The sequence below is a fragment of the Sarcophilus harrisii genome, chromosome 5 (genome assembly GCF_902635505.1).
Source record: "Sarcophilus harrisii chromosome 5, mSarHar1.11, whole genome shotgun sequence".
Lineage (NCBI taxonomy): Eukaryota > Metazoa > Chordata > Mammalia > Dasyuromorphia > Dasyuridae > Sarcophilus > Sarcophilus harrisii.
The window spans coordinates 95,934,114-96,040,285 of NC_045430.1; the positions used below are offsets into that span (position 1 = coordinate 95,934,114).

The 106,172-nt window shown below is 35.2% G+C and overlaps 1 protein-coding gene across 3 annotated transcripts; it reads left to right on the forward strand.

The window, feature by feature from the left end:
• Positions 1 to 555: 555 nt before the first annotated feature.
• Positions 556 to 87,026, forward strand: SMCO2 (single-pass membrane protein with coiled-coil domains 2). 3 transcript variants are annotated; one of them, XM_031938058.1, is made up of 13 exons: positions 556 to 931; positions 24,781 to 25,061; positions 35,657 to 35,803; positions 36,531 to 36,636; positions 40,598 to 40,654; positions 49,987 to 50,046; positions 52,531 to 52,685; positions 53,858 to 54,007; positions 58,618 to 58,708; positions 75,369 to 75,425; positions 77,402 to 77,458; positions 78,986 to 79,146; positions 86,768 to 87,026. In XM_031938058.1, exons 2-13 carry the CDS (start codon positions 24,928 to 24,930, stop codon positions 86,964 to 86,966), a joined length of 1,374 nt encoding a protein of 457 aa, XP_031793918.1. In that variant the 5' UTR covers positions 556 to 931; positions 24,781 to 24,927; the 3' UTR covers positions 86,967 to 87,026. The 3 variants fall into 3 exon arrangements, with proteins under 3 accessions (XP_031793918.1, XP_031793919.1, XP_031793920.1); XM_031938059.1 differs by lacking the exon at positions 40,598 to 40,654; XM_031938060.1 differs by lacking the exons at positions 40,598 to 40,654; positions 49,987 to 50,046 and having other exon boundaries at positions 557 to 931.
• Positions 87,027 to 106,172: the final 19,146 nt, after the last annotated feature.

Here is a 106,172-nt window from a genome sequence, read left to right on the forward strand (position 1 = left end):
AATAGACCTTGAATGCTTGGCAATATAGTTTGAGAAAGGGCCTCATTGTATGGCACCTTATCTTGCCAGATGATCTTCAGAATCTTCCTAATACAATTAAAATAGAAGCGATTCAATTTCCTGGCATGGAACTGGTTTGTTGTCCAGGTTTCACAGGTATTTGTTAATGAAGTCTTCACAATGACTTTATAAGTTTGGTAGGTAGTAAATGGAAAAAGGGCAGACCCTTTTGAAGGAAACAGATGAAAGAAAATAATGTGAAAGTGTAGGGAAATAAACCCACAACAGAAAGAGCTGGGGGGGGGGGGGGGAGCTAAATGGATTAAACAGTGTATGGGAAGAAATAATAGAATAAAAGTTGTTACACTAAGATCCCTTGGTATGGATGATAACAATGAAGGAAGCAGAAAGGTGACAGGAAAGGTTGGAGGCAAGTAAATGGTAGGGAAGGATTGTTGAATTGATAGAACCTTATTAGAAAAGATTAGATGGTTGACTGACCTCAGTGTTCCAATTAGAATGTTGAGTGTGGCAAAGCAGCCACAAACTTGCTTTCCCAGATTTGCGGGGAAAATAAATGGCTCTATTTGTGCTTCTACTGTTGGAAACAATGTGAACTAGCAGCAAAAAAATTTCCCAGATTTAACAGATTTCAAGCAGAAATTTACCACATCCTCTGGAATGTCTTTGTGATAAGAGATGTTTATCCTCCACAGAATGTGATAGTGTATTTCTGGTTTAGAGATTGGCTGCTCTGCCCCACCCTGTCTATTGTGACAAACTACTTCTGATTGTTGATTGGTTACAACAAATCCCTGAATATAATTTAGTTCATCACTTAGTGGTTACTATCCTCCTATTTTGGCCAGCAAGCTGATCTTGAAACTGCAATTATTAGGTGCTCTGGACTAAAGTGAATTCCCCCCAAAATGTAAGTATGATAGTCATTTATATTTTAAAATAACTATTCTACTTTTGACCAAAACATTATACAGCTGTGATTTTGTCATTTTTAAATATCCCTGGTACCCCAAAGAGCTAGCTAGCTAAGGAGGCAGAAGTGGGGTCAGAAAGCATAGTGGAATTAGGAGAAATATCATATGGCACGGGAGAAGGAAAGGGGACAGACACCACAAGGCAGAGTACCTTGGTGGACTGACCTAAAGGAGGGAGCAGCCATGGGAATGGCCCACAAATAGATTTTATAGAGAACATTTAATCTCAGGGATATTTACATTGTAACTCAATAGTCTCATTTTCTGGGGAGGTCATCCAATCTGAAATCTAAGACTTACCCTCCGTAAGGGTCACAGGCAGCCTCATTTTACCATTTCCTGCCAGAAATCCCAGTCATATCCCTGAGATTAAATTTTCTCTATAAAATCTACTTGTGGGCCATTCCCATGGCTGCTCCCTCCTTTAGGTCAGTCCACCAAGGTACTCTGCCTTGTGGTGTCTGTCCCCTTTCCTTCTCCCATGCCATATGATATTTCTCCTAATTCCACTATGCTATCTGACCCCACTTCTGCCTCCTTAGCTAGCTAGCTCTTTGGGGTACCATCTTCCTTTTAGGATTTAGCCTGCCAGAAACTAGGCATCGACCCACACTTAACATTGTAAACCAAGATAAGGTCAAAATGGGTTCATTATCTATGCATAAAGAATGAGATTATAAATTAATTAGAAGAACATAGGATAGTTTACTTCTTAGACCTGTGGAGGAGGAAAGAATTTGTGACCAAAGAACTAGAGATCATTATTGATGACAAAATAGAAAATTTTGATTATATCAAATTGAAAAGCTTTTGTACAAACAAAACTAATGCAGACAAGATTACTGGGAAAACAGTTTTATAGTCAAAAGTTCCGATAAAGGCCTCATTTCCAAAATATATAGAGAATTGACTCTACAAGAAATCAAGCCATTCTCCAACTGATAAATGGTCAAAGGATATGAACAGACAATTTTCAGATGAAGAAATTGAAACTATTTCTAGCCATATGAAAAGATGCTCCAAGTCATTATTAATCAGAGAAATGCAAATTAAGACAACTCTAAGATACCACTACATACCTGTCAGATTGATTAGGATAACAGGAAAAGATAATGCTAATTGTTGGAGGGGATGTGGGAAAACTGGGACATTGATACATTGTTGGTGGAATTGTGAATACATCCAGCCATTCTGGAAAGCAAAAGTTATCAAACTGTGCATACCCTTTGATCCAGCAGTGTTACTACTGGGCTTATATCCCAAAGAGATACTAAAAAAGGGAAAAGGAAATAGCTGTATGTGCCAAAATGTTTGTGGCAGCCCTTTTGGTAGTGGCTAGAAACTGGAAAATGAATGGATGCCCATCAATTGGAGAATGGCTGAATAACTTGTGGTATATGAATATTATGGAATATTATTGTTCTGTAAGAAATGACCAACAGGAGGATTTCAGAAAGGCCTAGAGAGACTTATATGAATTGATGCTGAGTGAAATGAGCAGGACCAGGAGATCATTATATACTTTCAACAATACTATGTGATGATCAATTCTGATGGACATGGCTCTCTTCCACAAAGAGGTGAACCAAATCAGTTCCGTTTGTTTAATAATGAATAGAACCAGCTATACCCAGGAAAAGAACACTAGGAAATGAGTATGAACCACTACATAGCATTTCCAATCCCTCCATTTCCCCCCAAAAATCCAATTTTGTCTGTTTGCATTTTTTATTTACTTCTCAGGTTAATTTTACATTATTTCAAAGTCCGATTCTTCTTGTGCAGCAAAATAACTGTATGGATATGTATACATATATTGTATTTAACCTATACTTTAACATATTTAACATGTATTGATCTACCTGCCATGTTGGGGAGGGGATGGGGGAAAGGAGGGGAAAAGTTGGAACAGAAGGTTTTGCAACGGTCAATGCTGAAAAATTATCCATGCATATATCTTGTAAATAAAAAGCTGTAATAATAAAAAATAATTTTAAAATGTTTTTAAAAGGATTTAGCCTGCCAGCTAAGGGCATGCTCTAACCTCATGGAATGTTTTCTTTCTCCTGGCAAATGGCAAGTTCCACTAAGGAATTTCCTTTCCATTATTAACTTTTAAAACCCCCTTCTATACTCTCCTAATTCTTATTTCATATTTACCATTCCTGATAGTAATTGTATCCCTTCTATTTTCTACTGTATCCCTTCATTTTGTCTGTAACTCATTCCTCTAAATAAATCTATTTTTTGCCAAAGAGAATGGCCAATGTGAATTCTTCATATGACTGAACTCCAGCTTTTGGTGCCTACCATCGCTTGGTGTCTTCTATACCCATATCATTTTGGTCCTCAAAGCACATCACTGTATTCTTTTATTCTTTTGGCCATTATATAAATTATTTTCCTGATCTGATAAAGTCATTGCATCTGGTCATACAAGTCATCTCAGGTTTCTCTAAATCAATTCCTTTCACAATAATATTCCATTACATTCACATATTGCAATTTGTTCATCCATTCTTCAGTTGACGAATACCCATTTTGTTTCCTATTCTTAATTGCAATAAAGCTTGCTAGTATAAACTTATTTGTATACATGAGCCCTTTGCTTTTCTGGAAAAAAGATCTTTGATTTCAGGTGTGGGAGATTGGGAGACAGTATAAGCCTGGTAGTGGAATTTCAAAAGTAAGTCAACAAAAGGTATTCAGAGTTTAGTAATATTTTGGGCTTAGTTCCAAATTGCTTTCCAGAATGATTGAACTAATTTAAAATTCTGCCAGTAGTATATTGGTATCCTTATTCTGACATACCCCTTCTCACTGTTATTTCCCCTTTTTGTGGGGTCAATTTTGCCAGTGTGACAGATGTGAGGCAGAACCTCAAAGGTCTTACCTTGGGGCCACTGCTTTTGGTGAATGTAAATGTTTCATTTGGAGAAGATAAATCTATGATCCAATCCAACATTCAAGCAAAAAGAAATCTATGCATTTACCATGTTTGAAAATGTCTATTTAAATAACTCCTCTGGAGTAATGGCTGCCCATTACATTGATCAGAATTCTTGAAGTCTTTTATCTTTTTAATGTTGTTTCATTACATAAATTTTTCTTACATAAATGAAAAAATTCATTACATAAATGTAAACTTTACATAAACTTTCTTTAAGTTCTGCTCACTCCAACCTGCATCAGGTTATGTATCAGGTCTTCATCTAAAAACTTCCCTATTCATCAATTATACTATTCCATTGTATCCATGTGCCACAATTTTTTGTTATTCCCCAATTAATGCTGCCTCCTTCATGGCCATTTCTTAGTTAAGAACAAAAAGAGCTTATATATATTTTTAAAAATTTATGGATTTTTAAATTCATTTTAAAAATATTTGTTGAAGCATTGGCCCTGGATATATCAATATATTAAATAAAATATAATGTAATAACTTTGAGGCCACTTGCTTTCAGAAATGGCTGGGACCTATAAAACTCCACCTTACATTTTAGTTGTGTGCCTATTTTCTCCTCAGCAACTCCAACAATTGTTATTTTTCTTTTTTTGGGTGATATTTGTCTATTTGATTATTGTGAGATAAAACATTAAAGATGTTTTGCATCACTCTTAATTTTTCAAATTTTGGATCACTTTTTTATGTTGATTGCTCAGGTTTCTTTTTTTTCTGGAAATAATTCATATATTTTGATCATTTACATCTTCTGATCATTCCCCTATTAGGGAATGGGAGAAAAGATTTTTGTTAAGTCAAATTTTTTTTCTTATTATTTTAATTGCATTAATTTTGTTTGTCCAAAATCTTTTCATTTTTATGTAATAAAATTGCTCATTTTATCTACAGTAACCCTTTAAAAATTTTCAATAGTATTTTATTTTTCTAATTACTTGTAAAAATAGGTTTCAGCATTCATTTTTGTAAGATTTCAAGTTCCAAATTTTTTTTCCCTCTTTTTCTTACTCCCCCCCACCAAGACAGCAAACAATCTGATATAGGTTATACATATACAAAGTCATTTTGTGAAAGAAAAATCAGAACAAAAGGGAAAAACCGTAAGAAAGAAAAAGCAAACAAAAAATCAAGTGAAAATGGTATGCTTTGATCAGCATTTGATCTCATAGTTCTCTCTTGATGGAATTTTCTATCACGAAGGCACTTCCATCATTTTGAAATTGTGTTGGATCAATGTATTACTGAGAAGAGCTAAATCTATCATAGCTGATCATCACATAATCCTGCTGTTACTTTGTACATTGTTCTCTTGGATTTGTTCACTTCACTCAGCATCAATTGATGTCTTTCCAGGCTTTTTTGAAATTAGCCTGCTCATTATTTCCTATAGAATAATGTTCCATTACATTCATATACCATAATCAATCCAGCCATTCTCTAATTGATGGGCATCGACTCATTTTGCAATTCCTTGCCACTACTGACAAGCTGCTGCAAACAATTTTACACATGTAAATCCTGTATTCTTTTTGCTGATATCTCTGGGATAGAGATCCAGTAGTGATATTGCTGTATACAGAGCCAGAACTTTGGAGAAGTTACTTGAAAACAAGGTGTTAACTCAACGAAATTAATGATATAATGGTTCTCTAGTATACATATACTTAGTATTTAGCATGGTGATGTGTAATGGTTTTCTAGTGCACACATACTCAATATACTGTAATGATGTAATTGTAATAGGACATTTACAAAGGGGGGACAAAGTCAGACTCACAGGGAGACTAGTTGAGCCTGTCAGCCTGCCAGACTACTGGAGGAGATTGGGTCAGACTGAGACTGGGACTGACTATGACAGAAAGCTAGCCCAAACATTACATTTTGGTGCCCAAACATGGACGTAAAGACCTACACTCAACAGTTCAACTAATATGATCGTGACTCAGTGGAGAAGTGCCCATGACCCAGAAATTGGACGAGTATAAAAAAAGACAAGCAGGAAACTTTGGCAAGGGTTAAACTAGTCACTTTCATTTTTTAGATGAAGTGGCGCATATACTAAGAAAACAGTCGCCCTCACCCCAAGGGAAATATGCAGAATGCATAGTTAGATTAATAAAGAAGCAAGGTTTGTTGGTAAATTGGAAGCAGATCACTGGACTCTTAAATATATTAGAGTGCACATCTCCTTGGATTTCTAAAGAAGAAAAATTAGAGCCAAATATGTGGGAACTAATGGGAGAGCAACTAATTGAACATTATGACTATGGATCTTGATTCAATTCCTCAAGAAACATTCTTTATGTATAATATAATATAATTGGCTTTAAGGAATCCCACAAGTTTTAAAATAAGGAAAAAGGAGAAAGATCAGGAGGAGGATGGTACTGACAAAGCAAGCTTAAAAGCATGAAGAATTGGACAAGAAAGGAGTTAACTACAGTGCTGATGAAACTGAGGAGTGTGGTGCTTCTCAGTCAGCACCACTCATACAGCAGCTTTGTCCACCCCCTATGACACGATTACAAAAGGCATTAATTAAAGCTAAAAATGAAGGACAGGATATATCTGATTTAAAAATAGAAGCATACCCTGTGATTGAAGAGTTTGACTCTTCAGGTCAAGAAAAAAGAAAATACATTCTGTTTAATTTGTAAATTATCAAAGATCTGAAAAATGCTTGCATTATTTATGGGTCTACATCATCTTATATTAAGATATTATTAGAGAATTTGGCTTTTGAAGTTTTAACTCCTAATGATTGGAAATTATAGCAAGGGCATGTTTAGAACCTGAACAAAACATGTTGTGGCTTTCTGAGTATAGTGAACTCTGTAAAATATAAGCTCAATGAAATAGGCAACCTGGAGTTAATATACCAGTCACCTTTGATCAACTAGCAGGTTCAGGTCTTTATGCTGCTGCTGCTATCAAAGCATGGGGCACCCTTTCAGGATGACAAGATAAAGGGGAAGCTTTCATGAAAACAGCCCAAGGTCCAAATGAACCCTTTGCTGATTTCGTGGGATGTCTGCAGACGGCTGTCATATGAACTATTGGTGAAAATATAACAACAAAAATTGTGATAAGACAACTTGCTAGAGAAAATGCTAATGAGGTTCGTAGAAGAATTATTCTAGGACTACACAAGGATGCTCCTTTAAAGGAGATGATAAGATGCTGTGCCACAGTGAGCACAAATATCTTTTATAGCCAGGCTATGATGCAGACTTCCCAAGATCTGAACATGGGAAGACAGGGTCTTCCAAAGGACTTCCAGAGAGACTCATCAATGCTTTCAATGTGGTAAACTAGGGCATCTGAAAACTCAATGTTGGCAGAGAAGACAGGGTGGGAAAACAAGATCCAAAACCCTATGTCCAAAATGCAGCAGAAGCTTCCACTGGGCATCAGAATGTAGAATGACTCATAGAAATGGGAAGTGGGGCCCAGCTCCAGGGCCCCAGGCAAAAACACTTGGGGCATGATGGCAGTCAATGTTACACCCAGAGAGTCTTTAGAAGTTCAGTACTCAAACATGATCAATCAGCCCCTGATGGGAGAAAGGGATTACAATTGAGGAGAATAGAGTTGTGTGCAGCTGGGACTTCTGAGATATCCCCTGGAGAGGTGAAATCTGTCCCTGTTCAGCTTATGGATCCTTTGCCTCCAGGCACAGTAGGCTTGACCATTTCACCTCCTGAGAGTGCTTTCAAAACTAATATCCCAGTAGCTAATATCCCAGTCATTAATACAGATAGACAATGTGTGACTTATCAACCAGAAGCAGTAATAATAGCATCAGGTTTACTGATACATACTCCTAATAGGCAATTTGCCCAGATTTTAACTCCCAATAACAGAATCCAGGAATATTCTGGATTGCAGCTGTTACAGCTGACCATCCAATATTCACTATCTATGTAAATGGCATAGGACAGGATCGGTAGACACAGGTACAGATCATACGGTCATTAGAGGTGCCAACTGGCCCAGTCACTGGCCAAAGATTAAGGCAGACACCTACATGTCTGGTGTAGGAGGATCAATAGCAGCTGGAGTTAGTGCAACCCCTTTGAGGTGGATATTTGAAGGTGAAACAGGAGCTTTTATTCCTTTCATACTTGAAAAAATCCCCATCAATCTATGGGGAAGAGACATCTTACAACAGTTAGGATTACAATTGAGTACTTTGGCTTTTTAGGCAGGGCTGCTGTTGAAGGCCTGCCTGCACTCTCACCTGTTCTTTTTCAATGGAAAACTGATATACCAGTGTGGGTAGAACAGTGGCCTTTAGTTAGTGATAAAATTCAAGCCTTATTAGATATAGAACAGGAGTGACTTGACCAAGGACACGCACAACCTTCTCTAACCTTGGAATTCCCCTGTATTTGTTGTAAAAAAAAAAAAAAAAAAGAAAGAAAGAAAGAAATCTGGAAAATGGAAAATGTTGACCGATTTAAGAAAAGTAAATGAACAGATGGAAACTATGAGAACTCTTCAGCCTGGACTTCCATCTCCTATCAATTGGTTTCTTTGGGTTATAGACATTAAGGATTGTTTCTATTCTATCCCTCTGGATAGAATTGTATCTATTCTATCCCTCTAGGTAAGGAGGATATGAAAAGATTTGCCTTTTCAGTGTCCAGCATTAATTTAGCTGAGCCTTATAAAAGATATGAATGAACATGAAAAATAGCCCTACTATGTGTCAAATGTATGTGGCTGCTGCTCTTACTCCAGTAAGAAAAGCTTTTCCAAAAGTTAGGTTGTTACATTACATGGATGAGGAACAAATGTTAGAAGTATGTCTACAAAAGACCATAGAAACACTAAGATACTAAAAATTGCACATAGCTCCAGAAAAAAGTTCAAAGACATGCTCCTTTTCAATATTTAGGATATGAAGTATATCCTAAAGTGCAAAAGTACAAAAACTTTCTTTAAGAACAGAGAAGTTGAACACCTTAAATGACTTTTAGAAATTGATAGGAGATAGCCAATGGATGCATCCAGTGTTAGGCTTAACTACCCATCAATTACAACCATTATATGATATTTTAAGGGGAGACACTGCTTTGAACTCTCCACGCCAGCTTACAAAAGAAGCTCAAGAGACTTTGAGAGAAGTTGAACTGGCTTTATCCAATGTGATTAAAAGTTACTCAAAAACTCTTGGAAATATCAGTTTTTGCTATAAAAGAGGCACCCACAGCAGTCCTTCATCAAGGACACAGTGTGATAGAGCACTCCCAGCACAATCAGACCAAGGCCTTACTCCTTACCTTACTGCTTGTGGCTAGAATTTTATTAAAAGGTCATTAAGCAAGTATTACAATTATCTGGGATAAGACCTGACAAGATACACACCTTTTATACCAATGCACAAATTAATGTATGCTGTGAAACCATCCCAGAGTGGCAAATTTTATTGGCCACTGTGAAGACCACGTATTTTAAAATCAGCAGGAGTCAGGAATTCAGGTTAGGGGAAAATTGTCAGTCTTTATTCTCAGTGAAGAAAGATCAGAGGTGGAAGAGAATGGGCAATAGCAATGTGTGTAGCTGAGTCAAGAAGCTAGCTAGACCAGCAGCCACACAACCAGCAGCTAGGAGTATGGAACCCAGGCCCAATCTCTCCCAGCTTCTCTTCCTGTCTCTCTCTCTGCCTCCACCCACCAAAATAGTTATTTCCTATACAACACATCAGGACTTTCACAGAGAGTGGACAGGGGCCATTTTTTATCCAATCATGTATATTAATAGAGTATGGTCCAATTACTATTTAGCCTCATGTGCTTGGGACCTCAGTGCATCAACTCAAGCCTCAGTCCATTACAGGCTACAACTCCAAATTTTACACACAAGTCTCCATTAAAGATAACCTGGCTATTACATAATTGGCAGATGGATGTGACGCATTAAAAATCTTTTGGTTGTCTGTCTTTTATCCATGTTGTAGCAGACACCTTTTCAGGATTTACTTTTGCAATACTAGCAGCAAAAGAAAAAGTTCAAGTGGTCACTGAATTCCTTACACAAGCTTTTGCAATCATGGGAGTGCCACAAGAAATAAAAACAGATAATGGACCCGCACATACTTTTAAACATTTTCACACTTTTGTACACAATATCAGATTTACACAACACTGGCATACCTTTTAATCCTCAAGGACAGGAAATAGTAGAGAGGAGAAACAGACATCAAAATGCTCCTCCAAAAACAAAAGGGGAAGCCACAGGTAACCCTAGAGAACTTTTAAATTTAGCACTTTATACTATAATTTTTTTTATTTTTGATAAAGATGCACTGGCTCCAGCGCGCATTTTTTTTTATATAATCCACTGGAAGGTCAGTGTCCAGTGTGAGCAGCTCCACTATCTTTGTATAATCGCCAGGTGATATGAAGAGATCCAGAAAGTGGTGAATAGAAGGGACCAAATAGGCTAACTTGGGGGGAAGAGTTTGCTTGTATCTCTACAGATAGAGAAGGAATCAGATGTCTCATCTATTGTATTGCAGGACTTCAAAGTTTGCAGGAATCATTGGATTCCCTGACACATGAAGTAATGGACAATAGATTAGTTTTGGACTATCTCTAGGACTTATGGACATGTATAATTTCTCATGTTGATTTATGTTGTTTGTTACATCACTACTAGCCTGTGTTATATTACTATGTGCTTGTGAAATACCTCCACTGCTGATGGATTTATGGATACCTGTTTCAAGTAAGACCCCTTCAGCCCAGAGGGTTGAAACCTGCTAACAATATCTGGTTTGATGTTCTTACCTCCCTGAGAAGTCAAAGAGGGGATGATTACTTCTTTTTTGGTGTTTTCACCTTCCTCCCTGAGGGCATGACCACCTGTGTTCTAAAACAAAAACAAAAACAAAAACAAAAACAAAAACAAAACAGGAGATGTAGAACCGAACTCTGGAGAAGTATACTTGAAAGAAAGTGTTAACTCAGTGGAACTGATGAGATAATGGTTCTCTAGTATACATAGTACTTAGTACTTTGTACTTTGCATGGTGATGTAATGGTTCTCTAATTCACACATACTCAGTATATTGTAATGATGTAATTGTAATAAGGTATTTAAACTGGGGACAAAGTCAGACTCACAGGGAGACTGGTTGAGACTGTCAGCCTGCTGGAGGAGACAGGGTCAGACTGATTCTGGGTCTGACAATGACGGAAAACTAGCCCAAACATTACACTGCTGGATCAAATGATATGCACAGTTTTATAGTTCTTTGGATATAGTTTCAAATTGCTCTTCCAAATGGCTGGATCAGTTCACAACTCCACCTACAGCACATTCGGATCCCAGTTTTCTCACATCTCTCCAACAGTTCATCATTGTTTCCTGTCATTTTAGCCAAACCTGACAAGTGAGGTGTGGTACCTTAAGAGTTGTTTTAATTTTCTGCAATCCTTTCTATCCCTTGTTTAAACTTTTTTCCTGACCATAATTGTAAAAGTCATTTTCTTTTTTGCACCTCTAATTTGTTTATGATGTGAACTTCTATGTCTAGACCATGTACCCATTAGAAGCTTGTTCATTTATCCCTAATTTCTGCCAAGCTGCTTAGCAATGTCCTAGGTAATTCTTGTCAAATTGTGACCCTTTATTCTAGTGATTGCAATCTTCACATTCATCCTACTTTGTCTTAATTTGTTTTTATGCTTCTCTATGATGTATAACTAATCTCTTCTAATAATTGATCATTTTTTAGATAGTATCAAATAGTTTTGATAACTAGAGCTTTCTTCTTACTTATTTTCACTATTTCCCTTAAGATATTTGATCTTTCATTTCTCCAGAATGATTGTATTATTCTTTTTTCTAGCTCTATGAAGTATTTTTTGTTAAATTGATTAGTATGGCATTAAGCAAATTAATTTCGGTAGTCTAAGAAACAAAATCTTACTAAGAACTTCCAACTCACTGATGAACACAGGAAAGATTTTATTTTATATTCTTGCATGAATAAGTGTCTACATTTTTTTGAAATTGCAAAAGTCACATTTTATTTCCCATCTTGAAGCATACATTTTTCCCCTGATTTCCCCATTAATTGAATGTTACAGAAGTTATAGAATGCAACTTACATTCTTAAGGAGTAAGATAACCTGAAGAAGCAAAGTCCAGAGGGCTCCTATTCAAATCTAAAACCTTCCCTCCACCCCCCACCCCCCACCCCCACTACATTCTTTGATGTCCTGGTGGGTCCCAGGCTCCTATTTCTTAGGTTTAAAATTTCTAATTTGTTTCCTTTCTTCAATTTAATTTTCATAACTCTGGAAACTAAATCCCCATTCAATTTTTTATTATGTTGGCATAACCTATTTTGTTTTGGAGGAAGTTTATGGTTTATTCAATTTCTTTTTCTGAGAATGGGTTGACAATGGTTCTCCATTTATTTAAGCATTTCTGTAAATTGTTTTACAGTTATATTCAACTACAAAATTGTAGTAGTTCTTGTATAGGCCTGAATAGGTAAACTCCTAAATTTATACATTCTATAATTAATTTGAATGGAATTTCTCTTTTTGCTTCTTGTTTCTCTGTTTTGGCAATATATGGAAAGGCTGTTGATTTGTGCGGATTTATTTTTTGCTCTTCTACTTTGCTGAAGTTATTAATAGTTTCAATTAATTTTTAAATTTGATTATAAGATTTACTATGTAGGCAAGAGTGGGGATCTACAAAAAGAAATAATTTTATTTCTTCTCTACCTGTGATTATTCTGTCAATTTTTTATCTGTGAGAAATTAATTTAACTGAAGACACTCTCAAAAGAATACAGCCTTAAACTATACTTTGTGACTTGAAACTTTATAATAACAAATGTAGCTATCATCAAAAGTTGCAGATGTTGCCCTTCCTATTTCCCAACACTTTTTTATTAGCATTTAAGTAATTCTTTAAAAGATGATCACTTTGAATTCTTTATCTGCTAGTATATCAGTTCTCTAGGAAAATTTAAATTAAGAGCTTATTATTATTGACTTCTATTCTTTTGTTTCTGGGTTAGATTTCCAGGATTAGAATGTAAATCTGGACTCTTCCCAAACAATGGGAATAAAGGTCAGCCTGGGAAGGTGGGGACTTCAGGTGCTTCTTGGTGATTTACAATTTATTCTTTGCACTCCTTACTGACAAACACTTTATCAAATAGGAGATGCCTTTTCTCACAAGATAATAAATTTTTTTTTCTTCCTCTGAGAGTCTCTGATTATTTTTATGGATGATACTGTTCCATGCAGGATATTTCCTGTGTGTGAGGGTGTCTTCTGTACACAATTTTGGGGCAGACGGCTTCCAGAGAATTCTCCATTGGCCCTTGGGCTCAGTTCAGGAACTCCTGCTCCAATCGTGTAAACCCCAGAAGAGACATCAGAGAAACTAAAAACAAAAGTGGGCTAGCAAAGGTAGAGATTAATTAGATCCATGAGATAAACCAGCTGAGAAAAGTTTGAAATCAGTTGTGTAACCCAGGTAGAGCCAAAAACTGGTAAGGTATCTGGGTGACTGGAATTGAGATTAGGAGAATTTAGGTAGTTAAGACTCCCATTTTTCTTTGATATTGGAGAAAATCCTAGGTGGTTGAGTTCAAAAGGATTTTCCTATTTTCTTTTGGTAAGATCAGGTGAGTCTTCCATTAGAGAGGATAAGATACTGTGAATCATGGAAAAGGAACAATCTAAAGTAGCTGGCTCTAAGAACCTGTATAGTATACTGTAAGATACCCCTCTGGATGATATGCTTAAGAACTGGGAGAAAATATCAACATGTACAGGGAAGGACAAAAAGAAAATGAATACTGTTGTTTTATTTGGGCAGGTGCCCCACTTGGAGGAAATGTCTTCTGGCCAAGGAATGGATCTTTTGAGATTTGGCTGTGCCAAAAATTGAATCAGTATGTAAATTCAAAGGAGCCTATTAATTCTGGGGAAAGTGAATATTCAGCCTGGTGATTGCTGACTGTGGGACAATCTGTTCTGAAAGAGGAAAGTGCCAGAGAAATTTTATTCGTGGAACCTCCTCTCAACACTGCCTCCTCCCTATGCCACCCAGCTAGCCATCATTCCTAAGGCTTCTGCTCCAGAACTCCCCTATTCAATACCATCCCAAGGAGGATCTGAAGAATAGAGCTCAATTGATTTAAAACCATTAACTATTTCCTCTCCTTTTGGCCTTCTCCAGAGAAAGCTTAAGCAAATATTAAAGGTTCAAGAAAATGATCCCCTCCCCACAAAGACTAGCTTGCTAACTTGTTTAAATTGTTGACTGGAAGTGATGAGGTTTGGCTCCCCTCGATTCCCGGTCAGGGAGCCAAAAATTATAAGGTTCCCAAAACTCTGGGAATCCCTTCTGGTCAGCACAGGTCCTTCATAAGTGAATTTATGAACCTGAAAAGTTAGACTGGCAAAAGAAGTTTATTGGCACTGGGAAGTCAGCTTTTTGCTAGGAGGCTGACTTCCTTAGTGTCAAGGTCCTGACAGAGAAGTAAAGATCTAGCCTGGCAGAGAAATAATAATGGAGAGGTAAAGAGAGGGGTAAGGTCCTGTTAGGGAAATGTGTGAGAGAGACAAAGAGAGGTTTACTCTGAAAAAAGAATGTCTTTTCATTGGGCAGAGAGTTCCTCACAGGTAGCTATGCCAAGGGAAGTCCCTTGGCCTGGCTGATTCCTGCTTTTTGCCCCTCTGCAAGGAATTGGGCTGAAGGAAGCTTGTTATATGGGTAGTTCTTGATGGGGGCTGGGAGCAGTTTGAGTTGAAATCAGAATAGAGAATCTTACAATTGAATGTGTTTCCCTGGACTAATCTCCAACTCAATAGATGTCTATATTTAGATCTCCAGCTCTGGCTATGTAGGAGTGGTCCTAGACTCAATTAGTCCCACCAAGAAAACAGAATGAAACCACTTTATCTTGATTCCCTGGGGTGGGTCTCTCAGGAGAGAGCTTCTCTGAGGGAATTTCTCAAGCATTCTCCCCAAAGTCGGAGAGAGAAAGTGAGAGAAAGTTTTGGGGTTCCCTCGTCAGAAGGGCATATGAAAAAGGATTTCCCATGGGGGAAGAGAGAACAAAACATCTACTCCCTCATAGAAAAAAGGGGTGTCAGAGGCTTATTGAAAGAACGCACCCATGGGGGCACCTAGCAAGTCACTTAACCCCAATTGCCTCAGCAAACTTAAAGAAAAGAAAGAAAGAACGCACCCAGAGCCCTTGATAAATTTAAAGGTGGAACCAGACAAAGAGAAATTAGTTTTCTTGATAGATATCAAGGTTATTAGATCCTTTATAACTCAATTGCTCCAAGGGATTCAGGTTATCCAAAGAAACTCTCTTAATTTGGGAATTTTATTGTACCTTTTACTGAGGTTTTGGAATATGCTGGGGTGACTTTGGGAAAATTACTGCAAGGTCCAGAGGTGTGTGTTGCCAAACGGTCTAGCCAAATTGATACCACAAGCACTCAGATTATAGATCTGAATTAGAAGAATATTATTAAGAAAGGAAGAAAATAAAATCAGAGGCCTATAATAGAGGCCAAGTAAATATAAACCCCATAAAATTTAGATGGTGGTTAAGGTTAGACAATATCCCATTCCTTTGAAGAGAAAAAGAGGACTACAATCAGTAATCCAAGTATTAGTAATGGATGAATTACTAGAACCCTGCGTGTCTACTTTTAATACCTCAATACTACCAGTCAAGAAAGGAGACGGATCCTCTAGATTGATTGGTGCAGGATTCGAGAGAAACTAATAAAATAGTTCTTCTTTCTCATCTAGAAGTAGCAGATCTATATACAATAAGGGGAAAGATTTTTGAAATCAGTAAGTGGTTTAGTGTTGTAGATTTAAAAAATGGCTTCTGGATTTGCCTGCCAGATTGTGAAAGCAGGGATATCTTTGCCTTTGAATGGGAAGACTCAGATCTTGGAATAAAACAGCAGTATTGGTGGTGGTGTACCCAAGGATATACAGAATCCCCTAATCTGAGCAAGTACTAGAAACTATTTTGGGGAAATTTAAAGTCCCCCCTTCCTCCTCCTAGTACAAAGAGGCTGTTGACAAAAAAAGAGGCCATCAGTGAGGCCTAATTAAATTGCTAAACTACCTAGGGAGAGAGGGGCTCAGAATCTCAAAAGGAAAGCTACAGTTTGTGGAAAGAAGGAAGTAAGATACTTGGGGTACCTAATTAATAAGGGGAATAAACTTTCTATACTCTATCAAGCCCTGAAGTTTTTGGAAAAGGAAGGAAAGTGATAAGGTTTAGATTTAGGGAACCAAAATGAGATTAGGGTTTCTGGTGGTCAGGGAGTTAAATGATAAGGTCTAGTGGCAGGTTTGGGGTTCAGGGAACCAATGGAAAGGTCTGGCTCCCCTGCAACCCCTTGGGAGTCAGCACAAGGGTAGGGAGTTTTGGGGACTCCCTTCTGGTGGCACAAGAGGTTCTCTGTAAAGAAATTTACAGATCCAAAAACCTAGATTGATAAAAGAGGTTTATTATGGGGATTGGAAGTAAGGTTAGAAATCCTGACAGAGAGGTATAAAGTTTGGTTAGGGAAATAGGTGAGGATAAAAAGAGGATGGCACTGGAAAGAATATTCCAGTGGTCAGAGGCCCTTGGCATAGTGTGGCATAGCATAGCTGGCAGGTTTGGAACCTCTGCAAAGAGAGGGTTTTAGTTTGGCTTTTTTATAATGGGAGCTTGGGCTGAAGGGAACTCGTGGGTGGAGTCCCAAGTTGGCTCATAGCTGGATTTCAGTTTGAGCTGGAATTTCAATTGAATTCAATGAGCTTCAGAACTGAGCTGACCCTACCCAGATAACAAGGATGAAACTAACTGTCCTCGGAGCGGAGCGGCATCCCTCACTGAGGCAGAGTTGAAGGAGATTTTCTCCTTTAAGGATTTTTAATTTCAGGGTCCCCTCTTCAGAAAGGAATGTTTATGCTGATTCTAACTGTCTGGGGGGTGGTGCATGTGTTTAGAAAAATTTTGGAAGAAAGGGATATGGTCAAAAACTTTTTACTGTCTGAGATCATTGCCATTGGACATGTGAATGGGCGTCTACCTGAATCAGTCCTTTGAAACTAGAGGAAATTGATTTGCAGATTAGGAACCAAGATGGTCAGGGAAAAAGGAACCTGAATGGGCTGATCCCCTGTTGGTCTTGTGCTTCTCTTTTCCCCTAAGTCTAGTCTCTTCACCTTTGTCAGAAAAGGAGAGACGACTAGTCTGAGAGTTGGGAGCCCAGGAGCACTGTAACGGTAAAGGGTACTTTCCTGATGGTCAGGAATGCTGAATAAAGCAAGTATAAGGCAAATTTTACTACAAGGCAATCATTGGGATGTCCAAAACCTGTCTGATGCATTCTTTAACCCAATTCGTATCTCCTGACCTGTATATCCTTGCATTTTACCTAATGGACTAATGTCAAAAGACAAATAAATAAGGTCTGCCCTGCACCAGGAACCAGCAAGAGAAAAGCCTCTGAAAATTAGACCTTTTCAGAGTATACAGATGGACTTTACTGAGCTCCTTTGGTTGGTCACCTCAAATATCATCTGACCTCATGGAGGGGGACCTTCCCAGTGACCCAAACTACTATTCGTCTGTTAGTTAGATATTATTGGAACAAATTATTCCCAGACAGGGTATGGTTAAGAGTATACTCAGACTTATAAGGTTTACCTGTAAGATTCTCTAGTCTTTGGCAAAGGCCTTGGATACTACCCGAGAGTTTCATATTTCTTGGTACCCTCCTTCTTCCAGTAAGGTGGAAGGAATGAACCAGGAGATCGAGGTAACTCACTAAATTAGCTTTAGAATGTCTGTCTCTGGCCCTCCTCAGATTTACCTGAGGATTGAAAAATGGTCAAAGGATATGAACAGACAATTCTCAGATGAAGAAATTGAAACTATTTCTAGTCATATGAAAAGATGCTCCAAGTCATTATTAATCAGAGAAATGCAAATTAAGACAACTCTAAGATACCACTACACACCTGTCAGATTGGCTAAGATGACAGGAAAAAATAATGATGATTGTTGGAGGGGATGCGGGAAAACTGGGACATTGATGCATTGTTGGTGGAGTTGTGAACGAATCCAACCATTTTGGAGAGTAGTTTGGAACTGTGCTCAAAAAGTTATCAAACTGTGCATACCCTTTGATCCAGCAGTGTTACTACTGGGATTATATCCCAAAGAGATTATAAAGAAGGGAAAGGGACCTGTATATGCACGAATGTTTGTGGCAGCCCTTTGTAGTAGCTAGAAACTGGAAACTGAATGGATGTCCATCAGTTGGAGAATGGCTGAATAAATTGTGGTATATGAATATTATGGAATATTATTGTTCTGTAAGAAATGACCAACAGGATGATTTCAGAAAGGCCTGGAGAGACTTACACGAACTGATGCTGAGTGAAATGAGCAGGACCAGGAGATCATTATATACTTCAACAACAATACTATATGATGACCAGTTCTGATGGACCTGGCCATCCTCAGCAACGAGATCAACCAAATCATTTCCAATGGAGCAGTAATGAACTGAACCAGCTATGCTCAGAGAAAGAACTCTGGGAGATGACTAAAAACCATTACATTGAATTCCCAATCCCTATATTTATGCCCACCTGCATTTTTGATTTCCTTCACAAGCTAATTGTACAATATTTCAGAGTCTGATTCTTTTTGTACAGCAAAATAACGTTTTGGTCATGTATACTTATTGTGTATCTAATTTATATTTTAATGTACTTAACATCTACTGGTCATCCTGCCATCTGGGGGGGGGGGGGGGTAAGAGGTGAAAAATTGGAACAAGAGGTTTGGCAGTTGTTAATGCTGTAAAGTTACCCATGCATATATCCTGTAAATAAAAGGCTATTAAAAAAAAAAAAAAAAAAAACCTCTTTGGGATACAAATCCATTAGAGACAATACTGGATCAAAAAGTATGCAGAGTCTGGTAGCCCTTTGATCATAGTTCCAAATTGCTTTCCAGAATGGTTGGATCAGTTCACAATTGCACTACAATGTATTAGTGTCCCAGTCTTTTCACATCCCCTCCAACATTTATCATTATCCTTTCTTGTCTTCTTAGCCATAGATTATCATTTCTTAATGTTGCTTGTGAAGTTCTGTTCAGAAAGAAAACCAATACCTTCATGCAAAAAAAAAAAAAAAAAAAAGAGGTGAAGGCAACATTTTATATTTAGCATAAAATACATTTAAGCATATAATAGTCAATTTAATTTTAATTCATTTGCAATTAAAATTTGTACTGCAATGACAAAAAAAAAAAAAAAAAAAAGATTTACCTGAGGGATATTGGATTATCCTCTTATGAACTCCTCTTTGCACATCCTTATCTGGTGAAAAAAAGGGTGAAACTGGGACTGCATATTTGACAGTAGAAACAAATTCCTCAAGAATTATATGTGTTCTCTGGTAAAAAAAAAAACATTTGACTTTGTTGCAGAATAAAGGTCTGATTACTCAGATTCCACCACCAGGGTTTCCTGTACACAAATTTCAGCTTGGGGACATGGAAAGAGGGAAAAACTTCTTCCCTCCTGGGAGGGACTTTTCCAAGTCTTTGCTATTGCCAGACACTGCTGTGAGGAACAAGGAGAAAGGTGGGACTCACCACATTCAGGACTAAGAGACCAGATACCTTTCCCAAGAAGTGGACTATGGATGGATTCAAACCATCTTCCCACTGGGTAGATACATGAATCTTGAGAATATGTATAGGAAGTTTGTGATCTATTTCTATTTAGCATTTCTGTTGTTGCTGACTTTAGTGACATTTTTACTCTAATTACTGGGGACACAAATGATTGGGTTGATAGATGGCCCCAGATAGGAGTTGTGGGTATAAAAGGCCAATTTGTAAAGACTGAGCAACCTGGAGAGGGAGGTCCAGTTTGATAAGGATGAACTCCAGAGGAGAAAAAGGACAACAAGCCAAGTCCAGAGGGATTGGAGACTGAGAAAGCTGGTAGAGGAAATGTATCAAGAATGGTGTGAGAGATCTTCAGCGGTTAATAAATAAAAGCAGAAGGATTGTGAGGAATTAACTGAGTGAAGACACTCTTATGGGAGTATAGCCTTAAACTGTACTTTAATTGTGACTTGAGACTTTATAATAACAAATGGAGCTATAGCTAAAAGTTGTAGGTGTTGTCCCTCCTGTTTCCCACCACTTCTTAATTAGCATTTAAGTACTTCTTTTAAAGGTGATGATGGTTTTGAATTCTATATCTGCTTGTATATCAGTTCTCTAGGGAAATAAATTAAGAGTTTATTATTATTGACTTCTTTTGTTTCTGGGTTAGATTTCCAGGATTAGAATGTAAGCCTACATTTCTCCAAACAATGGGAGAAAAGATGGGGAGGGGATTGGGGGGATGGAAGGGGGGGGGAAGCAAAGAAAGGAAAGAAAGGGAGTGGGAATTTCTGAGTTCAGGCTATTTAATTTGGTGTTTTGCAGTTTATGCTTTGCATCCCTTTACTGACACTTTGTCAGATGAGAGATGCTTTTTCTCATGAGATCATAATAAATCTCTTTTGCAGGGGTCCAGCCTCTGCAGGGGATCCAGGGGGTTGAGCAGGAGGAATAGGGTTGGTGTCAAAGGAAGACAGGAGTCGTGGGATAATTTGAGTGAGGAACTGATGGAAATGATGCTCCCACTTCTTCAGGCTTTATTTTATACTATATCATGATCATATACTTTTCTTTAGGTCAACATAGTCTTCAGACATGTGTCTGACTTATTGACCTTTATATGTTACTACATTTGACATTTAATATTTGAGTAAGTTTTTTATGTTTAAGTGTTAATTATTGATTACATTACGCAAAGCCAATAATGAAAGGTAAATGTTATACAAGATTAAATGTCAGTGAATTTTGTTAGTTTACTTATGTCTTCTTTGTCAGTTCTATGGACTGTTTGATTCCTCTGACTTGAAACCATATACATAGACATTTAGGGCAATTCCTAGTTACACTTTAACCATCTTTTGGTTCCTAGATATAGTGATCTTTTCTGAGTCTAAGTTGGTAAACACCATTATTTCCTGGACCTTTGGATTCTCTCTGATAGTGACATTGTTTCCATAGTGTTCTCTCCTTTATCATTTGTCTCAGTGAGAGATTAGTTTTATTAGGACAGAATATGCAAGTGGAATCATTTCTAGTTAACTTGCCCAAATTCCCCTTGTCACCAGATATTTTTAGATAATGTTTAATGCTGTAATCAAGCCAATTATAAATAATATAGGAAATAACAGTCCACTAATGAGAACCATAGAAGGAAATGTTGTTCCTGTATGAGTGCTGTGCACATTTGATCTCAGTGCTGGACTTTGCCAATCAGCTTAGAGACTGTGGCTCCCAACACTCTTTTTTGCTTTTTCTTACTCTGAGAGTCTTTGATTGTTTTTGTGGATGATATTGAATCCACACATATCTTACCTTATAATTGGGATTTCTACCAGTATGTTAAATCAGTGGTGCTAATGAAAATTTTTGCTTTTCTTTGTTCTTGGAAAGGCCTTTAATTTATCTCCATTACATATAATGTTGGCTCTTGGTTTTATATAACTGTAATTTAATCATATTAAAGAATGATCTATTTTTCCTTTTTTTTTTTTTTTTTTTTAGTGTTTAATTACAATGGAGTATTTTATTGAAAGCCTTTTCGGTGTCTATCAATGTGACTTTTGTACTCTTATTAAATTTAAATGTTTAATTACAAATGTTATATCTATGTTACATAAATATAAATATTAAATATATTAAATGTGACCTAAATTTCTTTATAATTTAAATAATATTGTACTAGTCTTGTACTCCTGATAAAAATTCAATTTATTTATAATGTATAAATTTGAATGTGTCATTGTACTTTTTTGCTGAGGAGAAAGATGCCCCAACCAGATTAGTGTCCCCCTGAGTGGTGTTGTGGGTTTGATGAAAGAATTCATACATTCAGTTAGTCTTCAAGTTAAAGGGCAAAGACTTATTTATAATTTTAACACTAATTGGGGAGAGCTAAAGTTCCAAAGATATTTAGCAAAGAGCCCAAAGTAAAAAGATATTACATGATTTGACAGCAAGCTAATTCCAAAGGAATTAGCAAAGAGTTAGAATCAAGGAGATAATCCTGATACCAATTAGGTTCCAAAGAGAATCTAGTAAAGAGTCAGAATCAAGAAGTTAATTTTATGGAAAAAAGAAACAGAGATTAGGTTGATATGCTAGGGGTGGGATAGTTTCCATTATTGAGTTCTACAGCTTACTGACCAACAGATTGGCCAGCATTGTTTGTGGTACTCCCAAGATCAGATAATTAGGGTTTCTTAGGCATTGCCACTTCCTCATACCTCATCATCTTTGCTAATATTTTATTTAAGTTTTGGCACTATTTTTCCTTAGAGATATTGGCCTATAGTTGTTTTTTTCTCTCTGACTTGTTTCTGCTTTGTTAGATGTATAGAGCATATTTATATAATAGAATGAGTTTAGTAGAATTTCTTGTCCTATTTTTTGTAGTTTATAGAATAATGGAATTACTTGCTCTTTTAATGTTTGATAGAATTTACATGCAAAACTAACTTCTGTTTTCTTTTTGTTTGTTTTTTTGTAAATCCCTTTTGATGTTTATGTGTGGCTCAGAATGGTGAGTGATCACCATTTAATAATAATAATTTTTTAAAAAGGCTGGAGATATCTCTAGGAACAAAACGAAAGTTTATGATATGGTCCTGCGGCATCCCTCAGTCAGACAAGCAATCAGAAGGAGGGAGGTACCTTTTGGGACAGTTTTTACATTTTAAATAGTCCCTAACACAAATACCCCTCCCAGAACTGACCATCATCTTCATTGGCTGAGGGTCTTACATTTTAAACATGGGAACTACCCAGGAAATTAAACTTTGGCCAATAAGTACATAGTTGCCCATATTTGATCAAGGTAGGAAGAAAATGATGTCATGGGAAGATGGCAGAAAGGAGACTTAGGGATGCCCTTGAGACAATGCCCAAGGACCTTCAGGCCTACTCCAACTCTGGGGTAGATGAAGCCTTACTTGATTTTCACAAATGTCTTGAGAGATCTCACTCCATCTCATTTATTTATTTATGGCTTGTTAAATTTCTTTTTCTGAAATTGGGTAATTTTAAAGACTTTATTTCTTATTCTATTCATCTGTGTAATTTTTATTTTTGTAGACATTCATTTATTTCAATTGAACTGTTTTGTTGCTATGTAAAAAAACTAGTTCCTAATAACTTTATTATTTGTTGTGATTTTTTCATTTTTCTGCTATCAATGGCTTGTAGATTTATTAATTCAGTGGGATTTTTTTTTTATACTTACAAATTTTTAATATTTTCCCTGATTTTCAGAATCCCTATTTTGATATTTGGTTAGTTCTGTGCACAATTCATTGATCTTTTCTTCCATCTTACATCATTGATGAAAACTGTTTAGAGAATTAAAAGTCCCCTTATGACTACTTTGGCATGTTTTCTCTTTGTTGTTATTTTCTTTGCTGAAAATTTCCACAGATTCTCTAATTTGTTCTATGACCTACCTATTCTTTAGGATTAAATTATTTAGTCTTCACTTAAGTTTTAAGCCTTTCTTTAATGATTCTTTATGAGATAAAATTTTCATTGCTTTATGGTTGGTAAAGAATGTATTTGATATTTTTGTTCTTCTGTATTTTCTTGTGAGATTTTTATGGTCTCTTCCCCAGTCAAGAAGAAGCCCACCAGCTATTACCAGATATAATCAAATTCCCAGACTATCCTAGTGATTGTGAGGATGGTACTCTTTTGCCTATCCCTAAAACTTCTGAATATCTTTAAACAACCTTTTGAGATATTGATTAACATATTTTTAAACAGATCTGGCACCTTGTCTGCCAGATACATTCCATCTAGCTCTTTGACCCTCCCTCTGGATTCATGGTTTTACTTCCCTGATAAGCCCCAAGGCTATATTTTCCCTATAAAAAGATCTACTCATGAAAATGATCTTTGCTAAGTTCTTTTAAGGACTGAGCCCACTACAAGGCTTCCTCCCACTTCATAATGCCTTCCCTCAAATGGAATCTTTTTCCTTACTCTATCTAATTCTGGTTAGTCTGATAAACTCCATTATGGATCTTAAGTCAACAGCTTAGTCTTACCTCATGGAGTATTTCCTTTCTCCTGGTTAATTCTGAGTTTCCCTTTTTATTTCATATTTACCATTCCTAGTGTCTTTTGTATTCCTTCATTTTGTCTGTAATCTATTCCCCTAAATCTACTTTTTGCCAAAGAGAACAGCCATTTTGAATTTGTCAAATGTTCATTTCAAACTAGGAATTGTTACTCTGACTAAATCATTAGTATACATACTCAGTTTTTGTACTATGTGCAACTGATAGATAAAGTTAATATCTGCCAGACACTGTGGTAAGCACTTACAAATATAAATAGCAAAAAAACAAAAAAGCAGTCCCTATCTTCAAGGAGATTACATTCAAATGGGAGAAGACAATACATTAAAGGTAGTTAAAAGAAGGGGGAAGAAGGCAGGATGTGTTGATTCAAGAAAGCCAATTTGTAATTTTCAGTTGAAATATTTTTTTATAACTCAAAAATTGGCAAACACTACTTCTCAGGGTTTGATTTATTGTTTTGTTGGTTTGCCTAGATTTAAGAAAATTATGGGAAATGTTAATAATGCAGAGGATATTTAAAATTGTATCATGTGCACATTTTTTCCCCAGACAGTTGATAAATATTTACCAGCCCATCACTGGAACAGGGCCAACAGTGGAGAAGTATCTCCCTTAAGAAACAAACAGAAGAGGTGGAAAAGTGAGGAGAATCAAGAGCAAAATTTAGAGCTGTGGCTAGTCTAAGCACTTCCTCAAATGGAGATTTTTAGCCAGAACTCAGCAATTGGAGAAAGAATCCAGATGAAGGAGTGGAGGTATCTCCTGGGTGAGAAGGAAGCTAAAAAAGAAGTGGAAAAGTCCAGAGAATCAATAGCAGAGTCAGGAGAAAAGTAAGTATGTTCCTTTCCATTCTCTTTCAGTAATCACCAGAAATCTGGCTTATCTAACTCTAGAGGTTGGGAAGGGACACCAAAAGGTTGGGGTCACAGACCAGTGTCAAAAGGTATAGATGAGGTTGATAGCAGTGCAGAGAGTTGTTAAAATCCCCTTTTGGTCAGTGCAGAGGTTCAACGTGAAAGAATTCACGAACGTGAAGACTTTTAGGTGGCAAAAATGGAAGTTTATTGTTGGATAGGAAGGCAGTTTTGCTAAGAGACTGACTTCTTTAGTGGCAAAGTCCTATTGGGGAAAAGGAGGCTAGTACTGAGAAGATAATGCCTTCTCAGTGGGCCAGGGTCCTGCTGTGGACCTTCTGCAAAGAATGAGTTCAGAAATTGCCCTTTAAAAAGGAATCTTGAGGCTCAGATTTCAGATTGAAAAGAAAGCCAAAGTCCTCAGGCCTAGATGCTTATCGTTATCTGGCCCAGATCTCCAATTGGAATTTAAAAGGGTCTGGAATCCCCAAAAGATCAAAGGGGTACTTTTTGACCAAGATTTCTAATTGAATAATGACACTTAACTTAATATGGAGAGATAAGCTTTCCAAAAAGAGCCTGAGACACAGTTTAAGAATGATAATTTTAAAGGGAATACAGCTTCACTCTCCCTTCAGTATTTGTAGACTTGAACCCATTTCCAAGTCAAAGGGCAAAGTTTATTGTAATTGTAACACCAGTTGACTCGGTCTAAATTCCAAGAGAATTTAGCAAAGAAACAGAAGCAGGGAGACACATTTATCTAGTTCTCCATGTTGTTGATATGCTAATTTTATGGTCTAGTGATAGAACCATGGAGTGGTCTCAAGACTTTGGTTATCATTGACCAACAGACAGTAATGTTTGCAGGACTATTCTGAGGCCTCTAGATTGTTAGGACCCACTCAACAGTCCTGAATGCTGCCACTACCCACAGAGTTCCCTAGTCTGACTAAAGACTAAGGAGTTATCCTTATGTGCCAATGGGGACATTGATGGGGTCCAACAGAGTGACATCAAGAAAACTGGAGAGAAAATATTAGGAGCAAAGCTCTCATCCTTAGAGTGTTATTAAAGGTACACCTGGAAAAAGTAGAAAATAACAAGAAAGAAAGCTAGAGTGAAGGAGAGATGGTTTCACCCTTCTCTATGTATGTTTCGAGTGTTTCTGGGAATCCTGCAGAAAAGTAGTTTCGGGTCTTTTATGGGTTCACAGGAATATCAGGAATGTAATATTCAAGAATGTCTGAAGGAGAATAATAACAGGAGTACCACTTTTAATTCTAGAAACATATGAATCCAGCTGGGGAGAAATCTTTGAGTTTGACTGAATTTGCAGTAGTAAGAATGACCTTATGTGGTTCTTCCTAATGGGAGATTCTTCAACCAATTCTCTGAAGTCTCCAGGTATAGTTTAGTAAGGACTCCCTGGAGGATGTGATTCACATTCTCTACCTTCCCAGAAGACTAAAGCCGCCAGGCAGGGTGGGGATGATAAGTAATCTTTTGAGTTATTTGAGAAATGAAGGCTAGGTCATTAAGGGGGGGAAGGGGGTGCAAAGTGAGGTATGATTTCTTTTAGCAAACACTTTGATACCTCCTAAACCTTCTCAGTCTTGCAAGGGAAGGATTTTACCCAATTAGTAAAAATGAAAACAACAACAACAAAAAGCAGTTTGAAGTCGGGAGGAAGGGCATATTTATAAAATCTATCAGCCTTTCTCCAAATAGGCTTCAGGATAAGGGGGTATTTAACAACCCTTTCAGAATTTACTTGGGCACAAACTGGGCAGACCTGACAAGTCTGTTTCTTTTAGCTTGTGAACAGTGAAAAAAAAGTTTCACAAGGGATTAGAAAGCATTTTTTTCCCAAGTGGATAACTTGGTGTAGGACAAAAAGAAGTTTCCACTGACTTGCTTCTGTGATTAGCAGCTGGCTTGAGGGTGTTTGAAATCATCCAGAGGGGAAAAGAGTGGTACCCTTTTTTCCACATAGCCCCATGAGTGTGCAAAATATGAAAAGCATATTGGATCTGTATAGAAGTTCACTCTCATTCCTTTCCCCAGTTCCAAAGTCCTAGTAAAGGCGATGAATTCAGCTTTCTGGGCAGAAGTCTGGGATGGGGGCTGGCTTAGCCTCCAGGAGGCTATTTCGGGTCACCATAGAATAATTTGCCTTCCTTTACCCCATTTTCAAGAAAACTGGACCCATCAGTAAGCAATTCACCATCTAGATTGTCAAGAGGAATGTTCCTCAAGTCAGGTTGACTGGAGTAGATAAAGCTTCCTCACAATTATGAATAATGTCGCCTGACTGAGGGTTGTCAGGGAGTAGAGTGGAAGGGTTAAGCTCAAGTTGGTGTGTCTAACAGGAGAACCTGGTAAGCCTCCCACTAGCAAGCTACTGATAATCTTTGGCTTCCAAAATGCTCTGAACCGCATGGGAAGTCAGGACCTCCAGTGGTTGGCCTAGAGGGAGCTTGGAGGCTTCCTCAATTAGAAGAGTTGTGGCAGCTAACACTTAAGGCAGGAGAGTCACTCCAAAAACACAGTTACTTTGAGAAGTAAACAAGGGGTCTGGGATAAGATTACAGAGACTCTAGTCGTGTTGAGACCCCTAGGTCTTGGTCCCAGCTTCCATCAATGTACAGTGTAAAGGGCTTTAGGCAGGGTTAAGGCCAGGGCAAGAGATTAGTTTAACTTTCAGGATCTTAAAACTCTTGGCCTGATCAGGGCCTCCATTCAAAGGGAGTTGTGTCAGAGCCTTAAATAGAATTATAGAGCATCTTGGCAATAACTAAAGTTAGGTATAAAATCCAGCCACACTCAGGAAAGTACACAATGGTTCAGGGAATGGTTAATCAAACTGATAGACAATGTTGGGCCTTTGGACAATGAAACCTGAGCTACCTCCATATTATGGACATGAGTCCCCATGTTAATTGGTGAGGTTCATGTTTCCCTGGATTTGCCCCTTCAGTGACAAAAAGAAATTGTGAATCTTTATGCAGTGGTTTGCAAAGGAAAGCATCTTTAAGATCTAAGGTAGAAAACCATTGTGTCCCCTGGGATCCTTTTATTGGGCTCATGGCTTCTATTGATCATTCACTCTGCTTATAGAAATTTGCTATAAAGAAGGAACATGATTATAATTGCATCAAAACAGGTCCTTCAGACCTTAGCCTGAGAGCACATACATGACAAGATAAAACAACCTTAAATCTGTCTAACAGCCTATCATGCAATAATCATTCCACCTCCTAGCCAGACTCAGAATAATCAGGTAGGAAACAAAGAAATGGAACTGAGAAACTGAGACAGAAGGATCCCACCTTAAGCAGAGGCCAAGGTTGTCCTCCCAACCCTTGCCCAGATAAGATGTCTGGGAAGGCATTCCTCTGAGTAATTTATGGCATTTCTCTGGAATGGCAGGTTACTGACTTAATGATCAGGCAAATTCAAAACTCAGAAGATTATCGATTACAGTCCCAAGAGATTTTATCTCTAATAGCAAATTCTACCAATAACAGCTTAAGGCTAGATACATTATTTTAAGTTTATCAGGACTTTGCACATTTTTAAAAATAAGTTTTATATATTTAAAATTATCCTGGTGCAAATGATCAATCATTATACAGGCTTATAGTAAACTTAGTAAACAGGCTCATTTCTCAGAGCTGATGACCTTGCTTACCCTGATGGTTTAAAGAAAACTGGCAAGTTTTAAGGAAGGGTTGACAGAGACCCCAGAGAAGGGGCTAAGCTTGCTATTGCCCACACCTACTATTCTTAGTGTTTTCTTGGGCTGTGCTGTTTGAGACTTCACTCTGTGGAGGGAGAAAAGAAAGTGTTGCACACCTCATTATTGGAGGCTTTCATCTTATCCTTCTTGTTCCACACACAGTAATTACCAATTTTTAGGTTTAACATGATGACAATAACTCCAAATAACTTAGTTAACAATTTTAGAATTTTCCTAAGTAATAGCCAAAAAAATCTGCTGTAATTTCTATTTCTTTAAATAAGTTTCCCTTTTTTTTTTAGGGAGAAAACAAGACAATTCTTAAAATTGAAATAGAACAGATTTTAAAATTGCCTTAACTTTAGGTAATGAGATTCCCTAGATTCTGATTATAATGATTTAGACAAACTGAATTGCCATTTGGTGTAATGTTCTTGTGCCAAAATGTAGTGTTCTTGTTTGATTTTCTGGAGGTCTTTGGGGAAGCCTTTGTTTCAATAGAGTAATCACCACGAGAATATCCAGGTGTTAAAGTCCAAATCCTTTATTGCCTCCTTTTGTCTGGTGCTCAGATAGCTTTCTCATGGCCTTCAGAGGGGACTTGGTTTCAGTGGAGAAAATGGAAGAGGCTAGGCCAGCCACCACAAGGCTGATGAAGATGGAAATGAATCTCTTTCTCCTTGGCTTCGGGAGTTTGAGCTTCTCCCTCCAGTGCATTTGTCTTCTCTGGCTCTATCTCTGAGCCGCTCAGTCCCCCAGGAGAGCCACCAGGAGCCTGAATGACGGTGGAAATGAATCTCATCCAGTCCTTGCTGACTGTTATATACTTCATTATCATAGATGTGAATCTTGTGGAACTATATTAAGTACTAAGTATATGTATTGAACTAGAGAACTATTAATCCCCATGCTAAACTAGATAACCATTGTCTTTATCAATTCCACTGACTTAACACCTTGTAAGGATCCTTGTTTCAGAATTCTGGCCCATAACAATTTGGCTATTCTCCAATTTACACAAATCATTTCTCTTTTATAAGCCAGAAAAAAAGGGTTAAGATGCCAGTTTTTACTGACAAGAGCCCTCAAAAGTCTGACTCTAAATAACTCAAAAGTAGGCTGTTTGAGTAGCCAGAGTATATAAAGTAGTAGCCAAATGCTTTTCTGTTTTCCCAAAGTTCCCAAGCTCATAGCTAATACTATTAGTGCAAATAGATTACAATTTACATATCCCTTTCATGGTCTTTAATAAGAACTCCTTAAAAATTGCTTTTACTATCATATCTCAAACAAATTTCCAAATTTCTATGTGTATAGAAATGGAAATCATTTATCTGTTAGTCACATCCAAAAAAAAAAAAACCCATAAAGTTATCAAATAAGAATCAATTATATCCAATAAAGCAGTTAATATTCATATGGGTTGTTTTATGCTAGGCACTTTTGCAATCGTGATCTTCACAACAACTATTAATTCTCTTTATAAATCAGAAAACTGGGCAGAGATAAAATAATTTGCCATAGATTACATAAATAATATATATCCACAATTGAAACAGAGAATGGTGGTCTTACTAAATGCAGATATTGACTGGCTTTCTCATCTCATGTTGTCATACTGGATGGTGCCAGGGGTATCTGAATTCTTCTCAAGCAGTTCCTGGACAGAACCTGCTGAAATCTGGGGTGACTGGTGCCAGGATCTCCTTTTGATAGTAGTTTCAGGTGCCAGGGCTTAGGGAATGCTAACCATTGGGCCTTACCTCCACCCATCCCCAAAACTGGGTTGGGGAGGTATTTGGGCAAGACTGTGTGGGATCCTCATGGTTTTCTGCTTCCCCTATTTCTACAGGGGAGGCAGAATTCGAATTTCCCTACAGTTCTGAGATAAGAACAGTTAGCAAACAGAAGGTCACAATGACCCAGACAAACCTTCTCCCAGTGGCTTGCAGTGTCCCAGATACAGGATTGAGGAAGAGAAAAAAATGGGGGGGGGGGGGAGTAGCTTACCTGACAAGGAAGGAATCAAGCCAGTGGAGGCCAGACTCTCCACAGCACTGGCCACCAAATGTTGAAGTTGGGAAGAGACCCCAAAAGGTTGGGGTCACAGATCTCAAAAGAATTTGCAGTCTTGAATTCATTTCCAAGTCAAGGGGCAAAGTTTTATTGTAATTGTAATGCCAATTGAAGCTGTCTAAATTCCAAGATAATTTAGCAAAGAAACAAAAGCCAGGAGACATATTTATCTAGTTTTCCGTGTTATTGCTAGGCTAATTTTATGACTTAGGAGTAGAATCAAGGAGTAGTCTCAAGAATTTAGTTATCACTGACCAACAGACTCTGTTTGTAGGATTATTTTGAAGCCAGAAGCTTTGAAATCGTTGACAGATTATTAGAATAATAGTCTCAGAATCAACTAATATATTTTCCCAAAGTCTAAGGAAAGAAATATATTCTGAGGCCAGAAGAGTTTTACAATTATTGACAAAACAATAGTATTCTTAGATCAGAGGGCCTCTGGATCAGATTCCAAAGCCAGAAAATTTAGAATCACTGACAGATTGTTAGAACTGGAACCCCGTAAAATTAAGGGAACTTAAAATTATTGTTGTCTTCCCCAGAAGCTATATTACATCATAACTTTTCTAAAATCCTTACTATCTCTTTCTTCCTATACATTGATTACTTTTTCCTTTAAGCATTTAGATGTTATTTATTTGGTGCATTAAGTATTGATATTGGTTCATTATCTATGGTGTTTTCAATTATAATGTAATTTCCTTATTTATTTCTTATCATGTTATGTTTATAATTACATTATTTGAGGTCTTGATTGTTATCTTTGCTTTTTTGAGTTCATCTAAATCAATTATATTTTACTTAGTGTCCTTTATGATGAAGTCCTGAGTAACTAGGTAGGGTTGGCAGAGAAAGACTGAAGTATGATAAAATTACTCCCTGAGACAATGAGTTTCTTTCTACTTTATTATTCTCTTCCATCTACAAAAATGTTCTTCTCCCCAATCCTCAAAAAATACTCACTTGATTGTTCTATCTCTACTATTGTCCTATATATCTTCAGCCTTTTGTAGCTAAAGTCCTTGAAAAAGCCATCTATAATAGGTGCTTCCACTATTTCTTCTTTTTTATTAATCCCATTACAATTCAATTTCCAATTTTATCATTCCATCAAAATTACTTTCCAAAGCTGTCATATACAAAAATGTTTGTGGATATCCATCAATTAGGGAATGGCTGAATAAGTTATGGTATATAATGTAATGGAATATTATTGTTCCATAAGAAATGATGAGCAGGTTGGAAAAACTTGCATGAACTGATCTAAATTAAATGAACAGAACCAGGAGAAGACTGTACACAGTAATAGCAAGATTATGTGGTAATCAATATGATGGACCTGGCTCTTTACAGAAATGTGGTGATTCAAGACAATTCCAGTAGACTTGGGAAGGAAAATGTCATCTGTCTAGAGACAGAAATATGGAAACTGAATATGGATTGAAGCATAATATTTTCATCTTTTTTGTTTGCTTGCTTGCTTTTTTCTTTCTCATGTTTTTTGTTTGTTTGTTTTTTCAGGGGGGAGGGGTCTGATTTTTCTTTCACAACATAACAAATATGGAAATATGTTTAAACACATGTTTCACCTCTGTAAGTTCACTTGAGAAGAGGGGAGGTAAGAAAGGGAGGGAAAAATTTGGAATACAAAATCTTACTAAAATGAATGTTGGAACTACGTATATTTTGAGAAAAAGTATTGAGGAAAAAAAGAATTGAAAATACAAAGAAAGACCTAAGTAAACAAATAGATGAATACACACACACACACACACACACACACACACACACACACACACAAAGTTACCAGTGATCTCTGTGTGGTTCAGAAATGGTGAGGGGGTCACCATTTAATAAAAAAATCTGGAGAGATCTCTAGAAGCAAAGCAAAGTTTATTATACATTCTCCCAAGAATCGGGCGTCCCACCCAACGAGCAGACAATGGAAGGGAGGAAGCCCTGTAGCGGGCAGGGTCAACACTTTTAATCCTTGACGCAGATTAAGGGGATTTATACAATATCCTTATATTAATCTTATATAAAGACAAGGGGACTTAAGTATGCCCTTGACTCAATGCTTCCTTCAGGCTTACTCAAACTCTGAAATAGATGAAGCCTTACTGGATTTTCACAACTGTCTTGAAAAATCTCACCTCATCTCGTTCATCTCTTAGCTACCTTATCCAGTGGATTTTTCCCCATTCTAATTCTTCTCAGGGTCTATGTAGTCTTTGATACTGTTGATCACTTTCTCCTTCCTAACTTTAAGTGTCCCAGACACCATTCTCCTGATTTTCCTCTGATCTCTCTGGCCACTGCTCCGTCTCCTCTACTACATCCTCATCCAGATCATTCCATCTATCCTTTGGCATACCACAGAGTTCTTTCATGATCCCTCTTTTTTTTTCTCCCTTTATATTACTTGATTTGATGATCTCATCAGCTCCCTTGGATTTAATTTTCATCTCTATGCTGACAAACCTACCTGTCTTGCCAAAGCTTTTCTCCTTAACTCTGGTTTCACATCTTCAACTGCCTTTCAGAAATCTTAAAGTAGATATCCAGAAGGCATCTTAAAGTCAACAGATCCAAAATTAAACTCATTATCTTCCTCTCAGACCCTAATTTCCAAATTCCCACCACAATTTCCCTATTTTATCAGGCAACACAACCTTCTCAGTCCTTCAAGGTTTCAACCTAGGAATCAGCCTGAATTCCTTACACTCTCTCGCCCTATATCCAAGCTGTTACTTGATATCTTGATTTCACCTTTACAACATCTCTCATATATTCCTTTCTTTTATGACTCTGTCACTACTCTGGTGCAGGCATTTATCACCTCATACCTGGACTGTTGTATGGTCTTGTTATTGCTCCCAGTTGTAGCTAATGAGCTGCTTCAGTATTCTTTCTCTTGCTCCTGGCTTCTGTAGAGTAGAAGGATGCCACATTGTCTACTGACTTCCTTTTCTCCACTTCTCTCCCTCAACTCCAACTTTTTTGGGCTATTCTCAAAATTTTGCATACCTCCTTTGAAGCCTGATGATCATTTCTTGATTTGGTAGATCAATAAAAGCTCCAAAATCCAGGATGTTTTGCTGTCATTCAAAATATTTGATTCCTAAGGTCTTTAAAATCTGTCCTGAAAGTGTTACAATAGTTAAGTTAGTAGTAATTAAGCAAATGTCCATGAACTTTAAAAAACATTATTAGATAAAATCGTATTTCAGAATAATTAATTTCTTTTGTAATCCTATATACATTTTATTTTATGCATTTAAAAAAATCATTCTGAGGAGTCCCTAGGTTTCACCAAATTGTAAGATGGGTCCAAAGGGACATTTTTTCCCCTCTATTAAATCAGAATTACTTTTTTTTTTTTAATTAAAGCTTTTTATTTACAAAAATATGCATGGGTAATTTTTTAACATTGACCCTTGCAAAACCTTTTGTTTCAAATTATCCCCTTCTCCCCCCCTCCCCCTGCCATAGATGGCAAGCAATCCAATATATGTTAAATATAATATATGTATATATATTTATACAGTTATCTTGCTGCACAAGAAAAAGCAGATCAAGAAAGAAAAAAACTGAGAAAGAAAACAAAATGCAAAGAGACAACAACAGAAAGAGTGAGAATGCTATGGTGTGGTCCACACTCTCTTCATCACTGAATATGAATGCCCACAATGGAGAATGGCTTAATTTCTTATAAATTAGAGTCAATTCTTTGTATATTTTGGAAATGAGGTCTTTATTAGAATCTTTGACTGTAAAAAATGTTTTCCCAGTTCCTTGCTTACCTTCTAATCCTATCTGCATTAGTTTTGTTTGTACAAAAACTTTTTAACTTAATATAATCCAAATTATATATTTTGTGATCAATAATGATCTCTTGTTCTTTGGTCACAAATTCCTTACTCATCTACAAATTTTGAGAGGTAAACTATCCTATGTTCTTCTAATTTGTTTATAATATAATTCTTTATGTCTAGATCATTGACCCATTTCGACTTTATCTTGGTATATGGTATAATGTGTGGGTCAACGTCTAGTTTCTGCCATACTAGTTTCCAATTTTCCCAGCAGTTTTTGTCAAATAGTGAATTTTTATCCCAAAAGCTGGGATCTTTGGGTTTGTCAAACACTAGATTGCTGTAGTCATTGACTATTTTGTTCTGTGAACCTAACCTGTTCCATTGATCAACTCCTTTATTTCTTAGCCAGTACCAAATGGTTTTGTTTTTGTTTTTTTGCTGAGGCAATTGGAGTTAAGGGACTTGCCCAGGGTCACACAGCTAGGAAATGTTAAGTGTCTGAGGCCATATTTGAGCTCAGGTCTTCCTGAATTCAGGGCTGGTACTCTATCTACTGTGCCACCTAGCTGCCCCACCAAATGGTTTTGATGACCACTGCTTTTAGTTTGAGATCTGATACAGGTAGGCCATTTTTATTTGCTTTTTTTTTTTCATTAATTCCCTTGAAATTCTTGATCTTTGGTTCTTCCAGATGAATTTTGTTATTTTTTTCTAAGTCAGTAAAATAGTTTCTTGGAAATTTGATTAGTGTAGCACTAAATAAAGAGATAGTATTGTCATCAAAGCAACATTTTTTTAAAAAATAATTTTTAATTTAATCTTTTAAATTAAGAACCCCTCAATGGGAGAAACCAGTGAAAGAAAGCTCAAGTAAGTACATCTGGGCCCTTTATTGACTTGAGACTGATTAATATTATATAATGTTGCTACAGGACTGAAGATTTATTTTTCAAGCTGAGGAATCTTAATGAAATGATGATACTACAAATGAAAATAGTTGGAGATGAACTCCAACAATGGACTGAGAAAAATAACAACTTTATCAAAAAAATCTATTCAGCAGAATATACAATGCAGGGGTAAGTAGGGCCAGGTTTAGAGTGCTAATTGGGAATTTGGCCCCTGGGGCAATTTCATGATTGAGAGGAAAGATAAAATTTCAAAGATATTCAGAGACCAGTGTCCCCATTGCCCATAGTCCTTCATTCAGGACATTAACCACAATTCTCAATTTGACTGCAAACTTAAGCTATTTGAGGACCAAAAGTATCTTTTATCTCTTTTTGTGTCCCTAGCACTTAGCATAGTGTCTGGCTATAGTAGATGCTGAATAAATATTTATTGATGGAAACTGGCATTATATTCTGTGTATACAATGCAAATTTGTATTGGAGTTACTGGGAAAAGTGAGTCTTGAGCAAGGGTCATAAATGTGACTAGACCAGGACTTCAGTAGGCACTGGGAAGTTTCCAGGATAGAGGAAGGATGTGGAGCATGTTTCCTCACCTTTTTCATCCTCTACATCTTATCAAAGGAGGAAAAATTTGAGGGGTGACAGGGAGGGAACTTTGGTATAATTAAATACTTCCGATGTGCTTAGCACTAAGAATACACATAGAGAAAAACAAAACAGTATCTATTCTCAGGGAGATTACATTCTAATGAGGGAAGAGAAATTCAGAGAGTCCAACCAGAAATAGGGACTATAATTTATTAGGCTTTTTTTTTTTTTTTAACTCCCCTAATACCTAATCATAGTATTTTTGCATGTAGTAGATACTAATAAAGGCATGTTTGTCTTACAGTTTATTAAGAGAAATGACCAAAATAGACTACCTTATAGAAAAATCAGACAATGAGGATGGAAGTCTGTCTGGAAATGAACATCAAAAACTGGGGGCCAAAAAATGGGTAACGTATTCCAAGGATATTAACGGATATTAAATTTCACTTTTCTTACATGTATTTACATGAGAAAAAAATTGGGGAAATCAACTACTACTTCTAAAAGGATTTCTCTAATGATGAGAACATCATCATCCAAAATAATTAACAGCGATCCAGAAGCTACAAGCTCTGGTTTTGGACTATAACCAATCTTGGTGGGCTGCCCTCTAAAATAATAATTCTTTGCTTCATTCTGCTCCCATCCAATATTTTCTCTGAGAACCTCTAGATCTCCCCAGATGCTTATTAAAAATACATCACTTCCATTCAAGCACTTAAGTTAACAGTGTTGGGTATGAGACACTTTATTTTACCTCACAATCAATATAGAAAACAACAAAAGTCTTAGAGAAAGCCACAAATAATGCAGAAAAATATTCAAGGTCTCAGAGAGTACATAGCAATCAAGAAACTCCTCTCTCCTCCAGTGAGTCTCACATTCTACTTCAGGGATTTATATAGACCTCAAGCCTAATTAAAATAAAGGCAAATGAATTTTGGGTCAGTTAGAGAGTTAACCCTTTCACAATCCAGAGAATCTCACTTTCTAAACTAGAGACTTATTTAGGCTCATCCTCTGGGGAAATAAACTTGAGGTTTCTAGAAAGCGTAGCCATTGAGTTACCTGAATGATTCATGGTAGTAGTTAAGGGCAAACTTTTGGTGTTGGCTCTTCTGAATGCATTGCATCTCCTAAATTCAGGGGACATGTGCTCAATCCTTAATATAGGAATTCTCATTTCTCAGTCAGAAGCTTTAACTCTCCATTGTTACCATTTCTTAGACCACAAAGCTGCTGTAGCTTTTCTGCACTTGTCATTTTGATACTTGAAGTAGAAATTTCTTGGGAGTTAAGCAAAAGGGCAACTTTGAGCTGTGCCTTTATCATCTAGTTTCTGGGTCTCTTCCCAACTGATCTTAGACTCATTTACCTTTTATAAACTTAGTAGAAAGGCAAGCTTGTAATTCAAAGTAAATTGAGATAATCTTATTGTCCCTAATGCTGATTTAATTACTAATACTTAATGACATATATATCATAATGAATCCAATGAAGAGGGATTCACACTATTGGAAATTAAAATTATTTAAAATATAGTCATTAGTTCCAGACCAACAGAAATATTTAGTGAGAATTTGAATAACGAAAGTACTTCGTGTGACTTATTTTCACTAATTCAGATCTAACTGTAAATTGTTCATTAAGAACCAAAACAGTCCTGGCACTCCACAAATGCCATTAGGAAGATAAATTCAACTATTAAATGAGAGGTTAATGTGAATGTCTGAAATTTCCACAGAGCAATATCGTCAAAGTTCTGAAATTATTAGGTCTATTATTGCCCAAATTTCCTCTTGCTTCATACTTCATACATGGAGGTGGGAATGTCAGAAAGGGTTTCCTGGTGGGGGGAGATTTAGTTCTTGGAGCTATGAGGAAAGATGCTTGAGTTCTGCCCTGGACCAGGCAGATTTGATTTATCAACTTAAAAATAGTATGTTATATATGACCCTGCTTCCTTGATATTTAAGAAATGAACATGGTGCGTGTGTGTGATCTTTTCGTAATGAGTTTTCAGAGTAGTCCCACTTACAAATTAGTTGCACCTATCTAAGCTTTATCAGTAGGATCTTTGTCTATCTGAATAAGGAATGGGTTTATATAAGGGAATTGTCTCCCAAGTTGTTATTGTGTGTCCTTATCTAACATTTGGCTCCAGAATCTATAGTCTAGCTACACCTATGCTCCTACAATCTGTATGTACTAATCCAAGAGAAAAAGTGAACTTTGGTTTACCCATAAAGCTAAGCTTGCGCCACTATGAATGGAGAGTTCTGTCTACCTAACATGATTTTCTTATCTTTGAGATGATTTAATGAAGGTCTTTTTGTTTTTTGTTCCTTCTTTCCCTATTGCTCAATGGATAATGGATAAGTAATTTGGCCACAAAACTTATCCTTGAGTAAACAGACTGACTTACCTACTGACCTCCATCTCTTTTCAGAAAATACCTTTGGGAATTTGAAACCTGTAGGCTGAATCCAGGTGTCATGTTTGGAGAGGAGGGAGGAAGTGTTATTTATAGGAGGATCATATGGTGTTGACTCATGGGTTTACCCCAAAGTGTCAGGTGTTTACAGTAGGAAGAATTGGGAATCACTTTCAGAAGACTTTTTCTATATAGTGTTGACTCCAGTATGGATATATTCAAGAGTGTAAGGTGTTTTACACTAGGAAGAATTAGGAATCACTTTCAGAAGACTGTTTTTCTATGGACCATGAATCTAGTTTTATAAATCTCAACCACGGAATTTCAGAATAATAGAATGAACTTGCAGTTTAAGGGGGATCCTTTAGCAAAGTGACAACACTTCTCTTTTAACTGCTTTTAGTTCAAATCTAAAATGTCATCTTTTGTCAAAAAGGTTCAATCCATTTCCTGCGTCATACTTGTAAGCATGTCAAAAACAATCGACAATAAATGCCATAAATATGAACTGCAAGGGAAAATGGTACAATTTTAGTGAAAGAGAATTGGAATCAAAAGGTTTTGCTGTCCTCATTCGAATGTTCTAAAAATGTCAAGGCAATTGCTTGTGTCTAATTGTGAACAAATAAAAATTTATTGTTTTGCACTAAAAAAAAAAGAGAAATGAACACGAATTCTCAAATTATGATGATCTAATTCCTTCTAATTTATCTCCTTTCTCTTGATTTTTTTTTCTTCTATGGATTTCTGATGGATTTATCCAGAAGGAAATATTCCAGATCTCAATTCAATCTGTGAAACTCACAATTACTTAGCTGACTCTAAATAAAGGAAGGTTGGAATTGATAATCTTTGTCCTTGAAATTGGATTTTCATATCTCTCCCAGGGCAGAAAGTTATTTTTGTTAAGATAATGTAGAGATTGATCGACACTTTTAAAGGTTTGCCTAAAAAATTTTTGTTCTAGGGGAAGTAGGCTAATCACAAAAATAGAGGAAGTATTATCTGATAGTAAACTGACTCAGTAGCACACAGGACTTCTTATACCATTCATCTATACCTTGATGCATATAGACATCATGCCATTTAGCCTTTCCATGTGCGTACTTTCTGTTCCACCTAAGAAAGCCTCTTACCAACTCAAAAATCCTACAATAATATGGAGGCAATTATCCTCATCATCCTATAAGCATTAAGTTTTAAGTTATATTTTGTGATCAGCTCCTCTCCCTGAATTTTAATTTTCCTATATCTAATAACAGTGGCTCTAATTCTTTCATAATGTGTCTTTTTTTGTCCTCCCTTCTTTAGTCCACCACATTTTCCAGATAACCCAACATGAATCCTTAGAACATTGTTATATCTCTACTACCAAGAAAGAGTTGGAAAGAACTGAACCAGCCCATCAATTACCTTAAACACCTCTGTTAGACTTTATGTCTTTAGGCCAGAAATTTTTCTGATCTGAGTCATTATTTATTTATTATATTATTATATATGGAAATACATATCATATTTCATTTATCATGTTCATATATTATCAAATTCATTTATTATTATTTAATCAATAATATTTCATTAATATCTCTTGGTCATTAGAAGAAGTATTATCCTGAAAAGTATTCTAAGCGTCACTATAATTTTGTGCTGAGAAGGGGCAGGGAGGAGAGAGATGGAGAGAACATGTGTGTACTCTTTTTTTTGGAGGAACAGGAAGGTTCCTAGCCTTCCACTGAGATCCATAAATAGAAAAGCAAGTTTCACTGAGCAGCAAATCATATGCTGTTCTTCAGGAAAGGAGAAAATGGTATTTTTTTTTCTATTCTTAATCATGCTTAGCATAAATAATTAGAAAAAAATATAGAGTTTGCCTATTTGTTTCTCTCTTGAATTTATTTTGGATATGGAAATCACTAATTCTGAAATATTCACAGAGGGAAATGGAGACAAAAGAATATCCTGCCCTGGACAGTATCCTCAAAGAATCTGCAGTGAGTATTATAAGGGATAAAGAAATTAATAAAAAGGAAAAAAAGGAAAAAAGAATGAAAAGTGGAAATCATGAGACAGAATAAGGGAGTACAATGAAAAGGAAATAACAAATGAGAAAACAATAAGATGGGGTTTAATGGGATGAAAGGAGGTTGCTGTGAAGTGAGTGAGGAAGCTAGAAATGAGAGAGAAATTATGGGGAGAAGAGAAAGAAAAATGAAAATATAACCTTTGGAAAGAAAAGCACATATATATATATTTGATATTGGAGAGAAAATAAATTCTTTTATAAACCCCATGGAATGCTTGCCCCTGAAATTCAAGATAGCCAGGTTACAATTCAGCTAACAATAATATGGCATTTTTCTTGGAATTCAGAACTTGGCAGATCACATTAATTAACAATCAATTAACTCTGAGATTCACATATATTTAAGTTAATGATTAATTTACACCTGATCATATCCTCCATAAACCAATAATTCTGAATTCCTTTAGATTATCATTCAGCTTCATTCTCCATTCCCACCCCCCAATTCCTTATTCCCATCACCCTTAATTCTCCCATTCCAAAGTCCCAACCAAAAACTAACCACTCCTTCCACTGTACACTCTAAAATGCCTGTTCCAAAGGAAGAAAAAAATTAGCCTTCATCTCAAATCTTTTCCTTTCCCACTCCTTCCATCTTCTGGTGGTCACTGAAATCCAACTCCACCTTGTTGACACAGCCTTCTTGGCCATACTTTCCATTACTGGCTTTACTTACTCATTTTCCTCAACTCACTGGTTGAGGCAGGGGAGTTGGAATATTCCATGATTCTCATTGCCCCTTCCTTGATCTGCCAGTACTTCTCCCACTAAGTTACTTCTATTGTGAGTTCCTTTAATCTATAACTTTCACCCAATCAAAATCCTGCTCTGTACATCTCCAGGACATTTCCCTTCCTTCTTCAATGAGTTTTTTTCCTACATCACAATCTTTCTCTCTTTTACAACTCCTGCCTTCCTAAGGGAACTTAAATGTACATATTTACACTAGATTACACTAGGTCAAACACCCTAACTTTCCAGTTCTTTTACTCATGACATTTCCTATGAATCACCTCAGCCCCACAAAAAGGTGGTCATTGATCTTGCACTTTCTCTCATAAATGTACCTTATGTTCAAGAATTCAGAAATACCCTTATGTGGACATAATCCATTGGGTTTCCATCTTTCCCTCTGTATTCCCTTACCAAATCCTATTATTCATTCACACCATGACATTTAATCCCCAAGTTCCTCAGTTCTTTCTCAGGCTATCTCCTTTGCACTGATGACTCTCTTCTCTTTCTCCATTTTACCTCTCTGTTGAACCCAATTTAACTATCATCCTCTTTTCTTTAATCTATGGACCATTTATCCAATATAATATTGATTCTGTTGTGTGTGTTGAGATTTGCCTCAGCCTCAAATGACCCTTTTCATTCACCACCTTTACTTCTACACATATGCTGCTGAACAAAAGTAGAGAAGATCACATCCATTCTCACTGGGTCCACTGCAAACATGTAATACCAGTTTAATTGGACTGCTTGGCAATTTTTCTACAACTGTCTTATCTATCCCATTTTCCACAGTGATTCTTCCAAACTTTTTCATCCCTCATCAAACTTTACATGGTTCCATTTTACCTCACTCTCTTCCTTAACGGAGAACTTTGCCTCATCTTTTATTTTTAAAAATAAGGCCATTTTCTGAGAGCTTCCTTCTCTCTTTTTCCTCATATCATATAATTGAAATCTTTTGCTATTATTTCCTTCTTCACCCCCTCTTCCCCTCACCATCTCATATAAAGAGGTGGCTCTACTCCTTGCCAAGGCAAACACCTCTACCTGTACAAACAATCCTCTTGTATCTCCTTCAATAGATTACCCTCCCTTTCATCATCATCTTCTCCAATGTTCTCCCTTTCAATCAATCTTCTCTCTTTCTATCCTGCTTCTTCTCCCATTTATCTTCAACCTCTTCCTGTCTATATGCCATCTCTCTCTCCCTCATCATAAAAATCTCTTTTCATCTTTTCAACCCTAACTACTATCATGTTGTATCTTTTCTGCCCTTAGTTAGCTAAACTTAAACAGGCTGTCTAAAATAGAAACCTACACTTCCTCTCTTAGTCTTTTAATCTCCCAAAATACGGCTCCCAACCTCATCATTGTATTGCAACTGCTTTCTCCGGTTACCAATAATCTCCTAACAGCTGAATCCCATAGCTTTTTTTCAATCTTCATTCTTCTTGGTTCCCTCTTCAGGTTTTGAATATTGTCAATCACTCTCCTTCTCTTTAGATTTCTGGGACACTATTCTCTCCTGATTTTCCTCCTCCTTATTCCACTATGCCTTTTTGGTCTTTTTTTGCTGGATTCTTTTATATAATAGTCACTCTGATTGTGTGTGTGTACTACAAGATTTTGTATTGAGCCTTCTTTTTTTTTTTTCATTTTATATTACTTTTCATCATTTCCCTTGGACTTATTATCTCTCTGATGAAAATTCTCAGATCTCCCTATTCATCCCTAACTCGTCTTCTGATCTCCAATTGCCTTTCATATATCTCAAAATGGAGGTCTTGTAAACCTCTTTAACTTATCCAGATAAAAGTGAATTCATTATCTTTTTTTTCCAAAGCCTTCCCCCTTCCAGACTTCTCTATTACTGTCAAGAGCACCACTACCTTCTCAGTCTTTGAGACTGACAACATATCATCCTCAACTCATTATCTCTTACTCCCTCCTTTATCCCAATCTTTTCCAAGGCCTGTTGATTTCACATTTTATTATCTCTCAAATTTACTCCCTTCTTTCCTCTGACACTTCTGCCTCTGTAACACAAGCCCTCATCACCTCACATTTATACTATTGAAATAACTTGCTGACTATTCTTCCTACCACAGGTTTCTCCCCACTCTGCTGGTCCATCTGCCCCAGCTAAAAATCCTATTAAAAAACCCTTTTCTTTTTTTCTTTTTTAGAAAAGTTTCCCCCGTGCCTCTTAGTTCTAATGCCTTCCCTCTGTTGATGATTTCCTATTTATCCTATATATAGCTTGTTTGTAAATAGAATATTTGTTTACTTATTGATTAGATTGTGAGGGGTTTGACATATTAGGCACATAGTAAATGCTTAATAAATATTTATTGACTCTAAAGAGACCAGATATAATTCGATGTTAAACTAATCCTCACTCATCACTTCTTACTTGGGGCTACCAAAATATCCTCCTAATTAGTGCCTCCCTCCTCTTGTCAATCCATCCTATACATCCCTGTTTAGCTCCTATTCCTAAAACATGACCACTCAGTGGGTCAAGAAGTTTTAGCAACAGACATTAACACACTTCTCTGTTGAGCATTTAAAGCCATTCACAGTCTGGCTCCAAGCTCACTTTCCAGGCTGATATCATATTATTCTTAACCAAAATGACCTACTTCATGTTCCTTAAAAGTGGTATTCTGTCTCCCCTCCCTACTCCTACTGTCTCCATGTCTCACCTTTGCTTCTTGGAATTCAAAACTCAGATCAGCACCACCACTTACATATACCCTTACGAGAATTATCCTAATTGTTAGGACTTTCCATCCTCACCCCAGAAATCACATTGTATATAATTTATATTTACTTTTCTGAGTACGTGCTATAGAATGTTTACATTTTTGTCTTTATATGTCATTAAAGACTTAATAATGTGTGGCATCATCTACTAGGAACTTAATAAATGCATATTGAATTTTAAAAAAGTACATTTGCATTAAAATTTGTAACTTTGTTACTAATGGAGCCTTTTTTCTTTCCCTGAAATGAAACCTTTTCTTGTACAAACTCTTACTATTTTTCTTTTAAATAGGAGAAGATAATAAGAATTAAAGGACAGGTACAAAAAACTGACAAAGAATTAGTCCAGGTAAACAAGCATTGGTTAATTGATGGGGGGTGGGATGGGGGAGAATTCAGCTAAATCTCTAATCTGCAGTAAAATCTCAAAATATACAATTATAAATGAATTGCTTTGTGAGGCAGAATATTTCCTTTCATTAGAAATATTCAAAGGCAGCCTTATTAGTCACTTTCAGAGATGTTGTATGGGCAACATGTTGAATGACCTATGAGGTTGGAGATGACTTCTAAGATCCTTTTATGTTCGAACCTAGCATTCTTTTATGAGTACTGACATTCTCTTGTGTAGTACATTCCATAGGAGAATACAAGAGGAACTCTAAGTTAGTTTCCCATGCTTTAATATTCAAATCTATAAAATGGGAAAAAACAAACACACACACACTTGCCACCTGTCTGATTCAGGACTGTACAAGCTTCTCATAAGTATGGTTTTGTCATTCCACCAATTTGGGTACTTTCTACAACTCTGCAGATATCTCAATTCATCTTTATTTTTTTGTTCTATGTGAATCTTTTTCATGTCTTCCTATATCTTTGAAATAGGGACCTATTCAACATGGAATTTTACCACCATAGATTTAGAATTAGAAGGGATCTTAGAAGCTGCCTAGTCCAATCCCTTCATTTTACAAACTGAGGTCCAGAGAGATTAAATGATTCATGCAGAGATAAGAAGCAGAGGGAGAATTCGAAACTAGGTGCTTTGATTCTAACTCATTCTCCTATGCCATACTGCACAGATGTGAGTGGGACATATATTTTGTCCTTCAATTATCCTTTGCTCTTCTATCTTCATCCTTTTTTCCCCCGATCAATACATTTCTTTGCTGACATCTTTTTTGGCCCCTTTGCATAATTCTCCATTTATAATGTGTTGCAGCCTGCTTATGGCCATGATGTATCTTTCCATTACCTTTAGAATGCCATTGAATGATCCTCAATTTTAATTCTATTCCATGACTAATAGCCAGACAATATCAGTGGCAGAATATGGAAGTAAAAAACTGGTCATTTTTCCAGGGAAAAATAAGGTCATCAAAATTCCTTCATAATTTTCCAAAGGCAATCCAGGTTGTTCTATTCCTGTTCAATTCTTGGCTCAGCTTTGCCCATTTTCAGTGTAAGTGCAAGATATGTCTTCTAATGGTTGAGCTCTATAGGCTCAATGAGAATGAGCTCTATCCAACTGGGATGGATGTCTTCAGGCATTAACATCTACTTAGATTTTTCTGCATGGTCAAACTCCAGTTACTGGAAATGATAGCAGGCTCTTCTCCTTCATTTCTCCACTGAGACCAAGGCCCGTCAGAGCCAGAGACAAACTCAGAAGGGCTGGGAGAGAGACTCAGAAGGGCCAGACACACAGACTTGGAAGGGAGGCAGAGCCAGATTCATTCACTCCATCTCACACCACCAAGGCTGGCCTGGCCTCCTGCACTTCCCCTCCTGAGACCAAGGCCTGTCAGAGCCAAAGAGAGACTCAGAAGGACCAGACAAAGACTCTGGAAGGCCTCTAAGAGAGCTAGCCCGGGCCCCAGGCAAGGAAACTAGATTGTGAAGGAGATAATAAAAGATTTGGAATTTAAGGCCTGGCTTTCTCATGGTGATTACTCTACTGAAAAGAAGGCTGTCCCAAGATTTCAAGAAAACCAAACAAGAACATTACCTGCATCCCTCTTCCAAAGTTGCTTATACCTGTTAAGATATTCTAGTCTTTCAGGTGTACAACACCCTTGATCTCCCTCTCTTTACATAACCATTTAGTTGCCAAATGTTTTCTTTTCCCTACTCTCAAAATCCTTCACATCTTTTCTCTATAGATATCTATAGAGTTTATCTATAGATAAACATTTTAATTTAATTTTTCATTACTTCTGGGGCAACTAGATGGTACAGTAGAGCACTGACCCTGAAGTCAGGGGGATCTGAGTTCAAATTTGACCTCAGACACTAATCCTACATAAACCACTTCACTCTTGCCAAAAAAACTTCATTACTTCTTAACTGGATGATTTTTCAGTAATCTCTTTCTTGTTTTTGCCATCTTTTTCTGTTCTCCCTCCTAAGTGATTTTTGTAATAATCTAATCATGTCACTTCTCTATTCAGTAAACTTCATCGCATCCCTACTGCCTATAGTAGGGAGTTCATACTTTGTCACTGAAAACCTTTTATAACCTGGACCCAAGCTACTTTTCTAGCCTTATTCCCCTTCCCATACTATATAGTCAAATAAAACTTTCTGTCAGATCAATCTGGTGGTTTACATTTGGAACTGGAGCAAAGTGAGACTCTTGAAGACTATCTAACATTAAACAAAAGGAGGTTTATTTAAAAACATGGAAAAGATAGTTAGCAAGGATATAGCACTAATTCAATCAGGCAGTGACCCTGCATCCACATGTTCCATAGTGACATGTCTGATCAGCAGCATATATTAAAGCCTGGTAACTACTCTCCTGTCCCAACTCCATGTGTCTTGGGCTTTGTAATTAGGCAATCAGAAGCTATGTCAATTGTGGGAGCCTTGGTCCCCTGTACCAATTAGGTCTAGAAGATGGATTCATTGCCTTTTAGGAGGAAATCTAGCCTAATCTCCATGGCAGATACTTCAACAGATATTTCTGTACTACAATGAACTTCTTTTACACAATATTATATCCTTTGCTTGGCATCTTCCTGTACCTAGAATGAGCCTCCTGCTTCACCTCTGCTTCTTGAAATCCTTTGTTTCCTTCAAGATGCAGTTCAAGTATCACCACCTACATCAGTGTCATCAAACTCAATATGAAAAGATCTTGGCTGGCCACATATTGACTTAAAACACATTGAGATTATCTAAGTTGAGTCAGAGTTACAAAGAGAAATTCCATTTAAAGTAACTACTGATAATATAAAATATTTAGGAATCTATCTGCCAAGGGAAAATCAGAAACTTTATGAGCAAAATTACAGACCACTTTTCACACAAATTAAGTCTGATCTAACCAATTGGAAAAATATTAAATGCTCTTGGATAGGGCGAGCAAATATAATAAAGATGACAATATTACCTAAACTAATCTATTTATTTAGCGCTATACCAATCAGACTCCCAAAAAACTATTTTAATGACCTAGAAAAAATAACAACAAAGTTCATATGGAAAAACAAAAGGTCAAGAATTTCAAGGGAATTAATGAAAAAAAAATCAAATTGGTGGCTTAGCTGTACCAGATCTAAAATTATATTATAGAGCAGCAGTTACCAAAACTATTTGGTATTGGCTAAGGAATAGATTAGTTGATCAGTGGAATAGATTAGGTTCAAGGGATAAAACAGTCAACAAATATAGCAACCTAGTCTTTGACAAACCCAAAGATCCCAGCTTTTGGGATAAGAACTTACTGTTTGATAAAAATTGCTGGGAAAATTGGAAACTAATATGGCAGAAACTAGGCATTGATCCATACTTAACGCCGTACACCAAGATAAGGTCAAAATGGGTTCATGACCTAGGCATAAAGAATGAAATTATTAATAAATTAGAGGAACATAGGATAGTTTACCTCTCAGACCTGTGGAAGGGGAAGGTCTTTATGACCAAAGCAGAACTAGAGATCATTACTGATCACAAAATAGAAAATTTCGATTATACCAAACTGAAAAGTTTTTGTACAAACAAAACTAATGCAGACAAGATTAGAAGGGAAGCAATAAACTGGGAAAATATTTTTACAGTCAAAGGTTCTGATAAAGGCCTCATTTCCAAAATATATAGAGAATTAACTCTAATTTATAAAAAATCAAGCCATTCTCCAATTGAAAAATGGTCAAAGGATATGAACAGACAATTCTCAGATGAAGAAATTGAAACTATTTCTAGTCATATGAAAAGATGCTCCAAGTCATTATTAATCAGAGAAATGCAAATTAAGACAACTCTAAGATACCACTACACACCTGTCAGATTGGCTAAGATGACAGGAAAAAATAATGATGATTGTTGGAGGGGATGCGGGAAAACTGGGACATTGATGCATTGTTGGTGGAGTTGTGAACGAATCCAACCATTTTGGAGAGTAGTTTGGAACTATGCTCAAAAAGTTATCAAACTGTGCATACCCTTTGATCCAGCAGTGTTACTACTGGGATTATATCCCAAAGAGATTATAAAGAAGGGAAAGGGACCTGTATGTGCACGAATGTTTGTGGCAGCCCTTTTTGTAGTGGCTAAAAACTGGAAACTGAATGGATGTCCATCAGTTGGAGAATGGCTGAATAAATTGTGGTATATGAATATTATGGAATATTACTGTTCTGTAAGAAATGACCAACAGGATGATTTCAGAAAGGCCTGGAGAGACTTACACGAACTGATGCTGAGTGAAATGAGCAGGGACCAGGAGATCATTATATACTTCAACAACAATACTAGATGATGACCAGTTCTGATGGATCAGGCCATCCTCAGCAACGAGATCAACCAAATCATTTCTAATGGAGCAGTAATGAACTGAACTAGCTATACCCAGAAAAAGAACTCTGGGAGATGACTAAAAACCATTACATTGAATTCCCAATCCCTATATTTATGCACACCTGCATTTTTGATTTCCTTCACAAGCTAATTGTACAATAATTCAGAGTCTGATTCTTTTTGTACAGCAAAATAATGTTTTGGTCATGTATACTTATTATGTATCTAAGTTATATTTTAATATATTTAACATCTACTGGTCATCCTGCCATTTAGGGGAGGAGGTGGGGGGGGGGTAAGAGGTGAAAAATTGGAACAAGAGGTTTGGCAATTGTTAATGCTGTAAAGTTACCCATGTATATATCCTGTAAATAAAAGGCTATTAAATAAAAAAAAAAAAAAAAAAGAGATTATCTAAGTTGGATTGTATATTTATTTATTTTGTTAAACATTTCTACCAAAACAAAAAAAAACAAGTTGCAGGAACTGTTAGAGAAAAGATTCTTACTATATCATCTCAGTATATGCCTTTCCTTCAGGCTAATTGTATCTACTACTGTAAGGTAAGCAAATTGCTAGATGTTTGTGGGCTATAGTTTTAGGAAGGGTGCTGAACAACAGGATAACCCTAAAATAGAATGGTAGCCAAACTTTTTTTTTTTTTTTTACTTATATAGGATATAAAGATAGCTAGAAAACTTCCTCCTTTCCCAGTCCTCCTCCTCACATAAACCAGCAGTATGCTATCTCAGAGATACATTGAATATACTATTTTTTTTAAAGTTGGATTTCATTTAGTTATCCCATTGAATATAATTTCATCCCATTGAACAAGTAAATAATCCAAGAGACTTAACTAGCTGTATTTTGAATTTACATTAAAGAATATATTTTCATGGAGGACTATTTACCATATCTTCCCCTTTTCTTTAGTTTAATAATACTTTTACTGAAGCTCAAGAATTTAAGACCAAACTTCTTCAAAGAATAGAGGTAAGATTTCACAATGCAGATATTCAAGAATTTAAGATAATTATAATAATAACAACATTATATTATCTATAACAGAAGTGGGGAGTAGGACTTATTTAGCCGGAGAGAAAAACTAGGCACACATTGATCCCCCATCTTTAAATAGGTTGAGCCACTATTTCTCAGTTTTTTCTTTCAGGAATGACTTTTAGTATTATAAATAGTGCCACTCCATCCCAGTTCTTTTATTGAACCTAGACAGACCAATAGAGAAGGAAATTTCTTGGGATCAGTGGAAATCTAATTATCTCTTCCCTATTTACCTCTTGTCATCATAACCTCTCCTACTCCCACCCTCCCTTATTTTTCTTGTCTTTCTCATTCGTTCTTTCCCTGTTAAAGCTGCTTAGGTAAAAGGCTGTGATAAAGTTGGTGGATGCTAGTCTCTACTCTTTGAAGCTTTTATTTCTTTCTCTGTGGGAGAAGCAGTTTGTATTTAGTGTTCTTAAACATCCTTCAATACTCTTGCATCCTTCTCTCTCCCTGAGATTTTAGTTCTTCCTCTTCATAACACACTGAAGATTTCATCCAAGTTGTGTTGTAATTCCTTAAGTAAGAAGATGAAAGTAAAAATATTTTCAGATTCTGGTTTTGAGATACCTGTGTCCCATGGAAGTCTTTCAGTGAGTACATGCTTTGTACCAAAACCTTCTGGGAAATCCAGAGAATCCCTGCCTACTCATATTGAGAGAGGAGAGACAAAGAATCTATTTCCAAAGACTTCTGGGATGTATTATCTCATTCAGCAAAAGAACAATTTCACCTGTGAATAGATGATCACTTCCCTAAAGTTTCAAGGTAGTACGGGATTGCTAGAGTTTATTTGACTTCAGAGAATGTGATAATCAAGAAATAATTTGGATTCATTTCCGTTGTCAACCACTTATTTTTGACAAGTTCTTGAAGATTACTCCTTCATCCAGGCTGCAACATTTTCCTATACCCAGTTAACACTTAAAATGGATAAGTACAAAATTCTATACTTCGGTCCAAAAATCCAACTTACCTGTAGGATGAGGAAGTGGTCTGAAAAAGATAGAAATGAATTATCAGTGCAACTCAAGTTAGTGGACTGCCAATTTAAAGTGAGCCAACTCTTTATATAACAAGAGAATTAAAGAGAAGTTAAGATACCAAACTTGAGGATAATGTATAAATGTATATGTATAAAAAAGGAAGGTTATAATCTCATCATAGTCTATCCTGCTCAGGCCACATTTAGGGATACCTACCACATTACTACAGAACCAAATTGAAATGTAATTGGGAAAGATATAATAAAACAAAATGTGGCTTTTTAAGTCAGTATGTAGATTGCAGGGCTCCTTATGTTTGTTTTGGTGGCCTGTTTCTATTTGAATTTGACACCATTTAACTAGAAAAACTTTAAAAGAACAACCAGGATAGATCCTTAAAATTGTACCACATAGACTTCAGCTTTATTCTTTCCTGAAGTTTTCCAAGACTTGGTTTTCTCCTCAGTAAAATAAGGGGTTTGGATTAGATGGTTTCTGAGGTCCTTTCCAGTTCTAGGTCCCTGACCCTATGCAAACTGAATGACTACTTGTTAGGTATGTTGGTAATGTCATTATTTGAGTACTGTTTATGTAGAATTTTAATTTCCTTTTATTCTAACTGCAAGTTTTGGTTGATCAGGTGTGGTACATGACCAAAATCTGCCTTGGGATTTGAAAGGGATGAAAAAAAAAATTACTTACGAGCCTAAAGCATTCCTTAGCTAAGAAGTAAGAGGAAGAATTTCTAATTGTCCCTGACTCCTTGATAATTTAGGACTCCCCAGTTAGTCTTATTTATGAATCCTCTAAAAGCAGTTTAATCTGTAATTTAACTTAGTTTGCCTATAGAATTTATTTGACAAAGTTCGTTTCCTCAAAGGATATATGAGTTTATGACTAAGTTTGTTCAACTTTTATGACATTGAAGGAAGTATGAGATTATGGATATATCTAGTCTTTAAACTTCATATGATCTAAGAGGAATATATAAAATTCCAATATGTAGAAGAATTAGTTTTCTGTCACTCTGATGAAATTTTTTCTATAAAAAAAGCCTTTTAGAGTCGTCATGGTTGTTCAAGTTTTCTTTGAAGTCTGAACCTATGTTCAATATAATAATAAAAATGAAGTTTTTACCTCCATAATTTCTGTGTTGTTGCAAACATATATTTGGCATCAGTCACTCATCATATGAATTCAGAAAGGAATATTTTCCCCATAATAATAATAAAAGTTAGACAAAATAACTTTTTAGTTGCTTTCTAACTCTAAAATTCTGTAATTCCTTCTCCATAATGGGAAGAAGGAAAAATACTTCAGGTTTATCTGTATTTGTATATATAGTGTTCAACTTTAAGAAGAATACTATTCAGAAAGCTTGATAAGCCTAACTTCTGTTCTGTGCAATTCTTTTCTGAATTGATGACAGGAAATGATGGGGATGAATGCTCAGAAGGATGAGTATCAATCAAATGAACAAAAAAGGCAAAAATCAAATAATGCTAGACCTCAGGACCCAGATCCTTTACTACCTGCATCATCTTTGTTCCTATCAAAGAACACTCTCTGTTATAATCAGGACCAGTAAGTGTTAAAAAATGTAACTAAATATTTGACAATCATTTTGAGGGCAGAGAGAACATAATTATTAGAAAAAAATTCTGTATAAGTTAGATCTAAACTTAGGAAAAAACAGCATTTGAAAAGTGGTAGAGTCTTTTTTGAAGGTTTTGATTAGAAACAAAATTTGCAAAATTTTTTGTAGAATTAATTTTCTTGTACAATCTACAAAATTATCATTAATAGAATCATTTTTTAAAAAAAGTTTAGTTGATGTCTTTTTAATTTTTTATTGATCACCTCCCAATATTCCTTCTCTGATAATACCTTTCGCTATAACAAAGAAATAATGCAAAGCAAAACAAATCAATACAATAATCATATCTAGCAACATATAGTTTATTCTATCTCTTTGGCCAGAAAAGAGAGATATGTTTCACCACCTATCCTCTGAAGTTAATTTTAGTTGTTATATGTCCTTTATTTACATATGCATTATTATACTCATTTTGTAATTTTTTTTATTCTCCACTCTGACATATACTTCTTTTCTAAATTTCTGTGAAATCTTCATAGTAATAATTTTTTGTGATATAATAGTATTTCATTACATTATATGTTACAACTTTTTCGAGCCATTTCCCAAATTTATAGGAAACTATTTTGTTTCCAATTTTTTCACTTTTATTTTTTGCTACCATAGTACTGCTATAAATATTTTGATATACATGGAATCTTTTCCTCTGTTCTATACTTCTCTGGACACCTAAGGAACAAAGGATATGGATTCTTTAGTAACTATTCTAATTAGTTTCAAACTGTTTTCCAGAATAGATGTATCAATTTATAGTTCAACCAAGAGTTCATTCATTGAAACAATCTAGGTATTTTAAAATTAAAAAAAATTCAAATCAAAAAAATTATTTAAGTAACATTTTTAAAAATAGAAATTGTTTCATTGAACTTTTGAAATAGTGATAAAATATTTGGGGGGAGAATAAAGATTTTTTTAAAAATCAACCCTCTTTTCTTGTCAAAAGTGTCTATTTGGTCCACTTAGGTGGCAGGAGCCAGGGAGATTCTACCTATCATCACAGAGAAGGAAAAGAAAGATAAACCTATTTAAAGATTAAAGACAAATGTGAGTCATTCTTCCTCTTTATTCCATAATATTGATCACAGCAATATTCCTGCAGGATTGAAGAGACTATGTTCTACAAACTAAATTATTGGAATTCAAGGATGTTTCTTCAAGTTAAAGAACTTGGAATTGATCACAAAGACTGGATTGAAAAAAATGACATAATTGTCCAAAAAATAAATGCAACAGAAGAAGCAGTAAAAAAGTAAGTAAATGTGTCCTACTAAATGCTTGTATATGGGAAGATTTCTTGTCAATGAAAGCATCTTAAGTCTAAAACTAGTCAAAAAAAAAATTGTTGCAAGTCTGTTGAGGGTGAAAGGCTTTAAATAAAGTATTTCAAAGTCCTAGTTTAAAAGTTTCAAAAGCTCATTTAACATTATTCAATATTAAAAATGTTAAATCTTTTTAGGTAGCTTTTGAAGTCACTTCCATCTTTAAAGCCTCGTTCCTTTGATCTTATTATAACTATTGTTGCTATCTGGAAAAGTTTAAAGGTTTGTGCTGACTCTCTAGTCCTAATGGTTAAGTAGCTAGGAAGAGAGTCTTTTTAGATCACACCTTCCTTTTCCCAGGTGGTGACTCAGAACGTTTCATCTTGTTTCATGACCCTAATTTTACCTCCTATGAGATGGAAACTAGAGCTTCCCTGATTCACCTACAAATTAGTCACTTGATTAGGGTTCAACAATGACTATGGTGTCCTTGGGATGAAAATGTATCAGACATCATTTCTTTTTCTATAATATTAATAAAATCCAAACCATAAAATTATCTCATTTTCAGCTCACAACCCCCAAGTCCTGTCTATTTTTAATCAAGAACTTCTGTTCCATTTAAATTCTCCGTATTTCCAACTAGTTATTGGTATGTGTTTGAGGTCAAATTTGTATTTCCTGACTTCAAACCAGATGCTCTATCCACTAAGGACATTTAATTGTCCTTACACCTTTTTCTAAAAAGTTATATTGACATATATCACACAAAGCATTTATGATGCACAAGTTTTGTTGGGGGTTTTTTACCCCAATGAAGACAAATCAAGAAATAGAAACGGCTTAAAGAAATAGACAAAAATCATATAGAAATACTTGCCAGTAATAGTCACAAGAGAAAGAATTGGGGGTGATGGTGGAGAAAATAGAGTTAAATTAAATTTTTCAAATATTTTTTGAAGCTCTTAAAAGTATATTCTCACTCAGCACATCAGGACTCTTTTATTAAGTGGAAAAATAAGCAGGGGAAATCTCTAGGTAAATAAATAGCAAAACTAACAAATATTAATCTCTTTTCAAAATACTTCTCTCGATATATTCCTTCAAAATCCCAAAACTAAAACTTGTGCTTATCTTGCCTCACTCCACCATTCCTGCAGTCATAGAGCTTAGTCTTAAAATAATCTCTTTCATTGTGTGGGGAAAAAAGAAACTAATTATTTAGAATAATAATTTCAAGTGGTTATAGACAGTTTTCACAAGTTCCCTGTCTCTTCCAAAGCGGGAAGAAAAAATGTCTTCCACATTAAATTGTAAACAACTTGAGGGCAGGAACTAATTTTTTTTTGTTTTACTTTGTATCCCTAGTTCTTAGCACAGCGACTGGCACATAATGAGTTCTTAATAAAGAATTGTTGACTTGACTGGCATACAGGCTCTATCATTGGCAGGGATATGTAACTGAATGATATTGAGAGATATTATTCTTTAACAGAGAAAGAAGAATGATTGATTCCCAGGAAACACTATGATCTATAAATTCCTACTGTCAAATATTAAAAAGAACAAAATTAAGCATTTTAAAATGTTTTAAATGCTTTAAATCTATATACATAGAACTACATTAATTGTTGTTTTATTTCTACATTAATTATTTATTATAATTAGTTATTACCTTAATAATTATTCAGACAAAAATTCCATAAAATTTATTTATATATTTCATCATACTAGTGGTTCTTGGACTTATTTCTTTGGTCTACACACCAAAGAGGAGAAATAGTCACATTTTTCGGTTTAGATTCCTATAGGCATGTTTAAGTAAATTTTAAAAATACTTCTTTAAGACTTACATGAACATAGGTTAAGTGAAATGAGCAGAACCAGGAGATTATTTATTGTGCATGGCAACAACAAGATTATACAATAATCAATTCTGATGGATATGGCTCTCTTCAACAATGAGATGATTCAGATCAGTTTCAACCATCTTGTGATGAAGAGAAGCATCTACACCCAGAGAGAGGACTGTGGGAACTGAGTGTGATTCACAACATAGCATTTTCATTCTTTTTGTTGTTTGCTTGCTTTTTATTTTCTCATTTTTTTCCTGTTTTATTTGACTTTTTCTTGGGCAGAAAAATAATTCTATATGTATGTGTATGTTAGATTTAATATATATTTCTATCGTGTTTAACATATATTGGATTACTTGTCATCTAGGGGAAGAGGTGGGGGAAAGAGAGGGAAATTGGAACACAAGGTTTTGTAAGGGTTAAAGTTGAAGAATTATTTACTCATATGTTTTGAAAATAAAAGGCTTTAATTAAAAAATACTTCTTTAAAATTAGGTATATTAATTAGAAGCATCATTTTTCTGTCATTTAGACTTTCTGCAAAATAGCTGGATTTGTAATCTTGAGAAAAATCCTTGTGTGACTGGCATTCCATTAAATATAATAATTAGCTTCAAGAAATTTCAAACAAATTAATGAAAAAAAAATCAAATGATGGTGGCTTAGCTGTACCAGATCTAAAATTATATTATAGAGCAGCAGTTACCAAAACTATTTGGTATTGGCTAAGGAATAGATTAGTTGATCAGTGGAATAGATTAGGTTCAAGGGACAAAACAGTCAACAAATATAGCAACCTAGTCTTTGACAAACCCAAAGATCCCAGCTTTTGGGATAAGAACTTACTGTTTGATAAAAATTGCTGGGAAAATTGGAAACTAATATGGCAGAAACTAGGCATTGATCCATACTTAACGCCGTACACCAAGATAAGGTCAAAATGGGTTCATGACCTAGGCATAAAGAATGAAATTATTAATAAATTAGAGGAACATAGGATAGTTTACCTCTCAGACCTGTGGAAGGGGAAGGTCTTTATGACCAAAGCAGAACTAGAGATCATTACTGATCACAAAATAGAAAATTTCGATTATACCAAACTGAAAAGTTTTGTACAAACAAAACTAATGCAGACAAGATTAGAAGGAAGCAATAAACTGGGAAAATATTTTTACAGTCAAAGGTTCTGATAAAGGCCTCATTTCCAAAATATATAGAGAATTAACTCTAATTTATAAAAATCAAGCCATTCTCCAATTGAAAATGGTCAAAGGATATGAACAGACAATTCTCAGATGAAGAAATTGAAACTATTTCTAGTCATATGAAAAGATGCTCCAAGTCATTATTAATCAGAGAAATGCAAATTAAGACAACTCTAAGATACCACTACACACCTGTCAGATTGGCTAAGATGACAGGAAAAAATAATGATGATTGTTGGAGGGATGTGGGAAAACTGGGACATTGATGCATTGTTGGTGGAGTTGTGAACGAATCCAACCATTTTGGAGAGTAGTTTGGAACTATGCTCAAAAAGTTATCAAACTGTGCATACCCTTTGATCCAGCAGTGTTACTACTGGGATTATATCCCAAAGAGATTATAAAGAAGGGAAAGGGACCTGTATGTGCACGAATGTTTGTGGCAGCCCTTTTTGCAGTGGCTAGAAACTGGAAACTGAATGGATGTCCATCAGTTGGAGAATGGCTGAATAAATTGTGGTATATGAAAATTATGGAATATTACTATTCTGTAAGAAATGACCAACAGGATGATTTCAGAAAGGCCTGGAGAGACTTACACGAACTGATGCTGAGTGAAATGAGCAGGACCAGGAGATCATTATATACTTCAACAACAATACTAGATGATGACCAGTTCTGATGGATCAGGCCATCCTCAGCAACGAGATCAACCAAATCATTTCTAATGGAGCAGTAATGAACTGAACTAGCTATGCCCAGAAAAATAACTCTGGGAGATGACTAAAAACCATTACATTAAATTCCCAATCCCTATATTTATGCACACATGCATTTTGATTTCCTTCACAAGCTAATTGTACAATAATTCAGAGTCTGATTCTTTTGTACAGCAAAATAATGTTTTGGTCATGTATACTTATTGTGTATCTAAGTTATACTTTAATATATTTAACATCTACTGGTCATCCTGCCATCTAGGGAGGGTGGGGGTAAGAGGTGAAAAATTGGAACAAGAGGTTTGGCAATTGTTAATGCTGTAAAGTTACCCATGTATATATCCTGTAAATAAAAGGCTATTAAATTAAAAAAAAAAAAAAGAAAAAAGAAAATCATTAGCTCAGAGAGAAAGTCCCATCTTGTTAGCAATGTCTTCCTTTGTTTGGCTCTGAGTATTGATGTGTTTAATTATTTGAATAAACCAATGAATAAAAAAAGCATGTATAAAAACATTTACTATATGTCAAATACAATGTTAAATCCTGAAGATAAAAAGATTTTTAAAAAGCAAAAAAAAAAAAAAAAAAAAAGAAATTTCAAACAAAAAATTAAGATGCTGAAAACATTTGAATGTTGATGTAAAAAAAAAGACTCCTGATTCTTTGTCATAGTTGCTATAGTTCCTTAAAAACTAAAATATTAATATTCTTTAAAATGTAGCTAAAATAATGATCTTTCTAGACAAAAACTCCATTAAATGTATTTCTTTAGTAAGACTGTTTTAATGGGATCATTCTATTGGTCAATTTTTCTTTGTAGTTTATTAAATGAAGTGATTGAAATGGAAAACCAAATGGAACAGCTAGAGTCAAATCAATACCTTGAAATTGAAGAAGAGTTAAGCAAACAGGTAAGAAGGCTTCCAATAGTATTCATCCTACACACACCATCTCTAAGAACCTTAAATCTTTTTTGTCCCCTTAAGGGATATATCCCCACAAACTGAAAACAATATTCTGACAAAGTTGGAAACTCTAGAATCAAGTGATCAGGACTGAGATGAAATTTTCAGGGTTTTTAATCCCAACCACTGATGGTAGGAAAAGGTTTGATTTGCCTGTTTTTACTTATTAATACAGTCCTACTGCAATTGGTAGGTGTGTGGAATATTTATTTCCATCCTATGATAAGAGCTTTTGAATTTAGAAAGTTAGAATTTCTTCATTGATCCTAAATTGTTGTTGTACTGTGTCTACCTTGAAAATTCAGAATTCCTAAAGTTCTTTTGCCTCCTTATAAGTAGACTAATATTTTTGAAGTACTTAACTATGTATAATTCAATCACAGCAAACTAAGATCAGGAAAAGTGAATCTATCTTCAAGCTTACACAACTCTTTAGTGACCAACCTGAATCTAGACTAGGAATCTACTACTGGTGCCAGTCCAATCTACTATACCCCATATGTTGTCTTTGTATTAAAGTAATTTCTTACTACACTTCCAGATTGAGCCCTTTATTATGACCAAAAAAATTTACATGATAAAAATGTATTTTTATTTATAAAATTAAATTTTATTTAAATTTCTATTATATGATAAATAATATTTGATAAGAGAAAACCTTGCATACATCAATCTGTCCTATATGGCTCGTTTCAACAGTGAAATAATTCAAGCCAATTACAATGGTTTTGTGATGATGAAGAGAGCCATCTGTACTCAGAAAAAGGACTATGGGGACTGCGTGTGGATCACAACATAGTATTTTCACTCCTTTTGTTGTTGTTTGCTTGCATTTTGTTTTCTTTCTCATTTTTTCCTTTTTGATCTGATTTTTCTTGTGCAGCAAGATAATTGTGGAAATTTATATAGAAGAATTGCACATGTTTAACATATATTAGATTACTTGCCATGTAGGGGAAGGGAGGGAAAAAATTAAGAACACAAGGTTTTGCAAGGATAGATGTTGAAAATTAGCTGTGTATATGTGTTGAAAATTAAAAGTTTTAAGAATAATAAAAAGAAAAAAAATAATCTGTCCCAGTCATCCCCAATCTGACTGCCATGAGAGAAGACACATTTTCTCTCTTCTCCAGAACTGTCATTGCCATTTTCATTGTTCAGAGTTCAATTCCTTTTAGTTTTTTAATTTAATTTCTTGGAGTTAATGTCTATTTTTTTTCTCTTGCCTTTGTTCATTTCATAACTATAATTCTTACAAAATTTCCCATATTTCTCTGAATTCAACATATTGTTATTTCTTGTTGTATAATAATCTTCTGCTACATCCATATGCCCTAATTTTTTTTTCAAGCATTTCCAAATTGATGGGCAACAACTTCTTTTCTTTATTGCTCAAAAAAAAGATACTATGAATATTTTTATATTCACTAATATTCTTTTCTCTCTAATTTCTTTGAGGCTCAGTAATAGAAACTGCTGCATCAAAGGATATGAATAATGTGGTTTTTGCATAATAAGTAGCATGTACATAATTTTTTATGGTTTGCAAACAATTTTATGTGTACTTGATTCTCAGAACAACTCTGGAAGCTAGAAGCTATTTATTATATCTATTTTATAGATATTATTTTATTATATCTGTAATCTATAGATATAGATCTAAAATGTATAGATATAGATTTTATAGATGAGGAAACTGAAGCTGAAAGAGATTAATAGATTTTTCTTCTGGAGGTAGGGTGAATTCAAGTCTTTCTGACTTCGAGTGTAACAATCTATGCCCTCACCAACTCCTTGCTTTTAAAAATAATTCCAAATAGGAATTGAGAGAAATTGGAACCACTTCACACCTCTTTTCTCACCACTCCATCAATAATGACTTTTACTATTTTATTTTTGCCAATTTTCAGGTTTTTCCTAGACACTCCATTTTAAATAGACGTTGTTAACCATGTCTTCATTCCTCTCCAAACTGCACTACTGACTCATTTCCACAGGACTTTCCCAACTGTGTCCCCTGCAAAGGGGACCCATCCCTCACTTTTCAGCTCCTTTTTATAGAGTGTCTTCCCCTATTAGAATAAAAGTTCCTTGAAGGCAGAGAATGTGATTCTGTTTTCTTGAATTTGTCTTCTTAGTACTTAACACAGAGAAAGTGCTTAATAATTACACCTTGACTGGCATCCCTCACTTGTGATTCTATAGCCTAGTTTTCATTTACATAATTATAGACATGATTGATCTGAGCCTTCTCTTTAAAAGAGAGTGTCTAGGGAAAAAACAGCTAATCAGAGGTAGAAGTTTAAGGAGTAGCAGAGAACTTAGAATGTGAAAAATGGTCCAAGGACAGAGTAAGCTTTTCTTTCCATAGAAGAGATTTTTATTGCATGATATAGCATGGAGATGAATTAGCAAAATGCATCCTAGAGAGGAAAAGCATGGGAAAAGATAGAGAGAAATGCTGGAAATGCAAAGAGGCAGTTTATAAAAGGCTGGAAAAGTAGATGGAAAGTTGACTGCAGAGGATCATAGGAGTTTAGACGTTCTATTCTATGGTGATGGGAAATGAAACCATTACAAGTTTTTAAGAAGAAAGGTGCTATAATTAGAACTAGTGTTGTGCCACAGTTCTCTTTTATTGTCCTGACTCAATTTCCTTAATTATCCTGCCTCAGTTTCCCTAAATTGTTTTGCCTTGGTTTCCCTGAATTGTCCTGCTTCAGTTTCCCTGAATTGTGCTGCTTAAATTGTTCTGCTCGTTTGTGACAGCCCTTTTTGTAGTGGCTAGAAACTGGAAACTGAATGGATGTCCATCAGTTGGAGAATGGCTGAATAAATTGTGGTATATGAAAATTATGGAATATTACTGTTCTGTAAGAAATGACCAACAGGATGATTTCAGAAAGGCCTGGAGAGACTTACACGAACTGATGCTGAGTGAAATGAGCAGGACCAGGAGATCATTATATACTTCAACAACAATACTAGATGATGACCAGTTCTGATGGATCAGGCCATCCTCAGCAACGAGACCAACCAAATCATTTCTAATGGAGCAGTAATGAACTGAACTAGCTATACCCAGAAAAAGAACTCTGGGAGATGACTAAAAACCATTACATTGAATTCCCAATCCCTATATTTATGCACACCTGCATTTTTGATTTCCTTCACAAGCTAATTGTACAATAATTCAGAGTCTGATTCTTTTTGTACAGCAAAATAATGTTTTGGTCATGTATACTTATTGTGTATCTAAGTTATATTTTAATATATTTAACATCTACTGGTCATCCTGCCATTTAGGGGAGGGCGTGGGGGGGGGGTAAGAGGTGAAAAATTGGAACAAGAGGTTTGGCAATTGTTAATACTGTAAAGTTACCCATGTATATATCCTGTAAATAAAAGGCTATTAAATAAAAAAAAAAAAATTAAATTGTTCTGCTCAATCTTGCAAAACTACCCCTCCCTCTTAATCATCAGAATATTTGATAAGGATAAAAGATCTTATATTTTAGAATATCAGAATGCCTCTCCCCATCCCAGTCTATCAGAATATCAGATACCTTCTTATCAAGATGCCTCTCCCCATCTCCGATACCTCCCCTCATTATGTCATCCCCATCTTTGATACCTTCCCCCACCCTGTCAGAGTCCCATTCCCACTCTTAGCACTCTGACTCTGCCCCTGCCTTGGTCTACCCCTGTATCTGCGCCATGTATATATACATGTCATAGAGAACTCAAATTGTTTGCTGGATTCTTGGAGATGATAGTCTTATTCAGCCCCGGGACCAAACCATGGATCCATTTGGTCCCAGTAAATCTCTTCCTTTCAAATAAAATATTAAAAATTCTCTAATCTATCTTGTCTCAGTTTCTCTGGCATTACACTAGGTATTAAGGAAATTGTTCTGGTCATAGTTGTAGCATGGATAGGGGAGAGGGTAAAGAGTGAAAACAAGGAGGCTAATTATGACTACCTTGTAATCATTTAGGCGATTCAATTGACCAAACATTAAATGGCAACTGTGAGCAAGATACTTTTTAAGCATTGGGAGCATAAAGATGAACCTTGATACAGACTTTGCCCTCAAGAAAATCACTTGTTTTTTTTCCAGTAGATAATGGGGAGGTTGAATTGTTTTAAAGATTTTGTGTAGGCAAGTAGCATTGATTAGATATATGAACTGATTGAAAATTACAGAGAATGAGATGTGTTTGGGAACTCCTGTAGTCTTAGCTCAAAGAGAAACTTAGGCTAAAGGATCTCGAGCTCAGGAATTCTGAGTTGCAGTAAGCTAAAGACTTATCAGATGTACAAACTAAGTACAACCCCAGTATGACTCTTGGGAGGAGTATGCCCAACTGAAATCTTCTACAGGATCAATCAGTACACGTTAGAAACAGAGCAGGTTAAAATTCCTCTGCTGATCAATAGTAAGACAGCTAAGTGGTCCATCAAATAGAATGCTGGAGTTGGTATTGGGAAAACCTGATTTCATATCATGAGTCACAAACTTACTAATTGTGTGGCCCTGGAAAGTCACTCAGCCTTTGTCTACTTAACTTTCCTCCTCTTTAAAATGGAAATAGCACTACTTCCCACAATTGTTGTGAGATTTAAATGAAATAAATATTTATAAAGTACTTTTCAACCTTAAAGTGCTACATAAATGAATTACCAGTACAGTAATCCAAGTAAGACATAATGAGATCCTGAATTAGGGGTGACAATGACAATAGAAAAGAGGGGGCAGCTTCAAGAGATAGTGTAGAGATTCCCAATACCTGGCAACTGATAAATTGTAGGAGAAGCATTCAGAGATTAAAGATTATAAGATTTTTAGCCTAATAAGTGACGGAGAGAATGATATCAATAAAATCACTAATGATCTAGTCATGAGTTTATTCTGGAACATGAATTCCAGGAGCATGAGACCTCTAGATGGAGATGTTTAGCAGCAATTGGTTGTAAATGAGAAGCTAAAACTCCATTAGAGCAGAAGTTGGGGATGGAATTACAGACTCACCAATCAATTACATAGAACCAGGAGAGCCCCTTAGATTTCCAAGAGAGGAAGAACATGAGAGAATAGGACCCAGGATAGAATCTGTACCATTGCTTGTATTTAGAAGATAGGAGAAAAAAAGGACCTTGGTAAGAAAACATAAATCAAAGAGGTAGGAATAGAAAGTAAATGGGTTTGGGAAGCAGATCACAAGCCTCTCATAAAAAGGTACAATAGAGTTTTATCAGGGTTGATTTTGAAGCACTTCTCATAGAGATTTTTCCCTTGCTAAACTAATTAGTTTCAGTGCCTGAAGACTATGTTAAAGAGGATTGGCCCCTCAATGTCACATAGGAATGGACTCTTAGGGTGGAATCTCCCCTTTCCAAAGGTTATATAAAAGAGATCAGAGAGACAACACTGTCCTCTGAGAACATCATTTTGGGACTCTGTGTTTCTCTTTGACTTCTAACAAGCGTTCCTTTCTCCCCCAGAGACAATAGTTGGCTATAAGCATTTGGAAGTATTATGTCTTAGTGTAGATCTTCAATTCTTAGCTTGTGTCTTCTGCTTGAGTATCTTTCCTTTATTTCCTTCCTATTAATGAATAAAAATTGCAAGACAACAATTAAATAGCAATTGTATAAATTTCCAGCCTTCGTCTACCTTATGAGTTTAGGAATTCTTGGGGGTATATGTGCAAAAATGTTTGTGGCAACCCTTTTCATAATGGCAAAAAATTGGAAATTGAGTGGATGTCCATCATTTGGAGAATGGCTGAATAAGTTATGGTATATGAATATTATGGAATATTATTGTTCTATAAGAACAATCAAGAGGATGATTTTAGAGAGGCCTGGAGAGACTTATATGATGAACTGATGCACAACAACAGCAACATCAGTATTATAGGATGATCAATTCTGATGAATGTGACTTTTTCCAACAATGAGATGATTGATCCCAGTTCTAATGATCTTGTGATGAAGAGAGCCAGAGAGAGAACAGTGGGAATTGAATGTGGATCACAACATAACATTCTCACTCTTTTTGTTGTTGTTTGCTTGCATTTTTTTTCTTACTCATTTTCTTTCCTTTTTGATTTGATTTTTCTTGTGCAGCAAGGGAATTGTATAAATATGTTTACACATAATGGATTTAACATACATTTTAATATGTATAACATATTAGATTGCTTGCCATCTAGGGGAGGCAGTGGGGGGAAGGAGGGGAAAATTTGGAACACAAGGTTTTATAAGGGTCAATGTTGAAAAATTACCTATGTATATGTTTGAAAATAAAAAAAGCTTTAAAAATATTTTTAAAAAGGAATTCTTAGGTTTATCAATCAGTGCTGGTGGCACAAAGGGAGATATTCCCTGCAATTGTGCAACTTCTTAAAGGAAAAGATAATGAATGACAGCATGAACCAGAAAAAGTTTATAGAGTTATACCTGGCTAGTGCTTAGATCTCATCAATTACTCAAGACAAGAAAGTCAATGTGAAAGATCTTCAGGAATTCCTGCAAAATTAATTTAACTTTGGAGAAGATTATAATAATAGTGATGCAATATCCCTGATTAATACATATATAACATTTAACTCATTTTAAACCTGGGGAAAAATATAATAATACTCAAAGTTCCACATGAATCCACCTTCTGGGGCTTTATGAAATTATTTTAAATGGAAAGTTAGGTGTATAACAAATAATCCAAGTGCTCAATTAGGAAGATTCCTAACATTGAGGAAGAGATTTGATTTTCTGCCTGTTAAATACATGTGTGTATATGCATCTATATGTATGTATTAACTCCCAGTTTCTTTATGGTTGAAACAAAATTCAAGTTACTCAAAATGTTTGGGTTAAGAAGCAAAGAAATTTCTATCTGTAAACAAACAATTTGAAAGGGAAATTGGGGGAAAATCATTTTCTTGGAGTGGAGTCAACCAGAATCTTCTACATTAAGATGCCTTGTAGGACTGATGGCTCTTCTTAATATCTTCCTTATCTGTCACAGTCATAATCTTATCTTGTTTTCTTCTCTCATTCCTTGACCTTTTCTTTTCTCAGCTAGTTCCTGAAGCATCTATTTCTGAGATAGCTCCTCCTTTTTATATAAGTTCGTCAAGACATGACCAAGCTCAAAGCCTTTCATCAATTATTCAGATTTATTCAATCAAAAAAGTTTATTAACTAAACAAAAGTAATTATTCCAAAGTTGGGATAATTGGTGGTGTCTTTATCCTTATACAAAACTATAAGTCTAGTTTTAAGTCGGCATGTATTTCTTCTGAGATGAATGAAATAAATTGCTGTCTAATATCCTGATAAGAGGCAGCCCAATGTAGTGGGTAGATTTAATTGAACTTGGAATCAGGAAGACCAGAATCTAAGTCCAGTCTCTTATTCATTTGACTGTGTAACTCTGAGAAAATCTTTGACCTTTCAATGTGTACGTAATTTTCTAAGTATCTTTTTTTTTCTTTTTCTTTTTAATTAAAGCTTTTTATTTATAAAACATATGCATGGGTAATTTTTCAACATTGACCCTTATAAAACCTTGTGTTCCAAATTTTTACCTCCTTCCCCTATCTCCTCCCCTAGATATTAGGTAATTCAGTACATATTAAATATGTTAAAATATATGTTAAATCCAATATATGTATACATATTTATACAATTATCTTGCTGCACAAGAAAAATCTGATCAAGAAGGAAAAAAACTGAAAGAAAATGAAATGCAAGCAAACAACAGAAAGAGTAAAATGCTATGTTGTAATTCACACTCAGTTCCCACAGTTCTCTCTCTGGGTGTAGTTGGTTCTCTTCATCCTTAAGACTAACTTTCTCAGCAACTTACAATCTTAAAAGAGTTACCCAGAGAGTACTGCACAGTATTGTAGAAGGAGTTCCCCCATTATGGCTTTCTTGATATCAGAAAAGTCACAGGTACAGGCTGTATACCAATGTCTATCTTGAATATTGATGTCCAATATCCTCACGAAGTGAGCAGAAACAAGAGAACATTTAACATATGTGATAATCAACTATGACAGACTTAGCTCTTCTCAGCATTATGGTGATCCAGGGCAATTCCAATAGACTTAGGATGGAAAATGCCATCTGCAAACAGATCTAAAATGAATATAGATCAAAGCACAGTTTGCCTTGTTTGTTTGCTTGCTTGCTTGCCTGTTTTTTCTTTCTCATGGTTTTTTCCTCATGGTGTGATTTTTCTTGAACAATATGACAAATATGGAAATATGTTTAGAAGGATTGTACATGCTTAACCTGTTTTAGATTGCTTGCTGTTTTGAGGAAAGGCAAGAGGAGGGAGGGGGGAAAGTTGTAAAACAAAATCTTACAGAAATGAATATTGAAATTTTTCTTTATATATATTTGAAAAAATAGAATATTATTAAGAGGGGAAAAAGAATCTGGGCTACATATCCACAGCAAGAACCCCTTGTGGAAAGGATCTTCACCATTTTCTCTAACTCTGCCACACCAGGCCACAGTTTCAGATAGTAGTAATAGATTTTAATTATCCAAATATCTGATGAACTCTTTCTTCCAAAAACAGAATAGCTAATAATTTCTTGACTTATTGATAATTTTATTCTTCCAAAAGTGGGAAAAAACAACAAGGAAAAATTCTATCTTGGATCTAATTCTCACAATAAGAAGGAAGAATGATTTGATGCAAATGGAAATGCTATGGGATCCTTGAAAAGAAGGCTTTCAAGAGTTCATAAATTCATAAGTCCATCATTGCTTCCAAGAATTCATAAGGGAAGAAGGGGAAAAGTTGGAGATAGTCTTCTTCTATCCTAGATTTTGGGGAAACAAATTTCAAGGTCTTCAAAGGAATAATAGGTGTAAGATTCCATGGGCTAAAATTCTAGATGGGAAGTTATCCAAAAAGGTTTAGAAAACTATCAAGAAATAAAATTTGAAGACAATGAAAACGATTATGAGGAAGAGAAAAAAATGAGAGCTGTCTGAGGACTGATGTAGATAAACAGGGGATCTCACTAATTTAAATTTTTAAAAGAAACATACAGAAAGTGGAAGCACAATTAGATAACACAATGAGTGTGACATGGTCCTTTAAAAACATTAAGGATTCATCTGCTGAGCATATACTCCTACAGAATCAGAGACAAAAATAAAGATGCAATACATAATAAAATATTAATAGCTGCACTTTTTAAAATGGCTCAAAAGATAGGGATGCAAAAAACTAGAAACAAAGTAGGTTTGATATACTGATTAAGAGATAGCTAAAAATATCTATGGCATATAATGAAATATTGTACAGTGAGAAACAATATAAGGAATTCAAAGAAATTTGGCAAAGCGTGTAAGAACTACTGCTGAGTTAAATGATTAGAACCAGAAGAATAATATACATAATGATGGCATCAATATAAATGAAAAGCTTTTGGTCAGTGCAGGTCCTTCGTGAAAAAATTCACAAGCCCAAAGAATTTTAAGTGGCAAAAATGGAAGTTTATTGTTGGATATAAAGTCATCTCTGCTAGGAGACTGACTTCCTAGTGTCAAAGTTCTATTAGGGAAATGGAAGCTGGCACTGAGAAAAGAATGTCTTTACAGCAGGCAGAGTCCTGGCAGCTATGCCAAAGAGGCAAAGCATACTACTTTGGACATTCTGCAAAGAAATGAGTTTAAAGTTGCCCTTTAATAGGGAATCTTGAACCTCAGGTTTCAGGTTGAAAAAAAAGCCAAAGTCCCTGGGTCTAGAACTCCAATTGAATGGAAATCACTTTGAAGGCTTCTGGAATTTGGAATTTCCTGAAAAGGGTCTGCATCCCCAAAAGTTCAATGGAGTGATTTGCCTTAGAAAGCCCAGCCAAAAGGATGGCTCTCTTTCTCATATGAGACCCCAGTCTCTCTTCTTTTGCAGATCAAAAGGGATACAATTTCAGAGTGATTAATTTTACAGATTAAAGGGAACACAGTTTCACACCCCCGACAGTTGGGAGGGTGATAACTGAAATGTGAATATAAACAGCAGCAGTACAATGAATTGGGAAAAAAAAAAATTGGAAACAAAATGGGTGCCCATCAATTGGGGAATGGCTAAAAAAAACCAAACTATAGCAGCTGAATGTAATGGGACTAATATTGTCTGAAGTTATGTAACATGTCTGAAATAACAAATATTAGAAATTCAGAGATGTTGTTTTGAAACTGAAATATCTTTGTATTTTTGTAATCATAATTTTTTTCTTATTCCTGGAATAACTACAATGTTGTAAATGAACAGATGATTAAAAGCAACTTGAATTCTAAGTAACTGGAAAATTACTGAAGGTCCTGGAGAAGAGAAAATGTGGGAGAAATGGAGGACTACTAAGACAGAATGCTGAATACTTGTCTTTTACATAGTCTGTACATTCATTGTTATTGCTTAATTGATTTTCTTTGTGATTAAGAGAAAATGCAATTTGAAGGATATGGCTGTTAACAACTATAATGAGAAGTAAGAAAAAAATTCATCAATAAAACAAAAAAATTTCCAGGATTGTTGAAGGTCAGAATTAGTTAAGATAGCAAGAAAAGTTAAGGACCAAAGAAATTTTTTTAAAGTTATATTAAGGGAATGATTAAAATTCTTTTTGATCTTTTAGATCAAAGAAGGAAATATACTGGCAATGGAGCTTTGTGACTGGATCAAGTCACTTTGTCAATCTCAGTCTCAAATTTCCTCATCTGCAAAATGAGATAATAATAGTATCTGCCTCACAGAATTATTGTGAAAAACCAAATCAAATAACATACATAAAGTGCTTTGCAAACCTTAAAGAACTACATAAATTATTTTTAAAGAGTCAGCATGGAACATGATTTCAAATCCTGCCTCCAATATTGAGGAAATCGCTTAACCTTCCTGGGGCTCTATTGTCTTCATTGTAAAATGAGGAACTGGGACTTTATCACCTCTGAGGTCCCTTGAAACTCTATCTCAATATGAAAGAAGGTATAGAATTTGTGCCAAGCAAAATTATCTCTTCACTAAAAACACTAGAATAAAAATGGCTAATAAGAAGTTCCTTATCCAAGAGAAGATGATGTAGTAGTTTTTATTATTAAAATTTTATGTTTGTAGTCAATAAAAATCAATTTTCGTACCTACCCAATTTTCCATTCTGCAAATGGAAAAAAAGAAAAAGGAAAAACAAAACCTTTGTGGAAAATATACGTAGTCAAGCAAAACAAACTACAGTTTTGGTGATACTTAAAAATATGTGTGCTATATTGGATTACTTGCCATCTAGGGGAGAAGATGAGGGAAAGAAGGGGAGGAAATTGGAACAAAAGGTTTTGCAAAGGGTCAATGTTGAAAAATTATTCAAAATATATCCATATGTTTTGAAAATAAAAAGCTTCAACAAAAAAAGAATTGATCTATTTGATCACTAAGTCATGTCAGCAAAATTTTAAAGATCTCAGGAAATGATAGAGACATCACAAGATTGGAAAAGGGACAAATGTCCCAACTTTTCTTTAAAAACTAAAAAAGAAAATCAATAATGTCTTCAAAGTATATAGGCCAGTGAACTTGGTGTTGATTCCTGGGAAAATTTCAGAGCAGATCACTAAAGAGATGATAAGTGAATACTTACAACATATACAAAAGGAAGCAGTTATTATTTTTAAAAATTATGGTTTCATCAAAAACAGGTCAGTCAGACTAATCCTCCTTTTTTCATTTTTCCAAATGATTACTAAGCTAATAGATGAGGACAATGTTGTAGATATAATTCACCTGGATTTTAAGAAAGCATTTTGGCAAATATTGAGTATTTCATGTATTAGATAATAAGATTATATGAATTTGGAACTGATTAAATGGACCAACACCAAGAGAAGTAAAAAATAATTAAATGTCATCTTGACACATCTCTAGTAGAATGCTCTGAGGATGTGACTCTAGGCTATTAAAATTTTTATCATTGACTTGAAATACTGATGAAATATACGTATGACACAAAACTTGGAACATTAGCTAATACACTGTATGTGTATCAGAATCCAAAAAGACCTTGACAGAATTGAATATTGGACTGAATCAAATAAATCTAATAAAATGTAATAGGGATAAATATAGAGACTTACATTAAAAAAAAACTTCACAAATATGATATAATAACTTGACAAGGAATGTTAGTGTATTGCAAACTCAAAATGAATCTGCAATGTGATGTGGCAGCTAAAAGAAACCCTAATGCAAAATCTATAGTTATGTTAAGAGAAGCATAATTTCCAGGGATAATAGCTTCCCTGGGCTACCTTCTGCAACTCTCATTTGTACTAATTTATAAGTGGGATTTCCCAAGGAAACACATTTTCCTATAGTTTCACACTCCTAAAACTATAACTTGCAACCCTTTACAACCCCTTACCTTTACTAAATCTTAGAATATTGTCAGTAGAATACAATTAGCTCAAAGTAAAGACATTTTTACTAAAATGGCGTAGTAAGTACAGTAGCTACAATACATTTCCTTCCATAACCATGGGGCATACCTTTTCATAGTGGCAAGAAATTGGAAACTGAGTCGATGCCCATAAGTTGGAGAATAGTTGAATAAGTTATGGTATATGAATGTTATAGAATATTATTGGTCTATAAGAAATGATCAAGAGAATGATTTTAGAGAGACCTGGAGAGACTTACATGAACTGATGCTAAGTGAAATGAGCAGAACCAGGAGATACATAGCAATATCAATATTATAGGATGATCAATTCTGATGAATGTGACTCTTTCAAACAATGGGATGATTGATGCCAGTTCCAATGATTTTGTGATGAAGAGAACCATTTGGACCCAGAGAGAAGACTCTGGGAATTGAATGTGGATCACAATATAACATTCTCACTCTTTTTTTTTTTGTTGTTGTTGTTTGCTTGCTTGAATTTTATTTTCTTACTCATTTACTTTCTTTTTTTGATCTGATTTTTCTTGTGCAGCAAGAGAATTGTATAAAGATGTTTATGCATATTGGATTTAACATATATTTTAACATGTACAACATATATTGACTTGCTTGCCCTCAAGGGGAGAGAGTGGGGGGAAGAAGGAGAAAATTTGAAACACAAGGCTATGCAAGCATCAAATTATCCATGCATATGTTTTGAAAATTACCTGTGCATAGGTTTTGAAAATAAAAGCTTTAAGAATTAAAAAAACAAAACAATAACATGAGGCATAGTTTTCCACAAATACTATTGTGCTAAAAGGAATGAAGAGCAGGATGATTTCAGAAAAACTTGAGAAGATTTATATGAACTGATGCAAAATGAAGTGAGCAGAATCTGGAGAATATTGTACACAAGAACAACATTGTTATATGATGATTGACTGTTAATGACTTAGCTATTCTGAGCAACTAAGACAATTCTAAAGAATTTATAATGAAAAATGCTTTTCCTCTCCAGAGAGAGAATTGATGAAGCCTGGATGCAAAATTTTCTTTATTTTTCTTGTTTTTGTTTGTTTGTTTTGGTGAAAAGGTAGAGGGTGAGAAGGGAAACTTTTCTTTTGTGACATATATAATATGGAAATGTTTTGTATGACTTCACATGTATAGTCTATATCACATTGTTTACCTTCTCAAGACAGGAGAGGGAGGGGCAGAAAAGAATTTGGAACTCACAATTTTTAAAAAGAACTTTAAAATTTTTTGCTTGTACTTAAGAAAAATTAAATTAATTTTTAAAAAAATTGTAAAGGTGTGTGTGACAAACCAATTAGTCAAAAGGTCTGGGCTTTCCTAGGGATAGGCTTGAGTTGTATATTAGATAGCACAAAGTCACTACTCAAGGAATTTGCTGGCTACTAAAGGAAACAATATGGACAAGCATACATACATCGAATCATTAAGTTGGAAGTGTCTTCATAGTAATTTGCTCCACTTTTCTTTTATAAATTAGGAAACTGAAACTCAGAAAGGATAATGAATCTGTCCAAAGTCACAAAGCTAGTTCTAGAAGGTCACAAAGCTAATTGTTGTAGAGTTTGAACCCCAAACTCTTGACTCTTAAACTTTCTCTTTATTCTGAATCATATTATTTCTATACCATGATGCATAAATTCAGACTACAGAGTTTGATTTGGAAAAGACTTTAGAAATGATCAGGTTCATTCTCCCTATTTTATAGATAAGAAAATATAGCCATGGGCAAGTTAAATTGTTTGTCTACTGACAAATAGTAAGCCTCTTATGGAGTATTTCAATTTAGGCCTTCTGAATGCTGCCAGCACCCTATTCTTTAAACTATGTTGTGTCTCATGTTAAAATTTTATTTAATTTTTTATAATTTTTTTAAAAGTTTTTAGTTTTCACCCATGATTTCATCTCTTGTTGAAAGTCTTAATAAAGTATATTGACAAGTGATTTTTAATCTATAATTTTAGCTGTTTGTTGGGAGTACTGCTTCTCCCCAGATCCTTTCAATAAGTCTATGTGGTCAAAACTACCTTTGTCATAATATTAAGACATTATCTGCCTGTTAAAATATTTCTCCCTTTCCCAATTACATATTTGTGTGAAATCAGATTTTCTTTATATACGTCAACTAAAACATCACAACAAATTGAATGAAGAAGATATGATAATCCAGTTCTGTTCTATTAAGATAGGCATTAAAGAGATTTTCAAAAATATGTAAATTATGTAAAATATGCTACTCTTACAAATTTTTTGGAGAATATGGTGACTTTTCATAAAAATGTTATTTATATTGTGATGTTAATGTGATATTTTGTTATTTTCAAATGGATTAATACTTTAAAATTTTATGTCTTTTTTTTTTTTTGGATTCTGCTCTTATTTTATTTTTTTAATAATAGCTTTTTCAAAATGCATGCAAGGATAATTTTCAGCATTCACCCTTGCAAAACCTTGTGTTCCAAATTTTTCTCCCTTCATTCCTTCCATCCTCTTCCCTAGACAGCAAGTAATCCAATATAGGTTAAATATGTGCAGTTCTTCTAAACATATTTCCACATTTATGATGCTACACAAGAAAGATCAGATCAAAAGGGGGAAAAATGATAAAGAGGAAAAAAAATCAAACAACAAAAAAGGTGAAAATACTATATTGTGATCCATATTCAGTCCCCATGGTCCTTTTTCTAGCTGCAGATGGATCTCTCCATCACAAGTCTATTGGAACTGGCCTGAATCACCTCATTGTTGAAAAGAGCCAAGACCATCACAGCTGATAATAGGACAATACTATTCTATTATATTCATATACCATAACTTATTCAGCCATTCCCCATTAGTCTTAATTTCTAACACAGTAAATATTGATATGACTCAGAGAAAGATAAGCAATTTGGAGTCCTAAAATTTTTTTTAAAGAATATAAATAAATCTTGAGACCAAAAAGGTTTTAGACTCACTGGACTGAAGCATTGATAGATTTGGAGATTTACTCATAATGATAGAGTATGTCTGTGTGTGTGTCTGTATATATGTGTATGTAAAACTGTTATGAAGTTAGGAAGATTTGAGTTAAACTTCTACTTCTGACATAATAGCATAATCCTCCTAATTATTATTGTGTTTATGCATTATTATTTAATAATGCATATTTAATAACATTGTAATTAGGAGGTTATGCCTTAAAAGAATGTAAGATATAAACTGTTAGGAATGATAGAGACAAAATGAGAACACAATAAGGAGAAGAGAAATAAGTAAGATGAAAATAAAATGAAAGGGCTCTATTAATCAAGTGTTAGCAAGAAAGATCACATTGAGAAATTAATTAGAGAAACATTAAGCATGAAAATATAATTGTGAAGTCATTTGTTTGGGCCTAGAAAAAGTCTGACTCTACCTCTGTGCATACTCACCTATAATGAAATTGAAATAAAAACTAATGGCCTTTGTGAAGAGTCTTTCCTCCTAACCCTGACTCATTCTTATTATAATCAGATTTATAGATAAAGATAACATATTTTTACTATGTAGGTGAATCAGGAAACCAAATGACATGTGACTGTCCTATGATGAGTTGTACCTCACAGAAACTGTGCTGGAGAAGAATGAACTTGGTGAAATAAAAGGGCAGGGAATGTATTTTCCATGTAGAGCCTAGCACAAGGTAATGCATATAACAGATCTATAGAAAAATTGATCTTCATTTCAATGATTCAAGAACAAGCATTTTATTAAGTGTCTTCTAAGGATTGAAGATTAAAAAATATATATTTGAAAAAAAAAAACCCTTGTCTCCAGTGGGAGAAATGTTGTATCCACAAAATATATACCAAGGAAATACATTTGATATAAAATTTGGTGTGGATCAACACTTAGAGCTTTTGGGGGAAAGAGGTTATTGACAAAACAAAGTTGTAAGGATATTGTACTTAATAGCAATAATCTGCCCTAAACACTAGAAATGACTATAAAGCCTGATTCTTTCTGGTCAAGTGGCCTTAAGGATAATCTCTTTTCTCCTAAGAATGATCTATTTTTTTTACAGTTGATTTATTGCAAACCCACAAATACCTCTACAACTCAGCCTCATACTTTCTTTACACAGGAGAAGATCACGATGATAAAAAGACAGTTAGAAGAAATGAACAGCAAGTTTATTCAGGTAATAAAAAATGGTGATGCTACAAAGAAAACCTCGATTCTTTTAGGAAATCTCTGAACCAAAATGCTATGAGTCAAGCATTCTCTCAACCCATTTAATCCATGTTGGAGTATCTTCTCTGGTATGAAGGATTTAGCTATATTTTGGAGGTTTCTAATTCTAATGCTTGTTTCCCACCCAGGTTATTTGAAAGCATCAGCAGGACACTCCACTAGTGAAAATACAGCTTTTAGCTCCCCTTTGAAATACTCTGGTTTACAAAATTTAAATACTCAAATTTACAAAACTTAAAGAATAAGTTTATTTACAAGCCTGAGAATACATAAACCTATGTTTCAGGAAATAATAATGATTTAGTAAGCAGTCCTTCCCTTGGCACCCAGGGGAGTCTCAATTCTCATAGCACACTGAGTAAGGATAGTAGGGGACGTGTGCCTCCCTATCATGCTCTCTTGTTTAGCTATGCCATGCTTTTCAGCTTGTAGTGTTCTTCACTTCCAGGAAATGTTCCTGTCGTGCTTGCTTTGACTGAGGTGAGGGAATCTGTCTCAATAAATTTCTACTGATAGAACTTCTGCTGTTCCTTCCCATTGCTTCTCAGACCAGGTATTTCAGAGAGGCACAAAGGGAAATGCTATCAGAATCTCTTATTTGTTCTTGAGATTAGATTTCCTCCTTCCCATCTATCTTAATAGCTCTTCCTAGGTAAACTTCTGGGAAGTGGAAATTCTGTAGGCCCTGTTGTATTTACATTGAGAAACTTATTGGTCCTTTAAAAAAAATAAAGACATTGGGGGCAGCTAGATGGTGGAGTGGATAGAGCACCAACCTGGAGTCAGGAGGAATCTGAGTTCAAAATCAGGCCTCAGACACAGGGTCACTGTGTGACCCTGGGCAAATCACCTAATTCTGATTGTCTTGCCCAACAAAAAATAATAATAAATGATAAGACACTATCTAGGGTAGAGATTCTTAACTTTGTTGTGTGTTATGAAACAATCTAGTGAAACTTATGGACCCATTCTTTAAATATTTTTATTTTAAACTTTTTACATTTCATTAAGGTATTAATACCTGATTGTCTCTTTTACCTGTCTCTTATATTTCAAAATTTTCATTAACTAAAGGGAGAAGAAAACCAATTGTTCAATAGTCTTTTCATTAATTCTAACCCTCTTCTCACAATCACATGTATAAAACAGTTTTTATATGAGAATTCCACAAATTGATCATTTGACTTCTCAAATCAATTTTTTGACACTGGCATTAATGCTCTTAAAAGTCCTAGGCTTACATTATTATTTGTTATATTATATTATTACATAATATACATATGCAATATTATATATTATATTATTATTACATACAAAAGACAAAGCCACTCCAAGCAAAGCACAGACTGTATGAATTACTGGAATGGTTATTGCAATCATGGAAGGTAAAGGAAGTTAGGTTTCCACGTATAAGACTATTCTGTTAAGTCAGGAATATTCATTCAAACTAATTATGGGAATGATTTGTCTGAATAATAGATAATTTTTTTAAATATTATTTTATCACTTTCAAGAGCATAAATAACTATGAAACTAAGTATTACCTACTGTAGGCTATTAGAGAGTATCAGTTTTAATGAATAGAGAAGCATAGTTTTAATTGACACTTCAATTTTTTTTCTTATATAAACAGAGCTTCTGAAGTCCATGAAAGATAATGTTCTTCAAAGTATTTTAAATATTTCTCTTTAACATAATAGTAGTTGCACTATTAATTTGAACTATTGAGAAAGAAAGTTTGCTATTTTTTAATAAAAATACATTTCAGCCAGGCTCTTGCCCAAAGTAGTAAAGTCAGAACAAGTGAGGAATTATTATATAATCTGTAAAATAATACTCTCTTTCATCTTACGCAGGATTGTGTGTGTGTGTGTGTGTGTGTGTGTGTGTACACTCATGTGTGTGCTTTTTTTTTTTTTTTAGGTGAATGCTTGTAATGAAGCTCAGGAGCTAAAGAGGAAATTAATTGTCAGAATAGAGGTAAGATTTTACATACAAACATTGATAGAAATGGAAGGGACTAGTCTAACCCCCTCATTCTACAAAAAAAGGAAACTGAGGCCAGGGAAAGTTAAAGTTGCCGATAATCATCCCAATAACAAGTGAAAGAGATAATACTTGAATCCAAGTCCTTAAACTTCAGAGCCATGCTTTTTCCTATTCATTAAAACAGAATAAAACAGCAAAAGTTAATTCTCCCCAGTGGAGACAAAATGGCTTTGTTATCATATTTGTTTTTGTGATTATTTTTTGGTTTGGGGGGAGGGTTTTTTTTTCCTTTTACAAAAAATTGAACCAGGAATAATTCTTTTCTTCTTCCTACTTAGATGGTCTAGTAAATAGAACTTTATATGAGGTTCATTTTAATTCTTCTTAAATACAATGAAAATCCTAACTTTGCCTCATATTGTAGAAAAAGCACTAGAATAAAAGGGATTTGTGTTTGAACCATAGGTCAGCCATTTACTAACTCTGCAGTCTTAGGCAAGTTAAGGATAATTCTACATGAAACTAAATTTCATCAGCTCTAAAATGGAAAGGATTCTCCTTGTTATGAGGCTGTCAAAGGAAGCATTGTGGAATGGGTAGATCTGAGTTCAAACTGAAAAAAACCCTCAACAAAATACCCCAATATACTACCTGCCTTATGCTGCACAAGTTACTTCACTGTCTATACCTCAGTTTTCCCATTAGTAAAATAAAGTAGTTGGTCTCTAACAGGGGTCCTCAAACTACGGCCCGCGGGCCAGATGTGGCAGCTGAGGATGTTTATCCCCCTCATCCAGGGCTATGAAGTTTCTTTATTTAAAGGCCCACAAAACAAAGTTTTTGTTTTTTCTATAGTCCGGCCCTCCAACAGTCTGAGGGACAGAGAACTGGCCCCCCTATTTAAAAAGTTTGAGGACCCCTGGTATAGAATAGATAAAGTCCCTTACAGTCTAGAATGCTAAATATTTTATAAATTTAAAAAGCACCCCCACAACATTTAATTTGAATCCTATTGAGTTTTCCATTTTGTGGAATGGAAAGGAGATCATAAATTAAGCTTTGGATTGCCCTCCTTGCTTCCCTTACCCCCACCTTGCTCCATTTCTTTCTACCAATCACTATTCTTCCCCCAACTCACTTTAAAAGATGCAATAAGACTAGACTTGAGAGTCAGGAAACCTCCAGTATGGCTCTGATACTTGCTAGTTGCATCATCCTGAATCTGCCATTTTATTCTTAAAGCCCCATTTTCTTCCCTTGTAAAATGGGAATAATTCTTGGCTCTAGCTACTTCACATGGTTGTTAAGAGGATAATGTTTTGCAAATCTCAAAGTGCTGTACGAATGTGATCTATCAGTTGTTACTATCAGTAATATTTAATAATAGATTTTGGTTTTTGAGATAAGACTTTTGGCTGCCTTAGGAATAAAAGCTTTATATAACTCTATATAGCAAAACCAAGAGAGATTGAAATATCTCATATCAGTATTTCCAAGTTTCTTTACTATTCTTTTTAGAACTTTTACAAGGACATGATTATGATGAATCGAGAAGTGGAGAAATACCAGTTGAGACAAGAAGAAACAGAGGCTGAAATGATTAAAATGAAAGATATGAAGCCGCTCTTTTCTCAAACATCATGTTTAGGGACAAATATTTCATCCTGCTCTATAAAATTGTAAGTATGAATAAAGATGAAATCCTACTTTCAAAAGAAAATTAAGAGAAGCAGTTCAAACTTGGACATTGCTTTGTCTATTTCCATGTCTTATTAGAGTAGTTCATATGAACTGATGGCAAATAAGATGAATATTTTCTCCAGAAACCACAGTAATAGTCTTAATGTGGGTGAGCATCACATTCAGAATACAAATTTCTTAAGGGCAGATACTAGATGGTATTACTCTTTCTTAGCCATGCACAAAAGAGGCATTAGAAAAGTACTTGTTAAATTGAATTTAATGGGTCATAGTGAGAAAGTTTTCTGGATGATTCTGTCAGTCAAAGAAATTAGGGTGACTGTAAAACTTACACCTGGAATGTAAAAATAAGAATTAAATGTTTTTTAAAAGTACTCTGTGGTTGAAAAAGAACATAGTATTCACCCAAGAGAATGACAATAAAGCGACGACATGCCAAAATGTGTGGGATGCAGCCAAAGCAGCAATAAGGGGAAATTTTATATCTCTATAGGTCTACTTGCATAAAATAGAAAAAGAGAAAATCAATGAATTAGGCTTGCAACTAAAAAAGCTAGAAAAAGAGCAAATTTAAAACCCCTAATAATCAATTACCAAACTTGAACTTCTAAAAATAAAAGGAGATATTAATAAAATTGAAAGTAAAAAACTATTGAATTAAAAAATAAAACTAAGGATTGATTTTATGAAAAAAAAAACACAACAAAATAGATAAACCCTTGGTAAATTTGATTAGAAAAAGGAAAGAGGAAAATCAAATTGTTGGTCTTAAAAATGAAAAGGGAAAACTCGCCTCTAATGAAGAGGAAATTAGAGCAATAATTAGGAGTTACCTTGCCCAACTTTATGCTAATAAATTTGATAACCTAAGTAAAATAGATGAATACCTTCAAATATAGGTTGCTCAGATTAACAGAGGAAGTAGTAAATTGATTAAATAGTCCCATTTTAGAAAAAGAAAGAGAATAAACTATTAATTAACTCCCAAAGAAAAAATCCCCAGAACTAAGATGGATTTATATTATGAGCCAGAACTTGAAACAAGGTGTTAACTCACTAGAGTTGATAGAAACAATGCTTAGGTAATTGGTTCACAAATTAGAGCTCACACCTTTAAGAGAATTTACACACATTAGCTCACACATCAGAGTTCTCAAGTTGGGAGATTCACAAAGTTACACCTCCCATAGTCCTACTCTTCGGAGGAGGAGTCAACCTTTGAGTTTACACCTCTAAAAGAGCATAAAAAGGAGCTGAGTCAATGGAGTTGGTCAGTTAAGGAGACTGAGAAGCTAATCTGCAGTCGGGCAGAACCAAGATTCAGAGAGAGCTAGAAGGTGAAGCTAGCAACAAGAGCTCTCGGAACCAAAGAAAGCTAACTGAGCTATTTTGGAAGAGACAATATAAGATTTGAACTTTTATCAGCTGGCTGCGTTTGAGGTGATTATTACTTTGAATCGAAACTAAGGCTGCCTCCAGAAAACCTCCCCAAGAAACCTGCTCCCAGAGAATCATCATATATATTAAAAAAGAAAACACTACAGATTTACATGTGAATTCTATCAAACATTTAAAAAATAATTAACTCAAATGCTATATCAGCTATTTGAAAAAATAGGGATTGAAGGAGTCCTATCATTCCTTTTATGACACAGACATGGTACTGATATCTAAACCAGGTATAAAGAAAATTATAGACCAATCTCCCTAATGAACATTGATGCAAAAAAAAAAAAAAAATAGCAAAAAGATTACAGAAAATCATCCCCAGGATAATATACCATAACCAAGTAGGATTTAATACCAGGAATGCAAGGCTGGTTCAATATTAGGAAAACTATTAACATAATTGGCTATATCAATCATCAAATTAACAAAAACCATATATAACCATATATGATCATCTCAATAGATGCAGAAAAAGCATTTGATAAAATCCAACATCCATTCCTACTAAAAACACTAGAGTATAGGAATAAATGGACTTTTCCTTAAAATAGTCAGTAGCACCTAATTAAAACCATCAGTAAAAGCATCATATATAATGGAGATAAACTGGAACCATTCCCAATAAAATAAAGAGTGAAACAAGGTTGCCCACTATCACCATTACTATTCAATATTATATTAGAAATGCTAGCTTCGGGAATAAGAGGTGAAAAAGAGATTAAAAGAATTAGAGTAGATAATAGGGAAACCAAATTATCACTCTTTGCAGATGATATGATGGTATACTTAGAGAACCCCAGAGATTCTACTAAAAAGCTATTAGAAATAATCTACAACTTTAGCAAAGTTGCAGGATACAAAATAAATCCACATAAATCCTCAGCATTTTTATACATCACTAACAAAATTCAACAGCAAGAGATACAAAGAGAAATTCCATTTAAAATAACTGTTGATAGTATAAAATATTTGGGAATCTATTTGCCAAAGGAAATGCAGGGAAAGTTTTACAGTCACCCTAATTTCTTTGACTGACAGAATCATCCAGAAAACCTTCTCACTATGACCCATTAATTAGTGCAGGGAATCTATTTGCCAAAGGAAAGTCAGAAATTATATGAGCAAAACTACAAAACACTTTCCACACAAATAAAGTCAGATATAAACAATTGGAAAAATGTTAAGAGCTCTTGGATAGGTCAAGTGAATATAATAAAGATGACAATACTGCCTAAACTAATCTATTTGTTTAGTGCTATACCTATCAGACTCTCAAGAAACTATTTTAATGACCCAGAAAAAAATAACACAATTCATCTGGAAGAACAAAAGGTCAAGACTTTCAAGGGAACTAATGAAAAAAAAAAAATCAAATGAAGGTGACCTAGCTAGCTGTACCTGATCTAAAACTATATTATAAAGCAGCGGTCATCAAAACCATTTGGTATTGGCTAAGAAATAGATTAGTTGATAGGTGGAATAAGTTAGGTTCACAGAACAAAATAGTCAATAACTATAACAATGTAGTGTTTGAGAAATCCAAGGACCCCAACTTTTGAGATAAGAATTCACTATTTGACAAAAACTGCTGGGAAAATTAGAAATTAGTATGGCAGAAATTAGGCATTTACCCACACTTAAACTATACACCAGGGGTCCTCAAATTTGTTAAATAGGGAGCCAGTTCACTGTCCCTCAGACTGTTGGAGGACCGGACCATGGTAAAAACAAAAACTATGAACAAATTCCTATACATGCTGCATATATCTTATTTTGAAGTGAAGAAACAAAATGCAAAGAAAAACTATTTAAAATGAAGTAAAGTTAAACCAACAAACTTAACAGTATTTCAATGAGAACTATGGGCCTGCTTTTGGCTAACAATACTATGAGGATCAATTCTAATGAGAGGATCCAAATCAGTTCCAAAACATGTGTGGATTCACTGGAAAAATTGCTGAACTGCAGAATTGGGACTCTCTGAAAGACGCGTTCAAGTCAAGCAGCCTTCATAATTTCTATGCATCTCTCCCCTCTGAGACATATCCTCATCTCAGCAACCATGCACTCAAAATGGTGACCATCTTTGGCAGCACTTATGTCTGTGAACAGGCTTTTTCTAGAATGAAACATTTGTTTTTCTTCCCAGGTTATTTTTACTGTAATGCTGGAGAAACTGAGCAAGACAAAGATTTAGAGACCAATTTGATAGTTTATTAAATGGAGAGATTTACTGGGACCAAATGGATCCATGGTTGGTCCCAGGGCTGAACAAGACTCTCTTCTCAAGGAATCCAGCCCTGAGTATATAGGGACAGCAAGATTTTTATAGGATAACAAGAACAATGACATAATGGGGGAAATTCCTGGATGGGGATAACTTAATGGGGGGAGGCACTTAGGATGACACAATGGAGGGGAAGGTACTGGAGAGGTTATTGATATTCTAATGATGTCTAAAATAGATAGACCTTTATCCTGTCAAACATTAAGAAGGAATGATTATGATATAAAACCTTTATCTCATCAACATTAAGAGGGAAAAGTTATAACCTGAGACAGAGTAACTAAATAGGACAATGGAGAAACTAGGTCAGGACATTAAAAAGGAACTGTGGCATAACATTACCATTTTTATAAATCCGATTTTTCTTGTGCAACAAGATAATTGTATAAACATGTATACATATATTGTATTTAACATATACTTTAAAATGTTTAACATGTATGGAAATGTTTGCCATTTAGGGGAGGGGGTAGAGGGAAGGAGGGGAAAAGTTGGAACAGAAGTTTTTGCAAGGGTCAGTGTTGAAAAATTACCCATGCATATGTTTTGTCAATAAAAAGAAGAAAATAAAAACTTTAATTTAAAAAAGAAAAAATATGACAAAAAAAAAAAAGGACATGGTATGCAAATTCAAGAAAAAAACTTTTAGAAACCAAAAAAAGAGAAGAAAAAATAAGTATTTCAAATTCAAAAAAACACATCTTGACTTTTTCAAGTAGAAAAAGTCATTTATAATGAATAAAATTATTATTTTAAAACCAAGTATAGTTATAAGTACTCTTGAATGTGCACAAGTTGGAATTTTAGTAATTGATGAGGTGTGAAGCTGGGCTTGGAGAAAGAGGAAAAGAGAAACAGAGACAAAGGGGCGAGTTAGTCCACATGACCAAGAATTCACAAATGGGAGTATCTGTGACAAAAATAGGAAAGTTTATTTATTTTGTTCATTAAGAAAAGAATTCTCTTAGTGGACAAAAACCCCTAATATAATCAGGCGTTTTGTGAAGAAGTTTATTGATGGTATTTCGTTTTATGGGCAGACCCTGACCTAGGGCTAGGGACAGTTGAAATCTTAACTTGAATAGAGAATTTTTCAGTTGAATCAGAAGTCCTAGATTAATTTTCAGCTCAATAGAGAGGGTAATTAGTAGTGAATGTTATCAATGGTGGTGTGCTGGTCTCTCAGGATAACAGAATGAAGCTACTTATCCCGATTCCCTCAAGCCTGCAGTTCTTTTACAGAGGCAAGAGTTCAAGGAGACTATCTCCTTGAAGGAGTTTCAGAGAGAGAGAGTTTTGGACCTTCAGTTTCAGGGTTCTCATGTCATTTATGTTGAGCATGTAAGTTTTCATTTAAGAGCTGAAATATTTTGGAAATGAAAATGGATAGGATACACACATGCATGCATACATGTATATATGTATATGTGTGTGTATGCATATACATGCACATGTGTGTATACGACAGTACTTGGTTGGTAAATTTTAAGTCTTGAAATATGAATTAAGTTAAAATTTATTTGATTTGCTTTGAAAACTAAAATTGCAAAACGGAAAATACAAAAAAATAAGGCTTCAATTAAAAATCTGCCTATTCAAAAATGTTCCAGTTCAATATTTACAAAGAACTGATATTCTTTGGAAAATTGGAAAGAAAAAAATTGTACCAATGATGACAAATACTTTAGGGTACTGCATTCATGTCATTTACACAAGGCACATATATGAGAGAATGAATCAATATTTTAAGTCAATTCAGGATGAGTACCTTCAATTCCCTAGCTACAATTTGAATTCTTTTCAAGCTTAGCTAAATTTTTTTTATTAAATGAATGAGTGAAAAAATCTGATGGTATCCTTCATTGGTTTCCATTAAAATTTAGCATAACTGGGTTAAGACTTATGATTATATTGGTATAGAGAACTCCCAGTGAGCAATTTCTATCAAAGTACATCAGCATCAGTCCTGCAATTCAGTTTTTCCTGTGGCAATGAGAAATTTGACTTTTGCCTAGAATCACATAGCCAATATGTATCAGAGGTGGAACTTGAACTCATGTCTTCCTGACTTTGAGGAATTTGATTTGAATTCATGAAATTCATTGCATTGATCACCAAAAAAGATTAAATAACTTTAGTTGTTGCCTATTTTACTTTTTGGAATATATTCTAGTTATCCAATATTTATTACTCAATCTATGATCGATCTATACATTTGGGAATCCTTCCCAATGATACAATCATAACTCATCCACATTTGCCAATCCTAGGTGACCTTAGTTCACTTCCTGAGTTTTTTGAGGAGGAGGAGGAGGTAGGAATGGAGTGTTAGGTAGCCTATGTGATGAAGCTTCCTCACTTTCTCCCAACATTGCAAAGTTGCTAGTGGAGCACTCCAATCATCTCTCATAACCAGTGCATGAAATTATCCATTTCAATTCGTTGATATGTTTATTACTTGAACTGAACCAGCTACGCCCAGAGAAAGAACTCTGGGAGATGACTAAAAACCATTACATTGAATTCCCAATCCCTATATTTATGCCCACCTGAATTTTTGATTTCCTTCACAAGCTAATTGTACAATATTTCAAAGTCTGATTCTTTTTGTACAGCAAAATAATGTTTTGGTCATGTATACTTATTGTGTATCTAATTTATATTTTAATGTATTTAACATCTACTGATCATCCTGCCATCTAGGGGAGGGGGTGGCGGGGTACGAGGTGAAAAATTGGAACAAGAAGTTTGGCAATTGCTAATGCTGTAAAGTTACCCATGCATATAACCTGTAAATAAAAGGCTATTAAATAAAAAAAAAAAAAGATATGTTTATTACTGTTCTTTTTTGGAATTTTTTGTGCATCCGATCATGATAGGCTATGCCATTGCTCTCTATGTAATATTCACATTTAGTTCTTCAGAGGCAAAGCTATTCTATATCTGGTTGCCTATAGCATCACTATGTTAATTTTTTAATTGGCTTTTGTTTTCAAGGGAAGCTTGGAAATCAGTTAAAATTTCAAAAGAATATATTCCATTCTTCTTTCTTCTAATCCATCCATCTAGATTGTTTATCCCAGATGTGTATTCTGTTTGACAAGATTACATATTGAGATATTGGCAAACCATGATAATTGTGGAAATATGTATGGAATAATTGCACATATTTAACATTGGATTACTTGCCATCTAGGAGAGGGAGTTGGGGATGGGGAAGGGAAAAAATATTTAGAACACAAAGTTTTGCAAAAGTGAATGTTGAAAATTATCTATGCATATGTTTTGAAAATAAACAGCTTTAATTTTTAAAAAGAGAAAGAGAGAGATAGTGGCAAAGAAATTCTTTATTCACTTGGTCTTCCCTTTGTAGAGAGACAGCCAAACTCCTTTGAGTGATTACAATGCTCTTCAGGGAATTTTGCAACATTCTGGGGTTTGTTTTGGTACAATGTTACCAGAATGTAGGAGCATTTAAAGAACCATACTATCCACAGGGAATTCTTTTTCATATGGATTCTATGCTGGATAAGGGTAGCTAACATATATCTTTATGTTTTATGTCTAGAAAAAAGAAATTTTCAAAATTCACTCTTTTTAACATTTGCCCTTTGTAATAAGTGCAATAAATTTGTGAAGGAAATGACCAAATATAGTCCCAATATCCAAGATTTATGCTGAGAAATCTATTTAGGCAATAAGAAAGTAATCAAATGAAAAAATCATATATGAGAGGTTGAACAGTCCTGCTTTCTGGGTGATCCAGAAATGTTCTAATTTCATATCTAGATCATGTTTATACTTTGCAGTTACTTTGCCTATGATTATCTTCATGTTTATAATTGCATTTTCTTTTTTTGCAGGAAACTTACATTGTGGACTTTTGTCTTTATTTATGTCTTCATCATCTTTGGATTTTCATGTTACGTGTTTTTTATTGATCCTACATTTATTTTTGAAACTATGCTCCCTAGGATTCTTGGGCGCCGAAGAATGTGGGAACTGAAAGAACTCATTGCTCCCTTCTTGAATTTGGAAGTAGATGACTTGTTGCCTTCTTAAAGATAAAGTATATGTCATTAGCCTATTAACTTTTTCCCATTAAAATTCTGGCTATTATTATATTATTGTTTTTTGTTTCTAATAAGTAATGCTTGAAAATATCAAGCATTAGATGGCCATAGAACAAAAATAAAGTATTCATGTTCTACCTTAGCAATGGAAAATATTTTAATTCTCCTCTCTGACCATTGGACTCGTTCCCCAAACTTTGTTAAATCATTGACCCTTTCTCTCAAGTAGTTAATGATTAAGAACTATGGAAGAGAAAGACCTAAGAGTTTTCTTCTGAGTAATTATTTGCAAACTTTTTGGTCTTGGGACCTCTTTACATTCTCAAAAATTATTAAGGACTAAGAACTTTCGTTTATGTGGATTTTATCTTTTTATCTATTAGTATTTGCTGTTTTAGTAATTAAGATGTTTTAGTATTCTTATGAAAACAGTTTTGACTTCTTGAGTCCTCTTAAAAGGCTTCAGGGGTTCCCTCCTTGAGGTTTCCAGAACACCATGAAATGCTCACTAGAATATGCTTCCTTTTACCATTACCACAGGTGCCTTCAATCCCTCATTCCCAAATCCCCTGAGGGTATTCCACCTGGGAGAGAAAGTTGGAGCTGAGTTAGCTTACAAATTTCTCCAAGCTTGTTTTTTCTCTTTTCTTTGAGTTAGCAAATTCTCACATCTAGTTCATTTTTTCCCTTTGATTTAGTCAACTTTTGCCAAATCGGAGAAATTTTTTATTCTGCTACCCCTAATATCATTCTTATCCACTTTAACTGCTGTTCCCATGTTTGGCTTTTTTGCCTAATTAGTTCTCTGGAATACAATAATCTGTTATTGGCTTTTTCTTGTTTAGGTCTCTTATCATGTCCCCAAATGATTTCTGATGCTTATCTACCTCCTAACATATCTGATGAACCCAAGGGACATGCATTTTTGGATATGGTCACTATGTGGATTTCTTTAACCATGCTAATTATTTACAAAGGTCCTTATTTCTTTTTTCTCTCACTTTTTATGTGGTTATGGGAAAAAAGTTGGAGAATTATCAATAGTAATGCCAAGAGAAAAAAAAAGTGTGCCATTGAAACATTTTTTTAAATGCACAGAAGAGAATAGAAAGAAATATAGAAGGAAGCACAAAAAAGGACAGTTTTGAAAGTATTTATTAAACACCTTTACAAAAGCAAGCAGCATTATCTAGAGGATCATAGAATCTTCTTTTTGTGTTCAGATGTGCTATGCAAGTCCTCTGGGTTTTGTTGTCGTTTTGATGTTTAAGTTCAGAACAAAAATAATAAATTTTAAAATCTAGGTTTTTTTTCCTCTCACATTCCTTCTATCTTCTCTCATTTCTTCTGAATTCATTTCATCCCTTGTCATTCTCTGTTATAATGACCATTCTTCTCACATCCCACTGAGCCAAGAGGATAGCATACACTTGGATTCCCATTATTACTTCTAGAAACTCTCTCTGACACCATCAATCAGCATCCTCTCCTTTCTTTTTAAATTTCCTTTATTCACCTACCATAATATGTTTAACTGTTGCCTAACTGATGAACATTTCCATTCTCCCTCCTACACCTTCTCCCCCAAGCCTTAAAAAAAAAATCACAAAATCCTTATAACAAATAAGAACAGTTGATCAATATGATAATCTATTTCAATGATTGGCCAACTGTTAATTTAGTGGTAAAAAAAAAAAAAAAAACAAAAAAAAACAGGAGTTTTACAATTTTAAAAATAAGAACATTTTCAAAAGATGGATTTTTTCATTAATGTAACAGATAAATTACTTTTTGCACTCAAGAGCATAGATGATTTTGACTGAACTGGTTTTAAATTGTAGTGCCAGAGGAACTGAGCAAGATAGAGATTAGAGAACAATTTAATAATTTATTTAAAAGGGAGAAATTTACTGGACCAAATGGATCCATGCTTTGGTCCCAGGGCCGAATGAAACTATCATCTCAAAGAATCCAACAGTGAATGTCAGATACAAGATTCTTTTATAAGATAACAAGAACAATGACATAATGGGAGAGGTACCTGGATGGGGATGACCTAACGGGGAGAAGGGGAGGCACCTAGGATAACATAATGGAGGGAGGTACTGGAGAGGCACCTGACATTCTAATGATGTCTCAAATGGATAAAGAACTTTATCCCATCAAACATTAAGAGGGAATGATTATAGCCTAAGGTCTAAGATATAAGACCTTTATCCTAACATTAAGAGGGAATGGTTATAACCTGAGGTAGGTAGAGTAACTGAATAGGACAGTTAGGGAAACTGGATCAGGACATTAAAAGGGAACTGTGGCACAATAAAATTAAGAAAAATAAAGAGCAGCAACAATTTCCCAATAACAAAGAGCAACAATTTCCTCTTTGTTTATGGAATTAATATCCTAAACTCTAACCACACTCTCCCCATATCAATATTAGGCCAGTTTTTCCCTTTAAAAGTGTTAAAAAATGTCCTTGAGATTTGATTGGCTGAAGGGACTAAAACTGGGGCAACTGATTTAATTTCCTGATCATCTGGCTATAAAATAGCCAGCACATTACTTAAGGTCCCATAATCTAAGGTTTTATTTAGATCAAAGCTTCCAAGTGAATGTGGGGGTCATGAAAAATTTGGCAACACTAAAAGGTATCAAATATTCTGCCAAAATTTAATTCTTTATATTAAAACAAATAATCTATCTCATTAGTATGCAAATTTGCTTTTATTTTTAATAAATTTTTTTTAAAAATACATTTCATTTTAATTTATCACTAAATGTTTGATTAGTATATCTATATAAACATTTCTCATGCGAAAAGGAGTAGAGTGGAAAAAGTTTAAGAAGCCTTGATTTCAGATCATAGACCACAATTTCACCATTAAATCATGCCCCAATAAAGGAGCAGGATAGAAGGGAATAATAAATGAGTGTTTAAATAATAGGTCACCAAGCTGGCTAGGCAGAGGAAAAGTCTCAAAACAGTTCTTAAGTTCCCCTGCAATCCCCATTCTATGGGGGAGAAAGGTAAGTGAGACTGATGATGTAATGCTGAAGAAACTGAGCAAGACAGAGATTAGAGACCAATTCAATAGTTTATTAAATGGAGAGAAATACTGGGACCAATGGAGCCATGGTTGGTCTCAGGGCTGAACAAGACTATCATCTCAAAGAGTCCAGCCCTAAGTACTCAGAGGGCAAGCCTTTTATGGGATAACAAGAACGAGGACACAATGGGGGGAGGTACCTGGGTGGGGATAACCTAATGGGGGGAGGCCCCTAGGATGACACAATGGAAGGAGGTTACTGATAGTCTAATGACATCTAAAATGGATAAACCTTTATCCTGTCAAACATTAAGAAGGTCTATAACCTAAAGATATAAAACCTTTATCTCATCAACCATTTAGGAGGGAATGATTATAGCCTGGGGTTTTGGGGGAAAGCAACTGAGGTAGACCTTTATCTTATCAAACATTAAGAAGGAAAGGTTATAATCTGAGGCAGAATAACTAAATAGGACAATTGGAGAAACTGGGTCACAACATTAAAAGGAAACTTTGGTACAACAGTGTTTTCTAGCACTTGGACTTACTCTCCCCTGGCCAAATTGAAAAATATCCACTGTCGGGCGTGGCCCCAGCTGGTGAACTGCTCTCTTCCTGGAGCCTCTGGAGGAATCCAGAGGACTAACCTTTCCCAAGAAAAAGAAAACTCAGATCCCCAACTGCTTCCAGGCCCAAAAATAGAGATGTGAAATGTCTCTAACCCCTAGTCCCGCTCTGTTTCTAAAATCTCGCTGGGGAGCTCCAAAATGTAATGCCAGAGAAACTGAGCAAGACAGAGATTAGAGAACAATTTATTAAATGGAGAGATTTACTGGGACCAAATGATCCATGTTTGGTCCCAGGGCTGAACAAGATTATTGTCTCAAAGAATCCAGCCCTGAATGTAGGACAGCAAGACTCTTTTATAGGATAACAAGAACATAATGGAGGAGGTACCTGGATGGGGATAACCTAATGGGGGGAGGCACCTAGGATGACATAATGGAGGGAGGTACTGGAGAGGTTACTGATATTCTAATGATGTCTAAAATGGATAAACCTTTATCCTGTCAAACATTAAGAAGGAATGATTATAGCCTAAAGATATAAAAGCTTTATCTCATCAAATATTGAGGGAAAGGTTATAACCTGAGGCAGAGTAACTAAATAAGACAAACTGGGTCAGGACATTAAAAGTGAACTGTGACACAACAGCAGAACTTGTCAGGGACAGTTATCAAAGGATGGCGTATATTCCTCTGGGTTCCAGTGAAGTAAGAGTTCTCATTTTGATGATTGAAAGGGGGGAGGGGAAGATGCAGAAAGAGACAGAGAAGGGGAGGGGGAACTCAATTTTGTTGTATTGACTATTTTCATTTAAAATTCAGGTTGGGGGCATCTAGGTAGTACAGTGGATAGAGAACAGCCCTGAAGTCAGAAGGACTAGAGTTCAAATCTGGAGTCAGACACTTTATATTTCCTAGCTGTATGACCCTGGGCAAGTCACTTAACCCCAATTGCCTCAGCAAAAAAAATTAAAATAAATAAAATAAAATTCATGTTGACAAGCACTTAATATGTATGAAGCCCTGGAAATATAATATAAGCAAAAGAAAAAATAGATCCATGGGGAAAAATACATAAAAAAGAAATTAAAACGGTCCAGAGATTAGGGGAAGGAGAGAGAAGAGAGAAAAGTATTAGAGAAGCAGATCTGGGAGAAGAATGAGTAGGGCTGACTTACCTAATTTTCCAAATAAAGGTTCTAGGGAGTAGGGGGAACCAGGATTGGTTCCTTCCAGGCTTTTTAAAGATTGCTACTAGAATTCTCAATTCCCTAACTATTAGCTCAAGAAGGACAAGGAAAAAAAAACAACTGAGAATTATAGTAATATAATTTTAAATGGGTAATTTGACAAGGTGTTGAATCTTTCTTGGAACTCACTTAAGTAGTATATATGTTTGTCTCTAAGAAGTAATTTATGGTATAGGAATTCTGCTTCTACACAAAAGGGTTGATTCTAAATATCTGTTTGACTGAATAACCTTTGACCTTGTAGGAACCCAAGTTAGAAGGAGCCATTTTATGATTGAGGGTTTTAAAAAGATCACGAACAGTTGTGTGCCCATCAATTGGAGAACACTAAACAAGTTGTAGTACATGAAGATAATGAAATATTTTAATTCTATGAAAAATGATGAACAAGCTGATTATAGAAAGGTTTTGAAAGATTTACATGAACTGATGCTGAACAAGCAGAACCAGAATACACTGTACACAATAATAGCAAGGATATATGATGATCAACTAGGAAAGACTTGGGTTCTTCTCAGTGATTTAGTGATCCAAATGAATTCCAATAGACTTTGGACAGAAAATGTCATCTGCAACCAGAAAAAGAACTATTGGAGACTAAATGTAAATCAACACATGCTATGTTCATTTCTTTTTTTTTTTTTTTTTTTTTTTTATCTCTCCCATGGTTTTTCCTCTCACTTTTCTCTCCCAACATGATTCATAAAACAATGTATATTAAAAATAAATAAACTTACTACAATTAAAAAAAATAAAAAATAGTTGTGGTAGGAAAGGTCCAGGAGTTTGAATCAGAAGATTGGAATTTGGGTGCTAATTCTTCAGGATTAGGTGATCTTGAGAAAATCATATAAATCTTTCTATACAGTTTCCTCATTTGTATAATGGAGATAAATAATGCCTGTAATACATACCTCAGAGGTAGGATAAAGGTCAAATGAAATATATAACTAAGCCTTTTTGCAAGCATAAAATACAAGATAAAATTTGTATTATTAAAATTGAGAATTAACTTCTTGCAGACTTGAATGCTGCATCACAGGAAAGATTGGTTGATGAGTTTTGAAGTGGTTGCTGTGTACTAAAGTTAAGAAGGGATTGATGAAGTACCAAATTTTGGAAGCATGGTTCAGAATGTGAAAAACTCACAAAGGCTTCTTGTAGCCACAAAAAGTAGCCACTAAGTGGCACAGTGGATTGAGCACCAGCCCTAAAGTCAGGAGGACCTGAGTTCAAATCTGACCTCAAACACTTAACACTTCCTAGCTGTATGACCCTGGGCAAGTCATTTAATCCCAATTGCCTCAGCAAAAAACAAAATTAAAAAGGCCATAATGAGTTGATCAAGATGATCTAGCAGCCAGCTGTGAGTGAAGGGGGCCATTTAAAAGTCAGAAGTGAAGAGTGAAAGAAGTTAAAGTCTAAAGAGTTAGGAAGGGTCCTATTCTAGAACAAAGGATGGACTTAGAGTTCATATCATTCCTAAAGGCTACACCACATCAGGGATGATTAAGAATTTAGGCAGTACTCAAGTAGAGAATTTCAGTTGGAAATGTTAAGGCATTTTGAATCCTATGCCAACAACCACAAAGCAATATTTCAATATTTGAGGAAATGCTTTGACTTAGCCCTGATAAATGATATATAATATTTGCTACTGTCAATGGGAGAAACCACACAATCCTACTGACCTGGTTCTATATAATTAAATTATATATTTGTAAAGAAAGACCCTGATAAATTTTATGAGTCTCTCCTCACCAATTTGAGATTACAAGGCACAAATGCACATTTCATGAAATAAATAGGTAAACCCTAGCACTTTGCTGTAAGGATACAAGGAACTTTACCTGCCTTCAAGATAATTGACATGTGAGAGATAAAAAATGGAATATTGGCAGAAAATCAGTCCTTTCCCTGTGAGCTATAAAATTAATCTGTGAAAGGCTTGGCCATTTATCACATATCTTTTCTCCATCAGTTTTCTATTCTAAACAGTGGCAAAAGAATTGGCAGAGGAAGGGGGGGTGACAACAGAATTTCTCTTTCTTTACCTCCCCTTCCCCAAGGAGAAAATAGCAAGAGAACTCTAGTTCCTGGATGACTTTTTCCTCCCTTTCTCTTTCCTTTTCTAATAACAGCTTATATTTGAATCTTTCAAAATTTAACTTTCCCACTCTTTGATATTAACTCATGTAATCCAGGATTTGAGATTTCCTGGGTTTGAGCATCTTAATATATAAGATCTCTTCTAAGAAGTTTCTTTTACGGGACAAAATGTCAGAGAAGCCATTGTATAATATTCAGGTATGTGCTAGTAATATTTTACAACCAGCTTTCTGAGAGAAAAATGTATATGGGACATACTTTTAAGTTTAAACTGCTTTATTAACATTCCCTATCATTTGCTTAAGTCTAAACAATTAGCAAAACAATATATTAAGCCTTGATTTATAACATCTGCTTATTTCTAGGGCAGAAATGCTCACATGAAAATTTAATAATTGTCTCTCCCAGCTTGGTATGAATGGATTGTAGCACACCTTTGGTCTTTCAGATTAAATGAAGCACTCATAAACCATTAACAAATGGAGATTATTTTATTCAGTACACCAAGGATATATAAAAAGGACACACTGCTTCTCTAGATGACCTGCACCCCATTTGCCCCAGTCCCCATATAGAAATGGATCTGATCTGCAGAGTAGGGTATGATGATTTGTGTGGTCTTCCAAAATCTGCCAAATTGGAGAGGCTTCCACTCCATGTGGATTGGATATTTTACTGCCTTTGTGCCACAAGGAAAATACTTCCAGTGGGGACAGCTTATTAAGGAATATTAATTCTTAGGGTGGGGAATAGAGAACTCTAGTCCTATCATATCTGCTTTTTTTAGCTTTTTATTTTAAAATTATGTACATGGTTTCAACATTTACCCTTGCAAAACCTTATGTTCCAATTTTCCCTCCTCCTTTCCCCCTTCTTCTATACATATTTCCACAATTATCATGCTGCACAAGAAAAATCAGATCAAAAAGAAAAAAAAAAGATGAGAAAGAAAACAAAAAGCAAGCAAACAACAAAAAGTGAAAATACTTTGTTGTGATCCACATTCAGTCCTCACAGTCCTCTTCCTGGATGTAGATGGCTTTCTTCATCCAAGACATTGGAACTTGCCTGAATCACTTCACTGTTGAAAAGAGCCATGTCCATCAGAATTAATTATTGTATAATCTTACTGTATCTGTGCATAATGATCTCCTGGTTCTACACACTTCACTTAGCACCAGTTCATCTAAGTCTCTCTAAGCCTCTCTGAAATCATCCTGTTGATCATTTCTTACAGAATAATAATATTCCATAACATTCATATATCATAACTTATTCAGCTATACTTCACTGATAACCATCCACTTAGTTTTAAGTTTCTTGCCACTACAAAAAGGGACTGCTACAGATATTTCTGTATCTGTCAGTCCTTTTTCCCTTTTTTATGATCTTTTTCAGATACACATCCAGTAGAGACACTGCTGGATCAAAAGGTATGCAGAGTTTGGTAGTCCTTTGAGCATAGTTCCAAACTGGTCTCCAGAATGATTGGATTAATTTAAAACTCCATCAACAATGCAATTAGTGTCCCAAGTTATCCATTAGTATCCCCAGTTATCCCAGAAGCTGGGGTCTTTGGGTTTATCAAACACTAAATTACTATAGTCCACTGATCAACTAATCTATTTCTTAGCCAGTATCAAATAGTTTTGATGACTGCTGCTTTATATTACAGTTTTAGTTTTGGTACAGCTAGGTCCACCTTCATTTGCATTTTTTTTCATTAATTCCCTTGAAATTCTTGTTTTTCTTCCAGATGAACTTTATTATTGTTTTTTCTAGCTCTGTAAAGTAATTTCTTAGGAGTTTGATTGGAATGGTACTGAATAAGTAGATTAATTTAGGTAGGATTGTCATTTTCATTGCATTAGCTTGGCCTACCCATGAGCACTTGGTTTTCTTAGATCTGACTTTATTTGTGTGAAAAGTGTTTTGTAATTGTGTTCATATAGTTCCTGACTATGTCTTGGCAGGTAGACTCCCAAATAATTTATATTATTTACAATCATTTCAAATGAAATTTCTCTTTGTATCTCTTGCTGGACTTTGTTGGTAACATATAGAAATGCTGATGATTTATGTGGATTTATTTTGTGTCCAGCATTTTTGCTAAAATTGTTCATTATTTCTGGTAGTTTTTTAGTTGATTTTCTAGGATTCTCTAAGTATGCCATCATATCATCTGCAAAAATGATAATTTTGTTTTCTTATTACCTACTCAAATTCCTTTACTTTTTTTCTCTTTTTGTGAAAGCTAACATTTCTAAAATGAAATTGAATAGTGATTGTGATCGTGGGCAACCTTGTTTCACCTTTGGCCATAAGGTTATTAGAAAAATCAAGTTTTTCTCCATTACATATGATGCTTGTTGATGGTTTTAAATAGATGCTACTGATCATTTTAAGGAAAACTCCATTTATTCCTATGTTCTCTAGGGTTTTTAATGGGAATGGGAGTTGGATTTTGTCAAATACTTTCAAATGCATCTCTTGACATAATCATATGATTTCTGTTAGTTATTGATATAATCAATTATGCAAATAGTTTCCCTAATATTAAACCATCCCTGCATTTCTGGCATAAATCCTATTTGGTCATGTGTAAAATTTCTCCTAAGAACTGCTTTGGTTGCATACCATAAATTTTGGTATGTTTTTTAATCATTGTCATTCTGTTGGATGAAATAAATTATCAATTGTGTCTATATTGTCATCCAGTCATCCTTCAGGATTACATTATTTAGTTTCCAATTAATTTTTTATCTATTTTTTCTTAGCCTTTTATTACATGTAATTGTTTTTTGCATTTGAAAAAGATGCATTTACTGTTTTTGCCTTTCTGCATTTGATTTTAAGGGTTTTATGTCCCATTATATGGTTAATTTTTTGTATAGGTTTTATGTACTGCCAAAAAAATTTATTCCTTTCTGGCCCCTTTCAATTTTCTCTAATGGTCTATCATACCTACCTTTTCTAAAATTCTATTTACCTCCTTAACTTCTTTCTTATTTATTTTGTGTTTCACTTTATCTAGCTCTAATAGAGCAAGGTTGAGATCCCCCAATAGTGTAGTTTTGCTGTCTATTTCTTCTTGCAGCTCCCTTAACTTCTCCTGTATGAATTTGCATGTTATACCACATATATGTTTAGATAATGTTACTTCATTATCTATGGTACCTTAAGCAAAATGTAATTTCCTTCCTTAATTCTTTTAATTAGATCTATTTTTGCTTTTGTTTGATCCGAGATCAGGATTGCTACCCCTGCTTTTTTTTTTACTTTGGCTGAAGCATAATAGAATCTATTCCAGCCTTTCACTAATTTTTTTTTTTTTTCCTGAAGCAATTGGGGTTAAGTGACTTGCCCAGGATCCAGCCCTTAACTTTAGCTATGATATATTCTGGAGTATTTGTTTTGGGGTATCTTTGGAGATGATTTGTGAATTCTTTCAATGTCTATTTTGCCCTATGGTTCTAGAATATCTGGACAGTTTTTCTTAGTGATTTCTTATGAGATGTTATCTACACTCTTTTTATTATCATAGTTTTCAGGTAGTCCAATACCTCTAAATTGTCTCTCTTGGATCTATTTTCCAGGACAGTTGTTTTTCCAATGAGATGCTTTACATTTTCTACTATTTTTTCAATTTTTTGACTGATTCTTGATGTCTCAGTGAATCATTCACTTCCATTTGTTCAATTTTAATTTTTAGTGAATTATTTTTTCCAAATAGTTTTTTTTCATCTCCTTTTTCATTTGGTCAGTTGAACTTTTAAATGAGTTGTTTTGTTTATTGGATTTTTTTCCATTTCACCAATTTTATTTTTTAAGGGAGTTCCCCCCTCCCCCATTTCCCCAATTCTGTTTTTCAAGGAGTTTTTTTCTTTTTCCATTTTGCCTTAAAAATATTTAAGGAGTTTTCTTCAGATAATTTCTGTTTCTTTTTTCAAACTCTTGCAAAGTTCTCATTTCCTTTCCTCATTTTTCTTCTAATTATCTTTTAAGATCTTTTTAAAATTTTTCCAAGACATCCTTTGAGTTGGAAACCAATTCATGCCACCCTCTGAGGCTTCATCTGGAGATGTTTTGCCTTTAGTGTTCTCAGGGTTTAAGATCTGTGCTTCCCTGTATCTGTAATAGCTATCTATAGTCAGAGCTCTTTTTGCTTTTTTGCTCATTTTTAAAGATTGAGGTCTGCTTTTAGGGTAGTGGTAGATTGTCCCAAGCTTCCTCTGCAAAGTGATAGTTGCTTCACACTGCCCTGGGACTGGTGCTCCTGACTTCCTTCCTATGCCGGGTAGGCATGGCCAAGTCCCACATTATGCTGGCATTAGGGGACTCACTGTTCGCCTTCTGTAGTTGCAATGGCTAGTCTGCTGATCCACTGGCTTCTGTACCAGGACAGAGTAGCCAGTGCTGCTGTAGTTTGGCTAAGAGCCTTCCACTAGATTCCCCCAGCACAAAGACCTCTCTGCCCTGAACTCCTCTGTGCTATGCCTGTGCTGGCTGTATTCCCCCACCCCACCCCATCCCACCCAATTGAGACAGACTTTTCCTGAAGTTCTTCCAAATATCTTCTGCTGGAAATTGTACACTCCAAATATTTGTGGGTTCTGTCCTCCAAAATCAGTTCAGAAGCTTGAGCTGGTGTTGCTTCTAAGGGAAGCTAAGAAGAGCTCAGACAAAGATCTGTCTCTTCTCCGCCCCTGACACCCATTATATGTTTCTATTCAGCCCATCTTTCTCTTGATCTCAGTCCTATATCACTATTTGTTAAAAAACTTCCAAATGAATGTCTCATAATTATTTCTAATTCAAGATGTCTAAAACAGAACTCATAATCTTTCCTCCAAAACTCTCCCCTTTTTCTAAAGTATCTATTTCTTTTGACTATATCACAATTCTTCCAGGCATCTGGCCACATCATTCCTGCCCTTCCCTCCTCATATTCAATTAATTCTCAAGTTTTATTTATTTTTCCTCCATAATATCTCAGATCTATCTTCTTACTCCTCTCACATGATCAAAATTCCCTTATCGTTTCATGACTGACCTATTGTGATGACCTCCCTGCCCCAAAGCCCTTCCTTTTTTTTTTAGAGTATCTTCCACAAGATGCCAAATTAATATTCCTAAAACCCACTTCTATGTAATTCTCCTAGTCAAGAAGCTATAATGACTTATTACTTCTAGTATAAAATATAGGCTCCTCTGGCTTTTAAAATCTTATAAGCTGGGTCTAACTTACATTTCCAGTCTTGTTTCACATTACTCTCTTCATTTATTTGATTTTCCAGCCAAACTAGACTATTTGCTGTTTTCCACAATCCCATGTCTGTGTACAGACTATTTTCCATTCTTGGAATGCAACCCTTCCTCAACTCAACCTTATAGAATCACTACCTTTCTTCAAAGCTCATTATAAATGCCACTTCCTATCAGAAAGACTATCTAAATCCCTGCCAGTTTCTGGTAACCTCCCATAAGAAATCACTTTGTATATATAATTTTACTGTCCTTTTGATTTGTATCCAGCATATCTGGCATATATGAGATGCTAGATGCTTAGTGAATGAGTGAATCTGATTGACACAGTTTTGAACTTTTACAATAATCTTTATATGGCATGGAATAGCATCCACTATGAGGATGGACCTGATCTTTTCTGTTGGGTAACTTGTGTTCTGCCCCTGATAATGGACATAGTGACTTCTGGTTGATCCCTGTGGAAGAATGGAAGGCTGGTGACTGAGCCAAAACCCACCTACTCTTTGGGCTGTAAGAAGGGAGATTCTTTCAAAGTGAAGTATTTGTTGAACAGAGTCAACACTAGATTTCTAACTTGGAATTCTACCAAAGAGAATTTGGGGAAAAAGGAGTCTCCAGTCCAGCCTCCCCCACCTCCTGTTCCACTAATGGCAATTACAAGCATGTGGCAACAAGCATATGAATTTGCCTAGACAAGTCTGAGACTAGATCTGAAGTACTATGGCTGCCATAAAACAGTAATCCTGGGAGATGTAAATTTCCAGCCTTTGCATCTAGCTCTTTCATTATTTTAAGACACCCTAGCAGGGGTCCTCAAACTTTTTAAACAGGGGGCCAGTTCACTGTCCCTCAGACGGTTGGAGGGGCCGGACTATAGTAAAAACAAAAACTTTGTTTTGTGGACCTTTAAATAAAGAAACTTCATAGCCCTGGGTGAGGGGGATAATAGTCCTTAGCTGCTACATCTGGCCTGCTGACGTAGTTTGAGGACCCCTGCGTAGTGTCTCTGAATTGGTTAGCCAGTGGGAGGTACTTCCTGTAATGATACCCTCTTCAGAGTAAATAATGACCATCGCCAGAAGAATGAGCCATGCCCTGGCTAGCCCGACTTTGGCCAGGCTAAATTGTTATTTGGACAGTGCAGGTTGAGGTGAAAAAGGGAATTTGTTCAGCAATGCTGAAGTTTTTCCTACCTCTTAGGAGAGTATAATGTTTTCTATGTGTGAATGTGCATTTATGAGTCTGTTGTGTTTTAAACATTTATTTTGCAATAGAAAGAAAATGTCATTTAGCTGATATCTATTACTTTCTAAATTCTGTTCATCTCCTTTTCAGGAGACCTGAGCCAAATCAAGATTTAATTTTAGACATTTTCCCAGGATTCCTGGAGAGAAGCTGGAAGATAATCATCATAATTAGCCTTTATATAGTGCTTCAAAATTTATAAATCACTTCACATTTTCCCCTTCACAGTGCTCTTATTACCCTTATTTTAAAAATGGGGAAACTAATGTTGTGCCACAGTTCCCTTTTATTGTCCTGATTCAGTTTCCCTAATTTTCCTGACCCAGTTTCCCTAAATTGTTCTGCCTCAGTTCCTAATTATAATGCTCAATCCTGCAACACCACGCTTCTCTCTTAATCACCAGAATGTTTGATAGGATAAAGATCTTATATCTTAGACATCATTAGAATATCAGGTGCCTCTCCCCATTCCAATTAATTAGAATATCAGGTGCCTCTCCCTCTCTGGTGCCTCTCTCCATTATGTCATCCCCATCCCAGGTGCCTCCCTCTATTATGTCATTGTTCTTGTTACCTTATAAAATAATCTTTGTATCCAACATTGGTTGCTGGATTCTTGGAGACTATGACAGTCTCATTCAGCCCTGAGACCAAATCATGGATCCATTTGGTCCCAGTAAATCTCTCCCTTTCAAATAAAACATTATAACTCTCTAATCTCTATCTTGCCTCAGTTTCTCTGGCATTACATTTTGGAGACTTCCCACTGAGATATTATAAAATGAGAGCAAGATTAGAGATTAAAGACCTTTGGGTCTCCACCTTGGGCCTTAGGGTGGTTAAGGATCTGCGTTCTTGGCCTGAAGAGGCTGGCCCTCTGGATTTTTTCCCAGAGTCTCAACGGAAAGAGAGCAGTTTTCAAGCACAGCCCAATGGTGGACACTCTATTTTGGCCACGGGAGAGTAAGTCTGGATGTCTTAAAACATAATCTTATCTGTTTACCTGTTCTGTCTGTGCTAGCATCTGGATTCTCAGAATAATAAAATCCCAACGGACAATAAATTTTGAGAAGGGGAGAATTCCAGGATGTTGGATGATCCCCTCTGGTTTGGGCGTCTTCTAAGACAATCTAGTCTGATTTGATTCTGAGCACCTTTTTGGGCACTCTCTGATTATATGTGTTAAATGTTTTGTTTAATGTAATGTGCAGTTTATGTGTGATTTGGGTTCTATGTTCTGTTTGATTTCTCTGTTTTGTTTATTTACAAGCTCTGTTAAGTTTTAAGAACAATGTTGCAGCTCTGCTTAGTATAAAATTTGCTTGTGATTTTATACTTTTTAACCTGTTGCAAAACTGTATCTGATTGAAACTCGGGCAGGAAAAAACATTTGATTAGGAATTTTAAGATGATTCTGAAATTGTGGGAAATAATTTTACTATTGCCTTTGCATGCTTAATTTGTTCTGAGTATTTTGGGGGCAGTTTTAAAATTGTGGGAAATAAGTTTACTGTTGCCTATGCAGGCTGAGATTTGGTTATCTTTGAGTATAAGATCTTAAGAACAATAGCTTGTTAAAAAGAAGTTCTGATAACTTGCCTGAAAGGAGGAGTCACATGCCTCTAATTAGGTAAAGTATGTAACCTTCTGAAACACATTAGATAATTTGTTATATTACATTATAACATAAGTTATGCTTTAAATCCAGCTCTGCTGGACATATGAATAAAGGTGATTTATGAAGGATTGATTTGTAGGAGCAATTAGAGGTTTGGATAATTTTAGGGAGTAAGAGAAAGTATTGGGAAGGTATTTTGGAGGAGAAAAGAAGAGGTGGGAGAGGGAGAAACGGAAGAAGATCTTTTGTCTTCAAAAGTGAAGATTAAACTGCCCCCCACACGCACACTTCTGCTACTTTAGCAACAGAGCGTCTAGTTAGAAAGGTTGTAGGTTTGGAAATTGTTTAAAGTATGTAGCTAAGGGAAGAGAAGAGTTAAGTACAGAGGAAAGTTTTTAATGGAAGGATATGTGGGGAAAATTGAGTGAGAAACGGGAGGGAATCTTTTGTCCAGGAGTGCAGTTTAGCTCACCTTCCCTCCCCCTTGCCTCTTTGGAAGTAGAGTGGGGGAAAGGGCAGCCACGTGGAATTCCCTCTCTCCTTCCCTCCCCCAACTAAGTGTGTTCCAGCCAGTTTTTTTTTATCAAGTTTTTGGTTCTTGGCTAAAAGGAGCAAACTGTGATTTAAGTTAATTGAATGAATATTTGTTTCTTTTGAATCATAATTCATAATTCCTTAGTTAAGGAATATGGTCATAAATGTGATCTATAATTTGGAAGGGTTATTTCTAAAAGCTTAATTAATACTTTTAAGAACTTCTTGGATTCTTTTATGTGGAATTAGGATATTCTGTATAAGTTTTACTTGATTGTATTGATTATATCCTGATTTTATGCCCATCATTTAAAGGGCTTCTGATGTATTGGTTATTTTAAAGCAAATTGATTTATATCAATATAAGGTCATGATAAATATCTGTTTAGGATTTATCTGAAACTTTGGTTAATGGGATTTCTTATTGGAGGAAAAATTTCTTGGACTTGTAGTTAATATTATTTGGAAGTTTTAAAGTTCCATTGGGACAATTATCTGGAATAAAACTGGGTTAAAGTGCCTATTTATCCTGTCTGAGCTTAGGGATCAGTTTTGATTGCTTATGTTATGTTATAGTTAGGTCCCTGCATTTTTTTCCTCCTGTGACCGATTCCTATACTCAGAGCAATGGTCAATAGAAACTGTTAATGCACTTCAATTATGTCATGATTTGCTATTTCCAATCTGGTTATATGTAATCATTATGTCCTAAACTCTTGGGCAAATGAGTATTTAGATAGATAGATAGATAGATAGTCATCTATCTGTTACTGGATATTGTGTCTGGATATTCAAGTTTTTTTAAAGGTTTCTAACTAATGAGAGGACAATTAACAGTGGTCTGTGAAACCTAACTGCTGTTTTATTTATTGGGAATATGGCTGACAGCCATTTGCCTGTCCTGTGAAGAAAACCTGTTAAGTTGCTGGCCACTTTATTTTGGCCTCCCCACATCTTGCAGCAGTCCTTGTGGATCAGTCTTTCTGTCTCAAACTGTCCTAATCTTTCTTTGTTAGATTTGTGTTTTTTTAAGATCTTGGTCATATTGCAGCCATATCTGGGACCTAGATCAGCTTTAACTGTCAACCTGCCACACCACACCTATTCCCCTCCCTGGATTGAGAGTTTCCACCTGTCCTTAGCATGAAGCAGTTTTTGAGAGACCATCACCCAGCTCCTAAGGTACTTTGGACTGACATGGGGAATTTGGGAATGGTGGAATGACTGTTAAACCCTGACTGGGTCATCTATTGTGTGTTTGTGTTTAAGATTTGGGATGAAAATTGTTAAAACTGTGTAACTATTGCTGTTATGTTTGAGGGATTTTTAAGAAACCCTACTGTACTAGTTTGTTATGTATAGGAATCTCAATTGCACTCTTGAGATTTATATATGAGATGGTTGTTTGCTAATTCCTTCCCATGAGAAAAAAAGGGGGGAAGAGATAGAAAATGGGGAAACTAGTGGATTTTTCTCAAAATACCTGAAAGAATGGGAACCTCTAGTTCCTATTCACTTTGCCTTAGGTACTTCTGCCCCATCCCCTATCTTACTAATTCAGATTGAATTGGAAGTCTTTTAAACAGTCCTTTTTGTTTTTATTCCTTGGCTTAAATTTACTGGACTATGATTAGCTGGTTATGCTTTAACTTTGAAATCCCTTATTCTGTCATTATTTGACAAAAACTGCTGGGATAACTGGAAATTAGTATGGCAGAAATTAGGCATGGACCCACACTTAACACCATATACCAAGATAAGATCAAAATGGGTCCATAATTTAGACATAAAGAGCAAGATTATAAACAAATTGGAGGAACATAAGATAGTTTATCTCTCAGACTTGTGGAGGAGGAAGAAATTTGTGACTAAAGATGAACTAGAGACTATTATTGATCACAAAATAGAAAATTTTGATTACATCAAATTAAAAAGCTTTTGTACAAACAAAACTAATGTAAACAAGATTAGAAGGGAAACAACAAACTGGGAAAACATCTTCACAGTTAAAGGTTCTGATAAAGGCCTCATTTCCAAAATATATAGAGAATTGACTCTAATTTATAAGAAACCAAGCCATTCTCCAATTGATAAATGGTCAAAGGATATGAACAGACAATTTTCAGATGATGAAATTGAAATTATTACCACTCATATAAAAGAGTGTTCCAAATCATTATTAATCAGAGAAATGCAAATTAAGACATCTCTGAGATACCACTACACACCTGTCAGATTGGCTAAGATGATAGGAAAAAATAATGATGATTGTTGAAGGGGATGCGGGAAAACTGGGACACTGATACATTGTTGGTGGAGCTGTGAATGAATCCAACCATTCTGGAGAGCAATCTGGAGTTATGCCCAAAAAGTTATCAAACTGTGCATACCCTTTGATCCAGCAGTGTTTCTACTGGGCTTATACCCCAAGGAGATACTAAAGAAGGGAAAGGGACCAGTATGTGCCAAAATGTTTGTGGCAGCCCTGTTTGTAGTGGCTAGAAGCTGGAAACTGAGTAGATGCCCATCAATTGGAGAATGGTTGGGTAAATTGTGGTATATGAATGTTATGGAATATTATTGTTCTGTAAGAAATGAACAGCAGGATGAATACAGAGAGGCTTGGAGAGAATTACATGAACTGATGCTAAGTGAAATGAGCAGAACCAAGAGATCATTATACACTTCAACAATGATACTGTATGAAGATGTAATCTGATGGAAGTGGATTTCTTTGAAAAAGAGACCTAATTCAGTTTCAATTGATCAATGATGGACAGAAGCAGCTACACCCAAAGAAAAAACACTGGGAAATGAATGTAAACTGTTTGCATTTTTGTTTTTCTTCCCGGGTTATTTTTAACTTCTGAATCCAATTCTCCCTGTGCAACAAGAAAACTGTTTGGATCTGTACAAATATATTGAATCTAGGATATACTGTAATTTATTTAACATGTATAGGACTGCTTGCCATCTAGGGGAAGGGGTGGAGGGTGTGAGGGAAAAATCGGAACAGAAGTGAGTGCAAGGGATAATGTTGTAAAAAAATTACCCTGGCATGGATTCTGTCAATAAAAAGTTACTATAATAATAAAAAAAAAAAAGAGAGAGAAAAAAAAAGAAATTTTCCTTGATATCTGAAAAAAAAAAATAAAAATAGTATTTAGTTGGTTAAAAAAAAAAAAAGAAAGAAATCCCTTATTCTGTTGGAATTGCCCTGGCAGACTCAGTTTTGGGGATTATTTTTTAGAAACAACCAGAAATCAGACACCTGTCTTGGGACTGGCAGTCTCTCTGATCTGGTTCTCCACTCCTGTAGCCCCAATTCCTTAATTAGTATTTTAGCATTCTCAAAGAACCTTGAAATTGGTATCAGGCTTCTAAAAGTTCAGGGTTTGCCTGCCTTGATCTAACTGCATACTCTTGACACTGATCAGAAATCTGGATCCTTTCTGCAGTCCTCTCTGTTCCTCTGGGCAGGGACAGGTGTAACTACTCCAAGCCTCACCCTTTTCCCCTGGAGCAGGCTGTAACATTGAATGGGCAGCACAACTGTCT

What these genes read in the sequence shown, in the direction of transcription:
- SMCO2 (XM_031938058.1), top strand. Translation starts at nt 24,928, where the DNA reads ATGGAGATTTTTAGCCAGAACTCAGCAATTGGAGAAAGAATCCAGATG. An exon ending in AACTTCTTCAAAGAATAGAG is followed by an intron (nt 50,047 to 52,530) that starts GTAAGATTTCAC and finishes AATTGATGACAG; the next exon opens with GAAATGATGGGGATGAATGC. An exon ending in CTCTGTTATAATCAGGACCA is followed by an intron (nt 52,686 to 53,857) that starts GTAAGTGTTAAA and finishes ATATTCCTGCAG; the next exon opens with GATTGAAGAGACTATGTTCT.